Below are 144179 nucleotides of genomic sequence, written 5' to 3'. Positions count from 1 at the left end.
GTCAATCATTATAAAAGCTTGAGGGAAGTGCCTGGCCTGCGCAGTCCTTCCGCTTTCCTGCAGAGCCATTTGTCTTTTAAAAATGGGATTTTGGCACCCAGGACACTTCTAGACAAGTAAACATGTTTTCTAGGAAAATGCTTATTCAATTATCCTTTCATTTGATGGCCTTCAAAATTATGTATCCACTTACTGTCAACTTTACATTGTTTTTACTTAGTGGAACAGTTCAAAGTAATTCAACACGTGAATAAGGATATAGATATGCACTTAGTCACATCCAGAATGGCTTTAGCCCTGAGATCACTCCACAATTACCTGGCTGAACATTCCCGGGTTTCTATCTCTGCATCTGGAACCAGATGGGCATGAGAGGATTTGAGGAGCACAGGGTAAGATGAGCGCAATCTTAATGACCTTGTCAATGCACTCTCACTCAGTGTGGGTCTCAAACAAGGATGGATCACTTTACTGAAGAACCTACAGGACACTGAAGGCTCAAAAGTCAGCCTGAAACCATTTTCTACACAAACTGTACTGTAGACCACACTGTACCCACCTCAGTCAGAACTCCAAGCTGCTTTTCCTTCCTGGTGAGCAAGACAGTGACTGTTTCAGGCTTTTGTATTACGGACAAAACTAACTTTGCCATGTAGCAAAAAACAGGAATAGCAAAGCAACATAAGCAATTTAAGGAGGAGTACTTAAGCTTTTGGGAATGCTCTATCCATCCAGATGAAGTGAACTGTCATCCTTCCCCTTACCGTATTTGTACAGAGATCTGTTCATCCACCATACCTTGTTATGGACTGGGTCTATCAACACTATGATATTGGCCTTAACAAAAACTAAACACACTGCCATGCTTTCCAGTAATGTCCACAAGGTATTTTCTTCTTCCTTTTTTCTTTTTTTTTTCCCAAATACTTGCCATTTTTATTTCTAAAATCTAAGCTTAGTTCCAGTTTTCCTTACCAGTAAAATGCTTTAAGGCTTTATGCTGGGAGATAACATTATAGTTTTGATAACACATTTATATGAGTAATAAGTAAATTCCCTAAATCAAGCTAAACAATAAAGGACAGGAGCTCTGCAACATTCATTCCCTCTTGAGGTACCTAAAGCCATACATGTTGACAAGTTCAGTCACTGTTTTCTTATGATTTCAGGTGAAACTGATTTTCTGCTGAGTTCATTGTAGCTCATTCCAGTGCTATAAACCTGAACAAAACCAGGGTCAGGTGCAACATCAGAAAATGATCAGTATGTGTCCTGACACTAAACAAAATATATCCAGTTACTCTTCTTGTAATTTTGTTTGTAAGTCCTGTTACATTGAAGTTCTTTTATATGTCACAGGACAGTGATTAAGTTCTGTAGACTTAAATTCACTAAACACACTGAATTTACTCTTCTCATTCCTAGTCATGGTTTTCAGACTTCAAATCATGCATGTAGATCCCACTTTCCAAGTAAAAATTTCTTTTTCTAAATTATTCAAACAGGTCTGGCAAGGACACTCTCCAAAGCAATATAATCTTGCATCTCAGGGGTTTGTTCTCTTGGTTGTAGTATCTTTTTGTTCACTGTTAATATACCATAACTCTGTTGATATTGAGGAGGACCCGAATGCCAAAGTAAGTTCATTTAAGAATAAGCCTCTAAATAGTCAGGTTCAAAAATTGAGTATATTTTTCACTTGTTAATACATTTAGATAATTTATTTTTTCCACTTTTCTTGGTTTTATAACAAAAAGAGTCTTGTGTTTAAATATAGAAGAACTTAGAAAGAACTAAGAGAAAACATATTGCTAATACCAGCTACAGGTATTTCATCACTCTATTAATTGTTCTGTGATGTTCTTGAGTTATGGAAAAGCAGATAAGATTAATACCACCTAATCATTACATCACATACTACTGTTACAGCTCAATAATGTTTTGAACTGTATGAGAGCAGTAAAACTTACTGCACGCTGTAGATGGGTTTCTGCTGAGTGTTTTACATCAAAAGATTTGTTACTTCCATTTGCAAATATATCTCTTAATGAAATAAATTTTTATAAACCTCATTTTGAAGATGAAAACATTGATCCAACACTATTCCTGAGTACTTACATGCTTCCTGGTTAGCCATCTAAATCCTTAATCTCCAGCTTTGTACTCAAGTTGCTGGAAAAGATCTTGTTCTGCTACTTTGCACTCTCAGCTTTTCCATCTTCCATTGCTGTTTCCAAACAGGTTCTGATATGACATTCACCCACTCATCCAGCAATTTTAGTTTCCTTTTGCTCTCACACAACTCCATTATTACAGTCTTTCATTATCCATTTCAACTTCAAATGCCTGGGAATTAATCTTTACAACCATATCCACTGCTTCTCTAACACAGGCTGATCTATTGTCGTGACTGAAATATGACTCAAACCTACCAGTCTCACTTCCACTACTGGATATTAAGTCTGAATCAGTGCCAGCTGGCAGTGGATGGGAAACCCCAATTACTTCACTGAATGAGTCTGGAAAATTATGATTTGCTCACATATTAAAATTTGTTGTATTCAAGTTAAGAATAATAGTGGCTCTCATGTTTATGCTATTTAATATTTCATACCATAGAAGTCCCAATTTGTTTCTTAGACTAATATGGCTACTGCCAACTTTAGGGGGAAAGGGAGAGATTTGTATCACTAAATTTGATTGAATCTGCTTTGGGATAGAGCAGACTGTCACCTTCTGGTTGCAAGGGGGAAGATGTCTTAGAAATAATAGCAGCTCTGGCTTAAATTCCTCTTATTGAAACAAATATCAACAAGTATACTCCAAGTTCCAAGTAGTTGGATCTTAGTCTTACATTTATGGAATTAGCAGGTCTTAGAAAATAACAAAATAATTTTCTTTAATGCTTTTGATACATAAGATATAAAAATAGTCCAAATGCCATACGTGGGATTGTAGGTGGGCCTAAAGGGAAAGGCAAGCAGACAGGTGGGGCGCACATGCCGCTCTGCAGACAGTGTTTTCTCACAGTTTCTTCATCTGCCTCCTGACACAACATCAGCCACAGTACTGGTACCCTCAGACGACAGTGCAGTTTTGTACCAGCAGAGTTAGGAAGACAGGCTATGTTTACTCTTTAATATGACACAGGCTCATAGGATAATTCAGGCTGGAGGGACCTCAGGAGATTCGTATTCCAAACTTTTGTTACAGGCAGGATCAGCTGTGAGATCAGACCAAATTGTATAAGCCTTTATCCAGTGTGGTCTTGAAACTCTTAAGGATGGAGACAGGCAGTACAGCCTTTCTTGGTAACCTCTCCCAGAGTTTGACTGTCTTGACAATTGTCCTAGTTCAGCAGGAGGGACCAGCTAACCCTGTGTGGGGTGATCAAAGCTGTGTATTCTACCCCCTCTGTTCATTCCCCAAGGACAATGGGCCATTAGCAGCAGCTGCCCAGGGAGTCATTGGCACCTTCACACCCAGCCTGAGGGGGCGGAGCTGCTAATGGGCCATCAACAGTTCAACACCCCCTGGCTCCCAGAGTTAATCACCCATTGTGTGAGTCCCCGCCCAGGGGGAGGGACTGGGTGCTCCCTGAGGGTACATAAGTGGTGGGTAAGAAGACCTCGGGAACCTCTTGTCGGATCCAGAGCAGCAGCAGGACCTCGACAGGAGGAGATCCCCGCTCTCGCCCAGACCACAGCCCTCGCCTGCACCAACAGGTTTTTCATTTCCTTTTGCTCTGGACTTGGGGGAGCCACAGGGGTCTCAGCACAAGGGCAAACAAACCCCCTTGGGTTTGTGCCCCAGGACACTGGGTTATACTGCTGGGGTTTTGTGACTGAAAGCAATTTCCCTTTGTGTCAGTGTATTTATTGTAATATTATTATTAAATTTTAGGTCTGACTTATAATCTCTCTCTCGTGGTGAGTTCATTTCCACAACAATGAAAAAAATAATTTTATTTTCCTTGTTCAAGTCTGTTTTCCGTGTTCCATTCAGAACATCTCCTGTTTCAGGTTATGCCTGTTGTGTGTGCTCTCACACTCTGCTGTGAAGAGACTGGATCTGTTTGCTTGATGCCCTTTGCAGGTATGGGCAGGCTACTACTAGGTGCCCCTGAAGCTGTCTCTTGTCCAGGCAGAACAAGCCTTGGACCCTCAGTATCCTCAGCGAGACAGGTGCTCCAGACTGAGCAGCTTGGTGTCCTCCACTGAACCTACTCCAGTTTGTTAACGTTGTTCTTGTATTGGGAGGCCACAAGTGGGTGCAGTATTTGAGATGTGGTCTAAGACATGCCAAGAAGAGAAGGAAAAATGGTTTCCTCAATGTCCTGGCTGTGCCCATGCTGACGCAGCCTGGGGTGCAGCTGGCCATCCATGTAGCAAGGACACACTGCTGGCTTATGCCCAGCTTGTCAAGGCCCCTGTCCCTTCCTGCAGAGCTCCTCCCAGTCAGGTAGGCACCAGCCTGTGTCCTTGCACCAGGCTGTCCTTCCTGTCCAGGGGCAGGACTTGGTGAATTTCAGTGGGTTTCTCCTGTTCCATTCCTCCAACCTCTCTAGGTTCATAGAGATGACAGCCCTAAATTCTACACTGTGATTGTATCAACAACTTCCCCCCAATTGGGTACATTTGGAAACTGGATAAAAGTGCAGTTAGGCCATTGATAAAGGTGTCAAGAAGGACAGGTAGCAGGAAAAGACTCAGAGTACTCAATGTGTTACTGGCTTAGAGATAAAGTATGACCTGTTAGCCCCTACCCTTATAAACTCCATGAATGAATTCTTAGATGGATGGTTGCCCATTCATCCAAACCATAATATTCTAACTTGGATACGAGATTATTATGCAGCACTGCACCAAAAGCCTTGGTCAAGTCAAGATAAATGATGTGCAGTGCTCTGCCTTTGTCCAGAAACTGAGATCCTGATCATAGGAGGCAACCAGGTAGGTCAGGCCTGACTCACCCTTATGCTTAATGACCTCCCCAAGGATCATTGAAGTGGGACATATTAGCCTGTAGTTCTTTGGGTTGACCTTTCACTTTTTTTTTTTAAGATCCATGTGACTTTTGCCTGTCTTTAGTCATCAAGTATCTCCTGGATCTCTGGAGGTACAGCTCTAGACAGTCCTTGAGAGTCCTTGACAGTCCTAGACAGAGCAAGGCCTTTTCAGGTAGTGCCCTTGCTCTGTCTTCCCTTCGGACACTTTCTTTGGATGAACAAAGTTCAGCTGGAACAGAGAACAGCATGTTGCTTTAGATTTCCCTCTTTAGCACAGTGGTAACCTTCCATCAAGCAGAGAGGAAACCCAAATTATGCTGCTGTCAGCACAGACAGCACAGATGGAATGGTGCCCTTTATTTGTGTGCCTACATGCACATAGGGGTAACATTTTGGAGGGAGGCTGTAGGACTAAGGAAAAGTAAAAGATCTGAGACTGGATTGGGGAGCTACTGCTGTACAGAGGGTAACAAAATTTCCCATTCTGAACTTCCCCTTCTGTAAAGACTTGAGAAACTTTTTTCAGTGACCTCTACAGAAAAATACATAATAAAACAAAAAAAGCCATCACAAAAAAAGCCCAAAAGAAAACAAAAACGCCCCTTTCAAACAATGCAAACAACCAACAAAATGAAAAATACCCCTACAAATAAAACCAAAGAAAAATAAAGACTCTAAATTTTTTTTTCATTTATTTATATTTGGTCAGAGCATTTGGCAGTATTTTTTCACACTTGAATAATTCAAAAATAACTCAACAGATTTTATTCAGACGTCCAACATTATCACTTTTGTGTTGAAGCTGAGTGTGGAAAATTGAAGCCCAAAGGAATTTGAATTATGAGCAATGAGAAAAGGGTTAGGGATGCAGGAGAGCAGCTGGATTTCTATCTACATCACAAAGAGCCTCACAGCTACAACTACTTTCCTATTCTAATTCCAGATAAACAAACCACATGGGTAACATAGGAAGGAGTTTTCAAAGTCACAAGGGAAAGAAGTCTACAAACAGCAAACATCAGACAGTGTTTTGTTTGCATGTAGCCAATCAGTTAGGGAAAGGGAATGAAATTTAAGTCTTTTGATGCAGTTGACTGAACAAGTGGATACAGAAAGTTTATATGATCTATGAGCTGTGGCAAAAGGTATCCTCTACATAACTGTATTTACCAAGGGCTGCTGAGAAAAGAGTTGAGGAAGTGGCATGGCATGAGTTGGGTCAGGAACAGTCCATGGAGCAGTGGCATGGATGATGCCATACTGAAGTCAAAATTTACCCTACAAAATACCAGATTGATCTCTGAGAAGGGAGTGGGAGGGAAAGCCAACTTGTCTCCGAGTATTCAGTGTAGGCTGAAACGTGCTACTTCACAAACATTCTGAATTCCCTGTGTGAAGAAAGAGGATGTCATGAACACAGGTAAGTGTGCCCAGTGATGGCAGAGTAAGCACTAATGTGTCTCTGTAAAAGCTGCTCTCCCTATTCCTGTGGTGGTCTCTCTATACCTAGCGGGCAGTACGTGGTCCTATTCAAGTTGTCTCTGATAACTAAAAACAGCTGCCTTCCCCTTCTGTCTTAGCAAATCTCAGACTTGCCATTGCTTTAAAAAGCTTCTTGTCAGCTGTCTGGATGAATTTGAAGGACAGCCTGGAAAGCTGAATTGGAGCATTTTCTGGAACAGCTTTGGCAGGAAGCCTCAGACAGCACCTCGGCTTAGTGTGATATGATCAGTTTTGTGTTTGGGTCCCAGAGACAGGCTAGACTGGATTTGCCCATTGAACAAAGCAGGAGTTGTGTCACTTCCACAGGAGCATTTTGAAAGTTCATCTTTTCTGCTAATGCAAACCAAAACTGTCAGCACTTTTTATGTAGAGACAGAAATGAAAATGATGTTATAAATAAAAGCACAAGAATCTACTGACTTGATCCAGTGAGACTGTTGTAAAGATGGACCATGGATTAGCATTCAGCTAAACCCAGAGGGCTGCTTTTAGCAACAGGAAGGCAGCAACTTCAGCTTACCCAAGTACTGCCTTTGAGGAAAGCAGTACAAATATCCAGGTCAGAAAAAGGGGATGAATCAAAAGATGGCATTTCTGTCCAAGTTCAGTGCAGTGGTTCAGTCTTCGAGTGTCCTTATTCAAAAATTTAGATGACTAATTTAAAATGTGATCCACGGGAAATTCTGTAGACTACACATCTGAATATATTTTTGAAACATTGCTGTGAATTTTTATAAGTGACATTTTACATAAACTTTTCTCTATAAATGCACATTAATGAAACACACACACACATAAACATAAAATGCAAAGAACATCCTCTCTTCCATAAAAATACTGCTTTCAAACTCAAACAAAATTGAAACATGTATTTCCATTTTGAAAAGAGCTTTTTATATAAGAAATAAAATAGCAACAAAGAAGAAAATGATTTAACTTTTTCCAGAGAAAATGTGTTTTCAAATGTGAAGACAGGAGTCAATGACTATAAATGTCACAACTCATTTCTACTTCTGTGCACTTTAGGCATTATTAAGAAAACAACATGCTAAATGCAGAGATAAAAATATAATTTGTCATGTCAAAACCCTGATGGTCCTGAAAAATTGTTTATTCCCTTTGCACAGTATCATTTTCAACATCAGTTACAGCTGTACCTTCTGAGGCTGCATTAGTGACAGGGAAATCGGAGACAATGTTTAGATCTACTGGGTCTGTCCTGGTCTAAGACAGCTCAATACTCAAGTGTCTGTCAATTTGGAATGGCCACAGCCCAGAAACAACTTGAATGCAACACGACCAGAGCACCTGTGTGATCCTCTGCTCTGTTATTCCATAACACTTAAGAAAGTTCTCAACTTATTAATGATAGTGTTCGTGTAAGCAATTAGTGCTGCATTTTGTACTTACTCTGTCTTCCTAGGCTGCCAGTCTCCATTGTCACATTACCAAAGTTGACCAGAACATAAATGTTATCATTTCTCTTATATGTTGAAAAAAGCTGAAGAGCAGCTTGATTAAAGGCCTATCATGTCTTGTGTCACTGGATTTGTGAAAGGTTTGATGTTATTATGTCAATCTCCCTGCCATGAGTGTGACTGACCACCTTTTGGATTAAAATTTCATGAATGCCAAGCTTCTTACAGCTTGGTTTTTTTCCATTGGAAGGAATTCAGGGCTCTAAAATTTCACCACCCTTCCAGAAATAGATTGTACAGAACCTGCATTAACTTGTTCAATATAATTTTTATTATTTCATATGGAATCATAATATCCAGAGTTAACTCTATTACTTGTTTGCTATCAAGGACAGTCCTTGAACATATTTTGTATACAGAGATCCAACAGTACTTTTCCAAGAACAAATATTTGCAGAGAAACATGGCATTTTCCCAGAGTTAACAGTGATTCACCAGGTCCAAACCTTTGGCTGAGGTAAATTAGTATAGTAGTAATAAAGGAAGTTATGCCATCTCTGTCAGCTGCAAATGTATCTCACTGCACAGCATTGAGAAATTTGCTAAAGACGTGGCCATTTTGTGACCTTGCTAATGGATCATGCAGTCTGCTGCTGACTTGCCTTTGTTATTCTTTCCTTTGTGGATTTACTTGAAAGCTTCAGCATCTGTGGGCCACAAACAGAAGACCAAAAGATTGAAGCAGCTCTGTTAGCTGTTTTGTGGATGATTGTCAGCCACAGCAGAACACTTTTCAAGAAATGTGCATTAAAATCATGAGGGTTTCCAATATGAAAACAATGACATGTTCTGGATCCACTCTCTTTCCAGAAATTAAACAGTAAGTTAAAAAATAAGCTGGTTCTCAAGTATTTTGGAATGACGACAGTTGAGGATTTTTGTGGTGAAAGCATAACCTTTGAAACTGTTATTTCACAAACAAATAGCAGACTCTGTCCTTCTTCACACAAACACAAAATCTGATTGCCTCTGTAAAAACTGTCCCCAAAGCATTTCCTTTGGCTGATGTGGAATGCTGAGTATTCATTAAATCAGACACAGAAAGACATTTTTTCAGCCTTTATGAACTTTTGAAGCTTTGGTGGCTACCAGCTGCTTATCTTGTGAACAGAATTTCCTGTTAGCATCCTTCCAGACTGTTTGTTCACTGAAAGTGCAACAAATGTCCACAAAACCAACACACTATGTTCCAATTTTTCAATACAATTGAGGAATCTCAGATGTTTTACACTTCCCAAATAGACTCCCTTTCTATTAATGAACGTACTGCTATGACCTTGCTCAGATCTCATTTAGTGCTAGTGGCTGTTTGTTGGATTGAAATTGTAAAGATGTTAAGGGACTGACTATAACCACTATGTTCCTGTAACATAAAATGCACTTCCAATAGCAGTGCTAACAATCATTTTAGGAAGGACTGAATAAACTGAATTGTTCAGAAATGACTCTTTTCTTGCACTGATTCTCAGGTTCTGAGTTGTCTGTTGCACTGACTCCCTTCAGGTGAGCTAATAAGCAATTCTTGGGGCTGACAAAATGAGGTGCCTCACAGTCTCTCTCCCAGGGAAAGCTGCATTGCCTCAGCTAATTCCAGTTACAGTATCAGTGAAGGATCTGTGAACTAAGCCATTCAGGTCATGAGACTTTTATTATAGAGTGTGTTCACAGGAGGGGAACTAAGATGGTGAAAGACCTTAAGGGCAAGATTTATGAGGAGCAGCTGAGGTGACCCGGTTTGTTCAGCTTGGAAAAGAGAAGGCTGAGGGTGCTCTCACCACAGTCTACAAGTTCCTCAAGGGGCAGCAGAGGGAGAGGTGGTGAGGCCCTCTCTTTGGTGGCCAGTGATAGGACACAAGGAAAGGGAATGAAGCTGCATCAGGGGAAGTGCAGACTGTGCAGCAGGAAAAGATTCTTCACTGAGATGATGATCTGTCACTGGAACAGGAGTCCCAGGAAAGGGATCATGGCACCAAGCCTTCTAGAGCTTAAGGAGTGGCTGGACAATGCTGTTAGTCATACAGTTCAGCATTATGTAGTCCTGCAAGGAGCAGAGTTGGACTCCATGATCCTTTTGGGTTCTTCCAACTCAAGATATACCATGAGTCTGTGATTTGTGCAAGAAAAGGTGGCAAATTTTCTGTGGTCCTGGTCTTAGAAACTCTCTTGTACAGCTTTCATTTCACCAGGAAATAGAAGATGGGAACATTTGCTTACTTCCTGTTTGCAGAAGATTGAATGGGTAGTACAATGATTTTTCCAGGATTCTCACCCCAAGATAAGGCTGGGTAAGCCTGGGCACAGGAAGAACCCAGGACAGACAGACAATATTCATGTGTGCATCTTCTCTAGTACTCCTAAAAGGATTTGCTATCAGATAATGCTCTAGAAGCACGGAATCACTGCTCAGCCTGGCAGGCAGCCTGGAAAGTTTGAATTAATTGAGAGCTGGTTTTGGCCCCACTTGCATGAGCTTAAAATAGAAAGCAAAAGCTGTAAGATTCAAACAGAGGGAAATTTGAAATCAGTAATGGCTATTTTTGTAGAACCTGAGGACAGAGTAAACATTCTACTCCTTCAAAAGTTCAGTCTAATTGTAAATAGTTGAAATGAGTATTTTCCCTCTGATAAAACTGGTCCTAATGTGATTCTACTTGATTTTTGGATTGGCAAAGATGCAGAAACATGCAGCTTTCTGGTAATGCCATTTCTACCAATTCCTGCTGCATGGAATGGTGCTGATCTACTCTTTCCAAGGGTCCTTGTCACCAAGATTAAATAGCTGGGTGGCTCCCCAGTTTGCTTTGGGGTGGGATGCATTAGTGCAGCAAACAGTGCTGCTCTGCTTGTTTCCAGGGAGGCAATCTGAAAGCCAAGCATATGTGTTTGTCACCACAATTTCAAGAGGGATATGCAAGCCACATACATTCAAAGAGGGGACCAAACACATGACAAATCATTTATTTTGCTTAAGACACTATTGGAGAGTGTTCACACTGTGCAGAAAGCCAAGAGTCTTGGAAGACCACCCACCATTCTGGACATGGAACTACATTGCCTTGAACTCCTTTGACAGCAGTGGGTGATATTTGTCACACTCAAGTTTGTGGTGCTCTGTGATTCCATCTAAAAGGCAGGAGCCAATTGGGAAGCCATGAGAATTATGCACTACAGAGCTTTCCAGTGATTGAAGGAAGTTATCCTCCTGCCAGCCCTGCTACGTTTAAAGTATCAAGAGAAACAACTTTGTGCAAGGAAACAAAGAACTCTGTGAGCATTTGAAGTTACTGTAACAAGTGGAAGTTTGTTTTCCAGATCCCTGTAGCTGATGTTCAGTGTGTACCACACACATGTTGTGCTGCTTGTGCACACAGTAACTGCCAGGCCTGTGTGCAGTAAAATCAGGCCATCCAACATCTGTGCAGCACATCTGGTCTCGTTTATGTGAGCCGCTGACTTGCTATGTACCTGTGCCATAAGAGAAACATTCTTAACATGCCCTTAATAACTATTTGCCTCCTGACTTGACTCACTATCTACAGGTGTGTCCAAAGCTTTTCCTAAACTCAAAGCATTCAGGATGCTCATGTGAGCACTTTCTTGTATCCCTGAGGTGCAAGCTTACATTGTAACATTTCCCTTGATGCCGTGAGTGACCCTTCCCCCCAAAAACAGGACTCTGAGCCACGTTAGTGCAGGGTAAGATAAAAGTAAAGGTCCTTTAATAACACAGGGCCTACAGCCCACAGGAATACAGGATGACATGCATGTGTCTCAGTTCTTGTTTCCATGGCTTTTATAATAAGATCCCTCCAATCATTGCTTTACACATTCCTCAGTCCAGCCCCAGTCCCACCCCTGGTCCAACCCCCTGGAATTGGGTCTGGGGTCGTCAAGACCCTCTGTCTTCATCAGCTCTTCTTCCTCAAGCACACAAAGGTCTCTTGGAGTTCATCCAATTTTGGCTTTTGGGTCACTCTGACCTGTGTTTATGTTTCATTCTGTGGGCCTTCTGATATCCCTCAGCTCTACCTTGGAAAGGAGTCTAAACAAGATTAATTAACTAAAGGAATTTGAGCTCCTGTTCTGGGACAGGGGTAGTGATAGAAAGGCATTAAACTTAAACTGTTAGAAATATTAACCCTCTAAAAATCTACAACTACTGTGTTCCTAAAATCTACAAAATGTGAAAATCAGAACAAAAACCCTTTTGGCATCACCCTAAAGTGGAACAAAACTGGAGTCCCTCTAGAAGTTAATGCATGCAAGCTTTTCATGTGAGATCTCTGTTGTCACTGTTGGATAAAACTGGCCAATAGGAACAAAACTGGATGGGAGGAGGGAGAGGAGTTTATATTTTGCGTTTCTGCTTGCAAACATTTTATTTTCCATACAAACCTTGATTCATATAGAAAATCAACAGTGGCACTGTCAATACTGTTGTGTAACCTGGAGTCCACAAAGCTCTTTGTCTTGTCAGCAAATAGCAAATACAGAAAACATGAATTCTCCACAATTGTCATTCTCCCTAAGATTGAGAAAATAAATCCAAAGTAATTTAAAATGCCTTTTCATTGACATTAGTGATTGTTAATGTTTCAGGGGATATCAGCTTATTCACACATATATTTACACCTTTCTCTAAGGATGCTGCATTCCTGTGTGCATTGGGAACCAAATTTGTTTGGCCTCACAAATTCAAGAGGGATATGCAAATCACACACAGTCTCACTTGCAACTTATTGCATGGACTGCCAGTAAATTTTCCTTATTTGTAGCTGAAACATTTTAAGTTAGCTGCTTTATAAATATAACAGAATCCACATGAGCACTAGCTTGAAGGTGGTGGCTCTGTATTCCCACTCTTTAAGTTTGAAAAGATCAAATGTGTACAATGTTTCCCATGTGAAGGGGATAGCCAGCCTTTCCTAAGGATGCTTTCCTTTCATTGGGTGCGTGGCAGTATTTTGGATTATAAGAATTGTTTCATTGTGTTCATTAGCATTTCAAAAGCATTTACCTTGGCTGGAGCTCTGTAAAAGATTGCTGTGAACTGCATTGCTGTATGTCCATAGGCACTACTGAATACAATAAGAAATACGATATATTTACATTTTCATGAGAGTTTCCTGAGTTAAAAGAATGTGCTGACTACTTTGAAGTTGAGAGCAAGTTCTATTTCTTCTCTTCCTCAGCCTGAGTGTTGGTATGTGCAGCATAGCTGTAGTGTCACAGGGTAGGCAAAGTCATCGTTCTAAGCATTCCTGTGTTTCCCAAGATGTGAAGGCAGGTGTGGGTCAAAAGCTGAATCTGAATGCTTGTCTGGTGACTCTCACACCTTATCTGTGCCTGTGAGCCAGAGGGAACAGCTCTGGTATCCCCTTTCAATTCACAGCTTCATCTACCCCTGATTGAAGAAGCATAAGAGGGACAGGTTCTAGATTTCTTTTCACTCCAAAGTATGGAACAACATTTAACACATCGGATTTTGCATAACTTGTGAAAGTGAACAGAAAGGTAGCTACAAACAGTTATTAAAGCTGCACAACTTAAATGTGGATCCTGCATTCTCCCATTCTACAACATAAATCCCTGCTGAACAGTATCAGAAGCTCATGATCAGGCAAAAGTAAAGACAAGTCTTGTAGGAAGGATAAGACTGGTAGGAAGAGAAGGGAGGCTTATTAACAGTCAGACTTTCCAGTGCTCCAGTAGAAAGCTGGGGGACATGCTCATTGAGGTTCTCAATGAATTAAAACACACAAGGAAGGAGTGTAGAAGAACCAGGAACAAAGAAAGGCAACGAAATTGAGCATGTCTCTGGGTCAAGAACAGAGGAGGAGGGTACACTGAGTCTGTAAGAACTGCCTGACAAGGAGGACATAGCAGATGAGGTATTCTAAAATGACCAGGAAAGGTCTCTTAATTTTATACTCTCATCCTTAAGTGTTTTTCAACCCTCTAGATGTCAACAATGTGGCAACATTTCAGAAAAACCCTAGATTGTGTTGGTGATAATTTCATGGCACAGAAATGGCACAGACTCAACCACAGACAATGCTCCACCAGACATATTGCTCACAAATTGTGAAGAGCTAGTGGAGAAGGCTGCCATGGTTGGCAGCTTGGGTTGCAGTAGCCACATGATGATTGAACTCAGGATATGAAGGAAGGCTGGGAAGGAAAGCAGCAGGATTAGGATTTTTGCATTTCAGGAGAGCAATTTTGACTTATTTTTAGAGAATTGCTAGGCAGAGTGCCCTGGAAAGCAGCCATGAAGGGGAAAGGTGCCCAGGAAAACTGGCTAATTTTTAAAGAAAGCTTTTTGAGAGCTTAGGAACAAACCATCCTGTTTTACAGGAAGCCTGGGAATTCTGGCAAAAGGCCTGTTTGGCTAATTCAGGAGTTTCTCAATGAACTAAAACACACAAGGAAGGAGTGTCCAAGAAGCAGTAACAAAGAAAGGCAATGAAATAAAGTATAAGAATATTGCTGAGCAATGTTTTAAGACAAGTGTTGCAGAGACAAAATCAGGATGGTCAAAACAGAAGGTGGACCTGGAACTAAAACTGGCCAGGGACGAAAAGGGCAATAAGAGATGGTACAGGAGTGTTAACTGGAAAAAGAAGCTCAGAGAAAAGGTAAGTCAGTAGATGAATGAGGAGATGGTCTAGTAACAAAAATGGAAAGGACTGAAGCACTAAAGTCATTTTTTGCTTCTGTCTCCACAGCCAAAACATGTTTCCAGAGCCCTGTGTGTCCCAACACATATTTAGAAGGAGGTGATGAGTAGGGAAACACAACACATTGGAGAAAGTATTCGGTCTGTGGGAGAAGGTGGGTGTGGACAGAGATGGTTGGTGTGATTGTGAGGCCTCTGTCCATGGAATATAGTGAGAATCAAGAGAAGCAGCTGAGCATATCCTCTGGACATTTTCAAGCCCCCAGAGGACAAGAAGGTAATTAGGACTAGTCAAAACAGATTTCCAAAGAGTAAATTATCCCTTGCTAACCAGATTGTCTTCTCTGACAGAATGACTGGCTATGTAGTCATGGGGATAGTGGTGGGTATAATATAACTGACTTTAGTAAAGCATTTGACATCCCCTTCTACAGTATCTCAAATCTTACCCAGCAGCTGACAAAGTCTGGGCTTGAGTACGGTAGAAATAAGGGCTCAAAGGGTAGAAATCAATGGCTTGACATCTGACTGGTAATTAGTGAAGTTCCTCAGAGGATAACTCTACAATCCATCTTATCCAATGCTTCATTCACAGTCTTGATGATGAGGCAGCACACAGCCTCCACAACTTTGTAGATTAGGTGGGAGTTACTGATACCTCAGAGTGCCAGCTGTGTGCTCCCATCATGACTAAAGCCAAAGGCCAAGGATTACCTTCGGGGGAACATGGCTAGCAGATCAAGGTAGGTTATTCCTTGACTTAATCTGCTGATGAGGAAGCCATAGTTGGGCTGTGTCTGGCTCTGGGACATCCTTCAAGAGAGAGGTTAAAACCTGGAGATCATCCTGCATCAAGGGATGTAGAACACATAAGCTATGAAGTAAAACTGAGGAAGCTGGGCTTGTTTAGTCTCGTGAAGAAGAGACACCAGGGAGATTGAACAGCCTGTGACTACACAGAGTGAAGTTATGAAGATGACAAAGCAGACTCCTCTTTATAGTAGCAAGCACAAAACAGACAAGAGTAAGGGATACATGTTGGGATCTGGGAGATTCAAATAAGACATTAGGAAAATGCTATTCACCAAGATGGTATTGCAGCACTGGAAGAAGCTATGAGAGATGCTATGGAGTCTCCAGCTTTGAAAGTTTCCACAACTCATCCAGGTGAAGCCATGAGAGGCCTTATTAGCATTAATTGTTGCCCCGTTTTAAGTAGGAAACTGGAATATAAAACTACCAAGACTTCCTCAAAACAGCTCTTGTAAAACGCTATGATATATCTCCAGTTTGTGCTGAAATCTTGCATTTCAAGAAGCCTACTTTGCTCAGGTGCTGTATATAAGTGAAGGATATACAATTCAGATTATCAGAGAAAATTTCTTGGGAAGGAAGCAATTTCCATTTATGGCCTTTCCCCCCCTCTATCTCAAAGAAAATACTTTTTAGAGTTGTTTCATTGGAGAGAGAAGAAATACTTTATTCAGGCTTTTCATCTGGAAAGGTCTCAGTAACCAATAAAACTGGATTGCACATAAATCCAGAAAATGATAACTAAGCAATCAAATGGAAAGCAACTTGAAGTCAAACTGCTGACATGTGTTTTTGTTTACAATATAAACTCTAGTATATCCCAGTAAAAATCGTCTTGCTCAGCCTTTGTATCATAATGGTGCAGGAGCTTGCAGTATATTCTTCCCATGGTTCCATAGAGCCCAACTACCCTGTGTGAACTCAACATTGCTGCTATTTACTGAGTAATTAAAGTAAATCTTGTTCTACCTTCAGCAGAAGGCTGAAAGAAGTGGAGGCAAATCTTCAGCATCTTTCATTCATTGCATGGCATTAAGAATGAGATGTACCAGCTTCAAGTGTTTTGCATTTTGTGTTGAAAGCAGCTTTTCAAATGTCAGTGGTTCCAGGGAACAGGAGAAGACAGCCTTCCTCTAATCTTCCTGTTTCTTTATCTGGCTGAGGCATCTAGTGGCTCTTGTGACTAAATTGCTTCATGTCTGTAAATACATTGCTGGCTGCAGTGTAGCTCCTTCATGATAATTGAGCAAAACACGTTTGCTTGAGACCAGAGAGCTGGGGTCAATACAAATTGGCATCTATGAATCTGACAGGTCAGAAGTAAAACCATATGCCCCCTCACAGAAGTCTACACTGAGGAAGTCTAGACTGTAAGGTCATACTGTGGACTGCTCATCACAGCTCCTCCAGAAAGTGCTTGAGACTTTGACCATTTTGGAACTTATGATGTTCCAGAGACACTTGGAAAGTAGTGCCTGCAGAAAGTTAAAATTTTTTGGTCAAACAGGTGGCTTGTCCCGTAGCTTTATGTCAGACCTACCAACAGTGGGACCTCTTTTAATGATTTTGGTGAGAAAAGATGATGCCATCCTTGTTCCATTGGAAAGTTATCAGCTTTTAAACTTATTAAATAGAAACTGGAGTTGCTGTTTGCATAGTCTGAATGGTTGTTGCTAAAATGAACTGATCTGCACTGGCACAGACTGGCAGCGTGGTAACATCAGCAGCCTGTGCCTGTCACCAAGGCTGTTACTGGTCCCTAAACAAATATGAGCTGCTGGGCAAGCAAAAGCAGCATCTGCCTCTGCTACATGAAGTCATTCAGTTACACCGGTCAATAACCTGTGGCTGATAAAACAGGGAATGTCTGATATTTTGTGCTGGAGTACAGTCAATTATCAGCTTCTGCATCTTCACAAACCCCACTGGCTTTTATCTTTTTCTGTCTGAAGTTTTCCAGTAAAGCTTGAACCATTTTGTGTGTGTAAATGTTTGATTTATGCACTGCAACAACCTTGATCCTACCATATGTCAGGACTTCCCATATGTTCTTTCATTTTTATCATCCACAAAATTTACCCAGTAAAGGCAAAACGTGGCTACAGACCCTCTGTCATCAGCTACAAACAGCTGGTAATGCACATTACAAGACTTATTTAAAGCTCAAGTACTCTCACCCATCCTCTCAATAACTAAACTTGGCATGTAAAAAATAAAAATATCAATGTAGTGTAGCATTTCAAAGAAGCATTCAGGAAGCAGACAGCATGTCTTGTTCCAACATGGAGAACCCTGTGACTGAATGCATGGCCCATGCTCTGAGAATGTGCCCATCTCTGGTATGAAAAGACAGGTCTTCTAGGTGTGGTCACATAATTCCCCATACAGCTGCTCACATTTGCTTTTGCTGGTCTGAAACAGCAGGTCCTTTCTGTGGGGATGTACTGTGAGCATTTCAGTTTCAGATAAATCTCTAGAATTGGCTCATTTGGAAGCAGAGATGAATTTTCACACACAGGAGAGATATCAACAACTCTATGGACTGGTGGTTAGTTGAGGAATAATGGGTTTTAGTCAGAAGTATTACCTGACTCTCTTTTTCTGGGAGAGCCACTTCAATCTCAACATTTACAAATATTTTTAGTTTTAGCCACCTCGAATGTAGTTGCTTAATTTGACTCTTCACAATCAGCTTGCTCTTGATACAAATAGTTCAGTAAGAGACAGCTTTAAATCCAGTGACTCCAAGTTGAAGGAATAAAGGGGCTATATAGGACTGGAGATGCTGTCAATTTATGCATGTTTAAACTCTTTTTCATGCTCACTTCATTCACTATAGATCACCAGAACACCTTGTTACAATCAGTTCCTGCTCTAGAGAGCCTTCATTTTGAGAGGCTGGGAAAGGACAGGCAAGGTATACAAATAAGTATATAAGCAGTAGGAAGGCTGTAGAAAGAAGAGCAAGTGATCCTATAAATTTATCCCTTGTGATGCCGTGAATGACCCTTCCCCCCAAAAACAGGACTTCGAGCCACGTTAGTGTAGGGTAAGATAAAAAGTAAAGGTCCTTTAATAACACAGGGCCTACAGCCCACAGGAATACAGGATGACATGCATGTGTCTTAGTTCTTGTTTCCATGGCTTTTATAATAAGATCCCTCCAATCATTGCTTTACACATTTCTCAGTCCAGCCCCAGTCCCACCCCTGGTCCAACCCCCTGGAATTGGGTCTGGGGTCGTCAGGACCCTCTGTCTTCATCAGCTCTTCTTCCTCAGGCACACAAAGGTCTCTTGGAGCTTATCCAATTCTGGCTTTTGGGTCACTCTGACCTATGTTTATGTTTCATTCTGTAGGCCTTCTGATATCCTTCAGCTCTTTACCTTGGAAAGGAGTCTAAACAAGATTAATTAACTAAAGGAATTTGAGCTCCCTGTTCTGGGACAGGGGTAGTGATAGAAAGGCATTAAACTGTTAGAAATATTAACCCTCTAAAAATCTACAACTACTGTGTTCCTAAAATCTACAAAATGTGAAAATCAGAACAAAAACCCTTTCGGCATCAAGTCCCCCCTTTAGAAACAGACAAAACTCAAAATTTTTGTCTGGATTCTACTACTTAAACTTAGCATTACACTAAAAAGATAAACAAAAACTATAGTATTAAATTTTACAGCTAACTATAATGCAAAACACTAATGATAAACATAACTAAAGAGTTGGTTAGGTTCAGTAACCATGAAGTTGGTTTGTGGAAACTTTGCAAAAGTTACTTGATTTGTAGTACCACATGAGACAAACTCTGGACTTTTCTGAAGTTGCAATAGCATCTGAGATCTGATTTTGGAAAATTTCAATGACAGTGTTTTTTCAATTGACTTACTTTTAGAGATGGAATCTCCAGGTCTTTGGAATTTCATAGGATTTTCCAAAGTTTGTTTCACTCATCAATATGCCAATTAGGGCCAATTGCTTTTCTCATGAATTGCTGGTATTTGAATACAAATACAGCAGTCAGTTTTTGAAGGATTTTAGATATGTGACTAGGGTTACATGCAAGTTTTGATTTTAAATTTCAGCTAAATTCATAATGCAAATTTAGCAATTTTTTGGCGTTTTGGCTAAAGCCAAATGCAATTACAAATTTTAGTTCCAAACTTAATTCATGGTTAGTAGCAATGCAAACAATACATACAAAAAGTAATTTAAGAAAGTAATAGTCTCTGTTGCCCTTGTTCTAGGGGCAGAGGACTTCTGTCCTGCAGTAAGTCCAGGAAACCTGCTATGCAAAGAAAGCAGTCTATTTTGTCTTCTAGGATGACATCAGGTTGTTAATCTTTGAAGTGGTCCTGGAGTCTGTATCACAGGGGTACAGTTTTGTCTTTCACTGTGGTGTAATTAGTTGACAGTACTTGAGATGACTCTAGTCAGCATGCAGATGTCAATGTCCCATCTTTCAACAGTTCTCAGTTTGGAACAGGAATGTCCAATTTCATGGGTTTTTGGAGTTTCTGCAAAGTAAAAGGAAATCTAGACCATTTAATAATTTTGCAAACTAACTTTTCTTATGTGAATATGAAGAATCAATGAAACAGTTGTTTCTCTGCCTTAGCTATAGGCAAGGCTTGGGTATGTAAGATGTCTTATGTCTCTCGTATCTATTCACAAATTTTGCTAATTTGAGTTTTAGAAGTGTGCAATTTTGCAAATCCCAGGCAATTTTTACAGGAATCTCGAATTTCAGAATTCTCGCATTTTGACAATACAAAAAGCAGATTCAGCTTTTATAACATGAAGGGGTTGACTGCTAGCCATGAATGCACGGGCCCATCAGGAGCTTTCTACTACCAAGCTGTGTCTGGAGTTTCTGCAACACCAAACATCATCTTGGCACTACTAATTGCTCCTCACAGCGTGCTTGCATCCTCTGAGTGTATTTCAGGCCCTATCGAGGTCAGACCATCCTGCCACAGCCTGCCTTGACCACAGTCAGTCCTCTCCACCTCACGGAGTAGCTGTGCAGGAGCTTCTTGCCTCCGTGTATAAAAGCATTTTCACTGCTAAATTGTATGTGTTAGCATGTTAAATAACAATGGCATCTTCACATATTGTGAGCCATAATGCAGGTTTCTAAAAGATCGTTTTGCTGAAAGAAATCCAAGAGACATAAGAGCATGAAAAAGTTTTCAGAACAAGACTGAAATTCACTTAATTAGGCTAAAATAGGGTACAAGCATCACTTAGATGGCTTAAACAAGCTATTTAGCTAGGATGTTACCAGTTCATTTCAAAGATTGCAGGCTTAGATGTAACTCAATGTTCATGAGACAGTCTACTAAATCAGTTCTTTAATTCTTCAGCTGCACCATTGTGACTAGCTGCTTGCTTTCTTGTCTTGTAACACAGGACACACAGAACTTGTTTCGCTTCTCTTTTGCGAGGCTCAGTGCTTCACACACTGTAACAGACACTAGATGATAAGACGTTAGAGACAAACTCAAAACAAACAAATTTGAAGTTACAATCATACAACCTCCGTGTAGAACTTTCAAACCAGGTTTAGAGAAATTTTTTTTACATGTAACAGCAATTAAAGAGAAGACACAGTTGTTCTACACAAAGCTTGCACAATGATGTTTTCATCAACTTTGCTCTCAGATTGGATTCTTGAGAGGCATGTCCTTCAGGTCTGGTGGTGACAGACTTCTTGGTTGTCTGCAAATAATCATATTCTCACAGCAGATGGTTAGTTCACAATAAAGACAAAAATACATAGGTGGCAACTATTGATTGATCTTGCACCAGTATGATACTGGTCCTAGTTTTTAGCAGCCTCAGAGCTATGCTGAGACAGACATGCTACAAGCTGGAGCAGCTCAGAGCAAACTCAGAACACAGAGACTACCACAGAAAGCTGTGGTTTTGCTTTGCCAGTCTGTCTCGGTGTATCAGGTGTTGAGGCTTCTCTAAAATTGGAAAGGAGAAAATTGCAAACACAGACAGAATCTTTAAGCTTAAGATAGAGATTCCTTAAACTTAAATTAGTGCTTTAACATTCATCTCAGTTGGAAAGAACTGAGTTTGTTCAGGCAGCTTGTAACACAGTGACACTATCACTCTTTTGCTCCCCCCTTTTCGGTCTTGATGGCGGGGTAGAGGGAAAATGCTGGAAATGCTCTTGGGGGTAGAGGAACTCACCCCCCCTTTTCCTGCAATTAGAAATTTTGCACACTTGGGCAAGGCAGTTGAGATGATCAGGCTGCCTGCCTGCTTGCTGGGGAGTCCTGTATTCCAGGACAAGGTGTTTAAATTCTCTGCTTGCTCACCGAGGCAGGTAGGGATTGTTAGTGACAGGGATAGAAAGGAAAGGGTCACACACGGCCCTCCCGCTGTCGGTCTGGGCAAGGTCTCAGCTGTAGGTGCTGACCCTGGGTCTATGCTGGCCTCTGCTATTGCTGTAGCACTGGCTTTGAGCACAGCTTCTTTGGTCCTTTTTGTCGGGGCCATGCTGGCTCTTAAGGGAACGGTCCCGTCCCTGATGGCCCTTGGGCTGGCCTCTGTTGCTTTAGAAACCCAGGGGTCCAGAGCCGCTGCCGGTGTTGCCCCCGGCTCTGGGCCTGCCGTGCAGTGCCGCCCACCCGGCTCTTTGCCGGCTTCACTCGCTGCTCCAAGGGAAGCAACGCTGACAGGAGTTAGTTCTACGGTCCCAGGGGTGGAACTCCCCGGGATCGGGGGTCCTGGACAGTGTTCTAGTCCTTTTCTTCCCCAAAAGCTACTCATGCTTTGTTTACAAGGAGTTTCAATAGCAACATTCTCTGCTCCATTTCTAGTGAGGGAGCACAAGGAAAACTTTCCTTTCCTTGCTTTCCCAGGAGAAGGCAAAGATGAAGATGCCTTCCTCCCTCTGGGTCCACTTTGGCCCAGCTTTGCTCTTAACTCTCCATTATAAAGATGACACAAAGCCTCCTCTCCAACCGCAGACAAAAGGCAAACTAGCACTGATTTTTCTCTCTCTCCACCACGAACAAGGGAAGGGAAAGCAGGAAGGAGACCATGTCTCTCTGCTCCTGTGCCTTTTGCAATCTCGGTGTCAGAAGCGGCTCTCTCCACCCTGCCTCTCTGCAGAGCACACACTGGCTGCCGGGCAGGGGCAGAGCTGGCCACGTCGCCTGTCCCTGCCTTTGCATGGTCACGAACGGCAGAGGCGAGAGATGGAGGAAGGGACGGTGCTGGCTCCCCCTTCCCGCTATTCCCTGCGGTCTCTGCTAAAGCCCCCTTCGCCCTCCTTTCTGCCACCGCAGCTGCTGAAGGGTCAGCAAAGCCAGTGCCTGCTCTGTTCTCAGCAGCGGGAGAGCCCAGCACGGAGGACCAGCCCACGGCCAAGCGAGACTGATCTTGCTCTTGCTGCAGCTGCCTTTCCGTCACAAGCACCTCCTTTCCACTGGTACGTTCAGGACCTTTTGCTGCTCTAGCTGCCCAAGGAAACGCTGCGTTTGCCTGGCCAGCAAGCCCTGCTTGTTCATCTCCCGGTCCCGGGAATGTGTGTGCTGCCTTCCCCGTACGCGCTCTATCTGCGTGCTTGGCTACTGCCCTTCTGCAGGCACTCTCACAGCTGCTGGCTCTGCCGATGTCCAAGGCCAACCCTGCTGTGCCTGGCCCCTCTCTGCTGGCTCTGCTCGCCACTCCAGGTGGAGCGATGCTGGCAGAGGTCAATTTCACGGCTCTGGTGGAACCTGCTCCTGGCTGTCCTGGGACAGCTGCTATGCCAAGCTTTGCTTCTCCAGGGGGTTCTGCTTGCGCTGCATGTGCGCTTGTCTCAGCGTCCCCGGGAGCAGCCTCAGTGTATCCCCGCACCTGCGGGACAACCTCAGTGCATCCCTGTATCCGCCGGGACAGCCTCCTGGGGGGCTCTGGGGGTCCCGGCCCGTTTCCGGAGTTTTCTCCTTCCCAGGAGCTGCTGGACTTCTGGTTACTCATTTGTTTACAGGGGGTCTCTATGGCAACTCTCCCTGCTCCCTTTCCGATAGGGGAACACAGAGAAAACACCTTCCTCTTTGCCTCCTCAGGAGGTGGCAAAGGTACTTTCTTTCTCAAGGGAACGGAAACATTCCCTCTCTCTCCCTTTGGGAACACAGACCTTTCATGGTCTTTAAAAGAAAAGTAAGTTAGAAAGTTGAGATTATTGCTTTTGTTAATCTCCCAGGCTAAGACTAGCCTTGAATCCATGCAGCTGTGCCACAGCCACGCTTGTCTTGGCTTCTCCCAGCCCAGCTCCCTGAGCTCAGAGACAGCCGCTCCATCCCAGAAACTCAGCTTTGCCTTAGCCTTTTCACCAGGCTGGCTCCAGCTTATCTTTGCTTTTTGTTCTTCACTACAGAGGTGCTGATATAAATCCTCTTTTTCAACAACAGACAAGATGCAAACCACTGCTTCATTAAAACACGAAACTGACAGCTCTCTCACACAGCTATGAATGGGGGAAGGGAAGGCAGGAAGGAGATTGTTCTCTACAATCCTGGTGTTATCTTCTGCTTTGGTCTCCCTGTTCTTCTGTACCGGACAAGCTGGCTGCCGAACAACGGCAGTGTCTGCTGCTCTTCCCTCGCTTGTCTCTGCCTCTGCATAGCTGGAAACGCCAGAGGTGGGGAAAGGGGGAAGGGAGGGTACTGCCTCCCTTTGTACAGCTCGGGCCGACTGATGGGAAGAGGGAAATGAGCCTGCTGCTTCCTGCCCCACGCTGCTCTCTGCAGTCCTTGCAACATTCCTTTTGGCCACCCTTTTCAGGGCTGCCTTATCAGTGACTGTGCTTGCCAGAGCAACCTCGGGAAAGCTACCGGTGCCTCCCTGCTCTGTATATTTGATCTCTTCCCACCGTTTCTCTTTTCGTAACACTTGCCTTCTCAAAGATGTTTCAGGGCTTGTTAGATGCTTCCATTTCTGCAAAACCAAAGCTAGAGGGGACTCCACTGGAGTCTCCTCTTCCATGGATTGCATACAACCCATGCTGACAAGTTACAGGCAAGGGAAAAAAACTTTTCAGCACCCAGATTTGAACTGCTGGCCTCAGGAATACCAAGCAAGCTCACTCCTCCAAGTGCTATGTTACCGCTTCAGGCTAAGACAGAGTGATGTAATCCCAGAGAGATATTCCTCTCCTTTCCAGCTGCATTCAGCTAACATGAAACCCCTGAGCACTCTGCTTTGCCCTTCCCGAAGCAACAAGGGACCAAACCGTCCCTCACCCAGGCAAAACACCCATTTGCCCACCAGGCTGAGAAACTGACTGGCCAGATCAGCTATACCTCCCAGCCCAACGTATTCCCAGTTCCAGGGAAAAACCTTCCCTTAGTTTGCTAGCAAAAATACCCAAAGGAACTGCTCCTTTTATCTCACCCAGTTGTTAGGAGTTTCAAAGGTCACTGAAGGAATCCTCCAAAATGTGCCGGCAGTAGAGAATTCCCGCAGGATGAAACTTCTTGCTCTGGAGTCCCTCGTGGTTCCAGGGTGCTGGATTCTCTGATTCCACCTTTCGCTCGCCAAACTGATGCCGTGAATGACCCTTCCCCCCAAAAACAGGACTTCGAGCCACGTTAGTGTAGGGTAAGATAAAAAGTAAAGGTCCTTTAATAACACAGGGCCTACAGCCCACAGGAATACAGGATGACATGCATGTGTCTTAGTTCTTGTTTCCATGGCTTTTATAATAAGATCCCTCCAATCATTGCTTTACACATTTCTCAGTCCAGCCCCAGTCCCACCCCTGGTCCAACCCCCTGGAATTGGGTCTGGGGTCGTCAGGACCCTCTGTCTTCATCAGCTCTTCTTCCTCAGGCACACAAAGGTCTCTTGGAGCTTATCCAATTCTGGCTTTTGGGTCACTCTGACCTATGTTTATGTTTCATTCTGTAGGCCTTCTGATATCCTTCAGCTCTTTACCTTGGAAAGGAGTCTAAACAAGATTAATTAACTAAAGGAATTTGAGCTCCCTGTTCTGGGACAGGGGTAGTGATAGAAAGGCATTAAACTGTTAGAAATATTAACCCTCTAAAAATCTACAACTACTGTGTTCCTAAAATCTACAAAATGTGAAAATCAGAACAAAAACCCTTTCGGCATCACTTGCAATGAGCCCCCATGTTTTCCCACAGTCAGCTTCCCAGATGGCAGTGGTGTCAACAGATGCCAACAACAGAGAGGTCTCAGGAATATTTGCCCCAGTTAGATAAATTTGAGGTGGGTATCCATCTTGTCCTTTCTCTGCTTTCACTCTGAGGTAACACTTGCACTTTTAGAAGAGTTTTAATTAAAAGACTGTTTGCAGAAGTACTAATGCAGGCGCTCCTCAAGTGGCCTGACATGACTCAGCTTGAATCTGAAAGCAGAGCTGTGGTATCAATGTCATAAGGGCCTTCAGTAAGGAGAATGTGCCAGGTAAACCAAATGGCTTAAGCTGGAGTTACCTCAAGGAACTGGATGTTGTGCTGTTTTTATAACTGGGCTGCCAGCAGGTTCCTATGACAAACTGGATATTTCAGAGCAGCAAGCACGGGGCTGCCCTACAAGAAAGGAGGAGGCAGGAGCTGAGCGAGGGGCAAGAGAAGGAGATAAACCAGATCCAGGGTCCATCCATGAAGTTCAGTCAGAAGCAGCAGAAGATTGGGTCAGAGATGGGGATGGGATCAGGAACAACACTGGTGTAGCTGGGACAGGGACTGATGGCTTGGGCTGAGCTGGAACAGGGTCCTGGACCATGGGCAGGCGTGGGAGGAGGTCCCAGGGGAGGTTTGGCAGAGGCAGTCAGGGCCCTCAGGGCCACAGTCCTGGGGTTCACAACCAGAAGTTCTCTCTAAGGTAGGAATCTGACAACTTGCGTTTCAAACAAAACAACGTTTTTCTACAATAAGGAAAGTATGTAAGCATCCTTCATTGCAGCAATCAGAACACCAAGTACTGGAGCAGAGATTTATGTTTTTCTTCTCTTAGGGTATTTGGCACTCTTTTCTGTGCCACTCACTTCTCCTACCTTTTAAGAGATACTTTGTAATGGCCTGTCACATTAGTTAGATCATCCAGTCAGTTGTGCACTTGATCCTGAATTACTGACATTCTTGCGGTTAAATGAGAACAGAATAAAATACTACAAGAGAAGCCAATTCTGATCACTATCAAGATATTGATATAGTCACTCCAGCTGTTAACTGAAAGACATTTTTGTGAGCATAGAAGCCAAACAGTGAATATCTTATTCGGCTGTTGCTTCAGTGAAACTCGCAAGTGAAAATGGAGCAGAGTCCGAGATCTAACCTACAGATGGTCATGGAGAAGACTGGCATGCATAAATCATCAGGGAAGGTTACAGTAGTTGAGCACATTTGCTTCTTTTGTACATATGTAACTCTAACTCTTTAGGGTAACTGGGGTAAGAGACAGAAATAACTCAGATAATTGTATTGTCAGAACAGCAACTATATCCATCTTTGGGAAAACTTGTATGCAGACTTCAGTAGAGCAGGGAAGGCTTTTAATATTGATGGCTGGCGCAGGACCTCCTGGGAGGCACATATGCTTTGTGTTATAGACTGAGCTGGAGCCAGGAACAATGGGGTAAAGCAAGGTTCACAACCTGGCAATGGGCATGAAGTGTCACTGTTTATGGTATAAATAGAAATAGTCTAGTAAAACCAGGCTCAGGTATGTCTACTGCCACATGACTTTGGGTTGTACAGATTAAAATTGTTATCTGATACTTGCATCTGTGTTCATGTCAGGGCTTAAATTTGGATTGAGGTGTTCCAGTAGTAAATTATCAAAGTTGCTGTTCCAGGATTTGATCAAAGCTCTGCATTTTATGTGCTTTACCTGCAAATCTATGAAATAATACCTTGTGTTTTCCTGTGCTGTTGTGGTCAGTTTTTGCAATTCATGCAGCTGGTATTTAAATTGGTGAGGAGAATGATATCCACTGAAAATAGAAGATTTTACATATGCCATACATAGACATCTTGGATTTTCCCCAGAATAAATGACTCTATAACTGAGTGAATCAGCAGGAAATTAGACTGCAATTACAGTTTAGTTACTAATTATAAATTTACTTTAAATGAATAATAATCTTACAAAATGTTTAAAGATTGCATTGCATGGTGAAAGAAAAAAAAACCCCGTTATTACGAAAATGCTTATGGGGTAAATAGGCTTGGGAAAATCTCCACATACGGGAAACTGCAGTTATTCTCTTCGCCTGGATACAAGGGGAAACAAGATTTTGCCAATAAACTGAACAAAATGCTCCCTCTTGTGGTGTAAGCTCAGAAACAGGGGAGTAGCTGGAACAGAGGAACAGCTGGAGGCCGGGGAGGGGCGGGCTGTGTTGGCAGCTGCAGCTGGAGCTGACGGGTTTGGAAAGCCGAGAGCTGTCAGTGCTCTGGGTTTGCTTGTTTGGTTGTGATGGTAAGTGTGAGGAAGGCGGCGTTTCGCTCGCAGGTCTGATTCTGAAAGAGTGGCCCTGGTGAGGTTTTTAACTTTTTTTTTCTTGTTTGCTGGTCATTTCCCTCTTCCTGTGGAGGGAAATCAAAAGGCCCCCACTACTCCAGCATAGGTGCTCCTTACTAATACTATCTTCTCCTGGAAAAAAACCCCAAGACCTATCAGACACAAAAATGGAGGTGCTGGATGACAGGGATAGAAGGATATCAGTAGGATGTTGGTGAGAGAACAGGGGAGGTGACCTTGTGAGTACTTTAGACTTTTGTTGTGGTAATGCTGGACTAAGAGCCGTGGCTTGTTTATCTCCTCAGACCTAATATAACCATAGACCTGTATTAGTCGATTATTAATCAGAAGAGCAAAAAATACAAATTAAAGATGAGAAAAGAGTATTTCAGAATGGATTTGTTCCCTACTGGAGAAGATGGAACTATGACAGCAGGTGGGAGGAAGAGAGACAGGGCTGAGCAAAGTTGGGACTGAAATGTCAAAGCTTGTGGGATGGGCACTGACCTACAGTAACTGGCAAGAGGTGACAAGAGGAGCCAACTAAGAAGTAGGAGGTAGCCTGGGTGTTTGCCACAGCAGAGTAACAGTATGTATTTCAGAAAAGCAGCTGTCAATTACACCAAAGAGCCCAGACTTAGCTGTGTTTCCACAACAGACCTGGTTATTCATCTTTTTGCAGGTGTTCTTGTTCCTCTGCTTTTTCTTCTTCCTGATAGAATTTTTTTTCATTTAAAAGGAAAAGGTGAGGATAACTTATACACTCTTAGTTATGATAAAGATATTCAAAGCCTGTTTAGAATCCCCATTTGGCTAAATGTATTACATTTATCAAACAAGACATCCAGATATGTATGATAACTTGATGCAGCAGAGGAACTGAAGTGAGCATTTGGTGATTTTTGAATTTGGCTGTTCTGAGATATGTAATTTAGCATGTAGGTGTATTTTAAAGAATACTAGCTGGTAAACTCTGGTTATTATCTCAGCCCTCCAGCTGCTGAAAACAATAAAAGGATCAAACCCCCTCTCAAACTGGTAGCAGCAATGACTATTTCTGTGCCACTTTCAGTTGTACAGGCTTTCCCAAGCAAATGACTCAGTGCACATTCAGAAATTCTATTTCTGTGATATACTAGGAACCTTGTGTAAGTTGTGTTTCCTCTACCTAGTCAGATAGTGCTTGATTCCAGGCATTCACTGCCTAAGGTCACCTTTAAACATAGGCTTAAATACCAGCCTCTTTCCTTCCCTCTAAGACTTTCACAGTGATTGTGCAGTGGTTGGGCAATTTTACAGGACAATCTTGACAGTCTGTGTGTCATGGCGTCATGAGCACTGTTAGCCTTGATTGTCCGTGACCAGCCTAACCTGGAGCTTCTCCTGAGCCCTCTTCATGGTCCAGGACTCTATTTCAGCCCAGGCCCTCAGTCCCTGACTGAGCTGGTCTGTGGATATCCTGCTGTGCTCTGCCTGCCTCTGCCTTACTCCATGGCAAGATTTTGGACCCTAGATTTGCCTCTCACTTTTTTTCCAGCCCTGCCTCACGAACACTCGTGGCTCAGAAATAAAACTGGGGAGAGGGATTTTCTGCCTTGACCACCGCGGGGTAGGCGCCGGCGTTACGGGTCTCTCTACAGGGATGCTCCCGGGAAAGTGCGCGGGCGGATTGCTGCTCTCCGGGCTACGCGGAGACAGCGCGGGACTCGAGCACGCCTCGCCTCTGGAGGGAGTAGCTGCCCCCTTCGCCGACAGCCAAGGACGTGTCAGGGCGTGTCCCTCTCCCTTTTGTCTTTTTCCTCGATTACGCTATTTATCGGGGAATGCTGCATGCCTCACCCGTGCGGTGCAGCTCCCCCACGAGTTCATTATCGTCAGTAGAGACACATCGCGGGTGGGGCCGAGGGGGAAGGGGTCCCGCCCGCTCTCCCTCCCCTGGCTGCGGCAGGGCGCCTGAGGAGGGGTGGGATGCTGCATCGGAACAAGTGTGGCATGGCGAGCTGCTGCGCCTCGGCGGCTGCAGAGAGAGCGTTAAACCACCGGGAAAACACAGAGAAATGGAGAACAACGGGGGCGGGGGGGGGGGGGGGACATAAAATAAAAACGAGGAAAAGGCTGGCTTGTGAAGGCTTTCACGAAAATACGAGGAGTTGCCCTGCAGTCGCCCGGGGAACCCGCCGTGCCCGTGCGCGCTCCTTCCCTTCCTTCCTTCCTCGCTCCACGCCCGGTGCTTTTATGTGACCACCGAGGGACAACGGGGGTTCCCACTGTGCTGCCTGCCCGTCCTTGAGCCCCGCATCTCTCCCTGCGTCTCGGACCAGCTCCCCAAGCCTGCAGCGGCTGGAATGATGCTCGGCGCGGGTACAGGTTGCAGGGTGCGGGCTGTGAAACACAGAAACCTTAAATGCATTTTATTGCCCGATAGTTTTCCTAGACGGGAATGTCCGGGAAGCACCGCACATCACACTGCACACCAGGGACCTCAGCAAAACATCCTGGTCGCCGCTCCCGTTCTCTCCACATGCCCCGCGCACTTCTCATTCCGTCTCCATCAAAAATGAAAAACGGATTTATCACGAGCCTACTGCACGTCTCTGATTTGGTCCTTGTCCCCAAGTAAAAGGGAAACTGCATTCATTGTTCCCGTGGAAAGATGGTGCTTGCTGGCTATGAAGCTCCGGCGTAGTCGGATCGCGCCTCTCGAGCCGGAGCGTCCCCGAGGAGGTGCCGCCACCGCGGTTATAGTTCCCAGCAGGTCCCTTCCACCGGCTTTCCCTGGCAGCGGGACTTCGGGGGCCGGGCACTCACCCGGGGCCAGCGCCCAGTCCGGCTCATCCCAGCAGCTGCAGCCCGCCTGCCGCTCGGGGAGCAGAGGGCGCCCCAGCCCCGCGCATCGCCTTCCGCCGCCGGCTTCCCGCAGCGCGGAGCGGGCGCGGAGCGACGAGCAGGGCGCACCCGGCCCCCGCCGCAGCCACGTTTTAAGACGGCTGTGGGAAGGTGTGGGCAGTACCCTCAGTTGCACTGTGGCGGCCGCAGGGACGCTTTGGAACAAGGGGAGGGCTGGAGGGATACCACTCCTGAAGTCCCAGCGACGTTCAGGCCAGCTCTTCAGCGGCAGGAGCGCTCGGGAGAGATCCATTCTCCTGAGAAATGCATTGTTTTCCTCTATTTTGTTGCCTTTTGTGTTTAACGGGCAGACTCTCTCCTTAAGCGTGCCAACAGCATCCACGCCCGGGGTTTTTCAGTCTCTTCCGCCCGTGCCTCCCCTCTCCGCCGGGCAAGCGGGCTTCCCGCTCCCCGAGAGAGCCGCAGGTGTAGACAGGCGGCCCGGCTTGCCCGCTCCCTCAGCCGCTCAGCATCCCTGCTCCGCCGGGCCCGACCCACTGCCCCACGGTGCACAGCCACCCCCGCCGCGGCGCAGATGCGGAGGGTCTCGGAACGCCCCGCACCTCGGCGTGCGGCCCCGCGCCGCGCCCGCTCTCCTTAGGACAGGGAGTTCGGCGGCTCCTTTCCTTTTTGGGGGGCATGTAGGGGGGTAACGTTGCAAGGTGCGTTCTCAGACCCGCGATCCAGCCCGCCCCCCCGCCGCAGCCTGCACGGCTGATATTTAAACCTGGGGTCCGTGCGCCCCCTAAGCGCGAGCGCCGCGCAGCGCATCCCCCGCCCGCGAGCCCGGAAAATAAATAAATAAATGAGTGTGGCTTTTGAACTGCCCACAGACTGTCACAGGGAAGGGGGGAGGGAGGGAAAGAGGGAGGGGGAGAGAGTGAGAAATGCAGAGGCAGCAGCCGCGGTAGCGGCGGCAGTGCTCCAGCAGGCACTACGCACTCCAGTCCCGGCGAGCGAGCGGGCGAGAGCCACAGCGCTCCGAGCGAGGCGAGGGGGCTCTGGGCTACCTGGGACTCTCTTTGTGACACCCCAGCACACAAATACACCGAAAGGAACAGAGGAAAAACACATAAAGGTAAGAAGCGGTGTGTCTCATTTATGCCATTTACACAGCAGACCCCGCGAGCTTTGCCATTTTTGTAATTTCCCCCCCCCTCTCCGTTGTGGCTCCGATGTGGGGAGAGATGTGCGTGTGACTTGGGAAGAGCAGGGAGAGCGGAGCAGCCCGGGAGGCGCCTACTCGGGCACACTTTAGGAATATCGCTGCGAGGAGCTCGATTCCTCGAGAGGTGACCACCTGGGAGCGGGTTCGAGGCACACAACGGACCGAAGGCTATTCCGTGAGATTTAAATGCCCGGGAAGGCTTTCTTGGGGAAGGGTGGGGGTAGCGGTGGGTGTGGTGGGAGTAATAGTGGGTTATGTCCAATTTCTTTTCGGTGCCTTTAGCCTTTTATCAAAGAGAAACTGCTTAAATAATAATTACAAAAAAAAAAAAAGAAAAAAAGAAAAAATGAAGATGCCCAAAGCTCTCCACGCAAGGAAGCGCTCGGAGAAGAGCACGCACGGCGCCAGGAAGATGGCTGGGCGGGGGGCGGCGGTGCTGCAGGGGGGACCAGGCTGTTGGCGGGGGCTCGGCGGGGCGGGGGTCGGCGGGGCGGGCGAGGCGCGGGGCAGCGGCGCGTGCCCATTGTAGCCGGCGACAACGGGATTGTTCCCGGCGAGTTGGGCGGGTGCGGCGCTGCCCCGGCGGACACGCGTGCGCGTGGACGAGGCGGCGGGTTTTAAGCGCACAAGCCAAGGCTTAGGGGTGCTCGGCTGCCAGAGCTTTGCCCGCGCAGGGGATACGGACCGGCCGTCAAACGCGGCAGGGACCATGGCTGCCGCCCCCCACGCTGCGCCCCGATGTGCCTGTGCCATGAATATTCATCGAATGCCGCCCCCCGGTTCCCACAGGTCCCCTTCTCCCCGCCGGCTTCCCCTTCTCCCCCCACCAAAGCAAGCTACACCTCCCCTCGTCTTTTTTTCTTCCCCCTCCCGACCCGCGCCGCCGTGTCGCCTCTCCCCCACGCACACGCGTGTCTTCCAAACGCGGCGCCCTCAGGGACGTTTCCCCGCACCCCAGCTGGGCGTGGCGGCTCCCGCGGGGGAAGGGGGGCGGGCAGACCCCCCCCACCCCTCAGGACTCGCCCATCCTCCCGCCGCGCCGGGTGGGCTCTGCGCGGGGGGATACGGGGTTGGGGGGATGCGGTGCGAGGCGGATGCGGTGCAGGGAGGAGGGATGCGGTGTGTGCGGGAGGGATGCGGGGAGCCCCCACCGCCCTGCCCGCGCCTTTGTCTGTGCCCGGCGCATGCGCGGTGGCGGCGGCGGGGCCGGGGCGGGCGGCGGAACAAAGGGTCCGCGCTGCGCAGCGACCCCCGGGCGCCTCCGCACCCCAAGACCCTCGCCAGCCCGGGGGGAAATTGGGGCGACCCAGTGTCCGCACCCTTCGGTCCCCGCGCCGCGCCCGGCTGAGCTTTGGCATCTTGTTCTGTGCGCGATGGCAGAGCGGACTCGTGCTCCCCCCGCCTGTGTTCTTCCCCCCGCTCCCCCCACCCCATCCCACCTCGCCGAGACAAAATTAGGCATTCTGCAAGGGGAAAAGGCCGGCGGTGCTGGCCGCCCCCTCCCCGCCCGCAGCGGGTTTCGGTGGGCGGCTGGCGAGTAATTGGGGGTGCCCCCAGAGCTCCCCCGCCCTGGCTCCGACACCCGCCTCCGCTCCTCGGAGCGGGACTGGGTGGCGGCGCAGGACATGGGGAGCAGGGAGTCCCTCTGCAGCCGCTCGGCTACCCCAAGTTCGTTCGTGGGTCCCTTTGGCCACAGAGGGCAAAGTGGGTGCCGCGTACGTGCCGCAGTCGGATGCCCCGTGGAGCAGCCACGCCGCAGGGACGTGCTCTCTGCAGGGTTCCGTCCAGAGGAAACACGCGTGCTCTGCGTGCCCGGGTGGCCTCCTGGAGCATCTCCCTCTGCCGAAGGGAAGCGATCCTTCAAGAGGAAGATTTGTGTGTGTGTTCGTGCGACATCTTGAAATCCCTTTTGTTCGAATTACTGCATCTCGGTGCTGGTTCCTCCTCCGCCTCTTTTTCTTCCCAGCTCTTGCCCAAAATTAGGATATATATTTCTCCTTAGGGGGAACCTGTTGGAAATGGATAATATTATAAGGTAATGACAGTTAATTTCTGAGTAGAAGCAACTGGAGTGTTTGTCAAGCTGGAGTTAAAGCTAACAAAAGAATATCGCCAGTGGGCTCCTAAACATGGGATGGCAGTGGATTTTATTGCTTCCCCTGGAGGGTGATGAACATTCACTTAAAAACATACAACCCAAGGCCCTTCGGCACGGCGATTACTTGGTATTTCCAGTGTTTCCAATTAAAAGTTTCTTCTGAAGAAGCCCTAAAATCTGTCTAAATGTCACCTCTCTGCTTGCCAGATGATTGCAAGGCACCACTTAGACTGGTGGCCAGCCTTCAAACACCAAGAGTTTTTCCCTGTGTATGTTCCCCATTGAGCACAGGACCAGGGAGAGCATGGGGTGGGAGCGCCATACTGAGGGAAGATGCAGCATCTGCTGCCACCGCTGTCTCCAGGGGAGATACCTTATCCCACACTATCCTTTTGTATTTAGGGTGTTTCTGAGAATTCTGGGCAGACCCTTCAACCTTTAGGGGTTGGAAAAGGAAGAAGCAGGGACATGACCAAAGGTTTTTGCATTTGCTGTCTATTAATTGCTTTGCACAACTTCCTCTGAGGGAGAAGCTTTGTTTTCTGATCTTCCTAGCTAATGGATTGCATGCAGTGAGTATTTGCTTTTTGTCTGACTGTTTTAGTTTCATCAGAGACCACCGACTCTGGTCTGTGGACAGAATAAACCCAAAATGTTGGGAAATTCATGGTGGCTTTGTCTATTACTGTATGCTTCATGTATGAAATATCTGATTGTGTAATACAGGGAAATTGTATGTAGCTGCCAGAAAGCAATCATGCATCAGGTTTTTTTCTGTTGATATGAAACTCTGAGTATATCATCTCCAGTTAAAATAAAATCAACATTAAAAGGTGAAACTGGTAGAATTACTGTTCAAGTTATTGTTTGAAGCAATGATCAGGTGAAATTTTTGTTTTGCCTCTCCTTCCATGCTTCTTTACGTTTGAAATGTATCAACTGAAGCAACCTGGTGATAAATGGTTGATTTATTTCAGGAAGTGGCACACCTTTGGAGCATACCCTTTCCCTGAGATTATTATAGAGTATGCAACCTCCATAATTTCGGGACCAGCTCTAGAGCTGTCTCTAGTCATTAAGTACTTTTGTGTTTTGATCTTTCCATTAAGTCTCTGGAATAAATTTTATTTTCCAAATTGAGCTTCTTCTGTTTGTGCTATGTTCCACTGGTAGCTTTGCCCCACCCAGTGAACCATGAAGTCCTTCAGCAGAGCCTCCTGTGTCCACAACAGCTTCCATCTGAACAATGCTAAATTCTTCCCTTGGGCAGGGACCCACCCATGGCCTGATGGGAGGCACTGAAGGACAGAATCTGGCTGCAGGGCAGAAGGAGGCCTTCCCATGAAATCTTGGGAGAGTTCTGTGAGGATACATTTTCAGATATTCAGCTACCATTGAGCTAGTAGTTGTTTGGAAACCTGCCATGGAAAGCTGGTTTTGCACTAATTTGAAAAAATAAAAATTCAGAGTATTTCTTTCTGTCTTTCATTTTTCTTTCCTTCATCTTCATGCAGAGGATTCTGCAGTTGTATGTAGATGTTTATGCAGAAGTCCCAGCTCTTCATTTAGGTAGGTAGGTAGGTAGGTGTAAATGGAGTGTCCATGAGTGCACTGTAAATGTAACAGTCAAAATCTGATTTCTTCAAGTAAGAAAACTGGATGCTCTTCAAATATAATGAAGAATACATTAATCAACCAATATTCAAGGCCTTACCTTCATTTATACAAGGATAGTAAAAGCACGTCGTTTTGAAGTACCCTACAGACACATGGACACAGATTTAAAAGGAAAGAAAGATACTTAGGAGTGACTTGGGTAGCTGCTTCTGTGTCAATCAGGAATGACAAGAATGAGGCAACAAGCAGAGAAATCAAAGAAATTCCTGAAAGCATTAGAGACTTGAAAATAGAAACCATATGCAGCATAATAGAGTTTCATGCATTAGTAGAAAATGCTTTCAAGATTAAAAAAAAGTGCAGGGAGAAGGGGGAAAACACTCCATGCAGAATGGAAAGGACTTTAAAGTCTTATTTACAACATCTTGTATCTCTCAGCTTTCTTCCCTAAAACCATGGTGCCACCTAAGCTTCTTACTTCAAGATGGAGAAATGTGGTTAGTATAAAAATGTAGCTGTTGGTTATTCAATATAAAAATTCTTAAGTTTAAAATAGAAACCAATTGATGGCAATGTGATTCCTCAAACATGAAAGATTCGTAGCTTGCCAGAATCTGAAAATAAAATCCTTTGACTTTCTTCAGCACACCAATAAATGTAAAGAGATACTGATTTGTAACACATGTGGAATGGTCAGGTTTTGCCTGGGAGCAAGATGTGTAGTAATTCCCTCTTAAGTACAGTTAATGGAATTTAACTCTGAGGAAACAGTTTTATTAATAAAAACCTTCTGCCTTGGGATACGAGTCAGAGACTCATCTCTTTTGATGTATTTGGTGTTGCCTTCTTCAGAGCAGGAATTAAGTGGCCGCATAGTTGCCTGACTTGTTGGGTATAGACTGCCAAGTACCCACCAGTGCTGTAGTGTTGGGAAAGCCACATGACTTTCAGTCACATGTTGCATAGTTTAGATTTTAGCCTAGCAAGTGGTGCCACATCTGATTATGATCTGCTGATCCAGGGATTTTATTTTTTAACCTTTAGGAATTTGAATGTCTTTTCAAAAGATTTTATTTTATGTACACTGCCACGGAAGTTCAGAGCAGCATGAGTTGGTGCTTAATGTAAACCATAGGACTGGTGGCAGGAGCTTCATTTTGATTAGAGACTTACTGTCCTTACAAAGAAAACAACACTCAGTGTGTAGTAAGACTGGGCCTTAGCCACCTACCTTTTGCTACTGTGTTGATGGATGATGTTGTGATGGTGAGTGCAGTACTACTGATGCACTGGCATGAAGAGGATGTGAATACAATGTTGAAGCACGTCTTACTCCAGGTAAAAATCTAGTAACTATAATGATGAAATTTCCCAAGGATTAATTTTAATGACAGAAATCTATGCCATCATGGAAGCCAATTCTGTGTAAGTAGTCAAATCATGAGGCTGCTGACTGTCTCCTGTTTCAAAAGTCTTTGAATCCTCGGTGGGGTGTAGAGCATAACCCCTGCAGAAGGGTAGAGCCTGGTTACTATGAACTTATTTTCTGCCATTACTGTTTTCCTTATGTGATTAGGTTTTGAAGGAGGGACTCATATTCAAAATTACATCTTGATGCTACTAACTGGTTTAGGGTGAAGTAGAAGATGGTCACATGGCAGGATGTTGTAGATGTGCATCTGCTAGACAAATTTAAGATGATTACTGAACTATGGAGAAGAATGGAAGCAAGGTTAGACAAAAGAAAGACTGGATCACCAATAATAGAACTGATGCAAGCCTCACATCTAACTGCCTTAGTAAAACACACACAAAAGAAGCACAAATCAGGATGTAGAAAACAGTGAAAACCCAATTGTAAGCACATAATCAACATGGGAGAGTAACACGATAAGAAATCCTCTGGTACTTCTGTTTGTTAGAGATAGATGGGGGCCTGAGAATTGCTACATCAGTTTCCTGTAATCATCTTACCTCAAGGCAGTGAAGCATGTCATTAGGGGAGAAAAAAACAAAAGTGAAAACAGGCTAGAGGTGGTATAAAGCTAGGAGTCTAGAAAATGATAGAAAGAAACCTGTCACTACTAGATGTGGTGTTCAGATTATTTCAACGTTTCCCATTCATATGCAAAGTTTCCTGTATGCAAAGTTGCTGTATTTTGGGCAGTGCTGTTAAGTGCATGATTGAATTCTGCTGCTAATTCTGCTGAGCTGGTGGGAGGAGGCAAATCCAGTGAGATCTGAGGTGGTGAAAACATCTCTTCTGGGGTTCTTGCTGTCACCGGAAAAACTGAGTCAAATGTGGAAGTTGCACTAGCTGCTCTAACCAACAGGTTTCCTAACCAGATGCACTGAGGCTGTGGGGCTTGTTTTCCTTTAGCAGCCCCGTATGTAAACACAGCACCAGTGAAAGTACAGTCTGCTCTGGGAATAGCTGGTGTCACTGAAGAGGGTGAAAAATGCCTGTTGGCTGTTGTTTTCCTTGTCAGACCTACAGGCCCTCTGCAACAAGGGAGACAGCAGCTCTCCAGAGCATAAAATTCAAAATCTGGCCAAATTTTCTGGGCTCTTCTATTCTATGCCTTTTTTGAGGCGTAGGAGAGTGTACTGTTGGTTTGTAAGTGTATTCACTTCAAGCTTTCACTAAGAGCATATGAGGCCTCTCTAGGAGTGCTCAGGATAGCCCCTGAGTCTGTAATTCAAATGCCTAAATTAGTGGACCAAAACAAATATGGAAATGTGGAAACTCTTTCCTTGTTTGCAGCCCACACATGCTCTATGTGGCCCCAGCAATCATAGCTAAGAGCTTCCTGATAGCTCTAGAAAGCTGCATGTAGGATGTGAGAGTTCAAGGAGAGTGACAAGTTGTCCTTGAAGACATTTTTTCTGAAGGATCTGGTATTACTTGCAGGAAAGAATTTTGGTAAGAGAGATTCATCCGTTTTCTGTTCCTGTATGCTGTTCCTTTTTCTCAATTCTTACCCTCAGTGATCTTCACCTTGAGGAAAACCATCCCATGGTGAAGAGGTATCTGCAGAAGCTTTTTAAGCTGTTTGTAGCCATCTGGTGTTCCAACAGTATTGTGCATTTTAATGATTTATTCAGTGCTAGTTTCCCTAGGTGATATTTAGAGGAACATTCAGCTTTCTACATAGTGGCCCATGCTTTACATCCAGTTGCCTTGAACTGATGACCTTACCTTAATGAATAATACTTTTAGAGCCAAGCTAAGTGAGAGCTGCCATGTGCATGAAATACGACAGCTCACTGGAGTGCAGTTTTTCTCTTCATGTAATAGTGTGTAAAAGCTTCAACAGAGCTCAAGAAAACTAATAATACAGTATTCTTTTATAAACCCTAGAATAATTATTAGGTCACTGAAAGTTCAGGTGTCATTCTCTTCTGTGGATGAGTCAGTGACTGACAGATTCATGAAGAAATTATTGGTGCTGCTAGCAAGAAGAATGTGGCACTTCTTATGGTGTCTCATTCTTGACTGAACAATACACTGTATTGATAATTCTCTATGGCACGATGTGTTGAAAGTGGCTTTCAGTGCCAAGGTACTGTCTGTTACCAAGGGTTCAAACTATACTGCAAATCACCTATAGGTGTTTTTGCAAACATCTCTTGAAACAACACTGTCACCAAGGCATTATGGAGAACAGCAAACACAACAGTCAATAAATGACAAACATAATGGATCTGCCTTGCTTGAAGCAGGGTAAATATTGTGTCTTTAATACTTTAAATACTTGCCATCTCTGTTCTAACTTGGAGTTGATATATGGAGCATGGTGTTGAGGGAAAAGAGCTGACTTTGCATGCTCTCCTGCAGCCATTGACCCTGTGAGGAAAGACACTGAACATCCAAATCCTTACCATTTAAAACACAGAATGACAGGGAGAGAAGGAAATTCTGCACTGACAGATTTGTGGTTCAGAAAAAAGTCTGTCCAAGTTTGCTGTGAAACAACAGTGAATTCACAGGCTGAGAATAGAAATATTTATCTCAGCAGCTTTTATTTCCTTTCTACTTAAAAACCAAGTTCTTTGGCACATTTTCTCCAAGTTAAAGAAGCCATTTCATATGTTCCTTGTTGGAGACTGTATTCTAACCTGTTGGGATAGACCATATTTTCTCTGTCTCCCTCTGTAAAAGCATCACAGTAAAAAGGATTCGGTGTCTTCAAGCTAGTATTTACTAATTTTCATCTAGCTTTGGCTCTGTACCCTCCCTTGCCATATTTCTTTAGATCATTTATCTGTATTTCAATGAAATTCTCATAGTGGTTTTATTGCCATTTCCTTCTTACCCTTTCTAGTAGTCATATTTTTAGCCGTGAACTAACTCAACATACTTCAGAGAACACCTTGATATTCAGTAACAGGAACATGCAATATGTGTATTAGCAGATGTGCAGAGCACAGTAAGATCTATGTCCTAATCTTAAATGTGTGCTGTCATTCACATATAATGAGCAGAGGTATGAGAACAGAACCACTTATAGTAAAACTTTAATTTTAAACTCTATAACTAAAGCTACTAGACCTCAACTGTTTGCATGCATATGGCTTCCAAATCTAGATGTTCACTAAAATGAGATCATATCAACATGAGAACTTAGTCTTAAACAAAGTTTCATGCAAATCTTATAATAATATGGGAAAGCTGGAGCTCTGCCAGCTGAAAGCATTCAACACTTTTAAACTTCTTATCACTTGAAGAAATATTAATGTGATTTCTTCTGTTGACTGAAGGGGAAGAGAATTCTTTCCTTTTTACACGCTGTTTTAGTTTTAAGCAAAAGTGGCTCTTGACTAAATAAAAAAAAACCCCAAAACCCAAAACAACAAACCCAAACCTGACTGTGATAGCTTGCATTGTCAGCCTTTTTTTTCCAGAAGAACTAGACTTTGATTCTTGTAGAAATTTAATTAAATTCCTGTAAGATCATAAATTACATTAGTGAGTTGAAAAACCTTCCACGACACAGTTTTAGGGGAAATATTTGCTATTATAATAGACACAGCCTGTCTGTCAAGCTGTGGCTATGCTGGGCTGCATATTGCATAAAGGCCAGTAGCTGTCACAGTCATACTGGCCAGAGTTTCTTTCATAGAGAAACCCTTCTTTGGATCCACTTCTAATTGCTTGAGATTTTAATTGTGTCTAAATAAAGCATAACATCTATAAGTGATGGAGACAACAACATGAGTGCTGTGCATATTCAGTACAAATGCCATCAGGATGAGGGCCTTGTTCAGACAAGTGAGTTCATGGTGGCAGATACATGTGCCTTTTTTCTGAAGTACAAGTTTGTAGTCACAGAGTAAAGACACAAATTAGCCTTTGGTCACTGTGGAGGGTCCCCAAGTAGGGGCCAGAGAACTGAAGGGGATTGATTTAGTTCATCTACTGTATGTTGTGCTCCCAAAAAAGATCAAAAAACTTAAAGGACATTGTTTTCATTAGAATTACATCTATTCATCTCAGTTAATTAACTCCTTACATAGAGAAAACTTACAGTGTTAAAAGAACCAAAATAATAGATAAATATTCACAGCCTGATCTCTGCCCATGAGCCTTTCAGTTTTGAATACTAATGTTTGTTTCAAGTAAGTCAAGGTTTTGTGCATCTGAACAAAACCCCCCAGTCCTCCCTGGTCCTGAACTTCCTTTCCAGCACCTTTGGAGTTTGAGTGTGGGTCTGCTACCTGCTTTTCAGCATTTTACCAGGTGTTTTTCTGAGCTGCAGGTTTCCAGCTTGACTCTTTTGCCGGTCTCACCCTGCTGTCTCTGAAAATCTCACCTCTGAGCAACCTTAGGTATTCCTCCAGGGAAGGAGCTCCTCTAGTCTTAATGGTCAAATAAAATGAGACTGTTTGTGGGGTTCTTCTGGGCTGTCTTGCAAAGACAGCAGCTTTGGTGGGAGATCAAATAAAATGAGACTGTTTGTGGGGTTCTTCTGGGCTGTCTTGCAAAGACAGCAGCTTTGGTGGGAGATCAAATAAAATGAGACTGTTTGTGGGGTTCTTCTGGGCTGTCTTGCAAAGACAGCAGCTTTGGTGGGACTGCACCATCATCTGAAGCGCCGGTCATCGACTGCCGCATTAATGTGTTCGTTGACTCCCTGCTCTGGAAAACAGACCAAAGAGCTAACTTAATTATTAAAAATGCACTGTTTTATATTAATTAATCTAGCCATATGATCCTGGTTCCCTGATCTAATTAGCTAGGGAGATAGTTAAGTTTAACTTCATGTATCTAGGCGCATTTAGCTATTTGTGGCTAAATCTACTCATGGTTCCTAAGAGACTATACCACAAAGTTATGGAGTCACAACTGGGAATGCCTTCCAGCTGCCCTTCATCTGAAATAAAAAATACAGGTGGTTCATCTTAACATGGTGAAATATTTTTTATGTTAGTGATACACCTCACAATTTGCAATCACATTAAAGCCTTTCATGGACACAAGGAGTCATCTTCCTGTGTTTTGTCACCATGGACTAACAAGTAACTGTATTGTACACAAAAATGGGATTTCCAGTGTTCAGGAAGATAAACATAACTTTAGCCTGTATGAGAAAAATATATGCCCTTTGCTCTGAAAGATTGTCAGAAACCTGTGTTAAAATATTTAGAATAATTCATAATAAATAAATCATAGTAAATAATTCTTATCGGTGGAATCATGTCTAATAAAGACAATATGTGGTAATCATAGGGAATATGTGATGAGAATACCATAAAGAAGATTTTGTTGACAAGAAAAGGAAAACAAAGGTAACATATATCCGTTCCCTAGTTTTGTTAAGTGTTTAGAAGCAGAATAGAAGAGACTTCCATTTAATGTCCTAAAATGGCCATCGAATAACTTCCTTTCATATGCCTTGCATTGAACATTTAAAGAGATTACTTGTATAGGCCACGTAAGAGACATACCATTCAAGTGGATGCACATGTAAACAATCAGAGTGGTCAAATAAGACCTACGAAAGGGAAAAATGAACACATTAATTTTGTGCATTGTAAAGAAGAGAACAATTATTTTGGAATAGGTAAGAAAGAACCACTGAGAGATCACTTAAATGTAACTTGTTCTGCCTTGGGGCAGGAAGATGAAATAGCTACACTTTTTTGAGGCATCTTTCAGCACTGTGGTTTGTGTGACCAGGCACATGGGGAACCTTTGGAGTGAGCTGGTTCTTCAGTCCAGAGAAATAAGTTCATCCTTCCCAAATGTATTAATTTATGGGTAATGTGTCTGAGCTCCCTTAAAATAGAGATCTAAAGATAAACCACCTACTAAGATCTTTAAGGACATGGTATATGCTAGAATAAAATACACAAATAAGGATTTTCTTGAGCTGGCAAGAGGATATTTAATTTATTGATGCTGAACAGATTAGCTTGTTAAATGGAGATTTCTCACAGCACTTTTGACATCAGTCCTGAAATGGCTGTAAGTTTAAGGCTGTACTTCAAATTGGTGCTAATGTGCAAGAAGGGGAGTAAAGCTTACAAAAATGATTGAGGTTTTCCAATTCCCAAGTTTTATTTCAAGTCATGCATGTATATTTGAAAATTTTACTTTGTAAGTCCAGGATGAAATTTTGTGACTGCATCTGAGAACAGCTGAGTACTTCTGATTGACAGACACTAGGACATCTTTTGCTACTTAATCTATAGGCTACAGAAACATTTGCTGGGTTGTTCTATAGATGACTGGAGATTCTTACTGTGTAACAAAGGCTGTACACGTTTTCAACACATGGTTGATGAAACTTAGTGGCATAATAGCAATAGCTTTGAAGGTGATATAAATCAGGCTGATTTCTAAAATAATCCTTAGTGATTCATAAGTGGTTTTGAATAGACTTAGTGCTAAGCTGAAAAAGTATCCTTGTGCAATCTATCTATTGTGTGCAGGTGGCCAGCTGCTGTTAACATTCCTGTTTCAATACCAGGGGCTATCCATGCTGTGGCTACTTTGGACTGTGTGATTGAAGTCAATCTATCTTTTTCTACCTGAAGGCAACCTGAGATATATTTAGTTTCCATATGTGTGTACTGAAAATAGTGTTGTGCTTTCAGGAAGTGCTTGCAGATTTTGTAAGTAAGTTTCTGTTTCATGTATGAGGTTCTTGGCTCTTTGCCCACCTCTTGATGTTGTTAGAGACGTGGGAATGCTCACCTTCATTTAGCTGCTGATTGTTGGGTTATTCAGGAACACATGGATATCAAGCCATGCACAGCAGTGTGTTGGCATTTTTCAAAGTAAACCATCCAATGGGGGAGGCATGTTTAGGACCAGAACTAGAGTGGTGGCCTTGATTCCAGTTTTATTCATGTTGTTGATCAGTGACTATCTGCTTTGAATCTAATTGAGTTGCACTAATAAAGTCAGAGATGTCAACCACTAGATTTTCACTGTAATTTGGATGGTTGGCTGGGCAGCACTGATTGGGATTGATGTTCCTATATATATATGCATGTGTATGTGTGTATATATATATATATTTGTTAAAGACACTGCTTATGTTTACATCATAATACGAAAGTATTTACCAAAACATTAAATCCCAGTGTTTTTCATCTGTGCTTTTCTTTCTCTCTTTCTCTTGGGTTCCTTTGAGAAGCCAATGGTAGGTTAATTTGGATAATACCAATGTTGAAGGTGCATTTTCTACTGCCTGAAGAGAAAGAAATATTATCTTTTTAATCTGTGGAAGGTAACTGTGTGCAGCAGTGCAGTTTTCATGTTGAGAAGATAGGTCATAAAAAAATATGCCTTAGGTTAGGATTATTTTGGTCTGAGACAAAATCCCTGGCATGAGATCTTATTAATACTAATAAGCTCATATAAACTGGCACAAAGAACTGCAGGATGAAATGGGTATCTTCTAGTCCATGGACCTGTACATGAGAAACAGCACACCTAGTAATTATGGCAGTGAGGAAGGGGAGTGTGCCCTACATGTGCCAGCTATGCAAGCACGTACGACTATGCAGTAGCATCTATTATGACAGGAAGGGAGTGAATAGTGCATACACAGGCAGTACCCTCTGCAGCAGATCTCTGTGTGGGAGCTATTGGAAGGAGGGTGGCAGGTTAGGGTGTTTGTGGGGGTTTCACTGCTTGTCCTGTGTTTGAGATGACATCCTGCATCAGAGCTGCCTTCAGCTGTGTTTTGGTGGTTAATCTGGTTTTGGTAAAATCTGTTCACAAGTGATCCAACCAAGCCTGTTTCATCAGCTGCCTTATGGAGCTCTGCAGTGCAAGCTACAGGTAAGAAAGATGAAGTGCTAAAAATGACCATGTTGGAACCTCATTCACAGGTTGATACATCCTAGAAAATAGTTTAATTTCTAAGTATTGTGTGATGTTTAAACTCAGACTTGGTCTGATTTGTTACAGAGAAATAACTGACAGGTATAACCCAGATATGGCTGGCATAATTAGTCTGCTTCTACAGAAACCTTTTCTACTTAACAGAAAGGCCAAGGAAAAAAAAAACATGAACTTTAAAATCAACACTCAAGTTCATATTTCAGGAATGAGTATATTTGAGACTATCTACAACATCCTCTCCTATGAGAACATGCTGAGAGAGTTTGGGTGTTTGAGCTGGAGAAGAGAAGGCTCAAGAGAGACCTTATTGCAGCCTTCCAGTACTTGAATAGGCCTATAGGAAAGCAGGAGAGGAACTTTTTATAAGAGTATGTAAGGATAGGACAAGGGGAATGGATTTAAACTGAAACAGGAAAGATTTAGATTAGATAATTGGAAAAAAGTCTTTACTGTGAGAGTGGTGAGACACTTGAAGAGGTTTCCTGGAGAAGTTGTGAATGCCCCATCCCTGGAAGTGTTCAAGGCCAGGTTGAATGGCACCTGAAGCAACTTTATCGACTGGAATGTCCCTGCCCATGGCAGGGGAGTTGGAACAGGATGATTTTTAAGGTCTCTTCCAACTCAAACCATTCTATGGTAGGAAAAAAATTTCCATTTTCTACTGTAAGGTAACTAGCTACTTAATAAAGACCACAATTTATAAGGGTTTTGAGGTTTAAGACCTAAAGTCTTCAATATTTTACACAATCTATGGACTAAAGAGTGATAATTAAAGAAAGACATATATATAACCTGGATAGTCAGGAAGCAAAACTTTTCTCATTCTGATTCCAAGTGAGGTATTAGTCTTGCCTCTTATTAAACAAGCAAGCACTATGTCCAGCAGACTATTGGTTTGTTTTGGTTGTGTCAGACTCAGCCTCTACTGATAGAGCTGGATAATCTGTGCTATGTAACCTACCAACTGGCAGGAGAATGTCTCCAGTTCAAACCCTCACTGAGGTGTTGGAAGCTGAGGTTCAGGTCTGAACTGGGCAGGGAAGAATTGAAACATGCTCTTTTACAGAAAAAGTGACTCTCTAAGCAAAGGGTGGCCATTTTTTGGCCTTATATAAAAATGTCATAAATACCAATCTTTTGGGAGACTGTACAGGTTTTTACCATGTACCTCTATTATAGAGCTGGCTTTATAATGGTCAGTGTAAATCTCAAAGCCAATGTCTTTGTTTGGATTCATAAATTAAATGTGTACTCTTTTGGCTGTTTTGCAGTATTTTATTTGTAGGAGTTTCTGGGAAGATGTTCGAGTCCTCAACTGCCAATTAAGTGCCTGGCATGAATCTTAACCACAGAGCAGGTCCCAGTCACTACTTTATATTTGAGGCAAATTACAATACAAAAATTTAAAATTTATGTTAAAATGTGTGGAATTTCTTCCTTATTTGAGAACTAATCTCATCTGTGGTGTTAGATACGTCCACCTCAAGGGCTCAGGTGTGACAGCTGAACTGAATTGGCAGCTCCATAGAGTGGGCTGGCTGTGTGCTTGCCCCTCTTTGCTTTGCTTTTCTCTGGCTGGGCTCCTTTCCTCCCAGCTCAGTGAGCTGAATTGCCTCACGCCACTAACAGCCAGACCAGATGCAGGGGAAGAGGAGCTGCCAGTAGGCTCAGCCCATTTGAAACAGCAAGCTATTTAATTTGGCTGAGCTGGATCATCTAAGTACACTTTCATTTCAAGATTTTAAAGATTTTTAATGCTATTCCTCTAAGCATGTTCTTCATCTAGACTCACATATGTAAGATGATCCATCTTATGACTAAAACATGGAAATATCACATTATGAAATTAAAAAAATAATTGCACAAAATTTTGCAAATTAAACCCAACTGTGAAATCTTCCAATAAAATGCTTTTATTTTAAAACGGTAAGTGAATTATGCCAAACCCAAAAGGCTAAATATGCCCAAAGACCACTGTGCTGGTTTGAAGGTGAACCAGCAGGGGAAATGAACTCACCACGAGAGAGATTATAAGTCAGAGCTGAAATTTAATAATAATATTACAATAAATACACTGACACACAAGGGAAATTGCTTTCAACTCACAAAACCCCAGCAGTATAACCCAGTGTCCTGGGGCACAAACCCAAGGGGGTTTGTTTGCCCTTGTGCTGAGACCCCTGTGGTTCCCCCAAGTCCAGAGCAAAAGGAAATGAAAAACCTGTTGGTGCAGGCAAGGGCTGTGGTCTGGGTGAGAGCGGTGATCTCCTCCTGTCGAGGTCCTGCTGCTCCTCTGGATCCGACGAGAGGTTCCCGAGGTCTTCTTACCCACCCCTTATGTACCCTCAGGGAGCACCCAGTCCCTCCCCCTGGGCGGGGACTCACACAATGGGTGATTAACTCTGGGAGCCAGGGGGTATTGAACTGTTGATGGCCCATTGGCAGCTCCGCCCCCTCAGGCTGGGTGTGAAGGTGATAATGGCTCCCTGGGCAGCTGCTGCTAATGGTCCATTGTCCTTGGGGAATGAATAGAGGGGGTAGAATACACAGCTTTGATCACCCCCACACAGCGTTAGCTGGTCCCTCCTGCTCAACTAGGACAACCACTATGCCTAGGAAAGGAGTTCCAGTGTGGGAAAGCAGAACAGAGTTGACTCAGGCTGTGGTCTTTGATGACCATCTACATCTCTTACATCCACATCTATTTCATGTAAGTGAAGACTGACTCTAATCTTAAGATTCCTTTTTTCCTGTTTTTTTTTGGTCTTAAAAAGTTTGATCCCTGTATGGGCCATTCATTTAAAAGTTGGGCTTGATGATCTTTCTGGGTCCTTTCCAACTCAGAATATCCTGTGAAATTTCTATAACGGAGCAGGTCACAGGTGCTGTGTATGAATATGAATTTCTGGTTTCCTGTTAAAGCAAGCAATAACCCTTATAGTTTTTCATGCAGTCCTTTTGTTTACATCTGAGTGAAGATTGATGTGTAAAACTCAGGTGTGAGTAAACTGGTATGGTGAATAAAGGGATGCCTCTGACCATCCAACACTTTTGGGCCTTGGCTGGGAGGCAGAACTTTCAAGGGATATGATCTCAGCACTGCAAAAGACTTGCAGAATGCTACTAAATTCTTATCATATGTTGCTTTTGATTAGAAGGATAAAAGTAGTGAGAAGGTTGTTATTATAAGACTATTATGTTGCACTGGAAACTTGCAAGTGTTTCTTAATGTTCACTTAGTGGAGCTGTGGGGGATTTCCACCAGTTTTATTCAAGGGGCCTACATTTTAATTCCTGATACATATTTATTATCTCTTCGTAGGATTTTTTTGTTGTTATTAATATAAGAGTCCCTCATAATTTTCTTCAAAGAATAAAGGGTAATTCAGCTTGACTGCTTCATCTGTAGTTCTACAAAGCAGATTGTTAAGACTCTTGGTTGTAGTCCCTGATAGGATTAGATCAGTAAAGCAGCAATCAAAACTTGTTGCACAAACCAAATTGCTACAGTGGTGCTGGTTTAGGAAATCCTTTATATCGTAAACAGGAACTTAGAACTTTTTCTGAAATGTCTTACTCTGTGGATAGGTGCTTAGCATAATGTGTGATTTCTCACTTAGCATACTTATGAAATGGTTATAAAACTGAGCTTCATTTTGTACAGGGCTTTGTGTCTGTGTCTGTTCTGTCAGCCTTTTGGCTGCAGGAAAATAGTCCCACTCGCTCAGGGGAGGGGAAGTTAGCACTGTTAGCCAAGAAGGAGACAGTTTGTCAGGACAGTAAGGTAAGTGCACTACTGTGGAAAACTGTGTTTTATGGGGTGAGCCCAGCAATCATATTGTCTTTTCATACAGTAACTCATTGGATACTTCCTGCCTACCGAAACTCCCAGAGAAGTCTTTTCTGCCATGTCCTGAGGCAATGCAGTAAAAAAATGCCTATTGATGGGATTTTTGAGAAACCAACTGCAAGTAAATGTATTTTCTGATTCTATCTGGAAGTGGAGAGTAGTTGGACCAGTCCTAATCCATCAGATATCAGCGTTCTGTTTGTTTATGTTGCAGCCATAAAAGTGGGAATCTGTCTGTCATGCATTTGATAGCTTTAGAGGTGCAGGAGTTAGCTCTTTTCACAGCAGCACCATAGCCACATTCATGAGGAAGCACTGTGGGAGCTAATTTTATTCTTCTGAGAATTTTAACCACCTCCTGTAGAATTTTACATGTGTTTTACCCAACTTCTTCCACCATCACCAGTTTGTTATCCTGCTCTGTAATCCTTATTTCTGCCTTCCAACTGAATGTTCCAGTACTAGTTTCAATATTGTTTTCCCTAAATATCCTTGTTCCATTCTTTTCAATTGAATTAAATTGAATAAAATTAACATTTAAAAATCAGTGGTAAATATACCCATTTGTCTTTCATTATAAATGTGTGGGGGGTTATGGACGCAGCTTTTCAGAAATACTTTTAAAATCTAACAGTCCCTCTTAACTTCAACCTTAAAAAATGAATAATTACAGAATGGCAGCAGGAGAGATGACAGTAATGATGGAGATTCTACTGCCTTGTATTTGCACATTTCTACAAATGAACAGCACTATAGAATATGGATCCATCCCACAAATGCTAATGGGTCCAGTATCCTTCCTTCAGCACAGACAGTCAGCGTAAATGCAGCTTACAGCAAGCCAGTGTTCTTTCTGTCAAAGGGAACACAACACTCTTTTCTAGTCGTTTTGCTTCTGTAAAGCAAACTCAGGTTGAATGAAGGAATGGAGCTTGTGAGAAATGTGATGTGACTTAGACAACAAGTATATATGGCTGGCATATTATCCCTGATAGGAATGCTAAAAACCATCGAGGAGAACAGGCTGAAAAAAGAACTTTGATTTGGAGTGGAGCTGTGAACTCATGAAGATCTCTGGCTTGCCCACTGCTGAGTGATGCCATGTGCCTTCTTGGTGGTGAAGCTTCCCAGTGTGGGGGGTGTGAGGAGCTGTGCCTGAGAGCTTATCCACTGGTCCTGCTGGGCAAGCTGCACGACTGTGCTGCTGGATCAAAAACTGTTTCCCTCTCCTTCTGCCTGTGGATTTTATGGCACATCTACACTTCTGGTGCTGCTGGGATGACTCAGTGTTGCACCACTAGTTTTGAGTTAGCTCAAGGTATCTGCTAGAGTTGCATGGCAGCACAGAGCTCAGCAGTCTGAGGAAAACATGCAAGCAACACCATGAATGCACAAAAAGTTAGCCCATCCTGTGCTTTGGGGCAGCCACATGACTGCCAGCACTGGTGTAGCTGGTGTTAAAGCCAGGCAGCTTGCATCTGCACTGCAGGTGGTCTTGTACAAACCTGTGCCCAACGAGGTGTTGGAACACTCCAGCTCCTCACCTACATTAGCACGGCTGATTGGAAATCTCTTTGTTAAAAATACTCCAGTGGCTATAAAAGCTGCTGCCTCTGAGGGCAAAAAAGGTGATTCCTTGAGAAGAACTTCTAGACTTGAGAAGAAACTCTATGAATTTTGAACTGAAAATCAAGCGCTATTAATACCTAATCTCTGCAGAAATCTAATCTGAATATTAACAGCCCGGTCTGCACTTTTGCAAGGACAAATATTTCTTTCTAAATCTCAACAAAGCAAGCTTCTGTGGGTCAGATGGAAATCCTGTTTATTAAAATGCTGCTACAGACAACTAGATTTTTAATTTCAATGGAAGAGACTTCTCTGTGACCCTTAAAGGCATGCCAGTGGACTCTTCCAGCACATGCCTCAGTAAACAACAAATGAATCACTGAGGTGCTCTAACGAGGATTGATGTGTCTACCCAATTAGAGGGATATAAAGAGTGCTCCCTTGAAATTCTGGGTTCATTTGGGTTGCTCTGCTATTTCTGCAGTCTAGCTCTGAGGCATTGCTTCAGGGGTGTTGTTGGCCTCAGCAACTGGCTTGTGTGTGTTGTCCTTGCTAACAAGTACAATTTCTCTGCAAATATTTCTTCTATGAAGTACTCAAGCAGTGAAATAAAAAAATAACGCTGAATTCAAAGACAAATCAGTCACTAGCACCTGTTTCAGCTAAGAGCAAGCTCTTCTCCAAATTTAGCACTGCTACAAGCATGGTTGATAAGACTTGTTAAATACCTGTTTTCTCGGCTTGCAATTTCTCACTTTTACATATGCTGAACTTTCTCATGACTGAAATATGTGCAGTTCTGGGAGGTGAAAAGGTGCAATACGTGTTGTATGGTATGAGTAATGCAACTGGTCAGATGAAGCAATGCATGGAAAATTCATTATGTAATTTGAGGCTGTTTCCTCTTTCTCTTGGAACAATGTTTCTATTTTCCATTTCAACTGTACATGTAACTTGTACTGCTTCAGAAATAATTTCCTCACACCATCCTAAAAGAAAACTAAAAATTAGACCATTTTTTCACTCTATGGACTATTTTCTATACCCAGACAAGTAGCTCCATTGTGTGCAGAGAACAACACAGAAAGCAGACTAAAGAAGGACATCATGCACATCAAGAATAAAGCAGAGATAAGAGTATATTTTGTTTCTCAATCAGCTGCTGCCTCAACAGTCACAGGGCACTTCAAGACTACAGGGGGTATCTTGCAGGTACTGTTTAAGGATTACAATTCTCTGACCAAGCTTCCAGGAAAATTCTATCATATTATTATGTCTTAAGTAGTTAGGTATTGGCACCTGAAATTTCATTTCCTAGACTGCAAATGAAACCCTGAATTTTTTGTCAAATTTCCTAGGCTAAGAAATAAAACATTACAAAACATCTCATTAAGATATTCAACTAACTGTTATAGAGCATGCTTTAACTCATCCCTTTTTGTTGCTTATTTTTATTCTTTCACTGTGACTTGACTCTTAGTAACTTAGCTGTGGTTAGCAGATATTTGAATTTAGTTATAGTTACACGCCTGGGTTAGATGGTGTCTTGAAGCCTTAGTTCATCATCTGTGAAAGTCCTTACACCAAAGGCCTAGCACTACTCTGAAATATATCATTATTACATAAAAGGAGATTTTTCTCTGTTCTGTGGCTTTTTAGAAAATTGAAAACCTGGTGTTGAGGTTCTCGCCCGGTAGGTTAAGAAACAAAACATTTAAATGAAAAGCCTTGACATCTCCCATTGGTGGAGAAAACCATGCTCCTCAGTGCTCCTAATTATCCACTGAAGATAATTAGCTGACTGTCCTTGGACATGTTTATCATAACTCAGATATGACAGCAATGAAAATGATCTGAAGATTGTTTTGAAGCAAAGTAAAGCTGAGAAATGTGAGCTAGAAACAGGTTTTGTGAGGTACTGCCTTTCCCTTTTGTATGTCCAGAATCCTGAATACCAGCTGTTCAGGGAAGCTGAGCATGAATATTTCAAAATTTGTAGATAATGAAAACTGATTTAAGCCAAGTTTACTGGAGACAGTAATTTCAAATTCAGGTTTCTGCTATCTTTAAAGCTGGGAACGTTCCTAGATTGTCTTTTGCCAATTCCTGATTTTTCATACACAAGAATTTAGTTTATTAATAGATTGGCTGTGTTGGGAATTATTTGATCTATTATTTTCCCTATTTATGTAATCAAGTCACTGACCCACGGTGGAAATTCAGAGTGATACAGAGTGTATGTGCTTTATGTCACTGGCCTTTGTGTCCATAACTTAGAAGCTGCTGCTCAGCCATTCCTCTGCTTGCCAAATCTGCCTGTTTGCAAAGTCCTTGAGGACATAAAAGAATTGACATGTTTTCTTAAAATTAAGGACTTTTGGGGGGGGGGGGGGGGCAGGGGGAGGGAGAGGGAAGGGAGGATGTGACTTTCTTATTATAGTGGAAAAAAAAAAGAGAATAAGCAACACAGTGAAAATATTCTGGAATTACATAAAAAATATCCCACTACAGTAGTGAGAGAGACCTCTGAATTTAAAATAACCTTAACAGAGTTAAATACTAGACTGAGTGGAAAAACAGATGGACCCTTGTACATAATCCATTGCTGTCTGCCAGTATGTGTGGGTTTTTTGCAGCACTGGGGATGGTTTCACCTCTGTTCCTCTTGGGCAGTTGCTCCGGGGCTGGACCAACATAATGGACAATTCTTCATTAGCTCAGATAATGGGAAAGATAAAAAATACAGATGATAATGGCTTGGTAGAAAGAAGTTTGTACAAAACCCCATGGTTTTGAGTCCTGTTCAGTGTCAGACTCAATGGAGCTGTTTCAAAGACCTCCTGAATCCTCGTCAACCCTTTGTGGGGCAGCATGCAAGGCACAGGCAATTTTTCTTGCTTTCTGTGGAGTTTGGAACGAAGACCAAAATTTGTTTATATGAATCAGGGATTGCCTTGCTACCTTGAACAGTCTCTTTCGCTTTTCATCTTTCTCTCTGAGCCCCTCAACCTCTCAAGCTCTAAACCAAAACAAAGTAGCAAAGGTGGTTCTCAGCCCACGCTCTTAGCCCAGCACTTCATCTGTTCTGGTACCTAACAGGGTGATTTTCCCCTCTCTGAGACTTCTGTGTTTCTGCTCTGGGAACGTTACCCTTGTAGTTTGGTACGTTTGTTCTGTTCCTTATCACAGAAACAGCCTCTTTCAAATATGTTGATTTATTGTGCTGAACCATCTCTGGTTAACGACTCACACAGGCCTCTCTGCCATTAGGATGCTGCCGCTTCGTCCTCCTCCAAAATCTTTCACGTCTTTGTGTCTCAGGGCTTTTCTTGCAGTCAGTTCCCATCCCAGTTCTGTTTCTTGTGCTCTCACACGCTGCACTGCAGCCCTGCATTGCTGCTGGACCACAGGCTCCCCTTTGCCCTCATCTCTGCTTCCTCTCGTCCCCCTGTATCGCTCCGGCCTGGACACAGATCAGGTGAGAGACTGCCTGGAGCTGCCAAGGCTCACGGGAAATACACTTCCAATAGACACTGCAAAGCTTGCCAAAGCCTTGTGGCAGGGCACAGGATAGTTTGTTCTGGCAGGCTATATGCTCTCCAGCCTGCCAGCTGGCTGGGATTCTTTTGTGTACTTGTAGTATCTCAAAGAATACTGGTCCTTCCATACTTTGGGTTTATTTTAAATTCTCACATTCTTAATTTTATAATATCAGCTTTTCCATTCTGGGCTATAGGAAGGGATAGAATCCAATAAACATGCACTAAGTGCACGGACAAGTGCAGCATATCCTTGGCAGGGAGCTCCCTTTGTTACTTGACCATCCGCCACTTCAGTTGCACTGAGTTGAAATTCTCTCATGGGTTAAGGAATTCCCTGAGATGGATTACACTCCCACAGCCTCCCCTGACAGGTGGGTGTGTTGCAAAGGAGTACCTCAAAGCAGAATCTTTCTGATTACCTCCTTTGCTGGAGAAAGTAATTCATTTTAGCTGGCAAATACATTCGTTTAGATACATTTAGAAAATTTCCCATGTGCTTGGTACGTTTGAAGTAGTGAATAATTGAGGTATGTAAAACTGAAACAACTTCCACAACAGAGTTTCACAGATCCATGGGGAGACCCGAATTTGCTCAGCCCTGCTCTCTTGCACGAAGCTCTTCAGTTTTTACCTTGCAAATAAAGGTGAAAACATGGAAAGTATATCAGACCAGTCATCTCTTGGAGGCTTCTAGAGCTGTTATGAACTTTTCCCACTGTCATTTCTTAGGATGTTTTTCACTCTTCAGAGAACAATTTCAGAAATCACTTTTGCATCTTACCTTTTGGAATAAATTCTTGGAAATGGATTTCACCCAATTCCTAATTCTTTTCCATCTCATTATTGGATCTTCTCACCGCTACCACTGTCAATGCTGAGTAATAACAAGTTTTTCTGCAGCACCTTCAGACCAATCACTGTAAACAGCTTCTATTTGCATCCATTTGACTCTTTAAGGACTTTGTATTCTAATCTGTTAGCACACAAAAATGAAAGATTGTATAAAATGGAGCTGCCTGAATAAAGGTTTGGGGCTTTTTTGTCATGATGGCATGGCTGATTCATTTAAAACAACACTGATTAAGAACTGTCCAAATCACTGTTGTACTTTTTAAAATTTATTTTTCTTTATTGAAGACCCAGTAAAGCTGAACCAGTTAAAACAGCAAACTTTTTAAAAACTATGTCCCAGCTACTGAGGTGATCTCTGGGATGATCTTCCATACTGTCTCTCTCACTTGCAGATTCCTTACCAGAATGCTGGTTAAGACTTGTTCTCTTGCTAAATGCTAGTTTTACAGGATTGTTGCAGACTACATGCTGTTTATACTTGAATCTTCATTATCATCTATGTAAGCTTTGCTTTGGACACACTGATCAGATGAGGGTTGCTTGCTTGAGAAGCCGTGGAAATACTTATCAAATAATGTTGTGGCATGATGTTCTTGTGTGTAAAATCCCTCTCTCCTAAAATGCAAGTGGGCTGGAATAAGTTACTGCATCTGTTCAAATAAATGCAGGATGAAAGTCACAAGGTTAGTTGTGCCTGGGAGGTGTTACTTTCTTTTTCATTCAGAGCTGTGCTGAGTCTGTCAGTGCAACAAGCCTTCCCTGCATTTCTGTGAGAAAGCTCTGCTTATGCTGGTTGCAGCAGAAGGTGTAATTCAGAGGAGCAGGGTGCCTTCTTCAAATTATGCTGGGAATCAGCGTGTAAAATTTAAGGAATAATTGTATTGAAGAACAGCGGAAATGTAATCCTGGGTCTGGAATTTTTATTGTGCACAGTGGAGTAAACACCACACCTCCTTTTAGTGATAAGACTGGTGCCTCTATGAGAGAGTGGCATTTTGTTTTAAGTTCTCTTGAATTTGGAGGATTTCTTTCTCTAAATATATTTTAAATTTCACAAAACTAATACTTTGGGAGTGTGATGTTTTGAGGATACTCACAGTTTATGATTTATTCTTTATTGTTCATCTCCAAACTGACATTCTGTTACTGAAATCCAGTTTACTGAGATTGTTTCCATCTCTCTTTCAGAAGGAAGTAGCATTGGTACTCTTCTCTTAGCATGCCCAGGGCAATTCTGCAGCAAATTATATTCCAGCTTTCCACTTCACTTTTACAGGGATTGTCACTGATGTTAAATGGGTCATATTCATTCGGCCTTCCTGTCCATCCTTTTGCAGTGGCCAGTGTGCAGGAAGGAAGCTGAGCTTTCTCTGGAACTGTGGCTTGTTTTCTTCATATGGGCATTCTTTGTTTCAAAGTCTTTTTAAAGCAATAAAGCAAACCAAAACCAGATGAGGCAGAGCCAGTTTCTTATAGCTTGTAGTTGTTGGTTTCATAGCATGGACACAGTTTGAAGAAGAGGCATTCATTCTTACAGAATCTGATGTTAAAACTGAGGTGAGAAGCAGTTTGTGTGTAGGTCTGGAAGCAACAGAATACATACATACCCTTTGAATCCTCTTTTCTCCTTGCTTAAGCTTGTACCAGACATGTTTCACACCACCCTGGTATGCAGTTGGAATCTCAAATGTTGAAAGAAAATTTTGATGATCTCCTACTCTTTTTGCTTTTGGCCTCAGACCTGCTGCTTTCAGGGTGGTGTCAAACATTTCTGTGCAGCCTTTAGGAAGCCCTTCCTGGTTGTGATTGAAATTCCAATCATGCCTGAGCGCCTGCTTGTATGGAGGTCTTGTATGGAGCAGCCTATCTCCTTTTCTGCTGGTAATTAGTGCAGAGCCTACAATCATCCCAAATTTGTAGATGTTGAGGGTTCTACTAGTGCAACCTGATAGCTGCCTTAGATGCTTAAATGCTTTTTGCTGCATTACTTCAAAGGCTTTACACCACCAGGGTTGTTGATGACCTGGTGACCTACTAGGCTCTCATTTTATTAGATTGCCCAAAGCTGATACAGTTTTGTTTAGGGGAAAATAAAAACAAAAAAAGATTATTAGTAAATTCACTTTACAAAACTTAATACACATGAAATATCAATCTGTTTGGCTAACCCACGAAGTGATTATAAATTCTTTGCTGTGAGGTTTTCTGCCTCCCATTTCATTGCATGAACTGCACCAACTCTACCTTTCTTCCACTTTTCAGCTGGATTGTATCTATGTTCAACTGTGTATTAGAACACTTGTGAACTTACAGTAGTTTCACTTCTTGCACAGTTTCTGTCATCCCAGAATGTGCAGTGTGTGTGTGTGTGCCGGCTGTGCCCACGCCTTGTTGTGAAACTTTCCTCTTTCAGAAGCAATGCCCGGGGTGTGGGAAAGGCATGTTGTAATGCTGGGCAAGAGGTGGGGAAAGCACACCGGCCTCATCTACAAAGTGGTCATTTCTCAGAACCTGAGGGGTCATCTCCTCTATCAAAGCTGAAACTTGGGCTGTGTTTGTACTATTTTTTGCACTTTTTTTTTTTAATGGAAAACTGTTGACTTCAACACTTGCTGAAGGAATAACTTTGCATAGGGGCTACCTATGTGGAACCTCTTCAGACAGAAAAAAATTATCCCAACATTAACTGAATATCTCTGCAAGGCTTAGCCATTGTGACCTGAAAGAAAGACAGGGTATGGAAAAAAATTCTCTGCAGTATTTACTTGAGCCTTCCTTCTGTCCACACAAACCAAAATTAGCAAAGTCAGTGCAGATGCTGGGTGGTTATGCCACACATGAATTTATGAGTTTGCTTAAACATCTTGTTATTAAAAGTTTAAATATTTACACTGAGGATCTGCTGCCTTCTGAACTCTTGGGAGATTATTTCTGAGCACTGAGAATGTGGTTGTTTTTTTCAATTGAGTATATTCTGATGTTGACTTTTTGACATAAAATTGCTTCAGTGCTTTTCTAATCTACAGTTACAGATTAATTTATGCTATATCAGGGCTTAAGAGTTACTTAATCTCTCTAGAGTTCTAGCAAAGACTGACCACTTGACTAAGATTATGTAGCTCTGAAAAAAAGTTTTAATTGGGACGTGGAAACAAAATTAAGTAGAGCTCAGGGTGCTGGCTTTTGCTGGTATTTTCACATTTGGATTTTGCAATGATAGAACATATTTCTGTGTGAGACCCTTAGGAAATCAAGGCTTGTGGTGTCTATTCCTCTTCAAGACCCCCTATAAATCCTCCTAAGTAAAACTCCTTGATTTTGGTGAGGCTTGAATTGGGGTGTTAAAGCAGAAATCATTATTCTGGGTTAAACTTTGAACTCTTTTCTGTTTAGCTGTACATACATATAACAAAAAATGCCCTTGGCTTGCCAGATATTATCCAGTTGGCAATCACATGGCAAACAACATGCTTGAAGATTAAAAGACTCTGTCCTTAAACAACACTTTCAGTGCTTGATGTAATATTTCCCTTTTAATTATGTAGGGAACCAGCACTGTTAGCAGAGGCAAATAATTGCTATGAAAATGTGCAGATTTGCTCAGTAGAAGTATTTCTTCAAAACTGTAGTGAATGGTGGGAGATAGGAAACAACTGAGTATACCCCATGGAAGGACTGGCTTATGAACAACTGTGTGCTGCCCTTGAGTGTAGTGGGAGCTGGAGGAGCTGCAGACTTGCAAACACCACTCATCGAGTAAGGCAGTGGCCGCTCTCTCTTAGCAAAACAATGATGACCTCCAGTCTTTGGAGAGGGGAATTAAGGGGTGAGGCAATTTGTGTCAGGGAAGCATATTATAGATCCAGTTGTCTGCAGTGGATCCTTTAATTCTAATATTTTTAGGAAAACCTTAATTCATTCAAAGAACAACATAACCCTAATTTTTTCCTCTTTTAGAAGTTTGGAGGAAGGTAAAACAAGGATTAAGTAATGACTTAGGAATTTTTCAGTGAGCATGGATGTTGGCTCTCTCTTGCTGTAGCTACATCATCCATCTCAACATACAGTAGCTATGGGAACAGAGCTATTGGACCTTGCAAAAGGAATGCAAACATTTCACTACTGGTTTGCCATTTGTCCGAGGCTTTTTCTCAGTAGTCCCAACATAATTTCCATTCCGGTCTTAGTTCATTCAAGCCTAAAACTCTAACCATGGCATCTCCCTCCCACAGAGTCAGTCTCGAGGCAAAAATGTCTCTTTTCTCTGTATTCTTGCAAGTCTTTCTATCAAATTCTACTTTGGAGAAAGAGCAAGGACACTGAGTAAAATATAGCTGAAGACAATAGGGGAATCCAAATTGCATGGAATAGCATCACAAAGAGCTTCACTGCTCAGGGCACACGTGCAACTGGACAGCTGAACCACAGAATCCCGTGGGTGCTGCAAGTCCAAATGCTCTGGTTTTGCTGGATTTCATGAAATATGGTGGTGATGGTAAGCAATTTAAAAATGCTTGGTAGAATATCTTGTTAAAATAAACAGTAACAATGAATTTGCTGTGTTTCAGAAAATGTAGCAATCAGCTGCAAGGAACAGTAATACTATATATACAGACTCCAATGAAAGTTGTAACTGTTTACTGCTCTTTTTCTATGCAACTTCCTGACATATTCTGAAAAATTCCTGCTCTTTCTTGGCTGAATGACTGACAAAATTAGGTATATGTATTTTAGGCCACTTCACCTGAGCACTATTAAATATTGGTGGCCCTGGGAAAGAACAGAAGTACTGTAAACATTGATCTTTCAGAAAGCTTCAAGAAAAGGAACAGGACAGTTAAAGTAAGATACTTATGTTGATGAAAATAATGTTCACAGCATGACTCTGTCAAAACTTGGCTTGGTACATTATACACAATTTATCAAAAAGAACTGGTATATTCAAGATAAAGACAGCCACAGTGTCCTGGTTTCTGAGAGCAGAATATAGTTGAGTTTGAACCTCAAGAATTTGATCCAGGCTTATAATTTTTGGCTTCAAATCAAACCAGTAACATTCTACTTCCTAGGAGATGAACTAAAATAAATCACCCATGAAGCCTGATTCTGTTTCTTGCTTCCATCTATTCTACTGCAAGTCAGATTTCTTATTAAAATCACCATGGATACATGATCCTTATAATCCTGTGAGTCTTTTTCTGATTGTCTACTTAGCTGCAGAAAGTTAACTAATGCTCTGCCTAAGAGAAGTGAGCTGCTGCCCCTCTCCCAAAAGCCCACATCAAAGCAGCTCACTTTTGAATCAACTGTAGATATATTGACATGGTTTCTCCATGGCAGATACCTCTGGCAGTATTTCACATCCATCCAAGTAGGATCTGAGCTGTGTGCTCTGTGCTGCATGGCCTTTTGCAGTAACAGAGGAATACAACACGTGTGGGAAGTTGCTTGGGCATTTCTGGAAAGTGTGGAATAGCAGTTCAGAAGAAACTGCCCTGACACAGAGCTGTTTTATAGAGGCATGTGCACACAGTAGAAAAAACCCACAACAAACCACCTTTATTCAACAAGCAGTGTGATTGCTATGGATCAGTTGGTTGTTACTGGTAAACAGGTAAAATCAGTGTTCTTATTTCTATCAGCATGTCCCTAGTGGGAAAATACGAACATGCAATTCCCTGATCTTCTACCCCATTGCTTACAGGCATTAATTTGAGTCCCCTAAACTTGGTGACATATAGTGCATTGGGCAACTCAGTGATTGTGGAGAGACTCTCCTGACTGCTGGACAGGGCAGTGGTCAGAAAGGAAGGGCAATAATTGAAGATCCTGATTTAAGTAACTGTAGCAATACTGTGTACATCACCCTTCTGTCATCATTACCTTCCACTGGTATGGGCTTTAGGTAGCACAAGTGATTTAAGCTGTATGTGTTCTTCCTGGGTTCTCCCTTAGCAGCACTGATGCAATGTCTTTATGTGCTTCTCAGTGAAAGAGGCTGAATCAAAAATGTCTTCTGTTACTGTTTAATGTGCTGCAGCAAATGCTGTGTAGGTCTCTAAATCAAGACATTTGTTCTTCATTTTTAGCAATGCCCTTTCCCTGAACTCGTTTAATGAGACAGTTGTAAGATGTTTGTATGTTCTCCAGCTGGACCGAGTGTACAATCCTTGAACTCTGTCCTTACTACATTCTGATTTTAAAGTGTCCTGTGTCAATAGATAGTGGCAGCTATGTTCTTAAGGCAGCCTTGTTTCACATAACAGTTTCACATAAAAGCAGTGTAATAGACAGCAAAATGCCCGAGACTGGGAGAATTTGGGAATTTCTTAGTTTCTGAAGTCTCTGACAGCTGTGTTTCATAAAAGGGAAGGGGCATTGTAAGTAAAGGGCAAGGGTTATTTACAAAAATAGTGTATGAACCAAAATGTGACATATAACATAAGGGGATGGTGCAGAACAGAAGACGGTTGTTTATTATCCTGTTTATTATCCAACAGAAAATGCACCCAGAAATCCCTTCCAGCTTGGGGTGTAGGGGTTACTTTGTTTGCAAAGACCCCATGGAAAAAGAATAGAAGGCTGGTCTTGTAGTAGCATATTCTTGCTTTGTTTGTACAAGTGAAGGACAGCATTCTATTCTCTCTTTTGTCCCTCTCCTCTCCTTCATAGTGTAAAATGTGTGCTTTCTTCTTGTGACTTCAGCTTCTCCATGGGGTCTTTTGACACATGCCAGTGCAGAGGAACCAGGAAAATGATGCTAACTGGTGCCATGAAAAGAAAAATGGTACACATCCTATGCTGAATGTGCCTAGAACAACTTGGAGCTGAGGTGCTCCCTTATGGCAAAAGAGAGCAATATGAACCATACTGACCCTGTACAGAAGTTGGTTTGAGTTCTTGGTTAGAACAGAAGATGTCTTGCCTTCTCTGTGTGATGGTCCACACTACCTTGCACACCAGGAGAATTTACTGGATGTTCCTGCATTGAGGAACATGGTAAAAAACAGAGGAAAGGCAGCAGGAGGGAGGTGACCTGCCATTTTCCAATATCCACTGTAGAAGCAGATAAGAGACATCCTTTCTTCAGAAATGTTCTGTAGGGAAAGGGTTACCCTTTTGTCCTTTCTCCTTCTCATGCAAACTCTGTCAGACATAAAAGCAGTTTCACTCTGTAACATTTACACAAACTGACCTCAGAAATAATCAGTGGCATCCTAAAATGACTACTAGTTCTGGGAGCAGCAAAGATATCAACCACTTGTCAAATACTTACACAAGATTTGAATAATCAGAAAAGCATAAGCACCAATTTAGTAACCTTATCCTGGCATTGTTTGTTAAATACTTCCTATTAGACCACCCTCAGTATGGACAATGGAGATTAGTTAATTATTTGAATTACATTAATAACTCATGCTTCAGTACCTTATGTTCTGGCTGGTCTTAGTTTAAATCTGTGATTTAACTTTCCTCTGTCAGTTCAACTTGCAGATTCTACATAACAGATTTTCTTGGCAACTGTATAATGTCCAGAATAGTACCCCAATGACTTAATAAAAAACACTGCTGTAGGAAAGAATTAAAGCATAGCCTGGAAAGAATTATATAACAATTTTTATGTTCCATTTGCATGGAATGCAATAGGAAGTACAGGTTGTTAAGGCTTCTAGGGCTACTATGCACTGTGACCCCATGACACCAAATATGTGGTTCCAGATGGGATCCAAAGTCCTGTAGATTCTCAGGAGAAAACAAGTGGTAAGATTACATACATATTGTTTTCTTTGTGCATTTAAAGTAGAGTTGAAAGTGTACACCTCAAGAGGTTTTAGATGGATAGGAATAATAACCTAATGTACCAAATTTATGCCAGTATCTGATAGGAATGTGTCTTCTTAGTGCTATAGAAACCTCCCAGCAATATCATACTCCAAGAAGTACAGCTTGGAAGTGTTCCTACAATAAGACTATGGAAGTGTCTTCATGTGGATATCATTGTTTCAGGCTGCAATTTGTTGTTTAGCCCATGGTGCCTATAAATCCACAGGGCGCCCTTGAGTTCTGGTCGTCTCTCAAACCTGAGTAAGATCAGCAGTGGAACATCGATCCTGTCAGAGCTGTGAGATTTCTGATCTTTCTAGGTGGGGTGTTGAAGGGAAAATAAACAGCTCTGAGCTGCATTCATATTTTCTGTGGATAATGATGCAAAATTAGGACAGATCAACAGGCTTAAGAAAGTCCCCACATCTGAGTGGGGAATGTAGAGTGGTGACGTTTTTTTTCCTGTACCTTTCTAGTACCAAGGGAAGGAGTAAGAACTCCATTTTCTCAGATCTTATTACCTCATTGCAAACTCCAGACTTTGTTTCCTGGAAAATCTAATTGTAATCATGCTCTAATGTTTTTCTTTTTTTTTTAACATAAAAATGTGTACGTGCACAAAGTTGCTCTCTTGTTGCTCTCTTCTCCTGTCTTATTTATTAATAAAGTCATCAAGTGCTTGATTGTGTCACATGAGGGAAGACAGGGCTTTATATTTTCTTAGACATTAGTCCAAGGTAGAGTTACAGAGGGCTAATGGAAACTCCAGCTTCTAGTTTCATCCTGCTGTAGTTAAATATTTAATTAATTGTTGAATGTTTTTGCAGCTGAGCATTAAGGCTTCTGTTCCATATGTTTAATCCCATGCACTGAGTCTTCCTAGGCACAGTGGTGCATTCTGCTCCTCAGCTTTGTGCTGAAGTGCTGGTCAACAGGAGGCTGCAAAGCTCAGCAATTTACTGAGGAGTAATAGTGGTGTACCTTGCAAATGTAGAGGACATGCTGTCAATAACTGTCTAAACACTGTTTCAAAGTCATTAAAGCAGTCTGAGGAGGCTGATGCTCAGCTGAGAAGAGAGTTAATTGCTTTCAGTCTGTATAGGCAGGTGGCCATGTACAACTAGAGTATTTCTTTTCTCTGGCTATTAGCTTGCAGATATTGATATCCATCCAGCTTTACCACTGATGGTAATGTCTTCCAGTTGCTGCCTGCTAGTATGACCATATTTCTGGCACCTGGGAATCGTATTTGAATAACTGTACATGTCATATAGTTGGGCTGCATATGAAATACTTGATTTTTGAAAAAAAAGTTGAATTGGGAGGTTCAACAAAGCCTGGCTTCAAGGCCTCTGGTTCATTACTCTGTGCTCCAGCTTTTGACTTCATTCAGAGAACCAGCAAGCAGTGCTGGAGTCCTTTTGTCTCTGTTTCTTTATTGAAAGAGAATTGTACTGGCAAATGCTGGAGATGTGATCAAAGATCCCAGCTAAATTCCTCTCTCCTAAATATAAAACTTAGTGTTCTAATACTCATTTGAGTACTGAATACAGACAGTCATTGCAGATTAACTTTTCTTTAGCATTTCTAAGCATTACCTTGTAGTTCTTGGAGTCAAACTGCAAAATTATACTTCATGATGATGGCATTTGGTAAAGACCTAGTTCTTGCTTTGCACTGTTCTCTAGGGTTTTCTTTGAGGGAAAAATCATGAGAAAAAACTCTCAAAAGCACTCCAGTGATTTTTGAAAACGTAACTCAGGAAAATAAAATTTGAAACTTAAAAAGAATTAAGGAAACTCCCATCTCCTCAGCAATACAGAAACTGCACACTGATTTGGATCTGAAATTGCCACATCACTCTCAACAAGTTTTAGAACTGCTCTTCTTTTAGTCTTGTCTGATCACAAATAGTGAGTTGTCAGTTGCAAAAAATGGGAACGAAATACAAATAGAAGATGGTCAAAAATATCCAGGCAAAATAGTTGAAATGGCATAATAGGCAGCCAACTTAAAATTCCCATGTTTTCATTTGAGGATTAATTGCATGCTATAAATAACATAAAGAAAATCCAGTGATTGTTATAGTGCTCCAGCTGGAAAACCACTCAAGAACACAAAAAATAAAAATATCAGTTATGTGCAAATGAGCAAAGGAATTTATGTGAGAACATTCCAGAAGCTCAGCAGCAGAAGGCCTGATGGCACAGGTCATCTTGCAGTGATGCACTCTAACTAGCTTGTAGATGACAAATTGTTCTTGACTTTTTGATTTTAATTGATTTAATTTTTTGAAGCAAAGTTTGAATTTCTTTGTGTAGGTTTGAAATCAAAAACCTGTTGAGGATGTCTCCTTTCTCTTCCTCTACTGACTCTGGCAGACTACCATCTCTGTACTCCTGACATACTGGCTACCAGAGGCTCAGTTCTCTTGTTTCCATCCAGAATTCTTCTGTCTTCCCTGTGGTCTTGTTGTACAGTCCTTTATCAGGTTTATTTCAAATGGTGCTAGACACATGGACTCCTGAATATGTGAGATTCATTTGTCAGAACAAAGCATACTAAAGACAAACACATATTTTAAAATAAATTTAAGGGACTCTTGGGTTTCTTAACTTATTTGAATACCAGGCTAGCAGGTAGGAATGACTGAATTAAATTCACAATAAATTGACAATAAATTGGCATTAAATGAATGTTTCAGATGGATTTGTCTCCTTGTAACTATGCAGCATTCCTAGCCATGAGCATTTAAAATGAATGATGTAAGAAACCACGAGACAAGAAATGCCTGCTGGGTTGAGGACTCTTTCAGGGCTTTACTTGCTAAATTGAGGATTAGAAGTGAAGACTAGATTATTTTTGTAAAAAGTGTTAGAGCTGATGCTTTCAAAAAAAACCTCCAACAAATGCTCTGTGATAAAATTATGAGCTGGCAACTTACAAACACAAGAGTTCATAGACATGGAATTAATTTGAAACTGAGTGTCATGTGGTTATGATCCTGTGTTATGTATTTACTATAACCTCTATTCTTTCTCCAGATAGAATCTAAGACTTTTTTGGCACACATAAAGCTTTTCCTGACTGGTGTCTGACAAATATGATAATGAAAGTAGTTTTCTTGTACTTTAAAAGGAAAAAGAGCTTTAACTTTTTTTTCCTCTGTAACTTTTGAACTTTTTACATGAAAATTACGTCTATTTTTTAATTTAACCCCCAAAGGTTTTTTTACTTTTAAGGTAAATTTTTGTAGCAGTAATTACAAAATAGATTTTGAACCTGCTCAACAGACACTGATGTGAGATTTTTTCCAAAAGCCTTGTGTACATGTGATGTACATGCTACAAAGTACCCTGCATGGAAGTAGAATTCTCTGCAACAATGCAGAATCAAAGAAATATTTAAGTTGGAAAAGACCTCTGAGATCATCAAGTCCAACCATAAACCCGTAACTGTAAAGTCCAGCACTAAGGCATGCCCTTCAGTGCCACATCATCTACTTATAATGAAAAAAAAAACACAAATCAAAGTGTGCAAAGTTAGCACTTCAGAAATTCAGTCTGTGACTCGGAGCCACCGTGCAGTCCTTTGGAGCCACTTGGCCCTTGGTGTGGGTGCTGAGAACTGAAAGCTGTGAGGCTGTTCTTCATTCCCTTGATGTTGGCCTGGCCAAATTTGTGCTGCTGTCTTGGTTTGAGATCAGCAACTGCCAACCCCCCCAAGCACAGAGAGAAAAGCCTCCCTCCTAACACCAGGGAAAGGGAGGAAAAGAGAGGGGAAAGAAAAAAAACCACTTCAAACTGCATTTATACTAAATCTACATATATTTTTCACAGAAAGAAAGAGACAATTAGAAGAGAGTACAAATATTCACTCACACAAGTCTGCAACAACAAGTTCCCCACCTCAACTTCTTAACGAACACACAAATTCTACTGTCCTAACTACACATTACTTAAGAAGAAGCTTATTCCCCAGGGAGACAAACCCAAGCAGAAAGGAGAGACCAGAACAACACATTTTACTTTCCTGAGGTACCCTGTGAGCCAGTGGTGGGCCTGGTCCTCTCCATCCCCCCTGGGGCACCATCGTGAGTCCTCCCAAGAGGAGGCTGAGAAGCCACTGCCTTAACCACTCCCACACTGGTTCCTGCTGCCCTGGAGATGATGTCATAGTGTGGTATGGAATACAAAATTACTGGCTAGAAGAGGTCAGCTGTTAGCTCAGCCCAGCTCAAGTCAGCTGACAGCTTCAGCCTAGTCCAGACTCCAGAGCCCAAATCTAGGCCCACCTGGGGGAACCCATAACAGCTGCTGATCATAATTTACTTACCAAGCCTTCCGAAGTTCCAGAATAGAAACTAGTTTGGGTGGAGTGTGAAAATGCCTCTGCTGAGAGGAATTTACCTCGATTTGTCACCCTTCAAATCCCTAATTCCTGCCATTCCCCACAGATGATCCTTTTGTATCTTGCTCTGTTATCTCCAGTAGTGCTGTGTTGCTTCGTCTACTTGACACTTAATTGCACTTTAAAGGGGACACTTCCAATTTTGATTACTTTCTGTTACTGTAATAATGTAATTGCTGCAGCTCAGATCTGTAGGGAGGAAAGGCAATTTCTTTAGTATGTGAAAAATGTAACTCAGAATTTTCAAACTTGGGCAATCTTTAAAAAGGTCTTGGAAACTTAGTGAGCCAGTTCAGAGCTTCACCTTGAATCTGTTCAAATTTGAATAAAAACAGAATAAATACAGCAGTGACCATAATGCATCAGTCCAAAACCTGAAAATCTAATCAAAGCAGCTTAAAAAGATTTTATCCTTGTTTTTCAAACATTCAAAATGTTCTGTTCAAGCAAAATTACTTTGTTTTCTCACATCTGTCTTCAATAAAGCACTAAGAGGGCTGCCAAGCAGTAGCTTTATCTTCATTCAGCAAGATACACCTGAGCTTTCTTAACTTGAGAAACAAATCCTCAGCAAGTGAACCAAAACTGAGTGAAATGTGCATATTTGAAGCTATAAATCACAATGCCCATGTACAGATGTTCTCAGCCTAGAGGCATAAATGTGAAGGAGCTTCATTCCAGAAGGAGTTTTCATCAATATCTGAAAATGTTGAGAGAAGCTTTACAAATATCTATTACAGTATTAGCACAGTACTATAAAATCACCATGAGTGACTTGCTAATTATGCCCCTCTGATAAGTGCTATAAAGTGGCAAACTTCAGAGGCAGCAATTCAGTACAGTGCCCAAATGCAAAACCTCAGCCTTCTCTAACAGAGATTTGGGGCAAAGGAGTCATATGGAACAAGCTCACTTTTTAAAGCAAGGAGAAACATCTCCAAGCCTTTATAGCACCTGTTGGTATCAGACAGAGCTTTCCTGAGGATCAAAAGTGACATCCCATTTTGAAAAGGGGGAAGTTGGACTGCAAATGAGGCTCAGTTGGTTAAAACTTGGTTGTAATAACGCCAAGGTCATGGGTTCAATCTCCTGTATGGGGCATTGACTTAAGGGTTGGATTTGATGATCCTTGTGGGTCCCTTCCAACTTAGAATAGCCTGTGATTCTGTGTGATGGAACAGCAACTGGAAGAGATTGAATAGGTCTCGGGTTCTTGCCCCCTCTGACCCCAGGCTGCTGTGGACCCCTGGAAATAGAGAGCCAGAGACACAGTCTCATGATTTTTTAGTGTGTTACAGTTTTAGTGCAGCAATACATGTCTGCATTTGGGCTTTGGAGGAGAAGATCTCATCTGTCATTTTTATCTTGGTGCACTTTTATACTATGACAGCTCCCAGAAGCTTAAACCAAAGGATATGGTCTCAGTGCTCTAGGATGGGTATTTCAACTTAGGAAGATGACTCCTTTTCTGAATGAGCATGTTGTGATTTTAGGAATATGTGGTTGGTTCTTTAGACCTACAGAAAAATAAGTTTAACTGTGGTATTGCTTACCAGTTACTATGATTAAAAATATTAAAAATACAGGGAGTAAGAGATTGTGGTAGGTAAGAAACTTAAATGACTATTTGGTGTTGCAAATATTCTTGAAAGAGTTAGGTGTCTCTTGTGACATATTGCTTGATACTGGCTCACTTAGCATTTTCTGAGATAGCACTAGACCTTTGAAAGTAATATTTCCAAATATGGATATGAGACTTTTCTGCACTTGAATCATGTTTAAAACCCGCCCCCTTGTTCAGGATGTGTGAATTTAGTGCTCCACTTGTGCGTATGGGGCGGATTACCCAGAAAACTGCAGTGAACAGAACTGTGAACATGATTTCTGCAGAGCTAAATGCCTCTTGGCTTGTGACAGCCAACATCTTATAGTTAATGAAGTGCAGCTCTCTCTCCTCAGTGCCCAAGTAAATGAATTGTCAAACCCTGGCAGCCAGAGCTGAAGCAGCAGGGCAGAGGCATTTGCTCTGTTCTCATTTCTTGAGATCTTGCAGGGGAATGCAGGGGCCCTGCCCCACCAGCTCACCTGCTAGAATAGGAAGGGAAAAAAAACCCAGCTAACTGAGGTGTTGCCTGGGCTGACCATTGCTACCACTCTAGCCAGAACTGATTATAAAAAGCCTTCCAGAAAAGCCAGTTACTGTTGAGTGTCTTGGCAGCTGTCTTCTCTTAATGGCATTAAAATTAATTTATATCCTCTTACTCCTAAAACATGGACTTCCCAGGCCATGGATGGGTTCCACATATGTACTAATATGGGGGGAACAAAATGGAACACAGGTGCTGGTTTGAAACATGGGATACTACTGAAATGAGCTGAATGAGCTGTCAGAGCCCTTCCAGTGGTACAAGAAAGTGTCTCTGTCTTGAAAAATAAACCCCATTTTTCCATATTTCTCAAGTCTCCATTGCTTTGATAGACTTCTCTCATTTAAATCCTGAAATAGCTCAGTTATGCTTTATATTGAATTCTGCCTGCCTTCTTCGATTAGAATAAATAATTTTTCAAATAGCCATGGGCTGAAAGCTTCTTGAACTGAAGGAGTGCCTGTAAGAGTTCTCTATAAATAGCTTTCTGTACAGATGTGGGCGTTGCAAAGCGAGCTCTTTGTTGTTATATGGTCTGAGTTGACCAAAATTGCAAATTCGCATACAGACTGCCTTGATGGAGGTCTGTCTACATCAAGAGCTATGTAATTGAAGGCAATTGATATGGATTCTGAACTGCAGAAATTGAATTGTGGGCATATCAGGAATTTATTAAATTCATTGACATAAAATGGAAGTCAGTGCTCAGGTGAGGGAGTGGAAAAGGGACTACATCCAAACTCACAGCTATCCATACAAAGCTGTTGGTATTTTTTTAAATTTCATTTACTGAGGTTAAATTTGATAACTCTTACAGTCAGATTTCCTACTAATACTTAAATGGAAAAGCAAACCCAGCTATTTTATTGAAAGAAGATATGGGTCTGATTATCTGTCCTGATTTCTAGTTTTCATTCCTGTTGCAATGTTTATTCTTCTCCTTTTTGAGTAGCTGCTATCTTGGAATGCTTCTGGCTGAGCAATTATTAAATTGGATTTCTGCCTTTCCTGGTCTGAACATAAATCTCTTAGTGCAATTCATGGATTGCAGTAGCTGCTCACTCCATATCCTGCCAAATGGACTTGTTAGGCTCCAGTCTTACGTAACCTTCCCTTAGCAGAGCTGATCAGACATCCCAATATAACCTGAACCAAAACAAGGAAAAGAAAAGAGAAAGTACAGTCAGTGAAGATGTCAGAAAGAAATTTAGGCAACCAATTTAGGCTTGGGAGTCTTGAATACAAGGTGAGACATCTAACAGCTTAACATGTGACATAGTACAGCTTATTGCCAGGCATAGCTCTTACTTTAGGATTATCAAGAACGCTTCGTGTTTTCAAAGTGGATCTTTTTAGGTAAACCATTGTCCTGTTGGGACACCCTCTAACAGAGATTGGTTTTGTTCTGCATTTCCCTCTGTCATCTTGCCTACTGAAACCAAAGAGCAAACTCTGCCTCTCCTCTCGACCCTCTGTGACACACGGAGGATACTTGTTATCTTGTTACCCTGATGCGACACTGGAGTGTCCCAGGCTCCTCATGACCATCTTCCTCGGTGCATACCTGTGGGCTTCATCCAGAGCAGGAAACACACAGCTCTCATTTCTCTACTTTTGGAGACTATTACCAGACTCAATAAAAGGCTGCCTAAGATGTCTTGGTGTTTCAAACGGTCTTTAGAGGAGTCTAAATGAGTAGTGGTGGAAAAGATGGAGAAAGATACAACACAAATAAAAAAATTAGCTGGTTAATGGTCTTTTTTTGTCTGTGATTGCTGAGTGCTGGTTCCGTGTTATTTTGATAAACCTCCCCCAGTGATTTAACTTTGAATGTACTGCTTTGTTTAAAAAAGATGAGGGAAAGGAAAAACTGAAAATGCAGTATAAACATGCATTCTAAATAAAATCAAAAAAGAAATATGAAATATGAGATTTTCTTCTGTGCTGATGTATGCTGGTTAAAAAAGAACTACATATTGTGCTAGTGTGAGAAGCAGGAAGTGAGAGTGACTGAAGGGAAAAACAATATAAGAGACCAAGCTGCAGCCTGGTAGAAAATATATATGGCACACATGAGTGTCCAGGCACACGAACATAAGAAGTTTCTCAAGATGTTGAGCATTCAAGCTTCCACTTCCCTGATTTCTTTTGAGCATATCTTTACTACAAGACATTATTACAACAGAGCTGTGAGAAGTTAAGAGCTGATAAGCTGCTGACATTGATACTGTGGTCACGAGGAGGAATTTTTGCTTAACAACATGAAAAATACTTGTAATTCAGCCCAAAGTCTTGCAGGTTTAATTACAGGTAGTTTTGATGTTTATGCAAGGCATGACTTGACTTGAATACGTTGACTTCAGTACAGAATTTTTTGTTTAAAATGAAACTTGGTACACAGGACTGAAAGTCAGAAGTTGTTATTCCAAGGAGATATGCAGCAGCTCTTGAGGAAGCTGGTGTAAAACACCCTGTAAGTGCTGCTGAAGTGGTAAGTAAGGCTTTGTGTTAGTCGTTTGCAGGAGGTTAAATTCCACCAGTGGCATGATGTGTAATACCATCCTAAGGACGTAGGTGTACTCAGCTTTCTAATGCCATGTTAGACTCACAGGTATTTTGGGAATAATGTTTCACTTACTAATTTAACTGTCATTAGCAACTGTGTATTAACTGGAGGATGAAATTGGCTTTATCCTGTGATTCTTAATATACTTTAATTTCTGAGGAATGCTGTTTCTGTGTTCAGGGCTGAGGTTATTGGGAAATTGGTTTTATCCTGTGATTCTTAATATACTTTAATTTCTGAGGAATGCTGTTTCTGTGTTCAGGGCTGAGGTTATTGGGAAGGTGGGCACATCACAAGTAACTGAAATATCTTCATTTTCTTTGTGAGAAAATAGCTGTCAGTGTTATTTTAGAATCAACCCACCTCTTCTAATGTCTAAACCTGAAACTGTGGTACATCCTGAAGCAAATGGATGTGCAATCATTTCCTTTTGAGGAAAAACTGAAAAGCTATCCCTGCAGTTTAATAGGGATGCTGAAACAGAGAAAATTTGACAGAGAATGTGTTAACTAGATCCTGAATCTTAAAATACTTAAATAGTTAGGTAATAGAATAAAGGAGACAACAATAAAGACTTCATTTAAATTGCTAATCTTTTGTTTTGCTGGGTAAACTGAATACTGTATATTTTGGAAGGAACAGCTTGCAATGTTCTCATGAACACCACAATGCACATCCCTGTAGCAGGTTCTGCTTTAAATGGATGGTGTCTGCTCCTGCTTCTCTGTTTTCCTTCTTTCTGTGATGAAGTTGTGGAGTTGTGAGCTGCAGTCAGAAATGGTGGGTTGCAGTCCATGTGCCTTGTGCGTAAAAAACAAAAACAAAACTGAGAATTGGATTTGGTTCATAATTGTAAATGGGGTTTCATGGCTTATGCTGAGGGTGTCATGCAAAGAGAACAAGGAAATTACATAGTCTAAGGATTGCCATGATCTATCACAGGTCTGAGCTGTCTGTCAAAAATCCTGTTTCCAGCTAAAGGGTGGTTTCCTACAGCTGAGGTGTAAGACTGTTTTCTTACAGCCAGTGCTTTCTTTCAATGAGCAGCACCATGAGATGGAAAGGAGAAATGTAGAAGAATTTAGCAATCACTTGGAGAATCCATTTTCAAAGTAAAGCTGGTAGTTCCTAGATTTCAGAGTTAATTTATCCATTTCTTATAGCAAGCTGTAATTTGTGTTCTAAGGACTCTTTCAAGCTTGATTGAAACTAGTTTGACCAGTCAAATGGGCATTAAAGTAATAGAGTGTTCCTGAGTGTGGAATGTTAAACAGATAAAATGTAAATGTAGATCCCCATAAATAACTGTCTCCAGTGATAGTTCCTTGGTGAAATACCCTAAAGCCTTATTCAAAATATGCATGTGGCTCTCCATGTCTGTTTTAAGGAAATGGCAGGTAAGCTTCCTATTATACAAACAGTAACTGAGAATTTTGCTATTCAAGAAAATCTGTGAGGATTGTATTATAATTTCTTTTCTTAGTCTAGCAAGCGTGGGTTTCAAATCTCTTCATGTCCCTCGTAATGTTTTTATTTTGTTCAGGAAGAGGCAGAGAAATAGAAGGTATAGGTGTTAAGCTTGGTTTCTTTTCCCAGTGTGTAGGCCCTCCAGGAATGAGATTGCCCCACCACTGCTCTTCACTAGGGCTGTAATGTGGAGAAAAACAATGTTTTCATTGCTTACCAGTGTCTGACTTACATTTTTAGTGTACATTTTTGATGTGTTCAGAACCTGAACACAAGCCAAGCACATTTGTGGTGTTGAGATCCATGGTAGGGATTGCACTGGAGAGACAGAATTCAAGCAAAATACTAATTAAAATGAAATCATCCCATTCTTTCATGTTTCTGTAATTAGACATGGTAGTGGTCTTCTAAGTATTTGAGAGAGGCAAAAAGTGGCTGACCATAATTGGAATAACACACATGTAATCTTACCTTTCCCTTGGCAGTGCATGGGACCTAAACAGTTTGAAAGATGTGGTAATAACCACCTCTAAAATTTATCTCATTTCCTATTTAGGAACATAATTCTAGGATACAGGGGAGTGTAAAATATTTATTAAACAGGTTGTTGGGGACTCATGCACAAACCCCCAAAATTGTGGCAACTTAGAAAGAAGGAGGAGGCATATTTGTAGGTGCTTTTGCTTAGTCTTTCAGGTTCCTTTCAGGTTACTGCAAACTGTTTCTACAAGAGGTGTTCTTGTAAAATTAATCTCAGTCTCTGCAAAGCAGGTGTTTACAGCAGAGTTTCCCCTTCCAACCCTGTGCCTAACAATAGTGTGATTAAGATCTCACTCTGGGGCAGGCTGACTTTTGGCTGCATGGTGTGTGCCTGCATGAGCATGTCTGCAAGCTGCTTTTATTATTGAACAAAAAGAACATATGCAGTCTGTCTGAATATAGGAGAAATGCTTTGAAGGTGAACTGGGTCTGGAATCTGTAGGAAGGCTGGTAGGCTGAACTGAGCAGATGAGACAAATAAATAGGAATAGATGGCAGCATTTTTAGTTTAAGCAATCAGAGCATTGGACTAACTGAATGCTAAGCTGAGCAATACATACGTACACTGCACAATAAAAATAATCCATTTTATGCTTCTTCTGTTTTGCTTAGTATTTGACTTGTATTTTTGTTGTAAACAATGCAAAAGAGCTTTGGATTTGCTGCCAGGGCTGAAACTGAATGCCTTGGCAGTCGTATCTGCGCTGCTGGGCAATGTAATGCTGTGTTGGATCAGTGAAAAAACCCAATTGTGGCACAACAGTGTAATTCTGATCTGAAACTAGTAACAGGAAAGTATCAAAGAGAGCTAACACAAGAATGCATCTGCTGTAGACAATCGTCTAGGGAGGATAGGTGAGCTGTTATCTCTATCTATTAGGTGGTCTAATCTCTGCCTACAAACCAGAGCCTTGCCTGAGGTGAACAGGGAATTTGCACACTGCAGAGTATTTCTTCCATGCTACTTGTTGACTCAGGAAGGCAAGAATGACCTGTGTTCAGGTTATGTTTTCTGCAGCATGGCCTTGTACCTGGAGAAGCTACTCGTGTATTGTGGAAATGAGGTGTATTGTATTTGGGAACAGAGTGACTCTGCAGCACACGGGTCAGTACTCGGCCAAAGGGGCTCTGCTCTACAGTGACACACACAGACTGCAGAAGGCAGCACTGCGATGCATTTGCTGCTGCAGATCCTCCTACAGCTAAGGGAGTGCTGGTGTTTGACCAGAGTCAGGCTGAGCAGTGGATCTTCAGTCAGTGTGGTGTGTCCAGGTCCCTCAGCTGTAGAGTCCTCCAAGACAGACTGCAAGTCCAGAGTCTCCAATAGTTCTTCGGTCTTTGATCAAATAATGAACAAACTTTACTTTTATTCAGGAATTCTGCCTTGCTAGCTCCTTTTTTTCTACACAGGGTGCAGAGACAAATCACACACATGAAGCTCTTGTGGTTTCAGGTTGATGCTACATGAATTCATAATTTTGGCAAAAACTTCACCTGTAATTAAACCACTGATCATCACTCCTGTTCTTGGAAAATTTGATTCCTAATTGATGAACTAATTAATACCTTTGAATTCAAGTATTTAACAATAAATTTTAATAATATCTCAGGTACAGGTTTTTAATTTGCTCTCAAAAAATCATCATGTAATTGTTAACTTTTTTCATAACTTGCTCTACTACTAGTAAGTTGTGCTTCTCAAAAGAAGCAGTCATTCATGTGCAAGTCATTGAACACCCAAAGACAATTTTATATCAGCCTGCAGTGTGCTTAAATTACTATAACTCATAATTGGAGTATAACATCAATGGTAATAATTTAGATATATTAATGACAAATGGCTCATATTAAAAAAGCCAGTCATCCTTCCCATTTTTGTGTGGTGAATTCACCCTCAAGAATTTTAAAATAATATCAAAGTTGAAGTTCCCTTTTCTTTTTAGAAGAAATTTGCATTAAATGTGTTCTACTTCTCACCAGAGAAAAGTAGAACTGAAATCTGGCTGAGAATTAAACACTTAGACTTGGTAATATTACTTCCTAGAATTCCTTTTTTTGGTTGCATTTTAAAAGAAAACAGGTTAGCCCTGGAATTGTAATTGGTGTCTTTGAAGACCAGGGTTAGGAAATCAAGTGAGCATAATTTCTGTGTTTTAAGCATTCACTGTTCTTTTACTCCCTGCTCCTTTACTAAGTCTTGATATTCACAAGGCTTTGGAGGAAGGAAAGGAGGCACAGTAGTTACAGGACTGTGTACATGCACAGGGAGGGATTAAACATTTCCTATGGTCTGTGATGAAAAAACCCACAAGTTCCAAGCAGAGATGTTCTCAGTTTGCTATTGTGTGTCTCCCTGCCATGAACATACCAAATTGTACATCGTTAAGGAACAGTCATGGAGCGTTTTGTTGTGTGCATCTCAGGTAGTACCATCCTGTCACCCTGAGGTCCCTGCAGCTGCTGTGTGCAGGTGATGTGCTGCTCATAGCCTGGCAGGTGCGGCTCTGCATGAGGTGCTTGGCATGCCATGGCACAGCTTTCTGCCAGCCCAGCCATCTCTGCAGAAGGGAGAGGTGGTCAAGTGTGTGTTTCCTGCTGCCTCCCTTGCACCAGCACCATAACCTGCCTGACTGTACAAGAGCTGGGTCCCATCACTGCTCTGAAGCATAAGGAACAAAAAGCAAGTGGATAGGATAGGGAAGAGAAGTAACTGAAAAAGGGAAAGGGGGAAAAGGAAAGGGGGAAAAGGAAAGGTTTGGGAAGGAAGGGAAGGTTTGGGAAGGAAGGGAAGGTTTGGGAAGGAAGGGAAGGTTTGGGAAGGAAGGGAAGGTTTGGGAAGGAAGGGAAGGTTTGGGAAGGGAAGGTTTGGGAAGGGAAGGTTTGGGAAGGTTGGAAAGGGAAGGAAAGGGAAAAGGAAAGGAAAGAAGGAAAGGGAAAAGGAAAGGAAAGAAGGAAAGGGAAAAGGAAAGGAAAGAAGGAAAGGAAAGGGAAAAGGAAAGGAAAGAAGGAAAGGGAAAAGGAAAGGAAAGAAGGAAAGGGAAAAGGAAAGGAAAGAAGGAAAGGAAAGGGAAAAGGAAAGAAGGAAAGAAGGAAAGGGAAAAGGAAAGGAAAGAAGGAAAGGGAAAAGGAAAGGAAAGAAGGAAAGGAAAGGGAAAAGGAAAGAAGGAAAGGAAAGGAAAGGGAAAAGGAAAGGAAAGAAGGAAAGGAAAGGAAAGGGAAAAGGAAAGAAGGAAAGGAAAGGAAAGGGAAAAGGAAAGGAAAGAAGGAAAGGAAAGGGAAAAGGAAAGGAAAGAAGGAAAGGAAAGGGAAAAGGAAAGGAAAGAAGGAAAGGAAAGGGAAAAGGAAAGGAAAGAAGGAAAGGAAAGGGAAAAGGAAAGGAAAGAAGGAAAGGAAAGGAAAGGGAAAAGGAAAGGAAAGAAGGAAAGGAAAGGAAAGAAGGAAAGGAAAGGAAAGGGAAAAGGAAAGGAAAGAAGGAAAGGAAAGGAAAGGGAAAAGGAAAGGAAAGGGAAAAGGAAAGGAAAGAAGGAAAGGAAAGGGAAAAGGAAAGAAGGAAAGAAGGAAAGGGAAAAGGAAAGGAAAGAAGGAAAGGGAAAAGGAAAGGAAAGAAGGAAAGGAAAGGGAAAAGGAAAGAAGGAAAGGAAAGGAAAGGGAAAAGGAAAGGAAAGAAGGAAAGGAAAGGGAAAAGGAAAGGAAAGAAGGAAAGGAAAGGAAAGGGAAAAGGAAAGGAAAGGAAAGGAAAGGGAAAAGGAAAGGAAAGAAGGAAAGGGAAAAGGAAAGGAAAGAAGGAAAGGGAAAAGGAAAGGAAAGAAGGAAAGGAAAGGGAAAAGGAAAGAAGGAAAGAAGGAAAGGGAAAAGGAAAGGAAAGAAGGAAAGGGAAAAGGAAAGGAAAGAAGGAAAGGAAAGGAAAGGGAAAAGGAAAGAAGGAAAGGAAAGGAAAGGGAAAAGGAAAGGAAAGAAGGAAAGGAAAGGGAAAAGGAAAGGAAAGAAGGAAAGGAAAGGGAAAAGGAAAGGAAAGAAGGAAAGGAAAGGGAAAAGGAAAGGAAAGAAGGAAAGGAAAGGAAAGGGAAAAGGAAAGGAAAGAAGGAAAGGAAAGGAAAGAAGGAAAGGAAAGGAAAGGGAAAAGGAAAGGAAAGAAGGAAAGGAAAGGAAAGGGAAAAGGAAAGGAAAGGGAAAAGGAAAGGAAAGAAGGAAAGGAAAGGAAAGGGAAAAGGAAAGGAAAGGGAAAAGGAAAGGAAAGAAGGAAAGGAAAGGAAAGGGAAAAGGAAAGGAAAGAAGGAAAGGAAAGGAAAGGGAAAAGGAAAGGAAAGAAGGAAAGGAAAGGAAAGGGAAAAGGAAAGGAAAGAAGGAAAGGAAAGGAAAGGGAAAAGGAAAGGAAAGAAGGAAAGGAAAGGAAAGGGGAAAGGAAAGGAAAGGGAAAAGGAAAGGAAAGAAGGAAAGGAAAGGAAAGGGAAAAGGAAGGGAAGGGGAAAAGAGAAAAGAAAAGAAAAAAAGATCGGTGATACTGAGGTGTGAAGAGGCTTGGACCTGAATGAGGCCTAGTATTACAGTTCTGTTAATTCCAAGTAAAATCAGAGGAAAAGGAAGATGTGTGAGGGTAATTGAGAAAGAACAGCAACACATGGCTTTGTTGCTAAAAGGCAAGGCTAGTGAGTTTAATTCTGTCTAAGAGTATGCTACAGACATTTTTTAACATTAACCTGGAAAACTGATAGACCTGGTCTGGTGAGATAGGAGTGTCTCTGAGTGTGTGTAAGTGTAATGGGAAGCATGAAATTGTGCTGCATATTTAGAGAAATAGTAAGTTGGGGGATTTTTTTGTTTCATAAAAGTTTCAGAAAATTTTTTGAAAACTGTGTTTGCAGATTCCTTGTTTCCTTAAGTTCCTGTATACATCCCTTTATAAAAACTTGCTCTGTCTTTTTGCTTGTTTGTTTTAATGAAGTTGTAGGGTGAATCTGTGAGACAGAGATGCAATGGTTTCTTCAAGATTCTTCCATTTATTTTCAGCAGCTGGGGGGTAGGGCGGTTTCTGGGATCGTTATTTGCTTAGATTTGGAGTGTTGAAACCCTGCCTTGGGAGGGATGTGCATTTTACAGCACTTGGCTGTAGGCAATGTGAGATAACTCATTCCTGGGAACAGGCTTGTGCAAGGGCTACTTTGGCCTGACCCACCGCACGCACTCACTCACGCATGTGCCTGCATTGCGCTGAAGGAGGCAGTGGAATTTCAGGACATACCTATTGTCTTCCAGAACTGGTTTTTCTGGAGGTGGACTGAACTCCTCACACTTCACATAAAGGTGAACAGGAACTTGGGAAGTTTGGCCTTGGCACTCAGACTGAGATAACACACAGGTGATATCTGTGTGTTTGTCCTTTCCTGGTGCCCCCTTCTCAGTACTGTGAGTGTGACAGCAAGTACATTCTTGTAATTGTTGGAGTCTTTATGGAACAATGCAAAGAATAGTGAGCAGCCCAAGCAGTAGATAAAGTCTATTACAACTTCCCAGTATTGTTATTTAACTTTGCTCTTCTGAAGCACTGATCTGCCAACTGGTTCATCAAAGTTCCCTGAAAATTACTGATATATTGCAACTTCTTGCATAAAATCTGCTTCTAAACTGTCTCTGTCTAGACATTTTTCTCTCCAGCAATAGGAAGGCACAGACATTAAATGCTGTGCCATTTTATGAGAGGTGCTCAGCACCAAAATTTCAAGGATCTTCCTTTGGGACATGCTTGCTATGAAGAACATTGCCACAGCTGCTAGAGCTAGTTCAAAACCTGTGTGTGTCAATGACACTGAAAATAACTGAAGGCATACTGAGGTTTAGCCTGGGTGGTAAATAGCTTAGGCAAATTTTTTTCCTGTGTCAGTCACAGGGTGAATGCAATGATTTTGAGGTTAGGGAGAGACAGGGGAAGTGGAAGAGGCTGAGCAATGAAGCCAGGGCCTCCAGCCTCACTGGGACAGAAGGGGTATCTCCTTTTTTAAGAGCTCAGTTCTTTGGTGTGGGGGGAGAAAACAGGTCTGTACTCTTGCAAGTGTTAACTTGTAGATTTAACCCTGTATAAATTCATAGCTCAATGACTTTTTGACACTTTTCTGTCTGCTTCACTTGGGGGACCTTTCACTGAGATTCACCTTAATTTAGTTCCAGGCAGGATTATCGTTGCAAGAATATCCAGCACAGTCACAGAGATGTTTAAGAGGCTCGATCCACATGCTGGTCTTCATAACTGGTTGTAGTTTTAGAGTACTTTTTAAGGTCTGCTTTTTGTCTGCTACACCCTGAGACCCTGTGCTGGATGGTTCAGAGCTGTGCTTCAGGCACAGTTAAGGTGAGACAGGAATGAGATCGGCATCTGTTTGAGGAGTGGAGCACATGGTGGCTGTTTCTGGAGAAGGTGATGGGGAGCCAAGGTATGTTATCAGAAGGCTGGGGGGAGGAGGAGGAGGAATGTGTGTAAGTCAGATGTAGAGGGAAAGGGACAATGCAGCATTGTTACCTGGGCTGTGGCCTGGTGACTGCTGTACTTTCACAGGATAGCCTGGCAAAGCTGTTATCATGATGATCTAGGCAGCTTTTTAATAGGGAGATATGAGATCCAGTGTCACAGAGTGAATCTGTTCTGTTCTAAAGGAGTTGAACTATGCTGGAAGTTGGCAGTCCATTTCTAACGTAAATATTTACTAATAGACCATAATGGTCTCTGAATCTTTCCCCATCTTCTGCTCCACTATCTTGAGCCAGCTGGCTGTGATGGGAATTCAGACACTGAGATTTCACAGTATACCCTCAAGCAAAGACAGAGCATGTTTCTTTCCATAGTTTGGGAGTACATTTCTGGTATACATATTTTTCTGCTTATTGAAGGTCTTTTGGCATACACATTCTGTATTCATATGTATATGATATTAAAAGATTTTTGTGCAAGGGAATATAAATTTTGGTCAGTTACTACTATCCAAATCTCAAAAAATACAGAAGTTGCAGCAAATAAAATTAGACTCACAGTACCTGGGCTTTGCTGGAAAACAAATACAGACTTAATTAGGGATTGCAAATTGGGACATACACATGGCTTCAGTATAAATCTCCAATCCTGCTGACTTGCAAAAGCCCTTTCAAAGAATTTGGTTAAACAATAAACATAAACAATAACCTAGTCAACATTTATGGAGCAGTCAAGAAGACTGTAAATTTGTCATATAACAAACTGATGTCTGTAGCCTGCCCTAAAAACGTGATGTCTCTGTCACGAAGGTAGAGATTATGCTGCTCAGCTGTGTCTCTGTGGAAGTTAATCCTTTTATTGCTGTTCCCTGTAGAATTTCAGACAACAAACCAGTGTTTTCAGTAACATCACATCACCATTCCGCAGGGCTGTGAGCTAACGCTTCAACAGGATTTGCAAAGTGTTACTCTTTTTGAAAGCTGAAATCAGAAGGGTCACTGCTGACCATAATATCTCATTTTTGCTCAAGACACATGGATAGTCTGCTGCTGGGCTGCCTGGGGCTTGTGTCTGTGATAACAGAAAATCTACTGAGAGACAGCTAGTTCTTCGTGGTATGTAATATTATTTAATATCCAGCCTTCTATGAGCACTCCTCTGAATTTTTAGTGGTTTGTACTCAGAGTTTTAGCAAGTGTGTGAAAAATATATAGCCTGTAGTTCTGCCTATTTGTGCAAACCAGGAAATTAGAATGATTCAACTCCCTTGGAGAAGTTCTTACATTAAACATCTGAGATGTTATGAACATCTTTTTGAGAAAAGTCACGTTCTATTTTCAAATAGTACAAAAAGTGGAAATAATTTTTCCTTAACCTTTAATTGACCATGAATTATATATTTGCTTTAATACTAGAAATGTATTTTTTCAGCCATTCACAGAGGTTTTCCTGTTCATTAATGATCCAGTATATCTGTGTTTCCTGTTTTAGTAGACAAAGTTTGCTTTGAAGTGCTGTGAAAGATTTTGTATATTCTTAGTTGACACTCCCACATAAAGAGTATATATTCTGATACGACTATAGATATGTTCAACTTCTTTTAAATAACTGAACAGTGGACCTGATTGCTTGTCATGATCGAAAACTATGAGCAGAGTCTACAAAGTATGTCCCCCTCTTTTCCTCACATTTTTAAGGGCATCATGTCACGTGTCATGTGTAAGTTGGTGGTCAGAAGTACCTGTATTTGTTTATTTTGTCTTATGGAGTGCTTGCAGTCTTGCTGTGCTTCAGGCTGCGTGTTGTCCATCCTGCTGTGTGAAAATGCAGGGCTTCAGGAGGGCAGTCTCTTTGGGAGCTGCAGGGCTGAGTGGAACTCTGTGCGTGGCAGCTGCTCCTGCTTATGGACAGCTGGAGGTGGGTGCTGACATCCCACTGGGGGAGGGAGGCACATCCTCCTGGCCTCTTGGAGTCAGACTTCCCCACAGGCTGTATCTACAATAGGAGCTGGCTGTGAGGGTAATGGGCACTGAGATGGAGGGAGTAAACTCAGTCTTCTGCATTAGCCTTCTCACTGACTCTAGGTTTCCTTTGATTTTTCCAAACCTTAGTGAAAAAATGGTTCATAGCCTTTGCTAAAGTGATAGTGGACTTTGTGTTAACAAGATATAAATGCCAAGATTGACAGTAAAATTCATTTTGTGCCCAACCTGAATATAAATATGGGTGTTTTTTCAACTTCTGCCCTTTATCAGGACACAAAAGATTGTGTTGTGTGTTAGCCTTGCGTTATCTTGTTACTTCATCCTTTTCCTCCCTACTGAGCTATAACCAGGGTTAGAGATGTTCAGAGGACTGTTCATAAGGGGATGTATGCAGAAGGGGGTTTGATGACTGAAATGCTGCAGGACTGAGCAGGATATAAGCTCAGTGGCAGTGGAGCTCCAGAACATCAGTGCGTTCAGTTGATAATGTGTTACCAAACATCACGTAGTCTCTTTTTCAGGAGCCAGTGTCAATTTTTCCTTAGCACCTCAGCTGATCTGAATTTGATTCTCTCAGTGATGAATGCTGAGCTTTGAGTAATCACCTCTTTCTTTTTTCTGTTGCAGAGCACCAATATGGGAGGCAAACTGAGCAAGAAGAAGAAGGGATACAGTGTCAATGATGAAAAAGCTAAAGACAAAGATAAGAAGGCTGAAGGAGCAGCAACTGAAGAAGAGGAGACTCAAAAGGAGGCTGAGGATGCCCAGAAAACCACAGAGACCACAGAAGTGAAAGAGAACAACAAGGAGGAGAAGGGTGAAAAGGATACTCAGGTTGTTGCCAATAAGACAGAAGAAAAAGAAGGGGAGAAGGAGAAAACAGTGACCCAGGAAGAAACCCAGAAACCAGAACCTGAGAAGTCAGAGTCTGTTGTTGATGCAAAAGTAGAGCCACAGAAGACCACTGAACAGGCATCCAAGCAAGAGGAGCCGACTGCTGCCTCTGGTCCTGCTGCCAGCAGCGAAGCACCCAAAACTTCTGAGCCTAGCAACGATGCAAAAGCTTCCCAGCCTTCAGAAGCCACAGCTCCCAGCAAAGCAGATGACAAGAGCAAAGAGGAAGGGGAAGCCAAAAAGACTGAGGCTCCCACAACGCCCGCAGCCCAAGAAACTAAAAGTGAAGTGGCCCCAGCTTCAGACTCAAAACCTAGCAGCAACGAGGCTGCGCCTTCTTCCAAGGAGCCCGTGGCAGCGGCAGCGCCCAGTTCGACTGCTAAGGCTTCGGACCCTGCAGCCGCAGCAGAGGAAGCCAAACCTTCTGAAGTTCCAGCCACTAATTCGGATCAAACCATAGCAGTGCAAGATTAAATTGGACAGCCTGTTGAAACAACCACTTAAAACAACCTGTGTCTTTTTTTTTTTTATTTTTTTCAGCTATACTAACTCGTTTCAGATCTGAAATAACAAATATGTATTGCCCAGAAAAGATGGAGAAAAAAAAAGAGAGAAAATGAAAAGGATGTCCCATCAAGTTGGGAGGGAGGGAGGGGGGAGAATCCAAATAGTATTTTTGTGGGGAAATATCTAATATACTTTCTGCCAACTTGACACAAGTCCTGGATTAAAAAGTAAAATAAATGGATGTCTGAAAGTACAGCACATCTTTTGTATCTGAACTGCTGTAAATGCACTACACCAGTGTATCAAAATTTTCTTTTTGTTCTGTAATGGGGTTTGGGAGCGATGCATTTGATTCTGCCCACTAGGTTTGTGCCAAGGCAATCAGATCTTTATGAAAGCAGTATTCTCTGTGGTTTGGTTTTTTTTTTTATTTACAGCCTTTCTTATTTTGATATTTTTTTATGCAATGGATGAATGCCAACTTTCAGACAAAACCCACTTAGCTGTCCACATATTTCTCAATGCCAATCCTCCAATTCTTCCTCTCCAAATATTTTTTGGGAGTAAAAAGCATTCTCATCCTACTTAGCCTACCTAGATTTCTCATGACGAGTTAATGCATGTCCGTGGTTGGGTGCACCTGTAGTTCTGTTTATTGGTCAGTGGAAATGAAAAAGTCTGCGTTCATTGCAGTTCCAGTTTCTCTTCCATTCTGTGTCACAGACACCAACACACACTCATTGGAAAACAAATGAAAAAACAAAATGTACAATGGATGCATTGAAATTATATGTAATTGTATAAATGGTGCAACAGTAATAAAAGTTAAATAATTTAAAAAATATATAAGTGTAAAGACTGATTAAATCTCCACTTTTACTCCTTGAGAACTAGCAAAGGATGTTCTTACACGTAGAGAAGAAGTATTACATCTGGGGCTGTTCACTTTTCTACAAATAATCACACTTTAATAGTGCTCCCAGGTGAGGCTGAAAGAAGTGGCCAGTGAACAGACATCTCATATATATTTTATCTCGGGCAAAGTAGGAATGGTTTTTGTCTGCCTTAACATGAGAAAAAATGCCCTGTTACTGTTTTGAAGAGCCAGAGGCATGCTGACTGGGACTGAGACAGTGGATTTGATAAACTGATCGTTTTAAATGAGGCAATTAAATTTAATCCTAGTCCTATTAAAATATTTCTAATGCTGATACACTTTTTTCTTTTCCCCACTGCTATTGTGTAGATGAACCACAGCTGCCACAGGCCAGTTCTGTGCATTTCAAATATGGATAACCTTGTTTAGCTGAGCAGAGTTTAGCCCAGCATGAACAACATCTTTCACTACTTTTGCCTGTTTGCCCCACTTTTATTCAACAGAACTGCTGAATAATTTCAGATTCTGCTAAATAGTGTCCTTGCTGGATATGAACAACAATTTCAGTGCAAAGCCCCAGGTTCACAAAACTTGTTAAAGCAACATATGTGGCCTGCCCATTAATAAACTCTTAGGCACAGCAGAAGTTATGAAAGAAGTGGGCAGTGGTAAATAGAAACACAGCTGGTACACACACCAAAGGAATGAGCAGGCTTGTATTTAGTAAATAAGGAAAATGCTGTTTTAAAATGATATAAATTATTTCACATACTTTCTCTTCATGCAGTGAGGATGATTCAAGCTACAGTCTTCCATAATACTAATCCTAAACTTTTCAGAAATACAAGCTTCCTGCTGGGGACACTGGTGTACAGTTGTGACCTGGGGAAAGCTTACTAGAATGGGCAGGAGTAGTTCTGTTGGGTTTAGCTCAGATTATTCACTTACATGAATCTTGCACCACCATCAATATTTAGCATTGTTAATGTGAGGGAGTCAATTTTATGCATAACACATCAAAATAAATTCTGACACCATCTGCATCTTTGTGCAGCCAAGTGTTGGGCTTTTCTGCAATTCTATAACAGCCCTTTGCCATCGTTTCCCAGCATAGATGTGTTCTGGAAAGGAAGAGCCTCTGTCCACAACTGTCATAGAGAGGACTCCAGGATAGAGAGGAGGAGAAGGAGTGCAGGCATCCTGTGGTACCTCACAGTAATGTAGCACCGAATCAGCCTGAAGCTGGTGGGACAAAAACTGTGTTGTGCCTTTGGGCTGGAAGTGGCTGACAATGGAAAATAGGTATGTAATGCATTTACTGGGATGGTCTGGGAATGTGCCTACTAACAATATCATACATGTTCACTCTCAATATAATGTTCAAAGTAGCATTTAATCTCTATTTCTAAAACAATCTGACAATTAGCACGTGACTTTTATTCTTCCTTAGCTTTCTTCAGTTGGCATACCTAAAGTTGTTGAGATCTTGGATGCAGTCTTACTTCAGTTCTTTTTGGAATTAAAAATACCCCTGTGCTCCACAGCTGTATCCAAACCCAGCAGCCTTTGCAGCTGCTGACAGCAAACTCTTATTAATCCACATGCTGAGGTTCTCACAACCTGCTTGCTGATGGTAGTTTCTTCCCAGCAGTGTCAAAGGTGTAAAGAAATGTTGCTGGAAATCAATAGCATACTGGCAAATAAATATGCACTTGTGTTTGAGAAACTGAAAGGCAGCACAGCAAATATCGATGCTCTTAAAAGTGTTCAGTATTCTCAAAACATAGAAAAAGGAAAATTGTTATATAATGGTTTATTAATACTTTTATTAATAGAGAGGTCTGTAAAATTGACCTTGTCATAGTTGCTAAAATGCTTAGTGTGTAACTGGTAGGCACTCCAAGGCACTCTGACTGAGGCCATTGCTCTGCAGTGCTGCTGTTCTATAAATACTCATGCAAGGAAAGAAATCATCTCTATTCAAAGCACTTACGAACTGAGTGTATGTGATTAAAAGAAATGGGATGTCTGTTTCTTGCCTGAAGTGCCATGAGAAGAGGTGAGAGCCTCAAGGCCTGCGTTTCTGCAGTCCAGTACCTCACTTCCAAGATTCTCTTTTTGTCTGAGTTATAATCACTCTTTAATATGAGTAAAAGTCTGCTGAGGGTACAGAGCTAACAGGCATGTTAATGTTTGAGTGTAAGCCCATTGCAGATAACCTCAAAGGATCCAAACTTTTCGTGAAAATATGCCAAAGAACAGAGAAATTCATCCCTGGGAAAGAACCTTTTCTGTTGTTTAGAGTCCCTACAGAGAGATGTTTGCAAGGCCTCCCCTTTTTTTTACCCAGGAGACTGTCAAGAATCTGTTTCTTTCCCTTTGACAACAGGAATGTCAGTGCCATTGGCTTTGCTCATACTTTGCTTGTAGTTGCATAGCAAAGAGAACCACAGATGCTGTTAAATTTACAACTATATCTTTTGTTTGTTTTGGGGGTTTTGTTGTTTTTTTTTTGTTATTATGACTTTTGGAGATGGGAAAAGACCTACACTTATGTCAGATTATTTATAATGGAATGTCTTCCTAAGAACAATGCCTACCACTTGCCCTACAGTTGGTTTCTGTAAGCTTACTTCTGTGTCTCTACAGGATAGACACTTCCATGAAGAAACAGTACAATAAAACCTTATAGGATGTGTTGTTCTATGTAACAGCATTTCTAGGCATCTGTCTCACCTAATCATTGCCTTTTCCAGATCAGCATGAACTCCACCTTGGTGCAATTGTACTAAATTAGTGGGTGAATCAAGCCCTCTCTTCATTCAGGAGCTTCTTATCACCACAATGCATTTCTGTGAATTTATTTAATCACACAGGGGAGTGTCTCAAAGAAATACCTGACTTGTGCCAGTGCTGCAGAAACCATTTTCTCACAGTACATTCCTTCAGTACATCCATTGCTATGCTTTCATTATTGTCTCCTTGCACAAAATCCACAGCCTTTGAAGCTCTTAAATATTTTTGAGATGATAATCACTTTTTTGCTGTTTTTATTCAGGGCTATATAATTTTTTCTGCACCAGACTCTTGACATTTATCTTCACTCTGACTTGGTTGACTTTCCACCTTTCATTCAAGTATTCATGTATATAATTTTCACATCCTGTTTTATATTTAACTTTATATTTAACCTCCTCACCATATTTCATGCAACATGAATACATATCAGCTTTTAAGCCATCAGATTTAGAAATCATGGCACTCCAGCCATGGGTAAAACATGACATAAGGAAGAGCAATATATGCATGTTTTCCTTCACTACTGTGATAAAGAGTCTTCTCCAGGACAGGCAGAGCTTTGCTGGCTGCATTTATCATGATGGGATAAAGATCTGGCTACGGAGTTGGAGGTGTGGTTTTTTTGTTGTAGTTTTGTTTTCTTGTGTTTCATTTTGTTAAGGAAGAGAGAAAAGGAGTGGATGTTTCCAAATAAGGCACAAGAGTTGGGACACAGAACATATGGCACAATCCTTTTATTTCCTGGAGACAACATGGTTGTCTGTTAACTGACCACCACAAGGCTACCAAGTCTTTCCAGCTTGTCAAGATATTTGTCTCTCTTTTAGCATATTTACTTGTTTAGGCAACAAATATTCATTCCAGTTTTTACTCCCATGGCTGTTTAAAGTTATTGCATCCACCTTTAGTTTGTCTGTCCTTCACAATGTGTCTGACAACTCTGATAGCCTCTCATTGCATCAGGAGGTTGACTGATCTTCTTGATGTCTTGGCTTAATCAAGATGATTTTTTTGAGAATGTTCAGTCAAGTGAGATGCAGATTTGATTGAGTTACAACTTCTTTTCACTTACTAAGCAGAAATGCAAAGGCTTTACATGATGTTCCTGCTGAGGGTAGAGTAAAACTTCCTATAAGTCCTGTAAGTCTGTGATTTGGAATGTCATCAGATTGCTGCAAGATGCATAGCTTGGTAAATATCACTGTTCATCCAGCTGGCCAGTAATTTTATATTAAGACTTAGTAAAGTTTGACATTCAGTCTCTCTTGAGAATTAAACAAATTGTACTGGGCTCAATACAAAGACACAAATAGAATTGTTCACATTAGGAGAAGGAAATGTAATAGGATTAATTTTTTTTTTAACTCCATTCGGTTCCATCCTGTTCAGAAAACCAGTGTGAAAGAAGAATCTACCCCTAGTTGATCTTTTCACTTTGGGAATGGGGCAACTCTCATAGCAGCCAGACTGTAAATTATCCTAGCCAAAAACTTGTCTTTACAACTTAACAGTTAGTGCTTTAAGCCTTAAACTGACTAGTAGGTATTTTAATCAGAGGCTGTACAGACCCCTGAGAAGCTGGACTGCTGCAGATAGTCAGTGTGGCAGGAAGCCAGCTGTTGATCTTCTGTTCCATCTATTCCAGTGGTTCTCATTTTTATCAGGCATTTCCCTCATTCCTTTTTTTTGGTATCTTCCTGTTGGGTTTAAGTTTATTAATGAGAATAGTGTACTGCAATGACACATATTGATGCTCCTCTAAATCATATTTTTCTGGCTTTGAATTTCTTTTATAGAGTTCTGGCATTACATGCAGGATTCTGGACTGGGTCAGCAAACACTTTCATGTTTACCAAAGAGAATATGAATTGATTTGGTAAAAATAAGAAGCTGAAAAAATAATTATGTTATTGGAAACTGGTGCATGCCTGAAAGAGCAAATCTCTTATTCTGCAATAGTCCAGGATTTTGCAATGGCTCACTGTAAGCTAAGAGACCCTATGGAGATTTCAAGAGATATCACATGACAGTGTGTTGAATTCATTGTTGGTTTAAGCTCTGCTGCACTGTCCAATTATCTGAACTTTTTGAGCTGCACTTCATTTTTTTTATTTTTAAATAAAAGACAGTATTCCCAAGCTAGCATTTTTATTTTCAAAGACAAACTACAGTAGCTTATAATGAGTATATTGCAAAAGAAAATTTCAGTCCTATTAAACCCTGAATAACCTTTCCCAGTAAAAGAAGTTCTAAAACCACCTAGGAATCTTTTCCAGGATTTTATTTAGAATAAATTTTAGATAATTTTCTGGTAGCCAGTTTTTCAAGGACATATTCATAAGATAATACTCTTATAGTATAACAATGTATACTAAATGGAGAATCTAATGGGGTCTGGCCACACATTGCAGGCTGAGTAAACAAAACCTGAAACTTGGCAGTCAGATCACCAGATAGCAAAATTATTGATTCAGGTCCACCAAACTGTATAAATATAATTCATTTGCAGTTACTCCATATAGGTCTGAATGCCAAAATATTAGCAGTAGAATGTCATATTATATTAGGCAGCATTAAATGGTTGGATATGAGTAAATTAAGCTTTTAACCTTTGTGATACCCTAATAACAGATTTGGATTTGAATTGAAGCACTGTATGAATACTAATTGGGAAAGGAATACAAGTTCTGAAATAGCACGTTTAAAGGATTTATTTAATAATTCAGGTAGTCTTTTTTTATGAATGATTCACAGTGTTTCTGGGAGACATGGGAGACAACTTAAGGGTTAGCACATTTCTACATATGCATGTGAAAATTAAATGGAGAATAAAAATTGATGTGAGCAGGGAGGAGTGGAATATACTTTCTAATAGGTATTAAATTTGAATTGTTGCATCATGCTGCACTTAAATATCTTGGGCCTGAATTTTGCCTTTCACCATATTTTGGTGTTCTAGATTAGTTGTGTCAGACACGTGGGACCAGATTTTTCCCTGTGCTACCACTATTTTTCCAGCTATACCTGATCTACTTTTATATAAATTTTTTCAGTTTTTAATCTGCCAAGACCAACATGGCTACATTAGTGGAGATCTGAGTAGATGATGACACAAATGATCAGATGGACTTTAACATCCAGACTGAGATCTGTGATACTGTGTTCTATCTGAGCTTATTACATCTGGCTTTGATGTGTCTATACCCATGGGAGGGACTGTGAAAAGCTGTCAGAGGGTTTTAATGAGGGTTGGGTGCCTCACATCTCATTGCTTTTCTCTTCCACATGCTCAAAAAGTAAAGGTGGCTGACATATTCTAGCATGCTGAGCTGGAGGATGCTTCTCTTGGCTGAAGGGCTGAAAACTCAAGAAAAATATATATGGTTCCTTGGTCAAGATAAGCATAGGATGGAAGAGTTTGAAAGTATGATGACTGGCTTCAAAGAAAAAGTGCTGTTAAACTTCACAGTAGAACCAGGATGACAGAGACACAGGCTGTGCCTGAGCAGAGCAGCACCTTACAAAACAGATCACATTCCAGTGCTGCAGAGGAGGGAGCTGAGTACAAAAATGTACCTACCACAGGAACACCTATTGCTTTTAGGAAAAAGCAAAGCTGGTAGTGATTGCAGGAACATCTAGTTTGACAGAAAGGCATGTCCACTGCTGTGATCATTTTTAAAGAAGGGATAATATTTAAAACCTATTTAAAGAGATTTTTTTGTGTGTGATGCTTATATTTCTGAGACTGATTTTAGATTACAAATGCAAGAAAATATATTTTGGTGTCCTATATAATTTTTTGTAGCATCATAAACAAAATCTTCCTACAGTAGAATGTAGGAGTATAAAAAAAAGCTAAGTATGATGTCAATGAAGTTCAAGCTAGCACCCTGAACACATTCAGTATTTCCAATAAAGATGAGAGCATGGGATGGAAGCTGTGGCAACAGCTTTGCGTGGTGATCAGAGCTCATTTTCAGTGAGTGAAAAGTCCTGTTTTAGTGATGGTGTTATGAGATACTCTCAGATCCAATGGTATGGTCAATCAGATCCAGTTTTAATAAGTTTTAGTCATAATGCTTCACCATAGATATGAATTTTGAAGGGAGACTCTTTTATGTGAATGGCTGTTTCCACTAATTGTATATCTTGTCCAGCTTTCCAATCCCAGACTTAGTTTGATAGCACTGAAAAGTAGAATCAATCTATCTGTTTCAAGTCAGTGGCAGGGTACTTGTAGATAGAAAGGGTAACCAAAAGAGCATTATAAGATCAGAGAATCATCTGGGAAGGACTCAGTCACAGGGGGATGTCAGCAGAAGATTGCAGCCAGCGTGCAAGGCAAGGAGAGTGATTTCCAAGCACTGCTTTAAATGGATATGGAGACAAGACACAGTCTGGGGATCTGGTCTAGATGGCAGGGGTTGCAGAGTAGCCACACTACGCAAAGAGAAAGCAGAGGGATTTTGCCTGCATTTGAAGGCATGGAATCACACACTGCTATTAGTTTTCCTTTCACTCGAGCTCTCCCATGTTGATATTTACTTCCTCCTTCAGGCTAATCTTTCCCTCAAGGATCTCTTTCTTGTTCCCAGTACATGCTTTAGTTAATAGGCAAGATTTTCCTAGGGTGGCCAAAACAATAGTTTAGAAGGAACATGATATATACCATGTGCCTTCCAGAGAGCTCCTGTGCTTCTGGAAAAGCTTCATCTACAACCTCCTCCTTCAAAGCATCTTGTATGAAACAAAGCACATCAGCTCATGTGGTATCTGAAACCACCACATCTTCTAACCTCTTACCATGTAGATTTTCTCCATTGTTTTATCACCATGCAGACACAGGCAGGCGTGTAGTGTTTCAGTAATTTTCTGAAACAGTAATGGTGGTTTTAACCCAGAGAGACCATTTTATGAGCAACTTTTCTGGTAGTCCTGTGTGCTGCCAGGCCTGGATTGACCATGCTGCTGACTTTTAGCTCACAAGGACTCCGTGCATTGGTCTGCAGGTGGGCTGCCTCCCTCTGCCCATCAGCTGCTCCTTTTTCCACCTAGGACATACCTGTACCAGTCTCCTGCTGAAGAGACTTGGCTAGGAGGACAGTAAATTATCAGGGGAGACCATGGAACTGCTTTGAGGGAGCTAAAGGATGGAAAGAAGAAGTATTTGACAAGATTTACATGGATATGGTGGCTTTTCCCTTAGGGCAGGGGAATGGAAAGCCCTAGAAGACTTTGAAAGTCAAAGTTTTTCAAGTTTTCTATGGTTCTCTGATTAGCAAAGATTGTCCCAGTAAGAACTGTTTTTCCTTTATCTGAATGACAGCTACACTATATCTGCTTTCATGGAATAATAATTCACTCTGCATTGCCTTCAGCAAGACTAAGGGCAGTACAAGGTACTCTTAAATGGATTTTTGAAGTGTTTTCTGAGTGCCTGAAATGAAATGTTTCTCTATTTTATTTCACTTTTTTCTCCCACTCTTTTACATTATTTCATTCCAGCCATTCTTTTGTCCACCAAGCCATCAATAGGCAAAGCTCTTTACTTTTTTCTATGTACATCAATCATTCCACAAATTGGCAAGGATCATTTTGCTATTTCAACTGGGGAAAATCATCAGTTTTGCCTTGGGGATATGAATATGTCCAGCAGTGATGAGAATTTTCTAATCTTTGTGTGCTTTATTTAAAAGTGCAATTCCCAGTGGATCATTGGTGAAAAGTGCCACTAACGCCACGAACTCGTAGAATGCTCTCTGTGCAGAATTGGGCCAGGCTTTCTTTCAAGAAGTAATTCTGATGATTTGGCAGAATTGGACTAGCAAATAGTAGTGATGAACTGGATAAAAATGACCTGGAAAATCCCTGCCTCATGTACAGTGCTGACTGCTGAGCAATCATTGCTGTTCTGTGCTTTTCCTTTGTGCTGGCCTGGGCATAGACATGCTAGTACTGAGTTAATTCAGAGCTGGGATAGGTATAGGAGAAACCACAATATTTTGAATTCCCTCTTTTTATCCTGAAGAGAAAATTATTTTATAAGCCTTTCTTTTTTTTTTTTTTTTTTTTTTTTTTTTAGTGGGGAAGGTGCAGCAATATTAGAAACTGAAGCTAAGTCAGACTTTCTTGAGTCCTCATGCATCTCCACACAACCAAGTTTGGGCACTAGAAGCTGTTCAGAAGTGACACAGCCAAATGCACCAGAGTAATAAGGTCTATTTAAAATCCAGGAACTAACAATTTTGAGGATTGTTTCAAACTCTTTCCAGTTGAAAGCTCCATGGGTTCTTCTCCCTCTGTACTCTGTCTTGACTTCTGGCATCTATTAACATTTAAGCCTCAGAGCACAATATCTGCAGAAACTGCTGAGTTTTATATCAAAAGTCTTGGAAACCAACACAGATTCCATGTGTCTTCCTGTCCTTTCTATCTTAGTTTGCAAAAATTCTTCCAAATTTGAGAGGACATAAGGACCAATCTGCATATGTAGCTTCCCACGATTTAGTCAGGAAAATTATGGTGCTGAAACAATCATTAAAGCTATAAAAAAATTAAAGAAAAAAATGAAAATGAAAGTTTGTTCAACTGGAGCACCTGCATATAGGCAAGATGCTTGAGCATATTTTCCATAAGAAAAACTGGAACTGCTGAATAATCAACCATGCCCTTCCAAAAAATCTGGACTGTTTATTCATGGTGGTTCCCCAAGATTTCTCTCACCTGGTATTTGAAAGTAGTGGATGACGTACCCTGTCACCATGTTGATTTTCTCCATTGTTTTATCACTGTGCAGGTACAAGTGGGTGTGAAATGTTTCAGTACTTGCCTGTCTCTATTTATAATACTCCCACGAAGTCCCTAATCTTTATTGAACAACTTTATCTTTTACAAATAAGAAACATGAGTTACTTACAGAGTGTACAATTGGAATCGTCCTAAGAAGTTACTGAGTAACTAAAGGGAGACCACTCTCCTTGAGCCATTGTATCAAGGCAAAACATAGTAATGAAAAGAAGAGTCCTCCTTTTCCTCTTCCTGATGTGGTTAACAAAGATCTAAGAGAGATGAAATCACAGTGTGGTTAGAATTTTTTTTTCCCCCTCTGGAATTAAATTACAATATTTCCAGTTCTCATAATTTTCTTTTAGGGAAATATTCCAAACTTCTCCTGTGTGTAAATTAGTTGGCATTAAAATGATTGCAACTGCTCATAATACTCATTATCTGTACAAAGTGTGCAGAAGAGATGCTATTTTAAAAGATTAGATGGATGGAACTGTAGAATAGGTCCTTGGCAACTTCCACCCCTGAACTAAAAGGTGTATTTGATAAGTTGATTTCACTACAGAAGATAAATGGCAGTGTATATATTCCCATTGCATAAAGCTATTGCAGTGGGCCCAGTCATTTGTGCAGTGAAGTACAGCCAGACAATAAGAGGCACCACTCCTGATAAGGTTGATAACCCAGGCAGTCACAGATACCACTACTCTGTCATGACTTGATGTTTAATAAGATATTTTTCCACCTTGAGGAAAAAACTAACCAATTTTTTCCAAAATTAGTACCCTCAACTTCCTTAGTTTTAAAACAATTGCCTAAGAGTATAATCAGAACAGCTCCCAGGAGATTCTGGGAGCTTGATGCAGGGAGTGGAAAGGTAGGAAGAGAAAATATTTTTATTTTTGTTTATTTCTTATTACACAGTGTTTGGCAGTTTCTTTACTATTATACATTATTTTTAGGAGACCAGTTCTTTTTTTAAGATTTTAGAGCCTGAAGTTTTCTGTAGATATTCTTAAATGCTCTACTCTTAAGGAAGGGAAAAATAACATAGAAGTTTTTAGAAAAGGTCTCAGTCTAAAACGAAGCTTCAATTCAGTCTAAAGCAGTTGCATCTAGCTTGAGCTTCAAGTACCCAGGCCAGTCATGGAGCAGGTAAAGAAACAGTGTGCATTATAGAATGACAGCCTAATTCACTTCATTTTGGAAAGCCAAACTGGAACAGCACAGCTTTGTCCTGGACAAGATATCTATAATGTTCATTATTAACTGCTGTTCTGAAGCCAGACATGTGCTAGTTGCCCATGTAGCCCACTTTTACTCCCACCTCCCCTGTTTGTGACAGTCCAGGGGAGTTCTTGACCTGCAGCCAAACGTCCTAGTCTGGCCAGGCAGTGTTGTCTGAGGGAGAAAAATGTGAATGTGTCTGCTCTGGGGTAACCATTAGTATAGCTGCTGATAAAACAGGGGGAGAAATAATACCAGTAAGATGCAAAGCTTAAAAGCTTATGTTTTCATGTATTTGTAATAATAGCAGCTCTATTAAAGTATCCAAAAGTATAGAGATTTATTAAACCTCTGTGTGCAGTGCTATTCCAGCAGCGTGTTTTGGAAAGCTGCCTTTATACGTAGATGTCTGTACAACACAAACTAATGCTTCACTAAGAAAGAAAATGTTTCAGATTGCCCTGGGATGATGAAGAGGAATCATGTAAATTACAGTAGTATAAACTACTGTCTATTAGTTTAACTTGTCTATGGGAGGGGTAGGTTGCCAGAGAACCACTAGAGAAACAGTCAGTGAGAGGATTTAGAAGCATAGCTAAACTTAAGAAGAGTGGAGGCTTCCTCTGCTTTCTCCTTTTAATTTTCTCTCTGTACTTGTAGAGTCAGCAGTTTTTGGTACTTCTTCCCCTGTAAGGTTTCTGTGATCCTCTGCAGGTGGACAGTGCTGACATATTGTAAGTGTAGAGTCTCTGGTGTGGGACACTCACTTTACTCTTTTAAAATTCTATCAATTATACTATAAAAATGTTATCTACATTTTTTCCACTTGCTTGCCAGCATCCCCCTCTCACCCTTCCACAGGATCTACTGTAGAGATCTGAGAGAGAGTTCTCTCTCTCTTTTTTTTTTTTTTTTTTTTTTTTTGCTACTTTGTAATCTTGGTGAAAAGAACATGATCGATTTTCCTTTGGGGAAAAAAGATCCCAATAATCTGTTATTTTTGTCATGGAGTAAAAGAAGTCACTGAACTTATATGCTCTAATAACCTCTCTAATTTATCTGTGTTTTTCTTAGCAAGCACTGCTTCACATGGTAAAAAAAAAAGAAAAGGAATATCTATTTTAATCCTTTTGTGAATGAAAGTGAAGGAAGTTTTGCTTTGGCTAGTAACAATTCAAGAACAAGGTCCTTGGAGAACAAGGTCTTTGCAAAACAGCAATCAGGTTGTGCACAACACTGCAAGAATTGATTACATCACCACCGATTTTAGTGGCGGGAGAGGGCAAGTTCAAAGTAGTATCAACAGGTGATTTTTCAAATTAAAATATTCTCTGGTTTTTTCTTCGACTTGGAAGAGCCACTGCTGTGTATAAACAGGCAGGCAGAGAGATGAAGGAGGAAAAAACGTTTGAAGAAGGTGACTAACAATGATTTTCATTTTTCTCTTTACAGGACAAACACACTTTGAATCCTTGTTATGGTAAGAGACCAATCTAAAGCCAGTACAGAGACTATGCAGGCACAGAAAGAGAGACTTAAATGCCTTTGAAGGGAAATTCAGTACCTTCATCTTTCACCTACAGCTCACTGTGCAAATAGAGACGTTTTTGTCACAACTTTTCTTCCTTTTTTCTTTCTTTTTTTCTGCCTTTTTTTTCTAATTTTTTTCTGCCACTATGCTTTAGGTGTGGAAAACAATTCATAACTCATTTGTCACTCAGAATAAACACAGTCCTTCACATCTGCATTTGTAAACATGTAAGAAAGACTTCTCATACAAACAACTGGTAAATATTTGAGTCCTTCCCTTGTGAGGGTGGTCCATCCACTCCAGTCAGTCAAGGTATTTTAGGGGAAGCAGTGTTTGGATGTCAAGATCTGTGCCAATACAGGACTGCCCCAGCAGCTAATACTGGCTGCCATAGGCGTGTGCCCTGCAAGGGCAATTCCCATTTCCCCAGGCAGCTGAGGTTTGGGTGTAGCCTTGGGAGCAGCCAGGCTAAGGCAGCTATGGGCAATGGCTTTAGCTGTGCCTCCCTTCTTCCTGAATGGTTACAGGGCCTACAGGTCCCTTAGTCCCTATGGTCAGTCTCTGGCTGGATTTGAAAGACATGCCCTGCCATGTACTCTGATGGGCTAGTGGCTGTGGAATCACAGAATATGCTGAGTTGGAAGGGACCCACAAGGACCATCGAGTCCAAGTCCTGGCCTTCCCTCATTCCCAAGAGTCACATCGTGTGCCGGAGAGTATTGTCCAAACACTTCTCGAACTCAGGCTTGGTGTTGTGACAACTTCTAGAGGAAGTCTGTTCCAGCATCCAACCACCCTCTGGGTGAAGAACCTCTTTCTATCATCCAACCAAAACCTCCCCTGACAGAACTTCAGGCCATTCCTTTGGGTTCTGTCACTGACCACCACAGAAAAGCAATCAGTGCCTGCCCCTCCTCTTCCCCTCCCGAGGAAGTTGTAACTGCAATGAGGTCTCCCCTCAGCCTCCTCTTCTCCAGGCTGAACAGACCATGTCCTCAGCCACTCCAAGTGATAGATTTAAGTTGTGGTTAAATTTTGTGCTGATCCCATTGGCATGTATATGTTATGACCCAAGATGTTCGAGAAGTTCAGGTTCCTTCCAATACCTTCTTGAGCTCCCCATCTCTGCCATCTAAACATCAAGTACCCTTCCAACAGCTTTAATGAGAAGACAGCAGGAAAGAGGCTCTTTGAAAATTCACGGACCACAAAAAAAGAAATTGAATCTATTATTTTAATACCACAGATGCTTTTTAAAATTGAATTCCTGTTACTCAGTTTCATATTCAGCTGATTGATTCTCTAGTTGCATTGGACCAATTAGATTTCGGAACTTCCTAAGATTTTAGCCCCAGTTTTTATATTCAATGAAGCTGCCACAAAACTATCACAGTTCCCAGAAACCACAGCTCTCCTCTGCCGTATTTAGCTTAGCTTGTCACATTGTATATAAAGCACATTTATTTATCTTCAAGAACTATTTTAGAAGGAATTTATTAGTGTTACTAAGTTGCTTCAAACAGTGAAGCCAAGGTGAAAGTGTGGTGTGTACTTGTATTTACTAATTAACACAATGGTGCTCATATAAACCTCAAAGTCTGAGCTACACTTTGATTAACTGTGATCTCCCTTTTAAGATGAATGTCTGATGCATTGTGCACTTGGAAGATTTATTTGTGCAAGTTGACTTTTGTGTTCTGGTACTGGTGGTGTACACAACAAAGAAGTATTTTTAATAAAGGAGCATGTTGAAAAGTGGATGTCCACGTTTGCTGGTAAAAGGCTGGAGGGAGAAGTAAGTATAGAAAGCTGTAACATCTGAAGTACTCTAGAAGATACCAGTAGAAAAAAAGGAATTTTATGTCTATGGAAAATTGAATATTTAGAAATTTGATTTTAATCTGAGATGACAATATTTGTATTTCAAAATTTCCAACAGAATGTAAAATTATTGAAGTTGCAATTCTGAAAAAGAAAAACATTTTATTAAGTATTTAGACCACTGCAATACTGTGATTATGTACAATAATGTGTTTGCATTCCGTGTTTATACATGTATATAGCATTTGTAATGAATATCCTGAATACTTGTATAAAAATACTGATCTAACCTCAAAATTATAAAGTTGCAATGGCATTTATCAGACCTAAAATTATATATTAGACCTAAACTATTTACTTTTATGTTTCTCATAAGAGGAAATGAATGGTTTTGAAATGATTCAGTTTTGACCAGAGTGCTTTTAAAGCAATGATAAAAAACTTTTCTGGCCTTTCAGGGAGGCCTTACATTTTTATATTTTTCTGTTAAGAGGACACAGTGTAAAAAAACTAGAGAGCACAAGTCAGAGCAAGAACTGAAGTTTGGCAGGACAAGTGCTGAACTTCACACACACAATACCTCCCAGGAATAGGCTGAGAGCCCACTGAAGTCAATGGGAATTTTTGACTGGCTGCAATGTGCTTTGGATCAGATCCAAAAGGGCTCTGTTCAGCAAAATATTTAGATGGATTTTACTTCAGGCATGAGCTTAATGAGACTTTAGCAGGTACTTAAAAGTCAGGCACACTAGTGATTTCTTTGAATGCACACTTGAATTTTTTGAATTTACTGAGATCTCTACCATGTGAATGGCTGCAAAGTAAAAAAAAGAAAAGTCTTGAAGCAGTGGTCTTTAATTGTCTAAATACGCAGAGAAAAGAAAGTTCAAGAGGAGATGCTTGGCTTCACTTCTCAAAAGAACCACAAAAAATACAACCATTTCAGAATGGGAAGTGAGAAAAAGCAGACGTTATAACCATGGGATTTTCCAAGTTTTAAATATGCGGCCAAATTTCTCTCTGGTAGGACTGAAAGATCAAAGCCAAAGAAGGTATAAATTGGCATATCAGTCACTAAGATTAAAGGTTTTATTCATAATGTCTCTGCCCCAGATGTAGAGAGAAATGTAAAACAGCATTTAATAAAACCTTTGGTTTCTGGATTGCAGTCACTTCAATGCCAAAGCCCACTTCACCTCCAGGAGATCTATTTGAAAGTGAGAAATAGGATATAGTTGCATTTTAAAAATAGTAGGAGAACTGCTTATATATCTATAGAAATTAAAATGAAGTTTAAAATTCAGGTCTGCAGATTTCAGCAGCTAGAAGCTCTTGAAATAAGATTGAAATGTTCTGACATTAAAAAAAATATATTGGGGTCTGTGCAGAGAAAAGTAGGTATGAAGTTGATAGTAAGTCAAGATGGACTAGACTCTAAATCTGAAATCTGGATCTAAACAGGTTTCAGAATTCAAACCTCATTGTGTATACTGAAATCTGAAGTCATAGAATTTGAGTACGTTTGGATTTGAATTAAGCCCTAGAAGTGATATTTCTGTTAGTTATTAGCAAGGGTGATCATGTCTCTCAGTAAATCGGGACCCTTAAATCAGGATCTTGTAGTTCTGGTTTTATGTCAGCCATTTCACAGTGATTTGTTTCTATGGACCTGTTTTACTGTTCTGATGCAGACATGCTTATTATGCAGTGAAAACATGTTCACAAATACGTGCTAGGTTTTCTTATACCACGTTAGAGTTCTGTAAGTGTAGTCACCACTTTAACATCCTGATCATCTAGTAACCAAAATATTTGTACAGTTTTATCACAGCACTCAAAATGAATCACTGGGCACCTCCGGGGGATGCTTCCAACAGATGCACTGTCATTTTCTGTAATGACAATCCAGCTGTATGAAACCTGAGAAACAATAAACCCCTAATGAGGGTAATCGGAAAGACCAGCCCTTGCAGAACCGTGTCCTGAGGTTGGGTGACTAATGTAAAAGCAATCCAGGCTGATCATGAGACAAAGTTTTTTGTAGCCACATCAGCTTTCCAGCATTTGCTGCAGCTCCCAAGTCTGACTTGTGCTCATTGTGTTTTTTTGTCAGATTTATTAAGGCATTGTTCTGGGTTTTAAATTACAGCCCTTGGAAGTCATGTTCATACAGATCTCCTGTGGCGGGCAGCAGAGAAGTCTGAGGAGCAGAAATAAAGGCATGCACGGTCTCTGCTCTCTGCAGGATATTGCTTGCTTAAAACAACTCCATTTTAAGATTAAAACTTTCTATGAAGTTATCTGGTTTCTCCCTTTCACTTTGTGTTTCACAAGCCTGTACTGCAGTTCTGGCTAATGTCTTCTACTCCCAGGAAGCAACCTGCCAGACCGCTGTGGGGATTGAGACATTCCTTCAGGCTGGGTTTTAGCCCTGCTTGCTTTTACCTCAAACTATTTCCTAAACTTGTACATTCTTATTGAATGTTTAGCTCTAATGCAGGAGCTGAGCTATCTACCTAAAGGATTCCAAATCAAGAATTTTAATAAGGTTGATTAAATCAGATTGCATTTAGAAAGGGCACTGGATCTTACTTCATGTTCCTGAGTTTAACATGACAGTTTAAGACATGACTGGCTTTATACGCTCATACTTTCTCTCAGCTTTGTCCTTTGTCCTTTTTTCCTGCCTTTGGTAGCAAGGGAAGCATGACTGTGTTGGTGATTTTACTGCTCTAAATCACAATCCTGTGTTTTTAAGTTGCTGAGACAGTTGTGTTTAGAGTATGAAACTGGGAAAGCATAGGAATGAATTCATAACTCCCCTGCTGTTCCTTTTCTGGGGAACCACAGTGACTTATGCTGCTACAGATGAATCACCACTGCTTGAAGTTTAGAACCCTTTGCATTATATTTATTTAAAGAGCTGAAAAAAAATAAGGATATCAATAGTTCCCTCAGGAAAAAAAATTGCAAGTAATAATAAATACCCAATATAATAAATAATAAATATATAATAAATAACCTTAGGTCATACACATAAATACAAACTTAGTAGAATTTCTGCTCCAGATCAAGGGTAAGTGACATATGGACATTTATACAGAAAACAAAATAATTTGCACATCTATTGGTGATACATGATGACTTGGACATAACTAGGGCAGCTACTTCTCTGTCCTTCATGTGCAAGAGATCACAGCAACTACTGTCTCACGGCGCAGTGACTGAAGCCACTGCACGCACCTCTCATCTGTATCTGGGCTTTGCAGAACAACCTCATAGCACCAGAACAGGCACATGAGAAGGTTCCTTACCCTGTGTGAAAGGAGAAAGGGGATTTTCATCTCTGCAACCACAGAGAGGCAAATTTTGAAAGGATGGCAGTTACTAGTAGTACTTACTAATGCTTTCTTTAATGAATGGATGAATAATGGTCAAAGAAAATCAGAAGACGAAGCAGCATTCATAGCTCAGTGGATGTCTGGGTCTGTTTCAGAGTCATTATGCTGGACTTCCTCATCCCACAGAAATGTGACTTGGAAACCTTACCAAACCTCCTAATTGGAACACTTTTTGGAAATAATGCTTCACTGGGTACATCATAGAAAGAAGGAATGAGGAGGCTCTCAGTGACAGCTCTTCTCAAGATAGCTTTTACTGAGTTTTTACCCATTTCATTGGCTCAGAAACAAGAGGTAAAGGAAAGTTTTCAGTCTACTAGAGGCAGACTTTTTGTGATCAAGCAATTTTCATTTCACATGCTAAGCTTAAGATGTAAGAGATGCCACTGTTACAAATACTGTTGTTTTTAATTTAGTGACTTGTTTTTAATTTAGTGACTAAACCTGTGTTTGTTCTTCTCTGGTCCATCTGTAGATTAAGACATTTGACCCAAATATCTGTGAGTGGTAGCTTCTAGGGCTTAGGCTTTGTCTATGAAAATAATATTTGGATCTGAAATAGAGGACTAAAGTCTGTATTTGGCTTAGGTAACATCAACCAATCACAGAAAAGCCATTCCTAAATAGTTGAAGTGTCTGAGACATTATTTTGTCTGGTCTATGACATCTGAGGGCACTGTTAGCACTGATTGTCCCTGCCCAGCCTGCCACAGGACTTAACTCATGCTCCTAATGGCCCAAGGGCCCCATTTCAGCTCCTTCCTGAGCTGTGTCAGAGGTGGCCGTTTTGAAGTGTTTAGATTTCATGAGGTGATCGCTAACCTGTCTCAGCTCATTCACCAGCATTTATTAGATGATCACTAGACCATTGATAGGACCTCTGTCTGACACCAGCCCAGTGTTTCTCTGGTGCCACATGCTGGTTTCCTCTCATCAAGGACAAGGCCAGTATTGTAATCACCACCAGGTCTTGGCTTGTTCCCCTCTCTCTGCTCCCAGAAGGTCTTGCTTTTTACTCACCCAAAGCCAGGTGGTTTCACGGAGTTCTCTGTGCTTAATGATATTCTCCATTAGTCTATTGGATTTGCACGGCCAGATCTTGGTAGCAAGGGGACTAGAGGTTTAGTTTCTGTGAGAAGCTGCCAGAGTCTTTCCCCATGTCAGACAGAAGCCATGCCAGCCAGCTCCAGCACGGACCTGCTCCTTACCAAGGCTGAGCCAATCAGCAATGGTAGTAGCACCTCAGTAACAACATATTTAAGAGGGAAAAATCGTTATTATGAAGAACAAATTACAGTCAGAGGAGAGAGGATTAAGAACATGTGAGAGGGTCGACACACCAAAGACAGTCAAGAAGAAGTGGAAGAATGTGCTCTGGGTGCCATAGCTGAGATTCTCCTGCAGCCCACGGTGAAGACCATGGTGAAGCAGCTGTCCTCCTGCATCCCATGAAGGTCCACAGAGGTGCAAACTTCCATCTGCAGCATATGGAGGAGACCCATGCCAGAGCAGGGGGATGCCTGAAAGAAGGCTGTGATCCTGTGAGAAGCCTGGGCTGGAGCAAGGTCCTGGCAGGGACCTGAAGACCCATGGAGAGAGAAGCCCATGCTGGTGCAGGCTTACTGGTAGGACTTGCAACCCCCTGAGGGACCCGTGCTGAAGCAGTTCATGAAGAACTGTCTACCATGGGAGGGACTCCACACTGGAGGGGAAGGACACCTCTTTGTGAGCGAGGAGCAATGGCAGAAATAACCTGTGATGAACCGACTGTAACCCCCATTCCCCATCTCTCTGCCACTGGAGTGGAGGAGGTAGGGCCCAGAAAGAAAGGAGGGATGGGGGGGAAGGTGTTTTTAAGATTTGTTTTACTTCTTATCATCCTGCTCTGATTTTGATTAGTAATAAATTCAATTAATTTCTCCAAGTCAAGTCAGTTTTGCTGTGTTGATAATCAGTGAGTGATCTCTCCCTGTCCTTGTCTGAACTCGTGAGCCTTTTGCTGTATTTTCTCTCCTCTGTCCAGTTGCAGAAGTGGAAGATGGAGTGGCTTTGATGGGTATCTGGCATCCTGCCTGGGTTAAACCACCAGAATCAGTTTCCACTAAAGTAAGTGGGCATAGTGTTGAGGTTTTGGTAAGATCATCTCTATGATTAAGAGAGGAAAGGAATAGATTGTGTTTAATTCCACATGACTCACTGATACTTGTACCTTTTTAACTCAAGAAGAAAGCAGAAACAAGTGCAGAGTGAGATCCCAAAAGATGATTGTGAGTTTAAGACATATAATTTCACATTAAACACAGAACCTGTATCTATAAAATCACATTTTAGCGTGTTTTCCAAGCACAAGATTATCTTTCCTTGTTATGACCATACTGCATTACCCTTTCACAATCTGAAACCAGCTTCAAAATATCTCAGGAATTTTGCACACATTTGGTGTGTAGCTTTGGAAGGCACTTCCCTGCTCTCAGATGAGGTTATAATGCAACCAAGAAAAAGCACATGTGTAAGAAAAGAGACAAAACCAACTGTATTTCAAATAAAAACTTTGAAAAACAATCACTCTGTAAGCTCTATAGCAACACTTACATGAAAACTGAGAAAAAATGCTTTCAGATTTTTCTTTCAGCACACTTAACAACATGGTTAAATATGGGATTGCCAAAACTAAATGAAGGAATCTTAACAGCACTTATCTCACAAGGAACAGCTTGAAATTCACAACACCTGGAGACTGTGGTTTTCATGCTGTTTTGTAAATGACACCATGGGAAAGTGCTAAGTTACCTTTTAGAAATGCAACTGTGATAATGAACTATTTAGAAATACTTTGAAAAAATGTTATCACCAGAAAGTGACTGGTTAATCAATGGGCACTTTGGTTTTTTTCAGAATTGTAAAACTTGGGATATTCCTGTGCTGCAGTCACAACACCAGCTGCTCTCCAACAGTTTAACATCCTGGGTAGCACTAGAACTCTAGAGCTTGGATCAATCTACCAGTAGCCCAGCTGCAGGCTAACTGTCCTTACTTTTTTGACAGGTCAATTATCCAGCCTGGTGTTGCCTTGGTCTGCTTATTACCTGCCCCTAAACTGCTGAATTTAAACTTTACTTCTCTGTCCCAATCATTTTGTGGCTGCAGTCCTTGCTGTCCTTGGCCTAAATTTGGCTCTCAAATGTGCAAGTACAACTCTACAATACATTAGCTGAAATCAATTAAGTCTCTCTCAATTTATGGCAACTGAAAGCTGAATTTAACCAATAAACTCTGCTGACCCTCTAAATGCCTGTATCAAAGGCAGTGCAGCTGTTCTCCTTTGAGCCAGCAGAGAATTTATCTATGTATCAGAAAATCAATTAAGTGAAGCTTTCAAATAAGCAGAGCTAACCTTCATCTTGACAAGCACATGGAAACATGCATCGACACTATTATAATAATAATGAAAAAGTATGCAAGTGGGTCTGAAGCTACATCTGTTTCCTATATACACTATTACTTGGGGAATAGAGAGGAACATCTGCATAAGACCACGTTCTTCTAAACACATTATTTAAACTCCAGGGACTATCATACAAAAAAGTTCTACCACATTATGATGGGTCTCTCTGATGTGACAGACAATATTCTGGATTAATCAGACCACTTTGACTTCTTGTTGCTGAATGATTGATATACAACAGGAATATTTAGATGTCTGAGATTAGATATACAGCAATAGGGATATGGATATTCGTGTTTTAAAGAAGGCAAACACCTCACAAGATGCAAGTGTTTTATCATAAGGGGAAAGTTAGGGAGTACACAAGTCTGCTCAGATTTAAATTTTGAGTGGCTGTAGTGAAGTATAAAGTCATTAAATATAGTACCAGGATTAGAATGTCCAATTAACTCATATCATGACTCAAAAGGTGTTATCTTATTCAGTAAAGCACATTGCAATCCTTGTACTTCTTTCAGCTAGCAGCTTCTACCTTTAAGTTAAATGCTAATTGTTAGTCTTAAAATGAAGCTTACATATTTTCTTATTACTGAGAGTTAAAGAGGAAGTGTTTTCACTTTGAAGAGCGGGTGACAATAATGCTTTAGTTGATTGAATAATGTTCCAGGAAGGGGTTGAGAAAGCTTTGAGAGGCTTTTGCTGTAGTGCTTCCTGAGATTAGATTTGCTGTGTTCTTCTGACTGCAGTGATATAATTAGATATGCCTTCATTATTATTAGAAACATCTCTATTATACAGAGGTACAAGCAAATGCCAAATTCAAGTAAAAACGCATTTTGCTTTAGCTAAAATATTTTCCAGAAGTCAATTCTTTGTTTATAAGTGACCTGCATGGAGTTCTGCTTCTCCAAACAGCTGTTACCAACTGACCCTTTGGGTCCAGAGAATGAGAATGGTGTAGGCAAAGAAGGCTCATTTATACGGCTTAGGTTCTGGGCAAATGTCCTATGATGAAAGCTAGAGTGTAATTTCTGTAGGCAAAGGCTTCCAGCTGAACACTGATGTCCAGTGATTTATTCTTTTTCTCTTCCCTCTTGCCAGGTTACAGTCGCAGTTGATGAATGGTAATTTTGTGTGTAACTAGTTCTTCATATTCTCCCTTCTTCTATGGCCTATTTATGTATCTGATGAAGTCACAGAGAAAGTTTCTACCTTAGGTGGAGGTTTTTGGGTGTTTTTTTTTGTTGGGTTTTAAACAATTATATATAGCATAGAGGTTGGCTTTCAGATGTGCCAAGTCACAGTAAGGTTCCCCTCTTTCACTTTTTTTTTTTACTTTACTGAAGTGTTACAACAAAGCTGACAAGTAGAGGAGGAATATTTTCTTCTAGCATATCCAGTCACATCAGAGTGTGAAGGATATGAAATAGAAAATTGTTACAGAAATGAGTAAACTGATAATGATTATAGTATACATTTCTCAAATTACAGCAGCTGGTGAATTTCATGCAAAGTGCCTTCCGTGCTGTGAAACAGCAAAACAACACATTCCAAAAGTAAGGACTTTCAGGGTGGTAGCCTGTGTAATGTATTCAAAGGATTTCATTGCTGATTCAGAAAATCTTGTGTGGTCAAAATCTTCATCTCTCTCTTCTGGTTGTATTTTAACACTCCCAAAGAGCAAATTACTTAGTAACAAGATTTGTGAAAAAGATTGAGAAGAATATATGGCACACCTGGAGAGCAGGTCTGCATATAAAGTCTGGGTCACTTGACAGATGGAACTGAGGGCCATTTCTTATTTGTTTGGAACGAAAAAGCCACAAAGAAAAGGTGATATGTAGATTCTCAGTTCCCAGACAAATCATGTCTGTGGAGATTAGGTGCCTACTCTCCTGAAAGCAGTTTCTCTGCTCAGAGCATAGTTCTTGTGGCCCTCAGTTTTTACAAAAAGGTTAGCACTTCTGCAGATCTGAGCCTGAGAGTGGAGAAAATCAGTTTGCAAACAGATATTTGAAAGATTCTGGGCATTGAACATCTGTAGTGGGACAAAAGTTTGGCTCGGTGGTATATTGTCACAGAAAATATTCAGGGCAGAGGGATAATCTTGCTTTTATTTCCAGGCTCTGCATCTCCTTGCTTCTCATTTACCTTCTTATCACAGTGTCCCACACTCCTCCAGCATCTCTTCTGGTTTTGCATCTCAGTTTCCCCTTTTCTTATTTGCTCCAAAACACTCTGCTTCCTTTTCTGTCTCTCAGTCACCCGGGTCTCTTCAGAGCAGCCTCTGAGTTGTTCTGTCACTGCAGCAGGTACCGCATCATGGCAGATGAAACTCCAAGGAAAGTCCTGTTCATCCTTCTGGCTTTGTGGACATCTGAGCAGAAAAGATAGTGGTTTATAAGTTTTGTTATCAAATCACTGACCAGGTATGGACTGGAATATTCAAGGCCTATAAACTACTTTGAGTGGACAATCACCAGAACAAAAAAAACCAAACCAAAGCCACCACTTGTGTTGGAGGTGATCCATCTGCCAAATCCAAAGCTCCTGCTTAAAAGCACAGAGGAGCCCTAAGAAATACCCTTAAAGTGCTCTGCCGTGATGTTTCCTCTATATTGTCTAATTTCTGAGGAAATCACTTATTTACTTCTGAAAAACAAGGATGCAAAATTTTTCAATCTAAACAGATTACATTTGGAAGACATGTGAAGAATTGTAGGAAAATCTTATTGTAGGAAGGATAGAAAAAATACTTCATTTCTTGCTTTGCAGAGAGGAAAACCTCCAGACTAATACATTTTCAGATTTCCATGAGTTCTTCTTTTTTTTTCTTATTTTAGTATTTGTTGCATGTTAAGGAAACAGAATGAGATGACTAACTGCCACCCAGTTCACAGATACATCTTTGAACACATATATTTCATATAAAAGTAAATAGATCAGTGCAGATATACATATGTGCACATATCTATTTATTTATTGTAATTTATGTAGCCAGGTATAACTGGGATAGTGTTCTGAATTAAATAGCCTTATCAGAAGTAAACTCGTTTTTATTAGCCGTGGCTACAGGCAGCAGTCTTTTTAATGAAGTAAATGTATCTCTCACAACATATTAAAGTCAAATATGATACTCAAGGGTCTCATTTTCTGCTTGCAGTTAAGCATTCCAACGGAGAGCAATTTCCAAAACACCATCATATACAGTAGTCTTCTTCTTTGACGTTAGCTCAGATGTTTTACCCCTAATTGGACATTAGAGCAATAAGAATATTTTGTATTTTAATGTTCTCATCAATATGTTCACTCTCTGAGAGAAAAATAATGCTGGTAAAATTAGAATACTGTATCAGCCTGAAAAATACTTGCATACTTGCTTTGGACAAGGAGAAGAGAAACATCTGAAATATCCAGATAATTATCTGTTTGGTTTTTTCCTTGTCCTTCTTCTGCAGTTCCAACAGCTCTGTTGTTGCTGTTGTTTTCGTACAGGATATTAATAAACAGAAAAAGACATTTAATTTTTTTTTTGTGTTCCATTAACTGAGCTTTAAATCTCTATGTCATTCTGTAAGTCAGTATCCCTTTGATTTTCAAGGAAATAAATAGCAAGTTGTCTTGGACTTGGTTTATTGTCTCCCCCAATATATTTGTGAATGTATTATGTGAGCCAGCAGGAACAGAACATCATTTCTATACTGAAAATGAATGAAACTTGTAACATCTTTCTTTGCTCTGAGGTAATACTCAGACAAGAATCCTAGAAAAATATAAGGAAAAAGCTTTGTCTGGATTTTTTGCTACATAATAGAACTATTTTGAGGGAAATAAGTATTTGTAACATTTTCTATCCCTTTTTAATCTCAAACATTATAAACTTCCCTCCCCATCTCCTTTAAAACCCACAAATTTTTTTTACTAACCTTCCGTATTTAATCACTGCCTTTGTTTCCAGGTGACACAGGTGGTTTGAAAAGGCAGAAGCAATTTAAAGAACACCTGCTTCCCTCCTCAGTTATTTGAACTTTCTTTGTAAGACTTTTTTTTTTTACTTATTGGATAAAGAGAATCACTAACTTGGATGAAAAACATGGACTTCAGGAGTCAAAGATTTTAAAAATGTAGTGTCACTGTAAACATAAGGTTTTACTTGCACTGTAGAGACCATAGTCAAACTCTTTATAGTGATACCTATAAAGGTATACCCATATAGAATAGAGAAACCTATGTCAAGCTAGGAAATTCATGGGCCATGATGTGGACACACACAATCAAACTAAATCTATTTCAGAATTGAGTGGTTAAGCTGAATGAGCAAAAGTTTCCTTTGCAGACTGGATGCACATCTTAGAACTTTTAATTTTGTCATAAGGTACAACTATTAGTTGATCTCAGATTTTGTTTTATTTTGCCATTTATCTTCCTTTCTGTTGACTTTGGTATGTGAAGCAACTGATCAGTCACGAGCATCTGTTCAGCTGTGTCATCCACTCTGACATGGCACGTTGGCTCCAAGTGGCTGTCCTGGTCAGGTCTTTTTATGGCAGACTCCACAGTTAGGGGGAAGCAAATGAACTATCTCATCTTGTCATGGTTCCTGCAGGGGGAAAGGGAAGGTGCTGTGGTCATTGAGGCATGCAGATGAAAGGCAAATCCTATAAATTACACAGAAGATGGAAATACTCTACTTCTGTTTAAATGTGACTGCCTGACATTTGTTCTTTGCTGACCCTTGCAGATTATCTCCCTTTTTGAACCACTGGATTTGAAACGTCGTACATCTCCTCTCCAGCAGATATGAGTTCAACTAATCCTGAGAGAAAATATTTAAGTTCTTTTTTTGCCAGAAACAACAATTTTGACTTTTTCTTTCTCCCTTAAATAGTGATGGTGAATGGCATTGCAAAAGTAAATTAGATTGTTATGAACTTAAACTGGAATTATACGAGGCTTTAACTAACAATAGTTGAGTGCTGAAGTAGGTTAGTGTTAATTGCTGGGAATTCTGGCATGAAGGGAAAGCACAGCATAGAAAGGTGGGAAAGCACAGCATAGAAAGGTGGGAAAACTCATTTTTTTTCCCTGTCTTTCATTAGATAATGACAACAGAAAAAAAGTGAAAGAAATGCATCAAAAACAGCCCTATCAAGTTTTGGGATTTCTGTTTCAATACCTTGAATGTTCACATAGTGACCCAAAGGGATCCAATTTTCTTCAGCTGAGGTGATCATGGAGTGGTTGCTATGGTGTTGTCATTTGAATTTCCTCAATTTTGCTTCTCTGAAACTGAGGAGTTGGCTTATCCCTGCGTTTTGAATAAATATTTGGCTGTCATGCACCAATGAAAAGCAAAATGCTGTGACTGTAAACATTTTAATTGACATTTTGGTCTCCATTAAAAGCTGTTTTCTCATTACATTAGTCTAAATTTTCAGCATCTCTACAGTTTGCCTCTGCTTTGATCATTGAACTGAGGATATTTTCCCACAGACATCTTCTATTCTACTACACACATTTTATTTTGTTTCAGTTTTGCTTCTATATTTGGGAAAATTTCAGGAAGTGTTGAACTGAAAGGTACTGATTCCTGGTATTGGAATTTACTAAAAACCTCTCATGTCCAATTAGATTAAGATTTAAGCTCAACCTTGTGCTGCTCCTCAGAACACATGGTGTTCTTCCCGACTCTGGGAGCAGATAACCCAATTTTACCTCTTGTTCACCCTAAACATCTCTGTTCTTTGCTTTTTGATGCCAGTTACCTGGAAAAAAGGTAGACCACTTGTTCTAGCAGTAGAAGCCACTGTTACCAGGAAAGTCATAGAATCACAGAATATGCTGAGCTAGAAGGGATCCCACAAAGATCATTCAGTCCAACCCTTATTCCTGCACAGGGCCATCCCCAAGATTATCATTCAAACACCTCTTAGATGTGTACTGAAAGGCATGGATCAAATTACATCTTCCAGCCTCCACTGTGTCTTTTCATATTTACATGTCATTGTTCAAAGTCATGTCTAGAGCCCTTCAGATGTGCCACACTGATCTCTGTCTTTGGGTTATTGTAGCTTGCAATGGTGCCAATAACAGGATGTCATTCTCTGTTGTGGCCTGTGCTGCAAAAGGAAGGGTCTCTTCCACTAGGTTTCCAAGTGGCTCCATAACAGGTGATGCAACATGAGATTCACAACCCTCAGACTCCTTCAGGTTCTGAGAGAGTGCACTCTGGGGACAGAGGATTTCCTGCCTGCTTGATTTTCTCCTTTCTGACCAATCTGTGCCTGTTACAGACACTTTCTCTCCCCTAGGTACTTTCTCAGGTCAGCCTCCATTCCTTGCTGTTCACATTCAGTTGATGCAAGATGGCAGCTGAGGGAAAGCACTACCTAGGCTTTATTCCGCTCTTTGCGTTATGACAACAACTAAGCACTTTCTTTAAGTGCTTTTAAATTCCTGAGTGTTAACTTTTATGTCAAATAGACCCTACTAGGAAGTTCAAACTGTAGCTTTCCTTGTGTTACTTTTGTGAGCGTTGATGAAAGGAAACATGTATAGCAGAACTTGTGCACTACAGAAATCTCAGGCACATTCTTCGAAAATCTCTTTCAGATGAACTAACACCAACTCTACTGAGAGTTTATGTCCTGGTTTGGCCTAGGACAGGGTTAATTTCTGCAGTAGGGAGGAGGGGGCATGGCCAGGATCTGGAGGTTATTCTTTACCACCACACATGATGCATAGAGGATGAGGGGTTGGGGAGGAAGGGACTCCTTGCAGTAATGCTCGTGAAAGGTGAGAGGTTGGGGTATGCCGGGTTCCACGTATGGATTGTTTGCCTCTCTTATTAATATTGTTACTGTTCATTTCTTATCTCATTGCAGTTTCTAGTAAATTGTTTGTATCTCAACCTGTGATATTTACCTTTTGTGCCTCCTCTCCAATCCACAGGAGGAGGAGGAAATGAGTGAGCGGTGTGTGGTTTGGAGTGTTTTCAGTTGGAACACTAAATTGGGGGAGAACACTAAACTGGAAAATACCATTCCTAAACCATGACAGTTTATTACTTTGTTTTGGAAATAATGTATTCTGTGTCTTGGTATAAAGCCTTTGCTTATTTATCAAAATGCTGAAAAAAATATCAAGTCTTTGTTTTGGTGATTGGCTACTGCTTTGCACTTGCTTTGTCTTATGCTGGGATATCTTAAATCTATTTTGTTTTCTATTGCATTTTGTCCCATGTTCTATATCAGACTGGTGGATTGCCTGAAGAGTGCTTATTGTTTTGGAATGGAACAGAATGGAATAGAACAGAGTATTTTCATTTGTAAGTGACCTATAATGATCATCTCATCTGGCTGTTTGGCCACTTCAGAGCTGATCAAAAGTTACAGCCTATTATGGGCAGTGTCCAAATGCCTCTTCAACATAATAGGCTTGGGGCATTGACCACCTTCTAGGATGCCTGTTCCAGTGGTTGACCACCCTCTCAGTAAAAACCCCATGCTTCCTTATGTCCCATCTGAACTTCATCTGGCACAGATTTGAAACATTCCCATCTGTCCTTGCACTGGATACCAGGGAGAAAAGCTCAGCACCTCACTTTCCCCTTCCCCTCCTCAGGAAGTTGTTGGGACAAATGAATTTGCAACTCAGCCTCCTTTTCAAACTAGACAAACTCAAAGTGCTCAGCTGCTCCTCAAAGGATATTCCTCTCATCACGTTCATCAGCTTTGTTGTCATCCTTAAATTGTGGTGCACATTTTCAGTTGTTAGAGTTCTTTGATATCCATTTTTTGTGCTTAGCTGTCTGTTTTTTTTTTTTTATTTATGAAGTTATAACCTAAAAGCTACCAGCTTCTTTTTGACAAAGGACTTGATAAACAGGAGAAGACCTTTCCCTATACTGCTGTGATGTATATCTGAGGATCTCTGAAGCTGACCTTACAACCACATGGTAAGCATTGGCTCCTACTTTGTAGGTTGTCAAAATGGACCTGTAAGGGGGAAGTATTTCAGGAATGTACCTGTGCACTCCCCAGAGCAGATTTAATTTCTAGGGGGGAAAAAGTAATATATATGCCCAAAATATCTGGCATTTGTGAGCCCATTTTAGGATATATCTTATTCCTATACAAAATTAAATAAAAGTATTCCTTCAACTTTATTTCAGCAAAGAGAAGCCTTTGCAACTTGGTGACTTGTTTGGAAATACATTTTCTGAAAAGTTATCTACCAGTAGTTCTATTGAGAGAACAGTTTCAGAGGTATTGTGTTTTTTTTTTATTAGTTCACAGATATGGATCCTTGTCTTAACCATGAATTTATGAATATGTTACTTCTTATTACTAGAAACTAAATGCAAGTGAATTTCAGAAAAATACCGTAAATCCCACTATCCTCTTTTCCTGCCATTCTGCTCAGTGAAGTTGTGTTCTTGTTTGTCAGGGAATATACAAATTTAATACTTGGTTGCCTCAAACAAGAGAACTTGAGAATATAAATCTACTGCATTTCCTGTTAATCTGCCTTCACTTGCTGTCAAATCCATTCTCTTACAGAGCATGTATGGTAAACGTGATCTCTTTCCTCACCCTGAGAGTTTGCTTTGGGTTTTACTTGTCTTTAATCAGGCCATTTGTCCTGTTTTACTCAACCTCTTCTTGCTCGGTGCAAAATTTGTTTCATAATCATTCTTATAAATTACTATGGCATGAACTCTCTGTGAACCCCAGAACTTGTCTCTAGCATTTCGAACAGATCAACTGTGATACATTGATACAATAGGCAGTGAAATAAAAAAAAATGATGCTTGATCAAATACTACACCTTCTCCTCAAGGACGTTGTTTGTTATAGAAGTTTGCTACAAAGGTGTTGGCCCATGCTTTTTTATGATTATCTCTTGGAATACAGGAAAGGTGCTATATGATGTTTTCACCTTAACATCAAGAAACACGTGTTTACTATGAAGGTGAGTGAGCAGTGGCACTGATTGCCCAGAGAGGTTGTAGAGTCTTCATCCTTGGAGATATTGCAAAGCTACCTGTATATGGTCCTGGGCAACCTGCTTGAGCGAGGGGTTGGACCAGATCACCTCCAAAGGTCCTTTCCAACCAGAACCATTCTGTGATCTTGTGATATTTTGCTTTTCCACCTTTCATTTGGAAGCAAATAATAAATTTTATTTAGCTTGTTCTTCTGACTGGCACTGGAAAAATTGGATTTTGTTGCTTCTCTACCAGTCTGTACTCTCACCTAGCTATAAGGTTCCCCCTGAAATCACTAGGAAGAAAGAGGTGCCTCCAGGACAGTTAACTCACCCAGAGATGTCTGTTAACTTTCAGGGCAGAGTAAGTGAGTAGTTTAGGGGACATGGGTAACTTCAGTCTGCCTACATTTAGGAGAGATGAATTTCACTGTAGGCTTCTCTATTGTCCTTTTCTCTTGTCTTTTTTCAGGCTGGCACTCATCTCTTAGGAGATTCTGTTTTCATTAATGTTACTATTATGATATGAGAATATAGGAGGCAAAATATTACACATTTGGCTTGCGTGAAGTCCTGCTGTTTAGAGAGACAGGTGAGGTTGTTCTGTAAGTTTTCAATACAACAAATGTGAACAAGTATTCATCTTTGCTCTGGAGGTTTTCACTAGACTCTTTCCATCTTTTTGCCTTGAAAGCAGGATAGAATAGTCCTTTAACCTTCCATTTTATATTTTCTTGTTATAGAAGAACAGACATCCTACAAGCTGGCTGAAGATCTCATGCTCTGATGTAGTTGCTATTTATTTTGTGAGGCTGGCACATACCTGTCTTGTGCACCATACAGCAAATACCTAACATTACAAATTGAGTAATAGGCATCAGCCCTTAAAAATGCTCTGTAGTCATGTGTATTTAATTTCCACCTGAATAGTTCCCTCTCCTGGAACACACAATTTGAACTTTTCCCACCTGACTGGTACAGAAAGAGCTTTCGTCAGTAGTGGTAGATAAAATAGGCCTTACAATGCACCTTCATATAGTTAAAACTGTCCTGCTCTGTTGCCACTCCTCATAAATGGGGTTGCCAATGCTGGCAAGTCAACAGTGGGGCCAGGTCTCCAGGTTGTGTCCTCACTGTAACTTGCCAGTATGGAAAGCCTCTGTGTTTAGTGGGTACCTGGATGCAGGAGATATAACATTTTCTTTTGCCTGGGTAGTGGCCCAAGCACATTATCAGTGTCAGGGCTAGTGGGTCCCTAGGGATGGGCATTAGGAAGGATGGGGGCTTCCCAGGTGGGTGATGGCAGGCATGCAGGGCCTGTCCCATCTCTCCACACAGGAACAGGACAACTGAGGGCACTGGGGTAGCCACAGCACAGGCATCAGGCACCTCCCTGGGCACTGAGATGGGCCAATGCCAGCCTGGGACATGGGCCCATGGCTGCTCAGGTCAGGGCTGTGGGGAATTGAGTCTGGTCCTGCTGTGGAGATACTGGAGCAGAGGCTGGTGGCTCCAGGGGTCTGACATGGGGTCCTGGGCCATGGACTGTGTGGAGAGCCTGCAATTGGGTTCTGGGCTGTGGCCAGGGGAGAGGAGTAGCCCCAAGCTGATAAAATTTCATTTCAGATTTCTTTCTTGGCTGCTTCAGGAGGAAAGATGAGGGAAACTGTGAGAGACTGAAATATTAATCATTATTGACTCAAACAACCAGCCTTTCACCAAAGCAGCAGGGTGCTTTGCTGAGGCCAGGTTTGCACACCTCAGCTGAAGGGAAGGAGGAGAGTTTTTGGTGGGTGATGGTGATCGTCTGACCTGTGTAAGACAGAGAAGGTGCACACCCACTGCCAGAGGCTACAAGCTGGATTTTGAGCCAGATAAGAGAGATAAGAAACATATCCTGTGGAGGGGGGAGAGTGCTTTTTACTATGCCAGTTGTGAGAAAAATCTCGGCTCGAAGAATTTTTAGAGAGACGAGTTGAAGGAGCAAAGCAAAATAGGGTTTAATGGCCAAACTGCGGGCACAGGGTGCCTCGCCACAGCGAAGTCGCCGGGGAGCACCCCGGGGAGGGGAGGTCACCCCCATTTACTTCCTTCACGCCACACCCTCTTCCCTCCCCTCCAGGAGTCCATCCCTCTGTAGTCCATGTATGGTCCCGTGCACGCTGATTCGAGGTTACTCCATCACTTCACTCCTTCACTGCCTTCTTTGGGCAATTTCTTGCTGTGCCGTCAACGCTGATTGGCCCATCCAGTCGCCCTGTCAGGCCCTACCACCGTCCGCAGGCTCTGACAACAGCCCCCCTTGCTGAGGCTGCCCCTCACAGACTGCCCTGACAACAGCCCCCCAACCCTGCTGGGACTGCCCCTCACAGACTGCCCTGACAACAGCCCCCCAACCCTGCTGGGACTGCCCCTCACAGACTGCCCTGACAACAGCCCCCCTTGCTGAGGCTGCCGCCTCACAGACTGCTCTGACAACAGCCCCCCTTGCTGAGGCTGCTGCCTCACAGACTGCTCTGACAACAGCCCCCCTTGCTGGGACTGCCCCTCACAGACTGCCCTGACAACAGCCCCCCTTGCTGGGACTGCCCCTCACAGACTGCTCTGACAACAGCCCCCCTTGCTGGGACTGCCCCTCACAGACTGCCCTGACAACAGCCCCCCTTGCTGAGGCTGCTGCCTCACAGACTGCCCTGACAACAGCCCCCCTTGCTGGGACTGCCCCTCACAGACTGCCCTGACAACAGCCCCCCTTGCTGAGGCTGCTGCCTCACAGACTGCCCCAAATTCACCTGTCTGACCTGCGTGGGGAGAAATCCCCCCCTTAAAGGGCCATTCCGCTTTTCCAAAAAGCAATTAACACAGAACCTTTTAATTCAACTGTTCAAATCAACCAAAACCCCTTCCTTCCACACCTCCCACAACGAACCCTCTCTTTTTATTTCTCACACCAGTGTCCTCCCTTATACAACTGGCACAGTTGTAAAACTCCCCTCCACTCTCTGGGGAAGGTATTGAGACATTCACATCCATACAGGACATTCATATATAGGCTTGAAGCTATTCATCCTTTATTATCAGGAATAACTGGCTCAGTTATGAGGACATGGGAGGCAGCTTTCATGTCTTAGAAGGCATCATAAACAATCAAAGACCCACAAAGTGCCACCATACTTATTTCTGGGGTCTTCCAGGAGGGGACTGCACATGATCCACAGTGTTGCAAGAGACAGTGTAAAACTCCCCCTTCCAAAGGAGGTACCTGGGCATTCCCAGGTAAACCTAACCTGTTGAACTTTGTGTTTTGCAAGCTTCTCCCACACCCAACAGATCAAGACTGTGACCATCACTTTGACCAACGGACATCTAAATTGCAACAATCAAGTCTTCTCACCTGATCCATGAATGGCAGTATCTTTCTACTCTTATCCTTTCTTTCTCATTCTTTCTTTTCCCTATACATTTTCTTAAGTGTTATTTTCATGCTTTTATATTGGTATCTTTCTGTAGATAATAACCCAAACAGCTACATAATCCTTTCCATTACAACCAAATTGGTCTAAAATAAATCCTATATGTACATATATATATTTATTTGTAAACATCAGTCATTCAGTGTTGTTTCACTCTAATATGCCACAAGGGATTTATTAGCAAGGACTTGGGTTACCTTCATCTTCAGGGGTGAGTCATTACAGAAGACATGTCCCTGTCTCAGCTCCCACCACTTGCAGATTTGCCACAGCAGCCCTCACAGGAATGTTGGTTCTTACAGTGACTGCTGGCCTCCCCTTTTCCATATCCCTCCACTGCAAATGTGGATCCAAAGGCTGCTGTCTGGGTATGCAACCCCAGATGATTTTTATGGAGAAGAAAATGGTAATTATTTTCTTCTAATTTTTAATGTATATATTTGTATCCCTGATACCTATCATATGCTACTTTCTGAAATTCAGTAAATAATATGTGATATTAAATCAAATAAAAAGAGATATTAATTATTTTTATTGTCTTAAGAGAGGGCACTTGTTAAGTTTTTGTCTCTAAGCATCTCACTGTGTTTATTGGCTCAGAAGTCCAGTCCTTCACTGCATGGATCCAGTAGTGCATTGGTGTCCTAGTTCAGCAGGTGGGACCAGTTTATCACTATGTGGGTGTGACCAAAGTTTTGTATTCTAAACCCTGTATTCATTTCCCATAAACTATTAACAATGGACCATTTGCAGCAGCTGCCCAGGGCACACCCAACCCCTCAGGGTGTAAGCTGAGTGTTAATGAAGCCTGAGATGGGAGCTGTGATAACTCCCCTCCAGGAAGTCATTAGCACCTTAACACCCAGCCTGAGGGGGCATGTCTGCTAAGGGGCCATCAACAATTCCAAAAATACCCCATGACTCACAGAGTCAGATCACCCATTGTGGGACTCTCTGCCCTGGGGGAGGTACTGAGCGTTCCCACCTGGACCTGAGGGTATATAATCTTCAGGTTTGAAGACCTCAGAGACCACTTGTCAGATCCAGAGGAGGACTAAAACCTTCACCAGACTGACCAGCATCTGCACCAACAGGTTTTCCCTGTCCTCTTACTTTGGACTTGGGGGAGCACGTGGGTCTCACTCAGCACGAGGGCTAACAAACCCCTTTGTGTTTGTGCCCCAGGGTGCTGGGTTACACTTCTGCTTTTCATGGGTTAAAATCAATTTCTCTTTGTGTCATTGCATTTATTGTACTATTTTTTATTAAACTGTAACTCTGGCTTACAATCTCTCTTGGGCTTGGTTCATTTCTCTTGCCAGTCTACCTTTAAACCAGCATAATTGGCCACACAGGATAAGGTTTTTATTTGTGTGTCTGTCATAGGAATCATCTGTAATTAAGGTTTAATGTGCTGGGGCTAATAATTCTCTTCTTTTTGCTAAATGTCTCCCTAACATTTGTACTCTTTGAAGTTTCACTTTATCTACTTCTTACTTGATATTCCACTCTTGATTTACTTAGTCTTATGGTACTGTGATGGTGCTATCAGAGAATTAAAACTTTGGCTCTGTTATTTTCCTGTGTCTTCATGTACACTGCTGAAGAGGCCTTTGTGCCTTTCACACACGTTGGTGCCTACTGTTCATTCTGTTTCTTATTGTATTCTGCTGCCCTGCCTTTGCATCTGGTGCTAGTCTGAACTTCACAGTCCATTTATTATTTTGCTGTTTTGCACTTCACTGATGTCACATACATGCAAAGACATCTGAGTCACTGATTACTTTTTTAATATTCAGGCTTTTTTTTTGTCTGCCATCTTTTGCATAATGTCAAAATTTTTGTATGTGACCCCATGTAAGGGGCATTTCATTATCTTTTCTTTTTCCTCACAATAGCTATAGGTCTTTGGATTTTCTTCATCTTCCTTGTGCTTGTATGCCTTTCTTTGTTGAATTTTCAGTAAAGTTTCATGCTTTCCTTGCTCTGCCTTCTTAAATATATTTGTGACTGCTTTCCTTATGTTCTCTATTTGGATATGAGTTTGTTCACTAGCTGTTCATGTCTCTAGTTCTCTGTATAGTTAATGGGATTTCTAAACATTCTCATTTGAGTGCCTGGATTTTTGTCCTGTCATTATTCTTTCACAAATTAGTTCAGCCTGTACAGTTTGGTAATTGCATGAATCAGTCATCTTTGTGTAGTTTGCCAAAGCTCTGACTCACTGCTCTGCATTGATGGTTCTTGATTTATGGAAGGAGGAGTCTTTCACGTAGCAGGATTTTTTAATGAATTAAAATGCTTGGAAGCATTAAGATTTCTCCCTGCCTCCTACTGATGTAGTGGGATGTCACTGAATTATGAAATACCCTTTGCCCATAACAACTGTACAACTCTGCTTCTCTTGTGTTTTAATTTTCCCCTTTTCCCTAGAGCAGTGTCACAATCTGTTGTTTTCTTCCTTTGTTTCATTAGTTTTGCATGTTCTCTGTTTAAATACTTATCTGCTCAGGCCCTAGACTATATTGCCCCTTAGCTTATTATTTTTGTTGTCAATAACATCACTTTTAATTTCCTGTAATTGTACGTAAACACAAACAAAAACAGTCAAAAAGTCCATGTTCACATTTTGTTCCTTCCTTCATTAGTAAGGTCTTCCCCACTCTTACGAATTCAAGCGTTTTATATTTAGGAAAAGCTTTGCATCATTGTTCTGACAATGTTACTCTCACTTTTCTGTTCCCTCATCTCTTCACTCTGTGTCTGGCCCCTAGTCACCTGTTCCCTATCCCCCTGGTTCTCTTCTGAATCTCATGGTTCTGTGTCATGGTATCTTTGCGCTGTCAGCTTCATGCCCCAGGCTTCACCAAATCTGTCTCACCTATCCCCTAGGACACCTTTGCACTGGTTTGCAGGTTTGCTGGTTTTAGCCACCTTTTTGCTACTCCTCCTGACACCTCTTCTTGTTGCACCTACTTAACCTATCTTTTGTTCTTTCCTGCAAGAGTCAGATAAATTCCTGTTCCTTAGCTGGGATCTAGCACGTGTGATGAAGCTTGCATGGCAGAGGTGTTGCTTCATCCCTGGAATACTGTGAGTGGAACAACAGTTTTACCAGTTGAACCCTAGTTAACCTCTACTGTTCATATGCAAAACTGGATGATTCCCCCAGCACCAGAAGGCTTGAAACACAAACCATCTTGAATGGAAACTTGCAGAGCACATTTCCTGATGCAAGGGCCATTACCTTGTCATTTTATAGTTTATGCTTCAAAACATGTAACTTTCAAAGAAAAGATCACCTCTTTGAATACTGAAAAAATCCCATGATTTCTTTCCCTAGTCTTTCAAAAGTGACTGATCTATGGTAAAAGGAAAACTGCTTGCAAAAATTCAGACTGAGCCAGTAGCAAGAGAGAAAATTTTACCTCCAAAACTTAACTGGCCAAGGTCACAACCTAAACAGAGCAGAATCTTAAAGAAGAATAAGACCATTACAATAACAACTGATGACAATAAATTTATGAAAGAAAACTTCATTTTGAGTTTAGGAAAAGGTTAGAGTCCATTACTTTTGTTGAAAAATTATGTTAACATGAGAGAAGTCATTAGTCAAGGAGTAAATCTTTCCTCAGGAAACTATGTGAGCTGGTTGTGCACACGCAGAAACAAAAGAAACAGTGTCAGCATCTGCCATGCCTGACTTCATGATGATGAATCAAAGGAGTGAAAAAACTTTCTACGTCTCAAGAACACTTTGTTCTGCAACTCTTCACTTAGAATAAATTTTTTCCAGATAAAATCAATGTATTTCAAAGGGCCAAATCTTTCTTATAAGTCCAAAATGTATTTGGGTGTAGATATGCTACAGCAGTCTAGATCTGATCTGACAGAGGCAAAAAAGCCTCAAGAAGAAGGGCATTTTTATACCTGAAAATTCACTTTTCAGTAAAACAAAGCCTACTTCTAAATACAATATCATTTTAATAACTTTTATTTCCAATCTATGCATTAATGGGATAACCACAAAATGAGCAGCTCAGCATTTAACCTCTACTGCAATGACATCTTCAGTGCCTTCCTAGCATAATTTCTATTGACCCTGTCGTATTATTTCTGTTTCATAGCCCGCTTCTGTTGCTCCTGAGCACTCTCTTTATTTGTTTGCCTTCATTATAATTGCAGACCATGTCCAGGGGCTGTTTCCCAAGTGCAGTAAGCTGTTGAATCCTAGGACATCTGTTTTGTTTGGTAACAGTACTGCTTAATTCAAGAGAAGGTACAAATTGGAGCCAGGTTCCCTGTGTATGAAATGGAGTGAGAACAGTTTCTGAGCATTGACTGTGACTGAGAAGCTCCAGATGTAAAGATGCTATCTAAACCAGATACAATCTTGAAGCTTTGTTCCCTGCACTGTTCCCTCTGTTCTGTTCCCCTTGAAATCCTCAGCTATTTAAAGCAAACAGTTTACCTCTTAGATAACACTATTATATAGACTCCGCAGGTTTTACACCAGTGTGCAACCACTGTGAGTTCATTCCAGACTTATCCCAGTGTGGTTTACTCTCCTTGATGGAGAGGCCATTTCATAGAGTCATAGAACCACAGAATAGAATTATAGAATGGTTTGGATTGGAACAGACCTTTAAGATCATCTAGTTCCAACTCCCCTGTCATGGACAGGGACACCTTCCACTAGACCAGGTTGCTCAGAGTCCCATTCAACCTGGCTTTGCATGCTTCCAGGATGGGACATCCACTTCAAACTCCTTTCCATCAGATTAAACTAGTGGGGAATGTTTTGACAATCGTTGCTGTCAACATTTTAAACCTCCATACTACGTGAATGCAAGTGTCCTAAGCTGCTTTCCAGTATTCAATGACAAATAAGAACTTTATTTTGGACTTTGTAGAAGTCTGAAGGATAAATTACCAGAACAGACTTTTAAATTAATTTTTTGGCTCTCTTTTATTTCTCCCAGTTGGCCTTATCTTACTTTCATTGAAAGTATTTGACAGGGGCAAGGCAACAGAAGCCCTTTGAGGAAAGAGGTTTGTTGCATCAGACAAAATATTTTCATAGGAAAAATGGTCTCCTTGCAAGGTATGTGACAGTTTGTGTGTTTAGGACTTTTTTTGGTTTTGAAATTTGGTGTGTGTGGTAGTATGATGACAGCATCCTGTCACATGAACAAATAATGACTGTGATTTTTTTGAGCTTCAAGGATTTTTATAGGTTTTGTGTTAGGCCTTCAAAATTGTCTACTACTGTTGTCAAGCTCTTTGGAAAATCTGGCCACAAAACAATGTGGACGAAGAGATCAGAAGGTGGGAAGGATCTATGTAAAACATCAGCTACCTGTTGTAATTTTCACTGAAAATATTGTGCACTTGAGAAGTTTGTGATTCCTTGATCATGCCAGAATGGCTTGTGGCCCACAGTGGTAAAATAGTAGAGAAGTCACTACATAGGAAGGCATGAAACTTTCTGTAATGTATTATACACAGATGTATCTCCCAGTCAACATCCTCTTTAATTTACTGGCTGCTATGTGGGACAAATGTTCCTTGTCCAAAAGATAATTTTAAAACCAAAAGGAGAGTTGTTTACTTACAATAGTCTGCAAAAACAAAGGAAGGACTTACTGTTTTTAAGGAGAGCCAACAGCAAATAAAAATGTCACAGATATAAAAATAAACCTATGCAAGACTGCACAGAAAAGAAATAGCCAGAATAAAATCTTTTTTGGACATTCATAGCCAGATTATGTCATGCATGTGAATCCCCCTTTCCCCACTTGGAATCAAAGCAAAAAGTCAAGATGTCAGAGCAGAACTAGTTTTTGAGGACCTAATTCAAGGCTATGCTATGACAATACATCTGCTTTTTTGCTTTTAGTCTAGATGCTTATGCTGTCTTATTTCTACAAACCGGAACAACTTTCTTCCTTGGTACCTAATATAAAACAAAGATCCTTGAGTAACTTCTGTAACACCAAAATCCCCACACTTGTAATTGGTTAGAGGAGTCATAGCCTATAAATACAACCAACTGTACATATTGCATATGTTTTTTGTTCCTGATTAAGAATGGGAAGTCCCAGCAAACTTGCTGGAGTTCTGTGTAGGTGGATTCCGCACAGTCTCATCAGGTCCTGCTCAAAGCCAGGGTTTGTTAATGGTAAAATTGGGCAAGAATAGTGACACGGAGCTGTAGGGCAGTATAAGAGAAGCAAACTTCCTGTGCCACTGGAAATTGCTGCTGTTTTCTTCAGTGAAAATGTAGTTAATTCTTGTTATGTAGCTGTTCTGGCAGAATGCAATTATACAGAGGAGATCTGCTTGTAAGGGGTCTAGAGCAATGATTTTCCACCTTTTTGAGTGAGCAGGAAAAATCCTGAAATGGAGTGGACCCCTGTATCATAAGCTGATTAGCTTTCTTTAATAATCCTTAAACCCCTGCAGACTAGGGATGATGCTGCAGATCACAGAAGGAAGAGACATTTCTTTTCTGAATTTTTGCAACCTATTCCACAGAGCATAAATTCACTGGCCATTCTCATCTGATATCTCACAAGTTAATGACCAGTCTGACTCAAAAAAAGGAGGAGCATTTTTCATCACAGCAATTCTTTCTCAGCGATGATTGTCCTCACAGAACTGTCTTCTCTTTGCTAGAGAACAACACAGAGATATGTAAATAAAGTAGATCTCGTACATCCTCACAAAGTTCCCTTCTGCCATACTACCCTATGGACAAAACTCCTCATGGGCTTCACAGTGGGTTTGTGAATGTTATGCCATCCTTTTGGAAACATTAAGAATGTGGGTGCAACAGGAGGGAAGCAGAAGCAGGTCCTGAAAAGTGTATTTCTCTGTGAATTGTTGCAGTTGCATGAAAATATATAGAGGTAAGGAACAATGGGTTCCTTGAGTTGAGTGAAGATGTCCCTATTTGGTCAAGCATGGGTATTGAGAAAGTCTGAGGACAGGAATATGGCTTTCTATGCTTTGAATGAGAGTTTATATTTTTCAATGTAAAAAAATTGTCAGAAATAATATTTTAAGCTTTAAAGTAAACCACAGTATTGCTGTTGTCAGTTCAGTTTTCTCTGTGGTTAAAGCTCTGTCCTGTAGTTTGGCAGGATAAATCCTTAATCGCCTGGGCAGTCGTCTGAGGTAACCCCTTGTGAAAGGAGTGCATGATTTCAATGTAAAACAGTCTTTGTAGCACACCTGGAGCTGCTCTGGCACATCAGTGGTCATAGTGTTCTCTACTGGTTCATCATAAAATGCCATTTAATTGATTTCTTATGGGGAGGATAACATGTAGGCATTTATTTTATGAAGTAGCCATATTCCACTAGTTTTCCTGTATGTAACAGACTGTCCTCAGATATAAAAAGCTGAAATCATTGAAAGATAATTGGTAATTTCCCATGTTCCTCAAACAGCCTAGCCAGAAAATCACCAGAATTTTTTGCAAAATTTCTGAGACTGAGAATACACAAATATTTCTTTCATTGTGCTATGCATGAAAAAACAATGAACTGAAACACACACACATGCACAAAAAACCCCATCTCATTTAAATGAGACATCTTTTGTCCACATTGCTGTTTCCAAGGTTATATGTGCAGTGCAGTGACATATAAGGCTTGCAGTCTACCATGTTTTTGCTGTATTTGTACAGATTTGTAATAAAGTCAGCAGATTCAGGAAGCTTTGGGCACTGCCACAGATGCTGATGGGGAACAGCAAGGCAGAGCAAGGGAGGCAAGACCTATGGTGGCTGAAGTTGGGTAAGGAGGAAGGATTGTGACAGTCTAGGAAAGGCATGGGCAAGTGAGAAGGCAATGACAGAGACTGTAACAGGAGAAGGAAGGAGATGGAGGAGGACTGAGAAAGGAGTGTAATAATTTGTGTGGTGTGTCAGGAAATGAAGGGAGAACAGATGGGAGAATGTAAAAGAGAGAGAGAAGACAGCAGCACCAGCCAGGCTCAGCTGCAAAGAGATTGAAACTGACATCCATGTTTAATATAATCCTCTATTTGACTCTTGCTTTGAGAACAGGGGTATCTGGAATATGAGTTGTGGAATGACTTGGAATGTGTCTTTCTGTGTGGCAAGTGACATCTCTTCTGCAGCAGCTGGTTTGAGCTGTCCAGCTCAGACAGAAGGAGCTATGCAAATTGGTGAGAAACGAAGGAACTACTCCTCCTCTCTATCTGTCTCACACCCTCTCTCTGGATCATCTAGTTGACGAATTGGCATTCTGCTGGGGACTTCAGCATCTTGCCAAGAATACCTAGGAAGCAGAAGGGCACTGGAACCATAAATCTAAGTCTTGCAAAACAAAATCTGTGGTGATATACATAAAAATCTATACTCTGCACTGAGTTCTAGAAACTGAAATCCACTGTTTTCTCTCCTGCTAGGGAAAGTACATATCACTGAAAAAATTCTGGAGAAAGGATGCCATTATTTATTAAATTCTTTGAGTTAAATGCCTGATGAACCCTACTGACTTAATCACCATTCTCATTCCAGCTATATTTTTCATAGGTAGTTTATGTAGATATTGGAGCCACAGTAAACTATGCATATGATATCCATTTTACTGTGTTGTTGCAGCTTGATTCTCCTCATGTAAAACTTTTAGACCACTGAAGTTGATTTAAGTACAGTCAAAACCAGCTTGATGTGCAAAGCATTGAGCACATTTTTCTCTATACTAAAAGGTTATAGTTCTTCGACACCAGTGTCAAAAGTTGCATGAGGTGTAGTGTCTTAAAATACACAACATGCCTGTCTCTTGAACTGGTGTAACAGAACTACTGTGCTTTCTCAAAGCAATTATACAAAGTGAATCTTGCCCTGTTTTGAACTTTGAGTCAAAGGACATAAATATTTTGAAAGGAGGTATTGGCTTACAAATGTGACTCCAGCTGAGACTTTAAACATCAAAGAGACATGTTGATGGAGATCAGTAAGAATTTATAAAGCCACATGACTTGGAACATGCCAGCCAGAGATGAAAAAGAGACTGAAGTCCTGTGATCTTTACTTTCCCATAGTAAGTTACCTTCTCCTGAGCATGCTCAATTGTTATTCATGACAAAATAGTACCATAAATGTTCATCTTCATATCTGTATAATATCAAATTATGGTCAGAGAGAGATGAGTCGCTGACAAATTTTTTTTATTATTTAAGGTTTTTAAAAAAATCCTATTTATCCCTTTCAGCCATCAATAAAATTTCCAAGGTACTGCAGTTATTCGGCATCGCCCTTATTGGGACAGCTAAGTCAGGTACAATAAGTCAGGATGAGACACCTGCAGGTGAATGAGCATATTTAATCAGAGATGTGGGAGTAAGTTTAGTACACTCTTGCTCTTGCTGAGGAGGAGAAGGGGAAGGGATGTAGTGTAAAAGGAGCAGTTTCATCAGGAGACATAATTCAGTCTTTCAAAGGGTAGCAGCAGTAACTACTGTGTGCCCTTTCTGCAAAAAGAAGCTTCCAGAGTGTGTTTATCTTAATTTTTGTGTGCTTACAAAGGATTTGAGATATTTTTTTCCATTTAGAGTAGCAAATCTTGATTGCACCTCACTCTACTCCATGTTTGTTCTACATGATGTACAGTTACATGTTACCTTTTACTCACAAAAAAACAAGTATAGAAAGACACTGCATCATATTCTGATGTCATCTATTGATGCCTGTGTGAAGGAAGAGGCAGCAGAAAAGGAAACTCCTCTTTTCCATCACATACAATTTGTTTCACCTGTAATTAAATTTGGCAGTGAGTGGTTTCATAACTCACCTTTAAGGTGTTTAAGGTCAATTAAACCTCTCATTAATTGGCAAAAGAGCTTGAACTCTCTCTCTTTTTTCTTTTTTCTTTTTTTTTTTTTTTTGTTGTTGTTGTTGTTGTTTAGGGTTGCATCATTTTAACTTTTACCTTAAAAACTGGCCAGACCTGGAGCTTTACTTTTGCACTGGTTATGTCTGCAATGCAGCCAGTCCAGTGTCAACCTTCTCAAAATGCAGAAATACATCTGCTAGGAAACCTATGGTGTGGCTCAATCTGATTTCTTCACTGAGAAAATCTGTAAGCAACCAAGTTTGTGAATGTGCCCACATGCCTTCTGAGCTTCACAGTGGGATTTTCTGAGCAACTCCCTCATATTCTTTCAAAATTGAAGGTAACAGTCTATACAGTCTTCTTCACAAGTCTCAATCTGAATTTTCAAAAGTAGGAATGCAAGCAGGATGTTTTTCAAAAACTAAAGTGATTAGTAGCTTAAAAATCCCCCCAAAATCTACTGATAGTAATTTCAGAGAGGGGAAAAACAAATTCAGATTATTTTTGTCATTACTTCTATCTTGGAAGCCTCAAATCCTAATTTAACCATCTATTAGTTTCCTAGCTGTTGGGCAATTTCTCAGCCTACACTTTTAAAGAAAAGAGCATATATGTAAATTCCTATTCAAGAAAACATAGGTTTTGTTCCACATAATTTCCAAAAGCTTTAAAAAGAACAGGTTTCAGGTTCTTGACAGACTTTCTCCCAGCTGTCAGAAAAAGCTTGTAATTTAGGTCAGATGGGTAGAAAGTCCAAATGTATCTCATGTTGGCAACCTCCTTCTTCAGTTCTGAAGGGCATGTGAAAACTGTCACCCTCCTTTTCTAAACCTTTCCTCAACCCAGTGGATCATCCTAAACCCAGTGGATCACCCAGTGGATCATCACAAGGAGATCATTTGGATACAGAGTGAAATGAGAATTAGGGGGGAAAAAAGCTATACTGTACATATTCCCATCTAAGAATGATGAAACCTTAGCCATACTGAGGCAGTGCCTTAACTTTTGCTGATAATCCAAAGAGTTCATTGTCAATTTTTTCTTAAATGAGTTAAACTTTACAAAGTTTTGCATAGTCAACCATGGTTACTGATGAGCAACATAAATTGGCCTCATATTCTTCATGGTGCTATTTGCTTATTATGGTATGAATGAGCCTGAGAAGAATTCTCCAGTGTTATAGAATCATAGAATCATAGAATTGATTGGGCTGGAAAAGACCTCCAAGATCATCAAGTCCAACCCTTGGTCCAACTCCAGTCCATTTACCAGATCATGGCACTCAGTGCCACGGCCAATCTCAGTTTAAAAACCTCCAGGGATGGGGAATCCACCCCCTCTCTGGGCAGCCCATTCCAATCCCTGAGCACTCTCTCTGCAAAGAATTTTTTTCTGATCTCCAACTTAAATTTCCCCTGGCAGAGCTTGAGCCCATCGTGCCCCCTTGTCCTATTGCTGAGTGCCTGGGAGAAGAGACCAGCCCCCACCTGGCCAGAACTTCCCTTCAGGCAGTTCCAGACAGTGCTGAGGTCACCTCTGAGCCTCCTCTTCTCCAGGCTGAACACCCCCAGCTCCCTCAGCCTCTCCCCACAGCACTTGTGCTCCAGTCCCTTCACCAGCCTTGTTGCTCTTCTCTGGACCCGCTCCAGCACCTCAATATCCTTTCTGAACTGAGGGGCCCAGAACTGAACACAGTTCTTCAGCTTCTGACTTGGGCTGAAAGCCAAGCACAGCCACAGCCCTGCCTGCACCAACAGGTTTTTCTTTTCCTTTTGCTCTGGACTTGGGGGAGCCACAGGGGTCTCAGCACAAGGGCAAACAAACCCCCTTGGGTTTGTGCCCCAGGACACTGGGTTATACTGCTGGGGTTTTGTGAGTTGAAAGCAATTTCCCTTTTGTGTCAGTGTTTTATTGTAATATCATTATTAAATTTTAGCTCTGACTTATAATCTCTCTCGTGGTGAGTTCATTTCCCCTGCTGGTTCACCTTTAAACCAGCACAATCTTATAATTTCTGAGGGTAGTTTTTTTCCCTGGTATCTGACAAAGAGTTGCAGGATTGGAAGGGTTACCCAGCAAAGTTCTAAAATAGTGCTTTATAAGCATGGATTAACAGGAACCTTGGCAATTAATGATTCTACTGAACTCTCTGACACCTGAGAAGCTTCACACAATGTGCTTCCTTCTAATATTATTTATGTTCCTTAAAAATAATTAGTTTGTTGTTCTTATCTACTGGCACTGCTAGAACTCTGGGGTTTTTTTACAGGTGTAAAGGGAAAGTTTTTGGAGTAATAGACCTAATCAATGTGCTTGTGCCTTTCTCCCTCTCTTTCCCTTTTTCTCACATAATTTTTTTTGATTGAAGATTTCATTTTTAGTACTACATGGTAGATCTCCTGGCTCTCTGTCCCCCACCTTGACATTTGCACAGATCTGAAACTGCATTTTGGCTTCTACTCCTGCTATTCCTTGTGATTTCCTTCCTGTCTCTGTTTCTTCCTTTTGTTTTGTACAAGGAAACCTCCTGTTGGTGTGTGTACAAACACCTCTTTTTTTGCAGCCTTTGCAGATGCCCATTCCCATTTCTTTAGCTGAGGTCAGTAGCACATGCCTGCTTGTGAGTTCCATGTCACCTTCATGCAACACCTTTAGTGGTTTGTTTGTTTTTGTGGGGTTTTGTTTGTTTGTTTGTGTTTAATTTCGGTATGTTTGGGTGAATGCTTTATAATAAAATCCCAGTGCACTGTTTCTTAGGCTGTATTATGCTTGGGCTCTGTCTGGTTCCCCCCTGCCACAGTCCCTGAGACTCAATCTACTAAAAACATTGGTGCTCTCCTAGCTACAACTTCAAAAGTGGGATCATGCAGAGATCCAAGCTCTTTCATTTAAGGAAACAACTGGTCCTTACTTGTTCTTTCCTAGGTATGGTGAACCACCTAGCCATGGGAATTTGGATTCTCTCTATAGCATATACTAATTTGTTCCCTTATTTTTCATTGGTGTTTTCTCTTTTTACATGCAAGTACAATGCAAATGTCCAGTGGTTTATTTTATCACTGGACTGAAAAAAGAGGGTGATGAGGACATAATCATGTTTCTCTGAATTAGAATAACATCCTCCCCAGCTAACCCTAGTAGGAAATACTTTCCAAGTTTCATATTTCCAATCCTTTTTTTAACTCCTTCATTTGACTGTGCATTTTTCCATCTGTACAGTATTTTTTCCTCTCACTCTCCAATTCTTAACAGATGGATTTTTTTAATCCTGTAGTATTTTTCTTCTTCCACCTCAGTGATCTGCATCAACTCTGCTTCCCTTAATTTTATACCTCACTTATATAAAATTGATGTATTTCCAGGTAAGTTACTTCCTCTTCTGGTTTATCTCTATGCTCATGATGAAAACATCTGTTCAATGTCCCTTTTTTAAGAGGGCACTTAGTAGCTTCAAACCTACCCAAGGAACCTGTGTTATGGGAAGCTGTAGGAAGAAGCTCCTACTATTTGTGCAGCATTAGCACAGAATAGTGAAGGTTGTGCCATGTGCTGGCTGAATTTTAATGGTGTTAAAAAATTAAACTGATCCTAGGATGTATCTGAGAATTCAGTGACTGGTGAAATGGGGATTCTACTACCAATTTGTTTGCTCTTCTGCTCAGGTCTTCATGCTGGAGACAGTTCAGCGTCCCAAAGAAACTGAAACTCAATAAATCTTTGTTTCCAGTCAACAGAGAATGAGTTCTGAGGCAAGGTATGCTCTAGCTAAGTTTTCTTTTGTATCTAAGTTTCCCTTTGCTCCTGAAAGAAGCTGCCTCTGTAGAATAGTTCTCTGCTGCTTACTATTTTCTAAACATTTTTATACAACATTAAGTCAGGTTGTTGAATGAGGTATTTTTATATGGGGAAGTACTTACTGATAGTTGTTTATTTTTGTGTCAAGTAATTGCATAGAACTGCCTCTACAGTGCGTGTACATTCCCAAACACCAGTTTATAAACTGCTGAAGTGTTAGCACTGTCACTTTGTTTTTCACTGCTCATTTAATCCAAAACATGCTTACACGTGCCTAAGCATGTTTCCAATGCTTCCAGATAGATTCATGGGGCATATTTGTGTATCAAGAGTAAAACACAGTGTCATATGCTGAAAATGTAGGTTTTGGAGGTACAGCAATGATTTATTGAGTTCTCAGTCATGGCAGTGTAGGTAGTGCAAAGAATTTGAGTTTTGCAACAAAAGCCCTTTAGTGTTCAGTTGTTGTTTGTTTCCTTGTAATAACCTGATAGTAGATACATCAAGCACCTTGTGAAAATGTCCCAGAATACTGACATGTTTTGGTTTCTCTTTGGTGTACTGGGTCTGCATGCTTCACTGGTTCTTTAAGGCTGGAGGTGCTGGTTTAATTAAGGCTTGCTTCAAGTCACAACTGACATTGAAAGACACCCATTCAGAGCTCTTGTCCACAATTATGAAAAGTCATACAGGCATTAGCAAAGGGTAACATCTTTAAGTCCTCCTATTTTTAAGCTACATAAATATTTACACTTATTACTAGTACTTTCAGTAACTCACAGGTACTGTGATTGCTGACAATTTATCAACCAGACAGAGCAAGTTAGCAAGAATCTCAAATAAAACACATCCAACCCCAGCCTTTCTATGATTTGTGTGTCATTGCTACTTCTTGGAGCTTCAAAAACCAAAGTGTGAATGCAAATGTTATTAGTGGTGTTGTGTGGACCACAGTTATAGTAAGAGTGAAAGTATATGGTTGGGCAAGGGATCAGGAAGAAATTCTTTGATTTTTGCAGTTGACTGTCTGTTTAGTTCTGATCTTTCTCTGCTCAGCATTTTCATTTAAACACAAGGAAAAGGATAAAAATGACTGCTTTATGACATTAGGAGGAGTCAAGAGAAATGACTGGGTTTTTTCTGGTAAAGAGAGTTTTTTAATAATCTTTTTAATTTTAGGGAACTTCAGGTGTTTCTTTACTAAGTGTTTTTAATAGCAATAAAAGGGAAGTGGTTCTACTTAGAGTGTTTGGCTGTGAATATAAAGACAAAATATTTTCAAGAAGTTTCCTTCCAACCACAAACTCTTGTTCAGTCTTTTTCTTGGATCTCTGCATCCCAAGCATGTGACCTTTCCAGCTGAACATGAATGTGCAGCTACATTGTCTTTGAACAATTTATTTGACTTCAGGCTACAGTGCTCAAAAGTCAGGAGCTGCCAGCTCTGTGTAGCTGGGAATTCTGATTTCAAATTCAGAGGTCTTGTGTGCACACAAAGGCTCCCCAGATGAAGCTGTGGAAAATACATGAACTGGTATGGCTGCCTTTGTGCAAGTTTGCTCAGTAGTCTTTGCTATGTGCGACTGAGCCTGAGTAGTAGCCTTGAATTTGGGACTAGCATTGACCACAGTTGTGTGGCAGTAAGTTGTCTGAACTCTCAGTGGGGAAAAAATCAGGGTTCACTTGTTTATTGAGAATAAATCTGTATGTTCTTTTACATTGCAGCATAATTTGTTTGGATTTAAATAGCAATACAGTTTTCTGGATTTTAAGATAAATTATGTGCTTTGTGATACTGTAGTTACATTGATGATCTTTCTTTTCTCATACCAAGAATTTTCATGTGATTTCATTTATGTTTAGTGTTATACTGTATGGACATAAACACAATCTCCAATTTAGTATAAACAATCGGGGCCTTCATTTATGGAGAACTGTGAGAAAGTCTGACAAGAGAGGTTCAAGGGAAAGTGCATAAAATCAGCCCTGGAATCTCCCAGCATATCTAAACTTGTCAGTAATTAAATTCAGAAACTGCTGGAATCCTTCAGAAGTTGAGTAGCTGGGGGAATATTTAATTTTTCTCCCTTAGTGGATTGATTACTATGGTATTTCTGTTACATGTGAAGAACTCAGCCTCCATGTAAACCAGCCAAAATGCTCCAGGGCTTTTTTGGAAAGAAACTTTTAGTCTTGTTAATATGTGGTTTAAAAGATAGCGAGAGAGAGACAGAGAGAGAGAGACTATTTGATGGCATAATGTTTAGGGTTTGGCATTCTAAATGGGAAGCCAAGTATCTGAATTTCTCCTTGCAGGGTGATGAGAAGGAAAGCTTAGTTGCTGAATACCTTTCCTGGTTGTGCTCCTGAAAGGTTGAGCCTGTCTTTCTCATTTCAACCCAAGGGGCAGGATGAAGGAGAGTGACAAATATCTCTTAGTAACAGAAGGCAAATAACAGAAAGTTGTTAATACAGGTGATCTCACATCTAAATGTAACTGGAAGGAAAGCTGTTCCTCATCTGGATTATCAGCAGTAGCTTTTCCTGAGGCCAGTTTTGATCTGCAAGTTCGTTTGTGCAATCTACCATAATTACATACATAACTTTATTTCACAAAGCCTTACCTGAAATCTCATTCTAGTTTTGATAGAATTCAAGTGGAATGAATTCTAATGTAAACTACTGGTCAACAAAGTTAAGCCTATTCTGAACTTTGTCTTTTTCTCTAATTCTCTTCCTAATAGTCAGTCTTTTTTTTTCTGTCTTGAATACAAAATACATTTTTGAGTGAAGTGCAAACTGCTCCTGTCTATTTTTATTTTTTAAATTTTTATAATATATGTAGACCCAACTTTACAAAAGTAATACTTTAAATGGGCTGTGAAGGAAAATCTGGAACCCTAGACTCTGGCTGAATTCTAACACTATGTTTTACCAAGGTAAGAAAAAGCATAAATGTAACAGATTATTAAGCAAATGAGCAAAAAGGGTAAGGAAAGAGGGAAACATGAAGTGTCTGATTAGGATTAAAATACATGCAGCTGATATTTTGCATAAAACCTGTTGCTTTTTTTGATGTTTTGACTTACTTTATGGGAATTATATTTTGAAGATGAGGGATTTTGGGAGACAGTATCAGAAGACTTCTACTGTTTCCATTATTGAACTGTAGTGATTCTGAACTTTAAGGGCTAAAAAGGAATGTACTTGTAGTGGTAATTGTTGGCATCTCCCAGACATTGCTAATTTTTCAGCGCTTAATGGTCTACTTTCAAACCTCAGTTCCTTGAATCAGCTGAATAAATGAATTAATATTCCCATAATAAAACTAAAAAAAAAAATCGAATTTTCATAACAATGGAAAGAATCAAATAAATGAACTCCACTGCTATGCCAACCAGAATAAAGGATCAAATATTTTGAGAACTGTAGTATTTTAAAATTTAATGCAATATATTATTTAGTGAAATATATACTGCAATGAAAAAAAAACAAAAAAGAAAATATCACTTGAGACATTTTTCTCTCTTTTTCTCTTGTATTTTGATGTACTTTTACACTTCTGTTCAGAGCCTACTACAGCAGACACTTTGAGTTATTTCTCACAGTGCTTCTGCAGGAAGGAATGCACAGGAATGTGGAACATTATTCTAAAATTACAGCAGAGAAGAGGAGAAAAGCCTGTACTTAGCCTTCTTTTCTGCTTTTCCTGTATACTAACTTTGGACACAAGTCTCCTGCAATAGGGGGCTTTTTATAAATTTTAGCTGCCAATTCCAAAAAGAAGTGTTGTGTTATGCAATCAATGCAATTTCACAGTAGATATCTCTATAAAAATGCAGCTCTTCTGAATTATTGCATTGTGCTAGGAGGTATTTCTTCTTTTAAAGACAAAAGGTGCTGCTGCAGTTTTCCAGGCTGTTCAGATCCTTCATGTTTTACTGATGTGTTCTTCTGATCTGCAGTGGATACTGACAGAAGATACTGGTCAAACTTCCAGCCTGCTGCTCTGTGTTGGGGTGCAGCATGGGCCATGGGGTGTGGGTGGGACAGGGTAGGTGCACAACTGCACCCAGCCAGAGTAGTACCCACAGGCTGCCAGGGCTGTGCCATCCCTGGCTGGGTCAGTCCTACCATGCCCAACAAGCTAATTCGAGAGGAGCTGGGCTGAGGATGAGGGAGAGCTGAGGACTGGTGAGCACCAGGTGAAGTCAGGGTGACAGGATGGGTCCTGGTGTGAACTGGGCAGTCAGCCTGCTGGCCAGAGGCCTCATCAGTGGGGTGTGTGGCCAGGTGCAGGCATGGATGAAACACAACTGTGACATAGCTTAGGCAGAGGCAAAGGAAAAGAGTCACAGCTGAAAACAGTTCCCAAGGGAAGGAGAGGCTGTGTCTGCTGGAGCTTCTTCTAGTTTTCTCCACAGCAGCTTTCAAAGTGAGCAGATGTGCTCCCTCTAAGCTGGCCTGAATCCAGGCAGCCAAAGCCCTAGGAGCAGGAGCAAGCACTTTCAGCTCTGTCACTCTGCTTGCATGATGCCAGAGAAATGGAGTTCATATCAAACAAAATACCCGTAGCAGGTCAGAACAAAGTTGTGTCTGGCTCTGCTTGCTATATCCACTGATAGATGGCTACTGCTAAGAACATAAGAACAGGGCAAGCTTATAGTGTTTGTCCAGGGACTTTTTTGGTCTCCCTGGAGCTCATAAAAAATTCCAGTATTGACAAAATTAATTATTTTTTCATCTTATTTTATCATAAATTCAGATTTCTGACATCCTTGCCCCAGTACTAGAGCATTTTGTATCAGAATCTCTCTACTCTCCTGCTGCTCTCCAAAGACATTTTTTAGCTGGTGCTGATCTCTGAAGAGACCTCTCAGACAAATCTACCTATTACCAAATTCCAAGTTGGTTAACAGATGTAGGGTCAGGGAAGGAACTTTTGCTCTTTGAATATCCTGAAAAAGAAATGAACTAGATGTGTCTTCTGGACAGATAGTAATTCTTGAGGGATTTCCCTTGCCTGAACTTGACTAATATTCTCCTCAAAACAGGTAGACTTTGGGTCCACAAATTTTTCTGTCAAGGAATTCCAATAGTTAAACAACACCTAAGTGAATATGTACATAAGTTAATATTCCAATGGCTAATAGCTGCCTCTGTCTTAGAAGTCTGCTTCTTCAAGGCTTTTCCATGTGTTGTAGTTTGGGATTATTGTGTAAATTCTCTCCCCTGCCACTGACTGCCCATGCCAGCAGTTAACAAAACGAAGTGGTTACTGCTGATCACTTGGGTGGGGGCAGGTTGTCTCTTTTGTTTTTGGGGACATTTTTTCCACTCCTAGCTGGGTGGAACGGAGGAGCGGGGTGTGTGCTGCCGAGGAGGGAAGCTGCTCTTTTTTCTCTCCTGCTCCTGCTGTTGGCTACTCTGCTGGGGCTTCTGGCTGAGCCGCTGCTTTTCTCCTCACCACGGCTGTTTCTCCTGGTTCCTGCATCTGGGGTCCAGCCTCTGCTCCAGTCTCACCACCGCCTGCTGGGGCAGTGACCCGGGAGAGAGAGATTTGCTGCTGCTTTCAGCTTCCTTTTCTTCATTTGGGACAAGAGACACAGAGTTCATCTGGGAACTCACCCTGCTGCCAGCTGGGCTGTGACACTGATACTGCCATAAGTAGAACTCTTCTCCCGAAGGAAACTTGATTGTTGTTTTGTGGGGCTTGTGTTGTTTTGTGGGGCTTGTGTTGTTTTGTTTTTTTTTTTCCCTCTGTGATGTTGGGGAAGTGGTTTGCTCTGGTCTGTTTATAGTTATACCTATACCTACATATATATATATATATTTATAGCAGTTAGGGACAGTTATCCTTCTTGTATTAAAACCCCTTTTTCTTAAATTTGATAAAGAGTGGCATGATTATTGTGGAGAAGGCCCTTCCCTGGCTGGTGGGTGAACATTTTGGTTTTTCCCCTCAAACCAGGACACCATGACATTCAGCTAAAAGACAAGAAGAATGCTTGATGTCTGTGTCTTCTTCCTGCTACATATGGTTTTAGAGACCCTGATCTTAATTCCCCAGGATTCCCTCTGAGCCAGATGAGAGCCTTGTTCTACTTAGTCATCACCTCTATTGAAGCCCTTTCACATTACTAATTATCTTTTTCATGCATTCATTCCAGTTCTTCTGTGCCCTTTTTAACACAAGGAGAGAGAATTACACAGCTTAATATATAAGGATCCCTGATTCCTTACAGTGGAATGTTTTGTTCTTCAATTATATTCTTAATAATTGTTAACACTTTATTTGTTGCAGCCCCATTGAGTGCTAGCAGTCAGCTCAGAGTTCATGATTTTTTATATCAGTTTAGGACTGTTCTTCTACTTGGGGATTTCTTTACATTTATCTCCACTAAACTACATCTGTCTCTTCATTACACAGTGTGAAAAGCACTTCTGCACTTTTTCACCACTATTCTCTCCAGTTTCTACTCAATGTCAGTTCATGTTGTCAACAGACATTTTTGACTTGTTGCTCATGTCCTTTCCAGATGGATCATCACTTTGGAGCAGCACCAACACAAGGTTTTCTTTATCTTAATGATCTTCTTCTGGTCTATTTTTATTCTGCTGTTTCCTGACTTTTAATGAGGTGTTATTCACCATGCAATGCCACAACTAATTAGTTTCCTGAAAAGTGACTGAAGGAGTATTTTCAAATAGCACACCTTTGGAAAGACAGGTAGTTTATATCAACTGGATGTACTTGCTGACCCTGGGAATAACTCCTGGAAGTTTGCTAGGCAGAACCATGTGAAAAATGCTGGTTTTCCCCTGATATATAATCTTTACCTACATGCCCATTAATTCAGGTTTTTATTGTAGTTTCTAATAAGTTTCCCAACTAAATATGACCAGAGTTAGAAGCCTGTAGTTCCCTGGTGAAATTTATCAAAAAAACTTTGACCTTCTGTTTCCCACCTCTCAGTTCTCAGATAAAAGGACTAATAAAAGAGAGATTACAAGCTACTACTTATTTTTTTCCTCGCTCTTTGTTTGAGTTCCTTTATAATTTTGTGGTGAATATCATTTTCATCCTTGTCATTTCCTACTGTTTATTTTTTGCTTTATTTGATTTTAGCTTCTTGTTCCTTATTTAAGAGACATCCACTGAGTCACTTATGAAAAGTGGCAGTCTCTCCATTTGTTTCCAAAATCAGCCATTCTTTTGGTTTTGTTTGGGATTTATTCAGCCAGGGATCTTGTTAGCTGGTAAAAACTGTCTACTTTCTAATTAGATCAAGGAAAAAGTCTTTAAATTTCTCTTCCAGATTATGGTCTGACACGAAGTCACAGAATGGCTAACACTGCAGTGTAAGTTTCTGCTCAGGAGTCTAAAGTTTGCATTTAACTTTTTGTGCACTTTGTATGAAATATAAAGCTTGCTGTTGAACTTTATCCAATGGGGTAATGTGAGAGTTCAATAACTTTACTTGTGGCAACCCTGCAGAAAGGCAATACATTTTCATTAATAGTAATATAATCATGCTTGATGCCTAATTACACCCGAAGAAGAGACTGTGATATTTTGCAGTTATATCAATAATGGTGTTCACACAATGTACCAATATACAGATTAGACAGTAGTAGAATTGCTGACCAGAAAGGCAGAATTCTGCCTCTTGAAAGGACTGGGTAAAGTATGAACCACTGGTGGGGAAAAGAGGATAATAAAATGGTCACTTCCTTACCATCTTTTGCACTAAATCAGTGAGTGGCATCGAGTCCTTTTCTGTCTGGAATGTAAAAAAAATATTATTATATCCCCTCTTGGATACCCCAGATCCTCCTGTGGTTACAAAAATATTTTTTCAGAGGATCCACATCAGAGTGGAAGTGAAACTACCTTGTGCCTAAATGTGCTGCTGAATTATCAAAATTGGTGCACAGGCTCTGTAGTGCAGAGCTACCCAAATACACCCAGTTTATGAGACATCACATAGATGTTGATGTTGTCCATACAGACAGCAGTGGCAGTCATTTCTGCCTTCATTTGAGCACAGCAGGAGGAATTTTTAGTTTATTGATTTTTTTTATTATAGCATAACACACTACTAGTGAAAGGCATACTGAAATGGGGACTCTTCCAGGTGTTCATTTCCCACTTTTTGTCCTCCTTACTTTTATTTTTTAATATTATTTATAAAGGCCAAAGTTTTTTAATTTTTTAATATTATTGGAAACTGTGCTCGAATTTGTTGTTTTTACCCTTTTTAGTGACCTAGATTTAATTTACAAAAAGCAAACTCTGTTGAAAGGTATAGATAGCAAAAGCCTAAAGGGTAAAATAATAGCAATCTAGCTGTTAGACTGGGTGGATTTGGGTCTGATTCTTCCTGCCACCTTGAGTTCATTAATAGCAAGTGTGTCCCATTAATAACTGCAAAGTTTTCTGGGTTAGTTAGCTTTGAAGGGATGGGGATGTCAGATTTTCAGACAGATGCAGCAGGAGCAGCAGGGCTTCGTTCCTTGCATTCTTTGTCATCCTAGCCCTCTCCAGCCTGGAGGGCTGGCAGGGCTACTCATCTGCTGCTCTCATTAGGGCTGGCATGCAGCTGGCAGAAGAATGGAGAAAACCTGAGTTTCTGGTTTCCTTGCTTACTTTGAAGCCCCTCTCCCCCTGCAGTGTTCTCCCTTAATTTCTTCCTCAGACACTGACATTTTCTTGCTGTTTCTAATTTTCATTGAGCTCTTCTATCATACCTGAGATTATCAAATGGTTGGTTATGTTCATCTTAATTATGCAACTATGGAATTGCACAGAAATGGAGTATGACTACCTGGCACTTGTAGGGCTTTCCTGCAAAAGAGTGTCTGCAAGTTTTGGAGTGCTGGTTGACAGTCTGGGTGATGAAATGCATCATTGTCCATTAGTAACTAACTGAATTTGCAAAAATATATTTTGTAAGTATTATTTGTGTCACATTTAAAGCAATGTTTGCAAAAGTAAAATAATTTGGAAGTAAGAAAATTTAAGAACAAAGTCTGTATTCAGCCTAGACTTTATCCCTGTACATATATGATATAACTGATTTCTGAATTATTTGTGATTTGGTTGTTTCCCCTCTGATTTCTGCCTTAATACATGAGATGGTGAGGAAATGACCATATTTTTTCTCCTTTATCAGTAGCCTTCAGTGCTCAATGCTCTTTGTTTGCTGTACATTCAGAGCCAAGCCTGTTCTGAGTAAACAATTATTAATTTCTGTGTGGGCTCTGCTGCTGATAATAAAATTTCTGTGTATTCACAAGTATTATTTAAGTTACTGACCCACAACCTTTGGGAGATTGATGTGACTGCCACTCCACAGGTAGAGTATTAAGCTACAGAACACTTAAATTATATGTGTGTGTGTGTGCAATCTTCGTGGCTGCTCTGAATGGAACTAGAGTTCATCAGAGGTCTCTTTGGTTGTGGAGGCAGCTCACTGAGGGTCTAGGGAACTGCCATGCTTGCTCTGTACCCTGAAGCCTGGGTGCTGTGGACCCTGATACAGGAAAGGTCTGTGCTAAATGCCCTGTACATCCCCACCCCCGTTAGCACTAAGGCTTAGGTGGAGAGTGAGTATAAATACCACCCTGAGTGCAACACCTTGTCCTAGTTCAGCAGGAGGGACCAGCTAACCCTGTGTGGGGGTGATCAAAGCTGTGTATTCTACCCCCTCTATTCATTCCCAAGGACAATGGGCCATTAGCAGCAGCTGCCCAGGGAGCCATTATCACCTTCACACCCAGCCTGAGGGGGCGGAGCTGCCAATGGGCCATCAACAGTTCAACACCCCCTGGCTCCCAGAGTTAATCACCCATTGTGTGAGTCCCCGCCCAGGGGGAGGGACTGGGTGCTCCCTGAGGGTACATAAGGGGTGGGTAGGAGGACCTCAGGAACTTCTTGTCGGATCCAGAGCAGCAGCAGGACCTCGACAGCAGGAGATCCCCGCTCTCAGCCAGACCACAGCCCTCACCTGCACCAACAGGTTTTTCATTTCCTTTTGCTCTGGACTTGGGGGAGCCACAGGGGTCTCAGCACAAGGGCAAACAAACCCCCTTGGGTTTGTGCCCCAGGACACTGGGTTATACTGCTGGGGTTTTGTGAGTTGAAAGCAATTTCCCTTGTGTGTCAGTGTTGTTATTGTAATATTATTATTGAATTTTATGTCTGACTTATAATCTCTCTCGTGGTGAGTTCATTTCCCTGCTGGTTCACCTTTAAACCAGCACACACCTAAAATTGCTTCATGGCATGGCGTTGGTCTAAAGATATGCCCAACACCCTTCAGGAATTTGCACAGTCTGGACTAAGGCATAGAGCTATGGAGTGGTGGAACATGGAGTCAGAGGGAGAAAACAAGACCCCCAGGAAAAACACAAAAGAAAAAAAATGCAGATGCACAGATGGCCAAGCACAGGCAGGCTTGGAACAGGCCCCTGAGAGAGGTCCCTCCTATGGAGAGCTTGTTGTCTGAAAGGATTGGACCCCTGAGCAGGGGCACAGTCTCAAGTTCTTTGATTTTTCTGATGTTGAAGGAACCAGTATATTGCACATTCCTGTGCTGTGTCTGGCCTGCTTCAAAGACACCTGACCCCCACCCACACATCTTCCTTTTGGAGGAGTAGGTTTCAGACTCTTGGTGTTGTTTTATCTGGTTTGACAGAGATGCTTATGTTTGAAAGACTAACATGTTCAGTCATGCTCACACCAACCTCAGATGTACACAGGGAATATTCAGCACCCCTCTAAAATGGACTTTTGATGGACTCAACTAGAACTCAAAATAGTTTTAGGATGCAGTTGCACTTATGGCATTTTCTAGACTTTGTCTTCTTCAACTCCTCCCCGCCCCAATAAACACTCACTCACAGAGAGACATGCTTACCTGGCAAAGCTACATCCTCTAGAGAGCACAGACCTTATCCAACCCGTGATAATGGAAAAAGACTGTTTCCTGTTGGTGTGAACAGTCACCAGGGATGGGAAATCTGCACAATTTGCAGTTACTGGATTGCCACACTGGTCACTCAGGGTTCAGCAGCAGACTGTCCTCTGGTGGTGCCCAGCTCTGCCTAATTACTCCCAGTGCCCAGCTCTGCCTAATTACTCCCAGCTTCATCATTGCCCAAGCCCTTTTGCTCCTTCCCTGCTCTATCTGTGCTTTTCATTCAGGAAGATGAGAGGTGCATTTTTGCTGATGTGTTAGTTTGGATCAGAAAAGACTTTTCATGTCACCTTCCCATGTATCTGCTACCCTGGTTTCTTTGCACTACAGGTATGTTTGAGTGTACAAACTAGATTCCTTCTGGAGGACATGAAAGTGGCACGTATGCTCCAAGCATCTACTGTACCAGTGTGCATTCAGTCAACAGGACCAGGCCAGAGATAATCCAATTATCTCCTTCCCATCCAGTAGACCTCCCTTCTTTTTCTGTTCTGCCACACTATTTGCCAGCTCCTTTTCCAATTCTCTTATTACAGTACATATCATAGTTTTTGTCTCCTGGCATTATCTTCATGCCCTCCCTCAAAACTAAACTTTCACCATTATGCTCATGTTGATTACAAAGCATAAACCATTGACTCATTATTAATATATCAGTGGAGTTTGCATCCTGTGAAACTAGTACAAAGAAGGACTAGGGTTTGGACTACTGTTAATTGCATATCCAGTCTGAGCAAATTAAATAAGAAATCACTAAAATGACTTTGCTGGCAATGTAAACATGGAAAACTAACTGTAAACATATATAGTTTTGGTTTTGATAAGTAGTATCTGCAACTTATGATGCAAGAATTTTCTAAGTTCTGAAGGGAGCCTCTAGAATGGCAGCTGATTGATCCATTTGAGTCTGGAGGTGTATAGAATTTCTGCTTATGAAATTAATCCCCCTCACTCTTCTGTACCTTATTCTAATACATTTACATGCCGTAATTTTCACTTTATTTCTCATTTTGCATTCTTTTACCCATGAGGGTTGACTGTATTATTTCCCATTCCTTTCTTTCTCTCTGTCCCTGAAAAGCAACCTTTTATTTTGCTGTCCTTGGAAACCTTCTATGTTCAGTTTAATATGTTTGATTATGGCATTCTTTTGAAGTTTCATTTGGAACAGAGTATGGACATGGTCCTTGAAGCTGTGTGAAGCAGGAAATCTGCTTTCTCATTGCCTCATGGTCAGGCATTTTTACCTTACAAACCCACCCCAGCTCGGCAGTCGTAGGAATCCCTTGTGTGGCAGGCACATATAAATTCTGAAAGATGCACCCAGGCACACTTGCTCTAATGTGTACTTTATATAACATATGTGCTTCACATATATTGTAGCTTTTAGTGAGAGTTCTGCATTAGCAGAAAATACCTTCAGTTTATTTACTGGTGGGGTTTGAAGATGATGCTGTTCTCACTACA

General features: G+C 41.3%; 1 protein-coding gene across 5 annotated transcripts; it reads left to right on the top strand.

The window, feature by feature from the left end:
- The first annotated feature begins 31718 nt into the window (after window positions 1-31718).
- On the top strand, window positions 31719-84558 carry BASP1 (brain abundant membrane attached signal protein 1). 5 transcript variants are annotated; one of them, XM_071555025.1, is made up of 2 exons: window positions 31719-31939; window positions 82942-84558. In XM_071555025.1, exon 2 carries the CDS (start codon window positions 82951-82953, stop codon window positions 83680-83682), a length of 732 nt encoding a protein of 243 aa, XP_071411126.1. In that variant the 5' UTR covers window positions 31719-31939; window positions 82942-82950; the 3' UTR covers window positions 83683-84558. The 5 variants fall into 5 exon arrangements, with proteins under 5 accessions (XP_071411126.1, XP_071411130.1, XP_071411128.1 ...); XM_071555029.1 differs by lacking the exon at window positions 31719-31939 and adding an exon at window positions 32055-32153; XM_071555027.1 differs by lacking the exon at window positions 31719-31939 and adding an exon at window positions 32183-32204.
- Window positions 84559-144179: the final 59621 nt, after the last annotated feature.

The sequence above is a fragment of the Pithys albifrons genome, chromosome 4 (assembly GCF_047495875.1).
Source record: "Pithys albifrons albifrons isolate INPA30051 chromosome 4, PitAlb_v1, whole genome shotgun sequence".
NCBI classification, from domain to species: domain Eukaryota; kingdom Metazoa; phylum Chordata; class Aves; order Passeriformes; family Thamnophilidae; genus Pithys; species Pithys albifrons.
This window is presented reverse-complemented; position numbering and strand designations above follow the sequence as displayed.

Excerpts from the sequence above, each read along its gene's own strand:
- BASP1 (XM_071555025.1), top strand. The coding sequence starts at position 82,951 with ATGGGAGGCAAACTGAGCAAGAAGAAGAAGGGATACAGTGTCAATGAT.